Genomic DNA, 126760 nt, shown 5'->3' with positions numbered 1-126760 from the left:
ACAGAATTAGTCACGCTATAGCATGTGTATCGGGGACACACACGATGAATGGGGTCGGTCTGACATCTGCCGTTATTTTAACGTTGTGAACGTAATGGTATCCTAATTCATGACGGTCTAATGAAGTTCCAATTTGTTAAAATTCTCGGAAAAAGTTTACTATCGATTTCATATTTTCTCATAAATATTATTGAACTGTAAAGTTGAAGTTGTGATTCTTTTTCTTACAAATATTGTTACAAGTGTGATTTTAGGTAGATCGCAATTCATGGTAAAATAATTAAAAAATAAAACAAATCAAATCAAGCTTTTCCCACAAATGTAGACTCTTTAAAAAGTGAATGAAGAGTTTAGACATAGTGTTATGCTGAATGTATCAATTTTCTATTTCAACGTCGACACCGAACCATCGAAATATTGCTTTAAATGCAGCAAGCGAATGTGACATGAATTCTTGATTTACTGTTTGTGTACTGTAGTCATAGCGTTTAAAAAATCTGTTGTCATGACTATTTTCTGTTGACCCGTGGTAAACTGAAAGGATGAACAAAATCTCATAACAAAATCTAGCGAAATGAATTATGTATTAATGACAGAAGGTGCTTCTATTACAAGTATTACCTATATCAACGGCGCATGCGTGCTTTCCTCTACTGAGTTGAACACAAGAGGACCGGGGACATCCGTTCAGCTGACAGTATCCGAGAAATGCCTAATTTAAAAAATAGAACTGTGCAATCTTTCCAAAGAACTACTGGCTTATCATGTTTCGATAGTACAGTCATTACGCCTTTCAATGATAAGGTTACGGACCTTCCGCTTATATTGGATTCCTAAACCTCACCAAAATCCATATGAAAAAAAAGTTTTATTCCTGGCTCGTCTACCTGTTTTACTGAACCTTTGTTTCAACTACTAACTATCATTCTAAGTACTATGAAATCTGGGTTATCTGTGATTTTGAAGAACTCCAAAAAGCTTATTGTCGTTCTTCAACGCCCTTTTTCTAAAATTGATTCTTCTGTCATAACATTTGATTTTTCAACCAGTACGCCACCATACCCTATTCTTAACTGCAGGAACTCCTTCATTTCCATATTATGAGTACGTTCTCCTCCAAAAAAAGCGAACGGCGGAATACATATATGGTTGTGAACTATACTGAATGGTTTTTCGTAAAACATGCATCCAAATAAAAAAAAATATACGGAGGATGAAGCTAAAAACTAGTTTCGACTTTCTGGAAGACAACATTATCGTTGAGTTTGGTTTAACTTTCAACAGATCATGGCATACCTACGGAAACTAAATATAACTACGCTCCTATATTAGCTGGTTTTGTTTTCATATGGGGCTGATTTGTTTGTAGAGTTTATCAAAACATGTATCAAAAACCTTGCAAAGGCGTTTAATTTTACTTTATGATGTAATAATATTGACCACGTCCATCGTATATTCCGACCAGAACTAGAAATCAGAGACACGACAAATTTTTCTACATCAGTAGTTTATCTCGATCTTTCTCTAAAATGAAACAAACATGGGCAGCTTTCCGCCATGTTGTATGATAAACACGATAATTTCAATTTCTCTATTGTGAATTTTCCTTTTTTGGATATCAATATCTCTGCATTTCCAGCCTATGGTGTTTACATCTAACAGCAGATTCGATGTTCAAGGGCTTGTTCTCATTATCATGATTGTTTGCAAGAAGTCGTCAACTGAAATTTTAACACATGGATTTAAAAGATGCAGGTAGACAAAAATAATGGGAAAACTTATCTTTCGAACATCTACGTCATGACAAACATGTTCTGCCTTTAATAACCAGGCGTTAAAACCATATTTTCAATAAGATCGTATAACAGTGTTGTCTTTTTGAGGAGAGACCGATTTACATGAGATTACATGAATTATCTCTCTCCCTTTCATTGCATTTTTGTATTTGATCATCTTGTGTTGGTTTGTCGATATCCATATTTTTTCTAACTTTATGGGAAAAGGGCCCACAATGAGTTGGAAAACTTATGCCCTATTCCAATGTTTATTTGGCATTAATAAATATATTTAAATCAAATTACAAACTTACCTTAGGAATGTCAATTCTCCTCAAGTAGATATACCATTCATCAGTGTTTTGGGTACTCGTGCAGGAATAATTTCTATATAGATGACATTCCAGATGAGTTTTACTGTATCGTAGTACAGCACCGTCGGAGTATCTGATACATTTTTTCTGACATTGTATAAAACCTATCGTATATAACGACAGAAATGGGACTCCACAGTTAAAAACTTCGGGAAATCCAAGCAATGAAGACACTAAATCCTCTGCCTTTACGCCTGTCAACACTTTGGTCACCACACTTACTACAATTCCGATAAAAATATCCATGTTCATGTCTTTAAGTTTGGTAGAGCTTATAAATATATACTCGCGGGCTGCTCGGATTTTTGCATAAAACACCACTCAAGGAAGTCCGGAAGTGTTTAATTGATGTATTTATCAATATAGTTGTGAAAGATATTTATGATTTTTTTTTCAAAATTTTTATTGGTTCAAAGTAAATCGTTTACAGCTTCTGTTTTCAGATAAAGTAATCCTTACAAAGGTATCGCTTGATTTGATGTCCATGGAGATCGCTACGAACATATATCTTGATGCGTTACCTGGGTCAAAGGTAACTCGTAGTATGAATAATTTTAGTTACTGAAACGGATTATTAACTCGCCATAACTTGACGCTTATATTGTGCGAAACATTATTTAAGCAGCATCTTCGTTTTTAAGATCCATAAAAAATATTATCACCAGTAAACATTTCATTTGATTACTTCAGAGGTTAGTTACTATTGAGTTACTTTGGTAAATCCTACCAGCTGGTTCAACCACAATAAGCCATAAGAAGTATATTTGCTGTTCTCATAAAATGATCGTAAAACACTACATTTAAGATGTTAACATCTTTTTTTGGACATATGAAACGACCTTGAGTTTACTTGACAAAAAAAGAAAGGTTAACAAAATATGTATCAGCGGCAGCCATGTTAGGTTTCGGAAGAATATCGAAAATGAAGGTAAAATGATTCAGTGGGATGCCTACTTATGCAAGCTTATATGCCGACCAAAATCCGTTACGGTTCGATGGTTTGGGTAATGCACAAAACTTGTGATGGCCATGTCTATGAAATACGATGTTAGTAACTTGTGTAACCACCATTGATTGAATATCGTCGAATGGTGTAAGACGGAATAATGCCTGACCTAATTCTTGTAAATTGGTGAACGGTTATGCCAATTGCCGGACTCGTCTTCAAGCATCATCCCAGGTATGCTCCATTGGTTGTACCGTTATACATTCATAACTAAATAAACCATATCCCACAATTATATATGTCATTTCTAACTTTATATCATCCACGATAGAATCGTATATTTGTGGGATAGAATCACACAAATGTGCAGAGTCCTGCGCTCATCGTGCATGCATTGTGCGCACATCTCATACCGTTGTGCGATCCCAAAACTGTAAAACCAGAACGTTAAAATATCGTCCAAATACCCAATAATGACTAATCTGGTTCAATTCCAACCGGTTATTCCGTCCCTGATCATCCTACTACTGATACTCCCAACATTGTACATCAAACAAAATCTCAACTCATCAGTGATGGGAACATGGTATCAGTTCAAGTGCCGCCGAGTCCAGTCAAGGCGATTGGTGCAATGGTCTCCTCGTACACATTCGGTGACATTTCAGCAAGCAGGGGATAGTCTGACTGCTCTCGCGTCGTGCAAAAAAGGCCTTGCTGCCACGGTAGCAGGATGTGACCAATACTGAGGGGATGTTAACACATTAACGTTTGACTACATTCAAACCGTCTTTTAATCTCGCGTTGCGGAGCGCCATCTTGGAGCATGAAAATAGCCCGTTCCTCTACCCTTTCGACAGACACGACAGTGCGTTATTTACACCTAACGTAACCTAACGATAACGTTATGTAAGTGAAAAATGTTTTGAGTTTTCAGCTGACCAAAACTCGAGTCAAGTGAAGGATTTTTGCTCTATAAGGCAATCTTTGAATTTCACGCCCGACTGATTTCACGAAAATGTTGGCAAATAATCCAGTTTATCTTTATGCATAGTACAGGGAACAAACTTTAATGGCTTTCGCTCAGGTGTAATAAGTCTCGAAAATCATGCAATACCCTACACATACTGCGTATTCAGTGCACAGACACCTATTTGTCAACAGGCAAGTTTTGATTTTTAAAGACTACGGATCAGTCATAATCTTGACAGGTAATAATAATACACTACAACACTGGTCACTTCTTGACCATTCACTGTAAACTAACTACATTTCTAAAAATACCTGATGTTTTTGGTATCTATTTATAAACTAGGTTTTCATAAACCTATAGAAATGTGGGACATTTAATGACAAATAAAAAGTAATTTGTATTCATTATATGTCGACAGAAGACACACATACAAATTCTACACTTTTTTTACCATATGTCCGTTTAAAATTTAAAATAATACTTTGCTTGTAAATCAAACAAACCCCCCTTCTTTGTGCTGACTGATGAGTTGAGCCACACTTAATTCGAACAGGATATACCTGTCACAACATATGGAGACATACAAAGGCTGAAAATATAACATAACAATTGAAATTTGAAAGTCGATAAATAATTTAGGAGTATGTTGCTCTTTTTCAGATAAAAGTAGTGAAGCGATACCCTGGAGAACAGTCATATGGTTTTTATTGTTTTTGTTTATTTGTTATTGTTTATGTCATGCAACATAAGTAGACCGTAGTCTGAAAAAATACGAAGTCAAACTACACTAAACATGACTATTGGGTTTTAAAAGAAGTAAATCTAATGCATGCTATCCCAGTGGCTCTCCACTTAAGTTTCTTCATAACTTACCATCACTGAAGAATCGAAAATTCATAGATATAAAGGTATAACATCGACCCTCCCAACTTCGATGTTTAATGTTGTTTTACTTTGTGTAGACGGTTTTCTGTACATGTTCAATGCTCCTTCGACGATATCCGTCAGTCGATATAAAAAAAATAAAAAATACTGACAAACTGAATAACTGAATAACTACAAGTGTTCCAGAAGGTTATGATTCTTCGGCTTCACCATCGTCGAACACTCATTAAGTATATTCTGTCGATGTCGAGTAAGTTATGTTCGTTCCCAAATATGAAGGAGGTAAGCAACAGGAGAAGGCCTAACAACTGCGACCTTCAACCATGTTTAACCCCATTCCGCACAAAGAAACGGGTAATGTTTGGATGATGTTCATCTTCATTTCTCGAAATCTTATATTTTGAGTTTGTTCAGTTGCTGACATCCTGCAAAACATAGTGATATTGGGAACAAACCCTTGAATATTGAACTCACTGTAAGATATTGAAGAATATACATTTTGAATGGTGAAGGACAGTAGGAACTTACAATGGGAAGACTTAACTAATTCTGGTGAATAAAGATTGTTGACAAAACGTCATTAGTATATCTGAAAGTGTAATTGAAGTAGATTGTAAGGTTTTTGTGTCCTGACCTAATCTGATTAACTCTTCAATGAATTCAGTATCGTATAAAACTAAAACATTTCAGCCAGCAAAGGGACGCAGTTAATTCCTGGGCATGTCGATAGACTGCTAGATGAATTCTTCCTCTTTAATTTTCTTTATGATCTGATTTGGGTGTATTTTTTCCTTAAAGGAAATCTTATTTAAGTTCAAATAATTAAAAATCATCAATTGGGGATAGCAACACGGAAAGTAACATTCGAACACATCGAGTAGTGTGAGAAATGTTCAGTTTCTATTGAAATCTGTAATTCACTTGTGTACCTTTTCGACAATTATTCATACCCAATCAGCAATCACCTATCTGACAATTATATGACGACACAGCAACAATCCAATGACATAAGATCAGCAATTGAATAACGTCAACAAGACAATACCTAGAAATAAGAAACAATATGACGTGTATAGAAACCCAAAAAGGTATCACAGCAATAAATTAATAATATCATTTAATGCTATAAATCTATGATATTACACTCTGATATTTTATGGAACATAATTTGAGACTATTGTTAATTTTCCGTCGCATTTATCCTTTTTATCATTATGAATATACAATGTTTAATTCAGAAGTGACACAATTGTAAGTTTGATATAAATTGCCAATGTTAAAATGAGGTAGTTTGAACAATTGATTTTGCCCTGGTCTAACAATACTGCGAGGTATCCTTCTAATCCTACATTAGACTGTCCCTGTTGGACTTTAAGGTTCCGACGAATAGAACATTACAAAAGTTCATTATTTACACACGCGTATTCCTTTGTTTTAAAAAGTATATAGCTGCATAATTGCAAACAATCTAACATTTTTCAAATCAGCCGGATTGCCATATTCCATGAGACGTTCAGTAAATAACTTAGGTATAACTCTAAAAATACATAGAGATGTACCAGTCAATGACTTACATTCCTAGGAATTGGTCGGCAATGCTTTGATCCACGTTACCTCAGATGAAGATCCAATGTCCATGGATCAACGCTTCTTACCCGTGATGGTCTGTGTTTCCGAGAAATCTCAGGAAACGGACTAATCTGTGCTGTCGCGTATGTATTTTTAATTGAGACACTTTACCATTGCTCTTGATAACATGCGATGGTCCTCCCGTATTTTGTTCTAGTGAGGAGTCATCAGCTATTGCAAGAAAACCCTGCTTCAAAATGACCTTGGCTATTCATGATGCAATAAATCAGCAAACAAAACGTTGTCACTTCAACTACACTTCACCAAGAGTACAAACACTTTATCAATACAAATGTCAAAAAGCACTCGCATCACTTATAAACTATAAAAACACTTTTCATACTTGAACAAAAATAAGATTTACTTCAGCTAAAAGCTAAGTTATAATGATAGAAATCAAAGGAAAATGAGCGGTCAATAAAAATTATGCACCAGACGTCATCTCGCATAAAAAGACTTGCGTACTTGAACAGTAATGATAATACAACGTGTTGTGTTTATGTAAGGAAAGACATGCTCCATCCACGTTGTCAGCTGTAAACCATTGTTTTTCGGCAGACGACATGCTGCTTCCTCCAATCCACCAGAAACTATAATTTGCTGTTGGAACAAAATCCAATCAACAAGCACAATTATACAAATAACTACTGACATATTTGCTATATCACTTGAACTATTACCCTTAACTGCAGTTGACGTAAAGATTTCTTTGTTACCTTTTAATGATTGTCACCTTACCATGTAATTTATTTTAAAAAGCCATTGTAAGACACGCATCTTTTTAGCATCTCTGTAAGTGTGTTCTTTTGGATATACTCAATAATAAACTCCCTCAATGTCAACAAATGCGGCGCGGAACTCGTAATAGTGAACCAATACTGAAACCACGGACTTGTCAGTCATATAAAAAACCAAAATGATTTCTTTGTTACATTCCTTGAAGTTTAATGATAATGTCACCTTACCATGTAGTTGTAAAGCTCCAGAAAATAGGTTGATTTTCCTAGGTGTAGCTAAAACAGCCATTGTAAGACACGCATATTTCTAAAGACATATTCAAGATACATTTCTTCAAAAAATGTTTTCCATCCTCGTATAAGCAAGGCGCCGGTGAGGAAAAGGCAAAACTATTTCGATTGAAGCACCATCCCTCTTGTGATGAAGACGAAGAAACAGAATAGAACATCTAACCTCTGAATGGAAATTCTAAGTTTCCGTAAAAGTCGTCGACATCTCGAAACCTAATCTCCCTGTGATTTTGTAGTAGCAAGGGAGATAATAAATAAAAGTAAATAACACAATATTCTACCACAGTATCATATATTGTACATCCATGCTTACATTTTTAGTTTCATTCAGTAACATCTTACCTCAGCGATGTTGATTCTTCTCAAGTATATGTTACCATCATCTGCTTGGTTCGTGTAATCACATACCATTTCGCTGAACAGGAATTGTGTTGTATCGGATTACGTCATACTCAGAATAACGGATGCATGCCTTCTGACATTGTATAAATCCTATTGTGTATATTAGTATTTGTATAAATCCTATTGTGTATATTAGTATTTGTATAAATCCTATTGTGTATATTAGTATTTGTATAAATCCTATTGTGTATATTAGTATTTGTATAAATCCTATTGTGTATATTAGTATTTGTATAAATCCTATTGTGTATATTAGTAGAAAAGAGTTGGTACATTTACATACTTCGGTAAACCAGTTACAGGCATACATTCTTCACCATTTCTAATATTTGTGAGCAGTTGAATGCTTAAGTAAAAACGTAAAGAGGTAATCCATTGCGTTTGGTTTTTGTTTTGTTTTTTGCTCGATTTTTTGTAAATTATTATGAGTTTTTTTAAGATGTTGATAATTTTCTTCTACTCATAATATTTTCTGAAATAAATTTACGAACCATACAACGCTGACTGAATTGCAAGATAGCGGTGTTATACTGTTTTATGGTATATCTTATTGAATCTCGCTAGAAAAAGAAACGAATTAATGTATTGGAATTCGGTAAGGATGTAAATTCACCTACGTGTTTACAATTTCGTTTTCAATACTATTTCCAGTTTTACAGACACCAAAATAGTCAATGTTCAACGAATACAAATATGCGTCACTTCTACAACTGTATGCTTGTTTTTTTCTAAACGTCATTTAAAATGTCATAAATCCTGTTGAGTTCCCTTGTCCCATTTCTGTCTCTCATTAAGCCCACGATGATATAGTGCGTATGTTGTTGACGATTATGCCTGAAAAATGTCTTGGAAACGCCTGTTGTTTTAAGGAATATATACTCTAAAAGTATCACTTTTGTCGAATACTGAGCCACGGCAAGAACAACTTGCTAAATATTGATAGGGATACACTAACACGAATAGATTTAAAATTACAACGATAAATATAAAGCTCTACATCAAAAAATATCTTTATGACATACAAGTGCCGCTGAAGAAATCGCAAACAGTCTTGAGTGCAATTTTCCCGACCATGCTGTTCTTCAAAGACGTTTCAATCAAAGTAACTGTAAAGATCAAACATCATGTGTTTCTCATCTTGCAGCATTCATTTGATGTCGACTTTGACAGGAAATGCGTCAATTTTGAGAAAGAGTTTTATTTTTTTTAATTCAGGTCAAAGTTAAACTGGTACATAAAACTCAATGTTGCATGTTCATTTATCTTTTTCATGTGTCATTTATTTTTAAAGCAACCTGATATTTTATCATACATGTATTTGGAATGGCGTTTACAGTACTTCCATGTAGGACTTTTTTCTACAGCTCCTATTACTCAACGTTCAGCATTTTGGTAGAATAAAGCCAGGTTTGCTGGTTGTCAGCATTATGTGACATATTGTGGTATCCTGATGGGGCCTTCGGCAGTATGCTTCAGTGTAGAGGTACTATGAATTCTTCTTCGGTTCCGAATTATCACAAAGTGTCTTATCCGAACACATTGCAGCCTCCAAAAACACATATGTGTCCATGAATACAAAATTACACATGTTAAGGTCATCTGATCATTGATGGAGAAGTTTTATGATAAACACAATGCTCTAATTGAGAAATATTCTATTTCTTTGTGCGACATGAAGCTGAAAGTGTTTGATGCTGGTTACTGCGGTTGTTGGTTTTGTTGTTGTATACCTTGTTCTCATTTGAGTACTTGACATTGCTTTTTTGGATTCACCTTTGTTTACATTGCAGGTGTCGTCGATGAAGCAGAAGGCGCATACTTTTCTGGAACACCTGGTCTTATTCTCCTTGTACGTTTTCAGGAGTCTTTGTGTAAATTTCTCTTTGGTTCCTATTTTGTCCTAGTATTATGGAATTTGAGTTTGAATTATCATTATGTAGCCATATCGGTTGGTTCTTGACATTTTTATGGGTTTTTTAATATTGTCATTCTTAAATGTTGAAATAATATTTTAAACTATGAACTTGAATTATGTTTGCTTATAAAACCTATGTTATCTTTACATCAATGACCTTACCTAAATCGTTATCATTGCCTCATTATCCTTACCTATATCTATATTCTTACCTCCAACCTTATCCGGACCTAATTTTATGTATCACCTACATCACTGTCATTACATACATCATTTTACTAACATATATCATTATTTTAACCTATATCTATATCCTTACCTTCCACCCTTATCAGGACCTAATTTTATGTATCACCTACATCACGGTCATTACATACATCATTTGCCTTACCCATATCATTATTTTACCTATATCAATATCCTTGCCTAATTTGATATGTTGATCTACATCATTATTCTTACCTAAATCGATGTCATAACCTATGTCGTCATTATTTCGTGGCTAATTTGAGATTTTATTCCTTTACTAAACCAGTACTATTGTCGTAATGAATACTGTGTAATGTTTGTCATATCTCTCTCGTCCGTCATGTCTAATGACTATTCTCAGTATAATGTGTAATACTAGACGAATGTTAAACTGAAATTAAGCTAGAACCTATTTTTAATGTTGTTGTGTTTTATGGCACTGTGTGTAAATTATGTACAGTATGGTTATACCCCGGGGGTTATTTGCGTGATTCCGCACATGTATTTATTTCTGTTTTAATGATTATGTTTCCCCATTCTATAACGTCTGACAATTTTTTTCGATCTTTGTCATGTTTTGTTCACATTCAAAATATGCAACGGATTTTCATTTGACGAAATTGTCTTTGCGTATACATTGTATTGCCAATGTATTGACCTCGCCCTTTAACAAAACCTTGTAAATTTTGCACTAGTTTATACAGTAATTGTCGAGCTAGTTCTGATACCAACCTTGGCATTTTCGTGTTGTGTTTATATGTCCTTATCTTTTTTCGGATTTAAAACTCATTGACGACATTGTAAAAGAATTAGACATGTTTTATGCCAAGATGCTCATTTAAGTTGTTTGTGCCCAACTAGTATCAAACTTTACTCCGGAGGCCACCTTCTCTAGTCTGTGAGTTACCTAGTCGAAAATCTTTAAGACCATTGGTTCTTATTAAATTAATGGAACAGAGTCGTTATACGCATTAACAGTCTTTCCTCCTAACTTTAAGTGCCTCTAACAGGTCCATATAATAGTGATATAACAAATATTGTATCTTAACATTCTTTTGTTTATCATTTATTCATTTTCTTGTTTGGTTTTTGTTTTTGTTTTTTTTCATTTGCGTTTTTTATTTACAACAAAAGATAAAATTTATTCTTAAAATTTATTCATTTTCCTATACACTAATTGTTATAAGTGGTGTCTTTGGAGTTATTTCTGTGGTGTAGTCAGACAGATAACCCTGCTATCAAAGGGTAAATTCTAAATATTTTTCCCGTTTTCTTTTTCAGTTCAATAACATAAAACAATATCACATTGAAACGTTTGTATTTCCGAAAATGATAACATACATATAAATGCTGTGGTAATTTGTTTAGTATATTCAAGTGTAATGACATCTAATGAACTCGTACTGCTGTAAATGATGGTGTTATTTTTAGTATACATGAAACCCAGAATAAACCATACAGTTATGTATATTATGCCGCAGTGCGTGCATACTTCTGCGTTTTAGATATAAACATTCAAACAACAGATAGAAAATAGTTGTTTCAGTAGGTATATTTATGTGTTATGGGTGATAAGCAGACATCGCATAAGGTTATTGATTATCTTGTATTACGCTGTCGCATTAAACAAAAAGGCAGGTCCGTTAGGAATAAAGCTAGGGTTTCAGGTGAAGATGGAGGTAAGTGTTTCAATGGACCAGAAATAAAAGTAACAGATTTTAATAACCAATAAAAGAAATTCCAAATTTCAAACACAGAGTCGATTTAAAGGCGAGAACACATCGATATGCTTATTCACTTGGTGAAAAGCTGGAGTATACATTGTAGGGCTTACTGTCTGATCCTATCAAAAGAAGAATAATTTTTGAGCAAGTATGACATAATGTTTTTAATGGATACACCTTCAAAGAAATTGATATTAGCCATTTTTCATATAATAGAAACTTAACACTTGTAGCAATTGTGCTTGATATCATTGGTGCAGATGGAGATTAAAAAAATTCAATTGATAAAAGTAGGGCAAACAAAAATTTCCAAAACAAATACATATCTTTTGGAAGGAAATATTTTACAACATGGTCAGAAAAAAAAAAAACGGGTGAAATACTCTCCACAACCCCTGATGTCAAAGTTTCTTAAGCAGTCTTGTAAAATAATTTGATCAAAATTGATGGAAATATTTTAATGCATGAACATTGGTGTGGGAAAGATGTATTTTAAATAAAAGGCTTATTAGAAAATAATGTTATATGAACAATTCTGTGATAGATATGATATAAATATCAATTTCGCAGAGTATTACAGCATTTTGCATGTAAATCGTTCAAAGGATATGTGGGGTAAATACTATATATTACCCAGATATATAGCAGATGAAACAAAGCTACAGAATTTCCAATTTAAATAATTTTTATAAATTTTGATACATCAATACAAAATTAATGCAATTTAATTTAATCCAAGCAGAAAGATGCTACTTTTGTAAAGAGGGAAAAGACATTTGATTACAATGTGTATGTAGCTGCCGATGTAGTATCCGTAACATTATACGAGTTGTGTCCCTTTAATTAAGAAGTTTTATATATTATGCAGTATAGCATATCATCCCGAATAGCAGGTGACGATGAATTGAAATTGCATATATGAATTGTAAAATATTGTAAATAATAGTAGTGTTTCGTGCAGTATTGATACTTTATATGAATTGTAAAATATTGTAAATAATAGTAGTGTTTCGTGCAGTATTGATACTTTATATGAATTGTAAAATATGTACATCTTGTTTAAGTTTTATGTAATTTTGTAGTGTTTCATGCAGCATTGATACTGTATTGACATTCCTATTCTACCATTAGTATCTCAGATATATTTCAATAATAATTAATATTAATTAATGCTAGTGTGCATAACACATGTTGTGTGGAGATGATAAACACATGATATGTGGGGGAATGTGTGGTACATGGGATATACGGATAGACTAATAAGACAAATGGTAGGTAGACGAGATTGATATATGTGGATGATTACTGGGGACAATTATGTGTTAAGGGATAAAACTTACTAATGAGATACAGAACAGGTGAACTGTGATTGCATGGGGTTGTAAGTAAATCACTCTTCACTCAGGTTCACAACTAAATCTTCCATTGTTGTATTTATCCCCAACATTAACAATGAATATTTTCAACTTTCCTGCAGCAAAACTGTGGTGTCTGTGCATCCAGCCAGAACGTTGAATATGATAGGTTGCGTCTGGTTACATTTTAAGAGGATATCACAATAACACAGAGTATCTAATAAAGAAAAAAAAGGTTGAACACAAGTTCATCTGCTAACAAGTGAATTTCTTTATACAGGTTAAGATAATCAAATAATGCGTGCTTTTATCTTAGTTGATAATCGACAAAAGATAATCTTGAGGAAGTTGACAAAGAAGGTGAAACAACTCCTGTAATTTACAAATGATCATGATGAGATTATCCAGGTGGCCCAATCCTGATAACAGTAATAGCAGTAATAATCGACATATTATCTCTAGTATTAGTATATTTCCATAAAGATCACTTCCGGTTTCGACGAGTGAGCACATCTTTTTTCGGGACATCACTTATTTTACAGTAAAACATGTTGTCACTAAGTATTCTTATTAAAAGTTCTTGAATTAACAAAAAAAAAAAAAAAAAATGTGTCACAATCCAGGCAAGACCATTCACACGTGTTCATACTAACGTCTACACCAAAATGGTAACATGTGACTGTTAGCAAATGAAGTGAGGAGGTAAACCCGTTTGCATCAAAGAAACAAAGGATGTATCTTGACACCAAATCATATCATATAATGTATTAATTTAATGCCATCTATGATGGTAAAGGTCTACACTATTTGTATGAGGCACATACAGGTATATTTTGAATGCAATAAATCACAGATAACAAAATCTGTAGACTCAAGAATGCATGTTCAGTGGCAGTTTATTTAGGTAAGTGACGGCTCGTGGACAATTACACTAGTAGGTATGATGTTCACATACTCAAATGTTCCTCAACACATTAATTAATCGTTATCTCATGTTTGGGATTGAAAGGAGTGATTATCATTGCTAGAAATAAACTGGCGACTACATCCAGACTTTGTAGTTTTGACAATGTGAATCAGCATTTTTATGACAGTTTTTGGTATTAGAAATACCTTTAATGTGAATGCCTTCCTCTGAAGAAATTACAAGGATTGTTTATAACTCGGAAAGAATGGCAATTTGAACAGTGAAAGTCAATATTTACATTTTGGACTTTTTCAAGCCTCAAACAACACTTCCCCATAGAAGGCATTTCTCAACATTCAATAATACATACATATATATTGTCATATTGTGGTATATTACTTTTAACTGGCATTTTTTAACAAAACTTTGATAAATGTGTTCTTCACCTTGAAGTAAAAATATCCGACACATTATAATGTTTATACATAATCTTGAAATCGAATGCAATAAGATTTCTATAGTACTCCGGTAAGGAAAAAGTGTTAAGAAAAAGCAACAACAATTTTTGTATAGAGAAAGCATTTTACTTGTTTTTCACATATGTTTCCAATGTTTTTACGAAGGGAGACAATTGTCCACACACGACTTACATAGTGAAGCACCGAACACATATTCCTCAAAATTCATATTGCACATAACCTACAACCATACGTTGACAAATACGTTGACATTTCCAATATTAAGTTGCTGTTACAAGTATTAAGACAGACCACAGATATTGCTCTCATAGTTTTCAAGCTATTATTTAAATTCAAATATCAACTCTTAGTGTCATATCACAATGTAATATTCCTGCACATCCGTTGTAATGTTTTCACATATGTTACATTTCAAATACTCATAACCATCAGACGATAAGGAATTAATATCATTTATGAGACATTATTGAATAAAATCCACATTTAAATCATGCATACACTTAGTGCATATAAATATTCATAAATATCGTAGCATTTCACTTTAGGTTTGAATTACATTTAAACTACCATATTAACAAAACGAATATCACAGCAAAGTGTTCACGGAATGCAGTACATACCATAGCCTACACGAATTTATCACAGTTAATAGGAAAACGGGTATAATGTAATCTGTTTTATCTTAATAAATTTTTCGTAGCATTAGAAGACGAGAGTCTAAATGTTTTCATGAAAAAATCAATCTGATAATTCATTTATTTTCATAACTGTTCAATGATACTTTAATAATCAAGAATTCCTCTTTCTCAACGCTGAAAACGCAAGCTAAAACTTTTAATTTGAAATTAACAACACATATTACCATATAAGGAAAGATAAATTACCCATTGATACACCGAAGACATTATTCTAAGAGTGTACTTTCAAACCCAATTAAGTGATTCAAAACTTATCCAACAAGATCAAACGGGAAAAATATTGTTGACCGTCAAACATCTTTATCATTTATCGTTTTAATAAATGTCTTTATCTTATTTTCTTGGCGGGCAAAAACTGCCGAGGTTGAACGTTGACCAAGTTCATGACCATATGTAGTCCAATCCTTAGAAAATAACTTCGAGTTTGCAAGTAGTAGACACTACCTACTGCAGGACTTTAAGTTCTCGAGGTTTACATTCTTTCGAATAGTGGCATGGTTCAGAAGACACATACACTTAACTGTATTTAATTATCAGATATAATAAAGTATTGGAACAGTGTCTATCTCTGCATTTAAATTTTGACATTTCTTTCCAATATTTTAAATTTCACTCAAAATTTTGACACTCGGTATCAATGTAGAAAAAAACTGTGTAATGGAGTTCACCTGATTATTTAACTCTAATGCCTATTATTCAAAATTGCAATGAAAAAAAGTAATGAACCCGTATTTTATGTACAATATTCCTTACAAAGTGTTTTAACGCCTATCGATGAATTTCGCACCACAAATTGTAACCAACACTTCATAAGTGGAGACATTACGGTCAAAGGGCACTCTGACCATATCCGTATAACCTGGTTTCACGTATATGAAGTAACAACTTGGTGTACGGATGTTTGGACATCCATTACTCCATCTGCAGTAACAGTTATATCGATGTCTGTCCGGGTGTATTTCTCCGGGAATACAAACAGCACTATGAGTCCGAGACCAACACTTCCGACCAAACAGTAGTTCATCCACGCCGTGCCTGGAATATACAATGCTATACAGACTACAGGTATAAGGAGCAACAAAAGTAGCAATTATGATATTAATATCTTAAAGGACTAACGTCTGTGTTTTGTACAGTCTTTGTGATTACAAGGGAGGGGCTAACTTAGTAGACCTTAGTTACCAAGGTTTGCAGTAACCTACATGTCACGTCTTAATTCGACTGAACAATTGTACGGTCGACACGCATTGATAAACAACATACTTACATTTCAATTTCACCATATCGTAATTATCATTATATCTATAACTATATTTACATTGAAGGGGTTTTTTTCACTTTTTTCCTTAATTAAGTTTTAAGTCATAAGAACCGTAAAGATGACAACAGTTTTATATGCCATTATTCTGGAATTATTAAGGTTATGTAAGAATCTAATAAGTATATTTTGTGAATAGATAAAGTTGAATACTCTTTGATTGATAGTCCGTCAATTTCAGTATTTACTTTATTAAAACGGTCAACAACGAAGGTTATATACGACCTGTTCCAGCCTACACTTACACTACTAGCAATCACAAAAAAACATATTTCTACGATTTAACAGAGGCATAAATAAACATGGAAATAAAGACGGTTAGGTCATCAGGTCATTTTGAATGCTAATTATTCCAGCCCTGTATACTTTTAAGAAGTGATAAGTTAATGCAATAAGAGGCATTCGCTACCCTGTAGTGTCAACTAACGATGATGAGAAGAAACTTCACACCTGGTGTATGCTTTCGACATGGACAAGATTACACAAAAAATACAAAAGTCAATAGCACATTCCACTACAAATTTAGAAATATATAGAGTAGAGGTAAATTACGAACTGAACTACATGAGAGTGTTGTTTCCTCTTTCCAGGACACGTAAGTGTTGCTAAAGGCCTAAATTGTAAAATCTATGTGGTATCTAGGGAAAATGTTAAGTTATTGAAGACAACGTCTACTTACCAATGAAGTGGTGGTGGAGCATGAACATTTCGTTATAATTGCGATACTATGGATGTAGCATTCGTATCAACACTGTCAACTTTTCTATAGGTACCTCTTGCGGTCTATCATCAGTGATCTGTTAATGCCATCTTACTTTAAGACATCAAGACTTTCAGCGACTCACCTATTCCAGGAATTAGAAGTGCCATAAGGAACATGATGCCGAACAAATTATTCAGCCAAGTCATGAATCCACCAGCCAGTCCCTCAGACACGGGGTAAGATGCCTCGCATGCCAACTCGTAAAACAGCGGGATGGCTCCGTTAAGGAACATTCCACCCATAATACTGGACGCGTACAGTTGGACTAAAATAACAGTACTATGCTTTAATACGTTTTACATTTATGCAAGTAATCAATATTATGTTTTATATATGATTTTCAAATTTAGCAACAAAAATATATACTTGTAATTAATTTTAGAAACAATCAAAGGGACACAATTACATATTCATTTCAGAAATAATTGAAGGGAGATAAATAAAGATTCAAAACCATAATTTTGATGAGATGGAAAAATGAAGCGCGGATTTATAGATATTTCAATATAAAAGCAAGTGCGCGGGAATAATGGCCCTGTTATTGACATGGTATAGCAAAGTATATGTACAGATAAAAGAATGTAAAACGACACCGAATGGTTTGAGAAGGAAAATACTTCATTTTTCCTTATTGGTTGCTTCCGAACACATCACTCGTTCTAGAATGATGAAGAGTAAATACTTATTTAAACCGTATTACATGGATCTCTTTGGAAATATACACCGAAGAAAAATATGTTTCGTCCACAAAACAGCTTGAATAAAATGGTCATATAAGTCCAATATACATGTACTTACCGGTACTGAAATGAAGCGTTTGATTACACAGAAGGGTAAGCCAGGTAAACGAGCCTGCAGATAGTATAAACAGGCCTATAAGGAATACCTTCATATGCTTCATGAAAATATCAGCAAATCTGGAATAAAAAACGTAGATGTAAATAAACCTTTACAAAAGATATCATGTAAAAATAAAACTGAAAACATTAAGGATGAATCCATCATCAGCGCCATTATTGTACACATACAAAATAGTTCTCGCGATCAATCAATTAGATCTCATTACAACTCGGTTACTCAGCCGCTTTCATTCATCAGCATAACCCCATTGTGTCATGGTACTACTCGAAAACTGATATTCTAAGGCTTTATTTTGTAGATTTCATTCCAACCGACTATAAATACACAAACAATGCATACCAGGAACATGGGTTTGCATGCTTGTTGTTAACTAATATATCTATATATACAATCATTGTAAACATCGTTTTAAAACACAAGCTGTCTGGTGATTTAAATCATATTTTGAAATATACATATTATCTGAAATCTTTAAAATCACACTGGATTGCTTTTTATGTTTAATGCTGGGTAACATAAGTACCATACCTTGCTATAACCAGACCAGCGGCACATCCTGCAATAGTGGAATAAAAGCCGATCCAACCAGCTTCGGACTAAAAAGAGATTGAATACTGATAAAACATGTCATTTTTCCTTTTCCAGGTGACAAAGAATTCGACCTCTTTTATCGAGAGCAAGATGAAATACAAAGATATCTATCCATCACGTTTTGAATTACAGCTACAACGTTGTGTATACCTAACGTATATTAGCAGTACATGAGAAAATGTAAGAGAGAATGCCTCTGTGTAACCGACATACCCGTATTGTAAATCCAAGTAAGTTATATCACGTGTCCAACAGGAACAAAAACAAAAACATACATGTATACATAATAACAAAAGTCTTACCTGAGCAACCCCTACCGGGTTCAGGATGACGTCAAAGACAGACCCATACACGCCGTACACCCCAGCTGGTACAGCGTACGCCATAGCAATCAACCACAGATTGCCATTCCTGAAATCACATTTTCTTGAAATCAGTCACAAGTCAACATTGATCTAAGTGTGCATTTATGTTTCTTAATGATGGCTGTTCGTAGCTTTAAAAACAATTATTGATTCACAGTTTATGAAGGTTTTGCAGTCTTTATCTTTGATATAAAAATATTCGAATCCATCTTATTGACTAACTTGCTCATCTTCAATAGCGCACTCTTATATTCAACCCTTTCCATAGAGGCGGTGGTGCTCGGTGGTAAGGGTGGTTTGTGTCACAAAACTGGAAATGAATAAATATAACTGATACCCCTATAGACTGTCGACACTCTATCACAGCACAGGAAAAATAGAATATTTATACCCATATAAACTGCACATGTCACAACACTGGAAATAAATAAATATAACTGATACCCCTATAGACTGTCGACACTCTATCACTACACAGGGAAAAATAAAATGTTCATATCTATATAAACTGCGCATGTCACAAAACTGGAAATGAATAAATATAACTGATACCCCTATAGACTGTCGACACTCTATCACTACACAGGGAAAAATAAAATGTTCATATCTATATAAACTGCGCATGTCACAAAACTGGAAATGAATAAATATAACTGATACCCCTATAGACTGTCGACACTCTATCACAGCACAGGAAAAATAGAATATTTATACCCATATAAACTGCACATGTCACAACACTGGAAATAAATAAATATAACTGATACCCCTATAGACTGTCGACACTCTATCACAACACAGGTAAAAATAGAATATGTATACCCATATAAACTGCGCATGTCACAACACTGGAAATGAATAAATATAACTGATACCCCCTATAGACTGTCGGCCTTCTATCACAACACAGGGAAAGATATACATGTACATCAGTACACATAGACTTTCTAAGTAATACGGGTCCAGACTCGGTAACAGTACATAAAATATGTAAGCTGAAATACAATATACACGTTCATATCTAGGTCCCATCACAGCACATAAAATAGTATAGTTATCACAGAAATCATTGTATGTCATTATGTCGGGGCTAACGATAATCGCAAATACGGATATCTGCACTATGTAAACACTGAACATTATAATGTACATCAGCGCCAGTAGATTCGCCAACCACATCCTTTAACAACACAGGAAACGCCAAAAACAATACGTGTTTCTCAAACACACACTTCATTATAAAAAGTGCCTGAATAATTACGTAGTCACAAGACAGGAAACATCCATTATCTAGAATACGTCCAACTAATCAAACAAGTCACGTGACCTTTTCTTTTTACTTTTTTTGTACTTACCAATATACATCAATCGCATAATTTCGTTCTGTAGAGTGTCAAAGTTTGTCAAAACTGAAAATAAAATAGTAATGATAATAAAAGAAACATAAGGTATTAATGTAAGTGTAACTTTACAAAATATCAGAATTCAAACAATTTGTCATTGAATAATTAAAGACCTAGAAACAGCGATTTAAATAAGGCCAAAGGCCTTGTAGATCTTCGGCAACTTTTTAAATACCACACAATGCACGACTCTAAAAATGAGTTTATTTCTAACATTTACCAATGTAGTAGCGTATGTCCTCGTGACAAGAAGTTTTAGCTGGGGCAAATGGTCAAGGGTTTGGTCCAACAACAACAAGAATTAGTGAAGTCCTCTTTATGTAATGCAATAACAAGCATCAAGGCAAAATAAATTACACAGACCACTGTCCTTACACGATGCGATTAACTACACAGTCCTATAACCTATCCTGTTTTGTTGAGGTACCACGATGCGATTAATTACACAATTTTATAACCTATCCTGTTTTGTCGAGGTACCAAGATGCGATTGACTACACAGTCTTATAACCTATCCTGTTTTGTTGAGGTACCACGATGCGATTAATTACACAATTTTATAACCTATCCTGTTTTGTGGAGGTACCACGATGCGATTAACTACACAATTTTATAACCTATCCTGTTTTGTGGAGGTACCACGATGCGATTAACTACACAATTTTATCATCTATCCTGTTTTGTGGAGGTACCACGATGCGATTAACTACACAGTTTTATAACCTATCCTGTTTTGTCGAGGTACCACGATGCGATTAACTACACATTATCATAACCTATCCTGTTTTGTCGAGGTACCACGATGCGATTAACTACACATTATCATAACCTATCCTGTTTTGTCGAGGTACCACGATGCGATTAACTACACATTATCATAACCTATCCTGTTTTGTCGAGTTACCACGATGCGGTTAACTACACAGTTATATAACCTATCCTGTTTTGTCGAGGTACCACGATGCGATTAACTACACAATATCATAACCTATCCTGTTTTGTCGAGGTACCACGATGCGATTAACTACACATTATCATAACCTATCCTGTTTTGTCGAGGTACCACGATGCGATTAACTACACATTATCATAACCTATCCTGTTTTGTCGAGGTACCACGATGCGATTAACTACACAATATCATAACCTATCCTGTTTTGTCGAGGTACCACGATGCGATTAACTACACATTATTATAACCTATCCTATTTTGTTGAGGTACCACGATGCGATTAACAACACATTATTATAACCTATCCTGTTTTGTCGAGGTACCACGATGCGATTAACTACACAATATCATAACCTATCCTGTTTTGTCGAGTTACCACGATGCGGTTAACTACACAGTCTTATAACCTATCCTGTTTTGTCGAGGTACCACGATGCGATTAACTACACATTATCATAACCTATCCTGTTTTGTCGAAATAATGGGTACAAATGGTTTTAACTTTGAACACAATGAAATAAGATAAACAGACCAAGTATTTTCAAGTCAGTTTTATAAGTATAGGATAGAAGTACGATTATTGATTCACTTTTTAAAATATTGCGATCACCCGATTTTATCTAATTTCATTTCACTTTCGTATAGCTAAATTCTAACAAGTATACCGCTCTATCTCTTCCGGAATCATGTAAACAAGACCACACTTTTGGTGCACAACATTTCTCTACCTACATGTATATACTTGTATCTATAATTATTATAACTTTCACTGTGCAGTGTTGTGATGACTCACCTTCCAGTGACAGTGAATACATTTCTCAATATCTCCATCCCGGATCAATGTACGTCTACCAATTTTTATCAGGGTTCACTTAAACTTTGCTTTTAGCTTCTTGATAAATCTCAGCAATCGTTAAACGGTTAAGCATACAGAGACCTAAATCTGTACCAGAGACCTAAATCTGTACCAGAGACCTGAAACTGTACCAGAGACCTAAATCTGTACCAGAGACTTAAATCTGTACCAGAGACTTAAATTTGTACCAGAGACCTAAATCTGTACCAGAGACCTAAATCTGTACCAGAGACCTAAAACTGTACCAGAGACCTAAATCTGTACCAGAGACCTAAAACTGTACCAGAGACCTAAATCTGTACCAGAAACCTAAATCTGTACCAGACTTAAATTTGTACCAGAGACCTAAATCTGTACCAGAGACCTAAAAACTGTACCAGAGACACGCTCGGTAGTAAATAAATATACCACGCTCTGTTTTATATAACACAGAGACCTTTTATATACCACTGTACCAGAGACCTAAATCTGTACCAGAGACCTAAAAACGACCTTAACAGTTATACCATGATGTTTTATATAACACGCTCGGTAGTAAATGGAATGTTTTATATACCACGCTCGGTAGTAAATGGAATGTTTTATATAACACGCTCGGTAGTAAATGGAATGTTTTATATACCACGCTCGGTAGTAAATGGAATGTTTTATATAACACGCTCGGTAGTAAATGGAATGTTTTATATAACACGCTCGGTAGTAAATGGAATGTTTTATATACCACGCTCGGTAGTAAATGGAATGTTTTATATACCACGCTCGGTAGTAAATGGAATGTTTTATATAACACGCTCGGTAGTAAATGGAATGTTTTATATAACACGCTCGGTAAAATGGAATGTTTTATATAACACGCTGTAAATGGAATGTTTTATATACCACGCTCGGTAGGAATGTTTTATATAACACGCTCGGTAGTAAATGGAATGTTTTATATAACACGCTCGGTAGTAAATCGAATGTTTTATATAACACGCTCGGTAGTAAATGGAATGTTTTATATACCACGCTCGGTAGAATGTTTTATATAACACTAAAAACGTTTTATATAACACGCTTAGTAAATGGAATGTTTTATATAACACGCTCGGTAGTAAATGGAATGTTTTATATAACACGCTCGGTAGTAAATGGAATGTTTTATATAACACGCTCGGTAGTAAATGGAATGTTTTATATAACACGCTCGGTAGTAAATGGAATGTTTTATATAACACGCTCGGTAGTAAATGGAATGTTTTATATACCACGCTCGGTAGTAAATGGAATGTTTTATATAACACGCTCGGTAGTAAATGGAATGTTTTATATAACACGCTCGGTAGTAAATGGAATGTTTTATATAACACGCTCGGTAGTAAATGGAATGTTTTATATAACACGCTCGGTAGTAAATGGAATGTTTTATATAACACGCTCGGTAGTAAATGGAATGTTTTATATAACACGTTCGGTAGTAAATGGAATGTTTTATATAACACGCTCGGTAGTAAATGGAATGTTTTATATAACACGCTCGGTAGTAAATGGAATGTTTTATATAACACGCTCGGTAGTAAATGGAATGTTTTATAAACATATAGACATTGGGCTTTTGATTGATAGTGACATATTACAGTAGATGATAAAGTATCAACACAGGAACTCGGAATACACCCAAAGGAAATAACACCACTCACTGGTGCCATATTTATGTCACACAACAGTAGCACAAATATAAAAACTCTTTTCAGCATGAACGAATGAAAACTACAAGTTCGGATGAATATGAACAAAAAGGTGCCAAACACGTGTATCATATCATTATTCAATACTGCAATACTTACTAGTTCTATTGATAGAGGGCTCTGTGGTAGGTATCAGGCTCAATTCAGTTCTGAAAAATAATCTTCTCATAAGGGAAATAATTTAAATATCCTAAACCAAAATACAAACGAACTATGTCTACACATTGCTTCAGGTAAAATGATAATGTAAACAGGAGCGATTACTTTTAAGAAGATATCATTATGTAATTAATATTTTCTTCTTCGCTAGGAGAGGTATTGAAATACCGTACACTAAATATTTTGCATATAATCCATCAAAAATAAAGAAAGCATTTGACAAAATTCAAAATACCTAAAGAGTGTTGCAAAGAAAAATAGGGTAATTCAATGTGCTACTCCTTGACAAAAGAAACAGGAATTATGAATTACTTTTTAAATAACCAATTATATAATTGTATTGTGTTTGTAGAGTGTTTCACTTAAGATGGGTTACTGTTACACCTATGTTCCTAACATACTCTATTATCTCTATTACGCTTTTTTTGGTTCGTGTAATCAGTAATAGCATACCTGTTGACGATTTCATGTGTGTAATGTGGTGGTGACACTAGCTGTGGTCCTGATTAAAGACAAGACGTCATGACAATACAGTTTATATATATAGAATATAATAATTCATATGCTACCACGAACTTATATCAGTGAAGCTTTTCTCTCTTGTGGTCAATAAAAATAATGGCAGCAGGTAGTCTTGAAAAAGACCTGAAATAATTTATCACGTTTCCGTCGACATTGAAACTAAGGCACACATATCCATACTTTTTTGTTATTAATTACACTCTTAAGAAACAGATCGAAACTAAGAAATTCTAAATCAATTAATTAAAGCCTTTACGGATTTTGTCAAAGATTTTAATGCTTAAAATGATATTTTTTGCCAGACAATTACGCGAGAGCGAATTCGTGATGACAATAACTGACCTATTATAAAGGCCACGGCCACTCCGCCGTAGTTAAAGACACTCGAGGTAGCCGTGGCGGTGGCTCGCTGGTCTGGCGGAAACCACAGTGCAGCCAAGAGAGGTGGACCTGCAAATGGCACCGTCCCGGCAATACCGTTTAGAACTGCGCATGCGTTCATGGTCCTGTCAAAAACCACTAAATATGGTTATTGTCATACAAGTGTAACTGAAGAACACATCACTTTTCTTATTTTTTTCATTTTTTTGGCGTTGGTGGGCGATGGAGTCGGGTTAAAAATTGGGTCGGTTGAGATTTGGTTAATCAGCTTCCTGAAAATCTCATAAAACATAGACCAAAGCAAGTATGATACATTCCCAAGACGTTGATCACGTGCAGTTATAAATAAATAAAGAAAGACTAGATAGATTTCCGTTTTGTGTAAGTTTTGTATCGTTATCAGGAAGGTAAAGAGGACATATCACTACTAGTGACCTAGAGGAGACACATTGGTACTGGTGAAACAATAAACATCTTTCGAATAAACGATGCACGAAACTGACTCGAGGTTTTTTTTTCTAATGTGTAAAACATTAACGTTTTTTGCCTTCCCAGCAAATCTCTAGGATTCTCTTATCTCTGCCTCTCCAACCTACGGTGTATACATCTCGTGGTTGTTTAGATATTCGAGAGTGTGTTCCGATTTTCATGATTTTCGAGCAAGAAGTCGTCAACTGACGGACAAACTCGTGACACAGGGTTCCAGAAGATGTTCATAGATGAAACATCACGGGGAAGTTTTACGGTCATGATAGTGTTCCAACTGAGAATATTCTTTATAAAGCTGGACGGGTTTGATGCTCGTTACATTGCCTGTTGGTTTCAGTGTTTTATACGTTGTTCTCATTCGCGACATTACTTACTTAGATTGACCAAAGTTATCGATAAAGCAGAAGACGCTCATTATTCCGAAACAATTGGTTTTATGCTCCTTGTATGTTTTTCAGGAGTCTTCTTGTAAATCTGTATTTTGTTCATATTTTGCCCTCGTTTTATTGAATTTGAGTTTGGATTATGATTATGTTGATATCAACAATGGAGCATTAATACAAGTATAAATTCTGAAATACGATAACGATATAGAACACATGAACGCAGATATAGGATTTTATGTGAATGAACGTAAGACGTCATCGTTAACTAAACATTTCTTCAGTCATGTTTAAAATTTCTGCTGAGGAATAATGATAAATAAAATAGTTACCATAGTGTGTAATCGGAGTTACTTGTAATACAGCGGAGACCCGTCCCAAGAAACATCATAACACAACAGCCCAGCAAGGACTTCCGCAGACCTACAACAGTTGTTAGAAATTTTGTTACAGACTCGATTACATGTTAGTAAACTGTACTCAAACTTAAACAAGTACTCGTTTTTATCATACATTTGGTCTTGTTAATTGATAATCATATTTTTATTAAAATAACACATGTATTATTAGTTAAAAGTTGTTTTCATCCTCAATACAATTATTGTTTAATTCGGTTACAATCACTAAGACCAGGGCTCATTTTAATAAAGACCGTTCTGTATTAGGAGTTGCTAATATGTCTTCTTAAATGACAAATGTGTGTAATATTGATGTCAGACTCCAAACCAGAACTATATTTCAGTTTGAGATATCTAGATAACTTTTCATCTTCAGATTTCTTTTGCTTTATGCCATTTATCAATAATGATCTTGCATACATGACTTAATATCAATTTTAAATTGATGAAGTCATCACTGACAGAACTGTTCGATTAAACCTTGCTGAATGTTATCAAACGAACCCGTATTTCGGAACCGTAATGTATATCCGGAGCAATGGTGCGACCGAATACTTCTATCCTAGTTTTTTGAAATGATAGGAAATTCGTTGTTAACTCAAAACCATTTCAAAGTTTACCGCTCAAAGTTCATTGCGTAATGATACACTTGACTGACAGCCACACAAATCTTGAAGATTATAAATTTTGATATGTACGCTGTAAGTTAAAAGGAAACCCGAGGCATATGACTGCTCCTCATGTGACATTTCTTACTATCATGTCCCATGCAGTGGATGTGTGACTCAAATACGCCTGCTTCATCGCAGGCAATTTACGCTACTTCTTTTAATGGATAATGACATATCTGATAAACATCAGGTATTTCTGTAAATGGTACGACAAACCGGTTAATGTGTATGTACTGATATGCACCATACATCCGTGAACAGGTGCTAACCTCATATTTTCTTTCTTTTCCATCAGCACAAGGCATGTCAGATGCATGAATCAGAAGACTACGCTTCTCGTCAAATTCAATTTAAAATTGAGTGTATTTGCCATTTCTTAATCATCCTTATATCATTTACACATCTACTAATGAGACCAACGTGAAAAGAAGGAAAGACGCTTCTCGTCCGAAACATTGATAATGGAAATTTGTCATTTCTTCTAAAAGTGATTTATTTACATTTTAAAAGGTAATTTTCCCAAACAAACAAGAAGAAAATAGGATGTTGCCTGTATACAGGTATAGCATGTTAAAGTTCCCAACTTTTGAAGGGTCAATGGTGTCATTTGTCTCGGGATTCCAGGGACATATTGATAACTTAATCATTGATGGGACAAGGGTATGTGTCATTTGTCCTGGAACATATAGACTAATCATTGATGGGACAAGGGTATGTGTCATTTGTCATATATAGACCAATCATTGATGGGACACATTGATGGGACAAGGGTATGTGTCATTTGTCCTGGAACATATAGACTAATCATTGATGGGACAAGGGTATGTGTCATTTGTCCTGGAACATATAGACCAATCATTGATGGGACAAGGGTATGTGTCATTTGTCCTGGAACATATAGACTAATCATTGATGGGACAAGGGTATGTGTCATTTGTCCTGGAACATATAGACCAATCATTGATGGGACAAGGGTATGTGTCATTTGTCCTGGAACATATAGACTAATCATTGATGGGGCAAGGGTATGTGTCATTTGTCCTGGAACATATAGACCAATCATTGATGGGACAAGGGTATGTGTCATTTGTCCTGGAACATATAGACCAATCATTGATGGGACAAGGGTATGTGTCATTTGTCCTGGAACATATAGACCAATCATTGATGGGACAAGGGTATGTGTCATTTGTCCTGGAACATATAGAATAATCATTGATGGGACAAGGGTATGTGTCATTTGTCCTGGAACATATAGACTAATCATTGATGGGACAAGGGTATGTGTCATTTGTCCTGGAACATATAGACCAATCATTGATGGGACAAGGGTATGTGTCATTTGTCCTGGAACATATAGACTAATCATTGATGGGGCAAGGGTATGTGTCATTTGTCCTGGAATATATAGCTATATATTTATCATTGGTGAAACAAAGGTGTCATTTGTCCCGGAACATATAGGTTGATATAATTTAAGACCTATGAATTACTTATAAACCTAATTTTGATATGACTGAAGACATATGAATTACATATGAACTTCTCACATGAAGTAAGACAAGAATTGTCGGTAACTAATGTGCTTGGATTAACATGCACTTATCGTTTCTGTAAAAAAAACCTGTAAACATGGCACAAACTAGGATTCCCGTTATTATCTAAAATATATTTACAATGAATTGTAAAGTGGAATTAAAGCAATGCCGGTGGCAGGACCAGATTCTAAATAAACCCTGATTTGAGAGGTAATAAGATACGTTATACGTGTTTTATGGTCACTTTTCCATATTAGATTATAAAAATGTAGGATTGCGACATACCTACGTCAATAGATAAATATTGATCACATAACAGGCATATTGTCATGTCATACAGCTATGTCGTGCATAATGTACGACATGTGTATAATAACACTATTGTTACGTCATAAGTAAGTCACGTCTTTATGACGTCACGTAATTGTCTCGGTGGTGAAAAACGAACCCTCCGCGCCGAAGTAAATCTGCATTATAGGGAAATTGATTTGAAATGTTTCGCTTATTTTTTTTCCAGAAATACAGGCTTTATAATAATGAGAGTCAAAGTGATATGGAAGCTCATTAAATAATCTGATATGTCACGAAACTTTAATTGAGCGAGATATCAAGTTATTGCACTCATTCTAAGATCAATAAATCTCATATAACATTATGATTCATGTACGATCCCCTATATAACAACAGGTACTATACTGTACCTTCGATTTACGGAAAATCCCCTTGGTCTGGCTGTATAGGACATCCAGACACAGAGTGAATGATCACACGTGTTTAATTTCCCTTTCCCCATTACACGACTCTAGACTGATGTGACAACACGTGCCGTATCAAACAAGATTTCAGTATATTTTAAACACTTCTATCGTTGTACCAAGTGATGACCTTCTTGTTCTTAAAATCTTTTATGCCACAGCATGGTTCGGACGACTAATATTTTATTTAAATCACCTCGCCAGAATGTACGAATATATTGTAGTCTACCAGCAGACAGCATGTTACACTGGTTATAAAAGAGGAATGTAAGGTATGGTTGGAATTTATAATTCAGTGTTATCATATTAAATTATGCGTATAGGTAGATTATTGTAAAATATTCCAATAAACCCTGAACTCTTTCCAACCAGTACAACTTAGAGTAAAATATCCGAGATAAGAGGCAGGTATCTTCGAATATAATCCGTCACATTTACTGAATTTTAATGAATTATCAAACAGATTGTATCCGATAATACATATAACATCCAACATCAGAATCAACGTAATCACTAAGCAGAGTTGGTTAATGCAAAAAAATCAATCAGACAATTTATAAGCAAGGCAATATTTTCCTATCAGTATTTATCCTGCAACTGGCACTACCATTGTCAGAATACACCTGTCACCGATATATTTGCTATCTTCGGTAGTGACGGAAAACAGCTGTATTTTAGCACGTGCGGTAATTCTAAAGAATTACTCTTTGATTTTACTTAAATATTACGTTTGGGATTATAAACAGTTGTTGAAAGAAGCGATTTTGCATGTTGTAATGAACAAGTTGATTTATGAAGATTCATAAAATCGCTGTTATATCGGATGGAGTTTGGAACCATATTTTCGTGCTGATCAATTATTTTGGCGACCATCAACAGGAAAATTCGGCGTAATGTCAATACAAGGTAAACACAGATTGAACAACAAAAAATGTTTAACTTTCAAAAGTCTGACTTTCAATCAATGTTGCAGGATAAATAGAATACATGGTCAGCGTCTTAAAATATAAGCCGTATTTTGTCTCGGGACAGAAAGACAAAGTGACGAGCCTCTCTTTCTTTACCTTCGCCAAAAATATTGCTTTATTTTCTGACACTGATCATGCATTCTCTATAATCATAATAGGTAGGGAAATACAGAATGTATCCGCCCAGGGGAAAAGTACACGAAAAACCAAAACTACAGCTTTGATAGAAAACACGTGACATACAAATAAGATTTACCTTTAGATGTTGTAAAATAACATATAGGGAAACATGACAATAAGTAAGCGACGTTTCCCCAGTTAGCCAGCATCGCTATGGTACTGTCTTCCCATCCAAACACAACCTTGGACGACTGTGTGATTGGACCCCATGTATTCCAAATCAGTGCTTGGCACAGACATACTCCACAGAACACGCCCAGAATATACCACCTCTTATGGTACACTGCCGTCCCAGGGACGTCATCTGTTCCCCTGTTTCCTATGAGCGGAGTGCGATCGTTGTCCTCGCTCCTCTCCATCACGCCGTTACTGTTTGATAAGGTCCCTTTGACATATGTATACACTAGGTCTATTTATAGAAAGGTGATTCCCTCTTCGCTACACATACCTAAACCGCCAGTGTAACAATGTTTATCGAGACACGTCCCGTGACCTTGTGTCACTTGAAGGAATTCCATTTTCCTGTCGAGTACACTGAAGTGCAATTACATTTTGTATAACGTGGGGATCATATTACTTGTCCAGGACACAGGAAAACGGTAATTGATTGTTTTCTTTTCTCTTACTGGCTCACTTACTCGTTCCGAGTCCTGAGTGTTCACATCAGCATATAAGCCATTCAATCGATTGCGTACGTCATAACATCAACAGTCATTAAAGGCGCATCCGTGCCCAGTGGCACTGTGGTCACATCATCTCTACTTTTGTAGATTTGAACACAACATCTTTATCGATGAGATCTTTAAATGTTTACAATGCATATTATGACTTTTTCTACCTCCGGAACTAGAGAGCAATACTTTCGAATTTGAAAAAGCGGTAAAATTTGAACTTAACGTGGTATCAGTAGAAAGAAAGACGTGTTTCTGATTCTACATTGTTTTGTGATTCAGATAAAAATCAACAAAGTCCTAATTAACTTTGTGATTAATTATCAAGGATAAGCACGTAATGTTGTTAACTTCCGTACATATATCGCTATGTCCTCAATGATAACGGTATCGGACAAACGTCCATATATCTCGCATCTTCATTTTTTTAGTAGATCGTAATCCCTGGAATTTAAGTCGGTTCAATACTTAAAACTAAGCGACTGACAGGTTGTTTCCAGTCTAAATGGAGTCGGTACGTTGTATAACTTAAAAACTGACATTGTAACTATCTTAATAATAATTTAAAAAACTTAAATAAAAAGCAACATCGAATACAATACCGATACTTTACCTTTCTCAAGCTTTATCAAAACAATAACTGAGAATATCAGTCATATCAAATGTATTTGAAGTGTCATTCACAAGTAAACACTGTTACCTTTTACTTATACTTAACACAGTCGTAAGAGGTCGTTAGATTTTTGCTTCAAAAATAAATTCTTTAATATATGTAATTCTTAAATGTTAAGGACATCTAACAACTGAAAAGCCTGAGGATTTACTCCAATAATATTTTAAAACATATCGCTCTTAGGTTTTCAAATTTACTACAAATTAATTCAAAAAATGAAATCTACACTTGCACTAGTGCATTGTCAAATAAGACCTTATCAGTGGGTGTCGGAAATGCCTGAAAAGCTGACCTGACACGCCGCTGTGTAGGTACGCAGAAAAACTACGACACGGAAACCAAAATAATATGTAATATAGTCACCTTTTAACTCATAACATAGAAATCAATATCAGACAAAAAAAAATGGTATCAATGAATCAGTAAAGAATTAAATCGGTACGCATCAATAGTTATTACGATCAATAAATCAATCAATCAATCAATCAATCAAGCAGTCAGTCAATCAGTCATTCTGTCAGTCAGTGAGTCAGTCAGTCAGCGAGTCAGTCAGTCAGTGAGTCAGTCAGTCAGTGTGTCAGTCAGTCAGTCAGTCAGTCAGTCATTCTGTCAGTCAGTCAGTCAATCAGTCAGTTATTCTGTCAGTTAGTCAGTCAGTCAGTCAGTGAGTCAATGTGTCAGTCAGTCAGTCAGTCATTCTGTCAGTGAGTCAGTCAGTGAGTCATTCTGTCAGTCAGTCAGTCAGTCAGTCATTCTGTTAGTCAGTCAGTCAGTTATTCAGTCAGTCAATCAATCAATCAATCAAGCAGTCAGTCAATCAGTCAATCATTCTGTCAGTCACTCAGTCAGTGAGTCAGTCATTGAATGTGTGAGTCAGTCAGTTTATCAGTCAGTCAGCCAGTCAGTCAGTCAGTCAGTCAGTCAGTCAGTCATTCTGTTAGTCAGTCAGTTATTCAGTCAGTCAATCAATCAATCAAGCAGTCAGTCAATCAGTCAGTCATTCTGTCAGTCACTCAGTCAGTGAGTCAGTCATTGAATGTGTGAGTCAGTCAGTTTATCAGTCAGTCAGCCAGTCAGTCAGTCAGTCAGTCAGTCAGTCAGTCAATCAATCAATCAATCAATCAATCAATCAATCAGTGAGTCAGTGTGTTAGTCAGTGAGCCAGTTAGTCAATCAACCAATCAGATTATATCATTAATCTTATATTACCTTTGACATCCATTAGATAACAGGCAGGGAAGACAGTGATGATATAAGCAATGTTTCCCCAGTTAGCCAGCATCCCTATGTTGCCGTCCTTCCAGTTAAACACTACTTTGGCTGACTGTGTGATCGGACCCCACGTGTTCCAGATCAAAGCTTGACCAAAACATATGCCGCTATATACGGCTATTATGTACCATCTCCTGGTATAAACAGCTGTCTTTACAGACTGTTTCACGTCCGGGTTGACCACCCCTAATAAGGGAGTGTGTGACGAGTCTTTGCTACCATCCATCGTCCCAAGGTACAGTGAAAGTAAAAATAGATTTCACACTCGTGCGGCATCACATGAAAGCACGCTAAGCACACTTAGCACGGCCGAGAGTTCTTTTTTAACTTTCGGATGTAATTGTGAGCTGCCACTGAGTTCCGGTTGATCCTTGCTCTGTAACCTTGTTTCTGATGGGCGATAATACATGTATTGTACCTATATCTATCTACTTATGTGTGTATATAAACAAATCGATGTACTATTGACCCTTGTCTGATGTTTGCTTAGTGTACTATATTTAGACAGTCCTAACATGGTTATGTAAATGAAACTACCGTATTAACGAGGTTTTCCAGTAACAATACATGTAGCTCCCGGTTGTATGAACGGATTAAACATGTTTTTAACGTTTTTAGCGTACTATGGTGAACAATATTTTGTTGCTGATCAACCATTGAAAGATCTCCAATTCTATTTTGCTATTTTATTTACCTCATTTTCAAGTTCAGATCGTGTCACGATATTACCTCATGACGCCCGCGTTCATCGTCTGTCTGGTCGGGTAACGGAAATACATTGAGTGAGATCTGACATCGAAACATTCACATCTACACGCAAAGTCGTAGAAATTTGACATTCTAATATAGCAATTATGTTTCATTTATACACTCAGTGCTGCACCAAGTTCTGGTGCCATGATTTGAATTTCAGAACAACCCTCTCCTCATCCCCCCCAGCCCCCCTCCCCCCCTTCACACACACACACACACCCCCTACCACCACCTCCCAAACTCCTATCCACTCTATACCCGTCCAAAAATACCAGATTGTAAAAAAAGACATTTTCAATCACAGCATGTCTATACAATAGTCATGACGAAATATATATTATATATTATAAAACTCGAACGTTCTTTCTTCGAAATTTAATGAAAACAAAACAAAGTTTGAATCAATTGTGGCTTGTTGAACAGGAGATACGGTAATATTTTACGTGGCAATCAAATTCCAAACTTGTTAAAGGGTCAAAGGAGACCAAACAGCACCGTGTTTACTTCTTTTGGTAAGACTAGCAGTTTTATTTGTTTAATTATTTTTTTCCCGAATTTACTTCCAGAAAACTGTTTTAGGCAGACATTAACAGAAACATTACATAAATGTATAGAGATATAACACATTGATGAAGTAAAAACACCTGTCAAATACCAGAGATAACACATTGATGAAGTAAAAAAAACCTGTCAAATATCAGAGATAACACATTGATGAAGTAAAAACACCTGTCAAATACCAGGGATAACACATTGATGAAGTAAAAACACCTGTCAAATACCAGAGATAACACATTAATGACGTAAAAACACCTGTCAAATACCAGGGATAACACATTGATGAAGTAAAAACACCTGTCAAATATCAGAGATAACACATTGATGAAGTAAAAACACCTGTCAAATACCAGAGATAACACATTGATGAAGTAAAAACACCTGTCAAATACCAGACATACCACATTGATGAAGTAAAAACACCTTTCAAATACCAGAGATAACACATTGATGAAGTAAAAACACCTGTCAAATACCAGAGATAACACATTGATGCAGTTAAAACACCTGTCAAATACCAGAGAAAACACATTGATGCAGTTAAAACACCTGTCAAATACCAGGGATAACACATTGATGAAGTAAAAACACCTGTCAAATACCAGAGATAACACATTGATGAAGTAAAAACACCTGTCAAATACACATTGATGAAGTAAAAAGAAATACCAGATAACACATTGATGAAGTAAAAACACCTTTCAAATACCAGAGATAACACATTGATGAAGTAAAAACACCTGTCAAATACCAGAGATAACACATTGATGAAGTAAAAACACCTGTCAAATACCAGAGATAACACATTGATGAAGTAAAAACACATGTCAAATACCAGAGATAACACATTGATGAAGTAAAAACACCTGTCAAATACCAGAGATAACACATTGATGAAGTGAAAACACCTGTCAAATACCAGAGATAACACATTGATGCAGTTAAAACACCTGTCAAATACCAGAGATAACACATTGATGAAGTAAAAACACCTGTCAAATACCAGAGATAACACATTGATGAAGTAAAAACACCTGTCAAATACCAGAGATAACACATTGATGAAGTAAAAACACCTTTCAAATACCAGAGATAACACATTGATGAAGTAAAAACACCTGTCAAATACCAGAGATAACACATTGAAGAGTAAAAACACATTGATGAAGTAAAAACACATGTCAAATAACAGAGATAACACATTGATGAAGTAAAAACACCTGTCAAATACCAGGGATAACACATTGATGAAGTAAAAACACCTGTCAAATACCAGGGATAACACATTGATGAAGTAAAAACACCTGTCAAATACCAGAGAAAACACATTGATGAAGTAAAAACACCTGTCAAATACCAGAGAAAACACATTGATGAAGTAAAAACACCTGTCAAATACCAGGGATAACACATTGATGAAGTAAAAACACCTGTCAAATACCAGAGATAACACATTGATGAAGTAAAAACACCTGTCAAATACCAGAGATAACACATTGATGAAGTAAAAACACATGTCAAATACCGGAGATAACACATTGATGAAGTAAAAACACCTGTCAAATACCAGAGAAAACACATTGATGAAGTAAAAACACCTGTCAAATACCAGGGATAACACATTGATGAAGTAAAAACACCTGTCAAATACCAGAGATAACACATTGATGAAGTAAAAACACCTGTCAAATACCAGAGATAACACATTGATGAAGTTAAAACACCTTTCAAATACCAGAGATAACACATTGATGAAGTAAAAACACCTGTCAAATACCAGGGATAACACATTGATGAAGTAAAAACACCTGTCAAATACCAGAGATAACACATTGATGAAGTAAAAACACCTGTCAAATACCAGAGATAACACATTGATGAAGTAAAAACACCTGTCAAATACCAGAGATAACACATTGATGAAGTAAAAACACCTGTCAAATACCAGAGAAAACACATTGATGAAGTAAAAACACCTGTCAAATACCAGAGATAACACATTGATGAAGTAAAAACACCTGTCAAATACCAGAGATAACACATTGATGAAGTAAAAACACCTGTCAAATACCAGAGATAACACATTGATGAAGTAAAAACACCTGTCAAATACCAGAGATAACACATTGATGAAGTAAAAACACCTGTCAAATACCAGAGATAACACATTGATGAAGTAAAAACACCTGTCAAATACCAGAGATAACACATTGATGAAGTAAAAACACCTGTCAAATACCAGGGATAACACATTGATGAAGTAAAAACACCTGTCAAATACCAGAGATAACACATTGATGAAGTAAAAACACCTGTCAAATACCAGAGATAACACATTGATGAAGTAAAAACACCTGTCAAATACCAGAGATAACACATTGATGAAGTAAAAACACCTGTCAAATACCAGAGATAACACATTGATGAAGTAAAAACACCTGTCAAATACCAGGGATAACACATTGATGAAGTAAAAACACCTGTCAAATACCAGAGAAAACACATTGATGAAGTAAAAACACCTGTCAAATACCAGGGATAACACATTGATGAAGTAAAAACACCTGTCAAATACCAGAGATAACACATTGATGAAGTAAAAACACCTGTCAAATACCAGAGATAACACATTGATGAAGTAAAAACACCTGTCAAATACCAGAGATAACACATTGATGAAGTAAAAACACCTGTCAAATACCAGAGATAACACATTGATGAAGTAAAAACACCTGTCAAATACCAGGGATAACACATTGATGAAGTAAAAACACCTGTCAAATACCAGGGATAACACATTGATGAAGTAAAAACACCTGTCAAATACCAGAGAAAACACATTGATGAAGTAAAAACACCTGTCAAATACCAGGGATAACACATTGATGAAGTAAAAACACCTGTCAAATACCAGAGATAACACATTGATGAAGTAAAAACACCTGTCAAATACCAGAGATAACACATTGATGAAGTAAAAACACCTGTCAAATACCAGCGATAACACATTGGTCTTCCGTCGGAGTCTTTTTTTATAAGGGGGAGAATGACTATATAACATATTCTAATGGTGTTGTTTTCAGTATGTTGAACTGAACAATATACCACAAGTTATCTTAAAGAAAAAAAGTCTAACATTACATCCATTTTTCATTATTAAAAAAGATTTCATTTTATTTCTTTTCAAAAGTTTATTTCTCATAAAGAAATCTCGTTGTGTACGAGTGTACTGATCACTTCAACTGATGGAAACGAAATCACTAGAATAAAAACCATTGAACCCATTGTGTTAGCTCCCTTTAATTAGTTTTGCCGGTTCAATACATTTCTTATACATGCGAGTTTTTTTTAAAAATACAACATTTGTTTACATTAGTATACTTACATACACATATAAATATATAATATACTTTAGAAGAGAACCCCAAAACGATTTAAATCAGATCACTTTTTACCGTATATCTCAGTTCGTGTTCTGAGAAACGGTCTGTCATGTCGCGGTTGTGTTCTAGGACAAGACATTTTGCCCTTATTACCTTTTATTACACGAGGCGGGCCTCCCGTATGTTGTTCATTGGGGTGCATTGGGGCACATGGATTCGGCACGAATTTATATACCTCAGGGGTAAACACCAGGTACAACTACAAAGAAAATCCATCTCCACCATTAGTAGGGCTAATTACACTAATGTAGTAAAATGGTTAGGTGTACCAAGTAGCAAGCTAGATAAGATCGAAAAAGACATGTCTATCCAGGAATGAACAAATACCCTTTGTCCGTATCTAAAATGTCTCGGAGACCATAATTGTTCATTCTTACCAGTGAATAAGTTAAGTTAACACCTACATGTTATTAAACCGCATTGTTCTATCTGCAGAGAATAGTTAAGTTTACAAACGTGACACGTATGTCTTAAATTTACATGTACATACTTGAACTACAGTCATGTAAAGCCTAGTCAACTTAAGTAATACCTAAAATAATATGTAATCAATTTTAGCCTGTTCATTGGTTTGATACCATCAGCAGTAAGTAACAATCAAAGCACTTTCTCAAAACTCAATTATGAAAATTATTTTAGGTATTACTTAAGTTGACTAGGCTTTACATGACTGTAGTTCATGCTTGATAAAACTTATTGCATATGTACAGTAATTATGTGACCGAACGAAGTTTATTGTTGGGATTGATCTGCTGATGTTCATGGATGATGAACGCAATATATCAGCGGTTATACACTGGTATGCAACAGGCAGGAAGAAATCATTGATTTACATATATATCTAAATGTTTTATCAAGGACCTAGAAGGAAATTAAAACAAATATTATCAGGAAATGTCTCTTTCTAGATCGATAGCCGAGACCTTAAACCTGAAATTTCACGTACTAGTATCTGTTTTCTCCTTGTTCAACTGAACCTTGAAACGTAGCCATTTAAAATTCTACATACAATCCCTCTATAGATGATTAGGGTAAATAAAAGTAATTAAGGCAACGGCACACAGATATGTATGTCGAAAAACGAATGGATATATAGATGTATAATGTAGTGTAATATAGACACGATAACTACATCAATAAATCGCCAACAAAGTACTCTACATGAATATGTCGATCGAATTCAACTGTTACTAAACTGGAGACCTGATTTATGAAAAAAAGTTTCCGGATATGGTTGTGTGTTGTGCTCAGCTTAATATTCGAATGGAATGATGAAATACAGGCTGTTTTAATGACTTTTTACCTCGTGTGTTTTGATTTACTCTTTGTGAACTGATAAACTAATTTCTTGTTGGAAGTGACGCATTCAGTTGAAATTATTGTTAATACAGAGATTTATCTAGTCGTTTTGAGGAAGGGCGTTAAGAGTTGAATTCCGTTTACATCGAGATCACTTTACATTACATATTACTTCCTGGTAAAGGAAAACAATTTAACACTAGTAAACAGGCAACACACGAGGTTGTTACAAAATGGCTACTGGTTCCTTTCTGGTGGTGACAATCTGTGCAGTGATCTCAGTGAGAGGTAAATATATTTCAATATATTTATATATATCAATATGTAAGTACTGTATGATCATGTAGTCTACGGTGACATAACTGGAGATCCACTGACCCAGTGTACAGTTGCAGGTGTGACTGTTTAAATGTGTAGTAGACATGTCGCTAAATATCTTTTTAAACAACGTGTGTCAAGCCTGGAATGTCTATCGTCAGCGTATTAGATATTGTTTGCTTTTAAATTAATTTATAATTAATTAATAGGTATTCACGAATCTCCAATGATTTACCGAGGAAATGTGAACCGATTATCAACAACCAATTAACAATCACGTTAGTGATGCTTAAAGTCGTTTTCTAAACTCATGTTTTTATTATTACAGAAAGAGAGTTCAGTTATCTATTTATTTTTACTTTTCTTAAGTCAAACTCGATAATTCTTCCTTAAACATTTTCTAGACACGTGGTACATAACCGAGGGTTTACAGGGGTTTAAGTTAAGGATAGCCGGATGTTGTTTGAAAGCGTTGAAATATAGACATAACGGGCGAGTTTACTGGGTCAACATAACAATAAGATAGGGTTGTTTATGTTGTTAAACTGAAATCGGATTTCCCAAGAATTTTCTGAACTTTCCATCACAGGTAGTAAAGGGATTGTATCAACTAAACTTCGTTACATTATTCCACACTGAAGTTATGTATTAATCAATAGCTTGAGGTGATATTCAGTTTAACTATGCGTACCAGTAGACCTAAATATTGAGCTGGTGTTGCCGGGGCAATGGCATCCAATCCCAGGTCAGTATGTATCACCGATGTGTGTATATATCACCGATGTGTGTATGTACCACCGAGGTGTGAATGTACCACCAATGTGTGTGTATGTATCACCGAGGTGTTCACCGAGGTGTGTATGTACCACCGAGGTGTGTATGTACCACCGAGGTGTGAATGTACCTACGAGGTGTGAATGTACCACCAATGTGTGTTATGTATCACCGAGGTGTGTATGTACCACCGAGGTGTGAATGTACCACCAGTGTGTGTATGTATCACCGAGGTGTTCACCGAGGTGTGTATGTACCACCGATGTGTGTATGTATCACCGATGTGTGTATGTATCACCGAGGTGTGTATGTATCACCGATGTGTGTATATATCACCGATGTGTGTATGTATCACCGAGGTGTGTATGTATCAGAACTGTGTGTATGTACCACCGCGGTGTGTATGTATCACCGAGGTGTGTATGTATCATCGATGTGTGTATGTACCACCGAGGTGTGTACGTACCACCGAGGTGAGAATGTACCACCAATGTGTTTATGTATCACCGAGGTGTTCAACGAGGTGTGTATGTACCACCGATGTGTGTATGTATCAACGAGGTGTGTATGTACCACCGACGTGTGTATGTACCACCGATGTGTGTGTGTACCACCGAGGTGTGTACGTACCACCGAGGTGAGAATGTACCACCAATGTGTTTATGTATCACCGAGGTGTTCAACGAGGTGTGTATGTACCACCGATGTGTGTATGTATCAACGAGGTGTGCATGTATCAAAAATGTGTGTATGTACCACCGAGGTGTGTATGTATCACAGAGGTGTGTATGTATCACAGAGGTGTGCATGTATCAAAAATGTGTGTATGTACCACCGAGGTGTGTATGTATCACAGAGGTGTGTATGTATCACCGATGTGTGTATGTACCACCGAGGTGTGTATGTATCACCGAGGTGTGTATATATCACCGAGGTGTGTATGTATCACCAAGGTGTGTATATATCACCGATGTGTGTATGTACCACCGATGTGTTCATGTACCACTGAGGTGTGTATGTACTACCGAGGTGTGTATGTACCACCGAGGTGTGTATATATCACCGAGGTGTGTGTATATATCACCGAGATGTGTGTATGTACCACCGAGGTGTGTATGTACCATCGAGGTGTGTGTATGTACCACCGATGTGTGTATGTACCACCGAGGTGTGTATGTACTACCGAGGTGTGTGTATGTACCACCGAGGTGTGTATATATCACCGAGGTGTGTGTATATATCACCGAGAAGTGTGTATGTACCACCGAGGTGTGTATGTACCACCGAAGTGTGTGTATATCAACGAGGTGTGTATGTTATATCGAGGTGAGGTGTGTATGTACCACCGAAGTGTGTGTATATCAACGAGGTGTGTATGTATCACCGAGGTGTGTATGTACCACCGAGGTGTGTATGTATCAACGAGGTGTGTATGTACCACCGAGGTGTGTATGTATCAACGAGGTGTGTATGTACCACCGAGATGTGTGTATATATCACCGAGGTGTGTCTATTTGTTACGTGTCTATTTGTTACAACGTGCCTATGTGTTACAACGTGTCTATTTGTTACAACGTGTCTATTTGTGACGTGTCTATTTGTTACAATGTGTCTATTTGTGACGTGTCTATTTGTTACAACGTGTCTATTTGTGACGTGTCTATTTGTTACAATGTGTCTATTTGTGACGTGTCTATTTGTTACATCGTGTCTATTTGTTACGTGTCTATTTGTTACAACGTGCTTATGTGTTACATCGTGTCTATTTGTTACAACGTGTCTATTTGTGACGTGTCTATTTGTTACAATGTGTCTATTTGTGACGTGTCTATTTGTTACAACGTGCCTATGTGTTACAACGTGTCTATTTGTGACGTGTCTATTTGTTACAACGTGTCTATTTGTTAAGTGTCTATTTGTTACGTGTCTATTTGTTACTACGTGTCTATTTGTTACGTGTCTATTTGTTACGTGTCTATTTGTTACTACGTGTCTATTTGTTACGTGTCTATTTGTTACAACGTGTCTATTTGTGACGTGTCTATTTGTTACAACGTGTCTATTTGTTGCGTGTCTATTTGTGACGTGTCTATTTGTTACAACGTGTCTATTTGTTACTACGTGTCTATTTGTTACGTGTCTATTTGTTACAACGTGTCTATTTGTTACAACGTGTCTATTTGTTACGTGTCTATTTGTTACAACGTGTCTATTTGTTAAGTGTCTATTTGTTGCGTGTCTATTTGTGACGTGTCTATTTGTTACAACGTGTCTATTTGTTACTACGTGTCTATTTGTTACGTGTCTATTTGTTACAAAGTGACTATTTGTTACGTGTCTATTTGTTACAACGTGTCTATTTGTTACAATGTGTCTATTTTTTACAACGTGTCTATTTTTTACATGTCTATTTGTTACAACGTGTCTATTTTTTACAACATGTCTATTTGTTACAACGTGTCTATTTGTTACAACGTGTCCATTTTTTACAACATGTCTATTTGTTACAACGTGTCTATTTTTTACAACGTGTATATTTTTTACAACATGTCTATTGGTTACATGACTATGTGTTACAACATGTCTATTTTTTACAACGTGTCTATTTTTTACAACATGTCTATTTTTTACAACGTGTCTATTTGTTACAACATGTCTATTTGTTACAACGTGACTATTTGTTACGTGACTATGTTTTACAACGTGGATATTTGTTACAATAGCATCGAGATGTAACCTAGAAGATACGACGTATTTTATGACAAGTGGTTAAAGTATTTTATAACAGACTGTGGCATACCTAACAAGGTATTGTGTGCAAAATCGTGAGAATTTAATGCACCAGTAGTTGCAACAAACTGGAATGCTATGTTATATCATAGATAGTTACAAATGTTAAAAATACGATGTGCTCTGTTTAACTTTTCCTATTTTGGTGGTTTTCGGTTCTCAGGAAACTAAAAATGGACCGGTCTGTCAGGTTGCTGTTGTGTTATTTGGTGTTTTACCTTCACTGATCTGGATGGCATGTGACGGTTATGCTGTTCATTGAGGTAGCCAGTTGATGCTACAAAAATAGCCAGTCTAAAAATAACCCTGGTTGTTCAAGTGGCCAAAAATAAACAACCAAACCAACCAACCAACCAACTGACAGACCGACGGACGGCGAGGCGGACGGACGGACTGACAGACAGACAGACAGACAGACAGACAGTTTATCTAATCTTATTCTGTAATTTATTCAGTATATGATTAAATATTGATATTGATTAAATCACGGATAAATGGAAAACCATTTTCTGTATTTCAGTGTTTGACTTAACTGATTCTGTCTAACCTGAATCTTCATGGACTTATTAACTCCACATAGCATAACACAGCTGTATGCAACAGATGTGTTTGTTATTACACAACAACTTCTCATCCACAGCTTATTATTCTTTTCACTAGTGCGCCATGCATACACTACTCTTTGAGTGAATGCTATACATGACGGTAATATACTTCAGTATGACTGAGAGAGAAACGAGATATTTATATAAAAACATATCAAGAATTTACAACGTGCCAGATTAGGCCAGACCGGTTAACTATGAAAATGTCCAACAACAACAGCGTTCTTTCTGACAACACCCTGAGTACCAAAGAGAATTCGATACTATCTCCAGGCTTCAATTTCTGCTCTATCCTACGGAATCCCAACGACGCGGTATAGTTGTAGGGTAGGCTGTAGGCTTCTACAGACAAAAACTAAATAAAGGATGGCTGCCACTCTGCCCAGTAAACCCATATAAGTACACGGGAGCCGCCATCCAGTAAATTCCAGCTCTGGAAGCCTTTATAGACGCGGTAAAACAGGAGATATCCGAAAATTGTACCAAAACCCATAAACAAAGGTCCCGCAGTGGTTGTCATGAACCGAGATGATGACATTAAGAAGGCCAATCGCCAGTTATCAAATGAGACATTCTACCGCAAAGTACATACTGATTTGATGTCATGCGCGAACGGTCAATACACCGCCGTTACAAACGTCATTGATCATCCCACATTGATTTGCATGAGGATGTTTTAAGATACACACGTCATACTCTGCTGTTATTTAACCTAACAACAAAGTAACAAAATGAACATCTATTTAGTCACTCAAGATATCTTTTATTTCCTGTATGGCTGACAATAGAAGTTTCTTCATAAATACAAGGATTAACTCTCTATCTCATTTAGGTTACCGAGTGATTTAATGAAGGAAGTTTGAATATTGTCGATTCCGGTTATGCATATTTTACCTCTTCATGCTAATGTGACGGATATAGATATAGACAAGGTAAAATTGCTTTTCAATCCGAGTCAGTATTGACGGGAACTATTTATATGAATATGCACTTTCATTAAACAGGAAGTTCACCGTTCACGTTGTCAACGGAGGAGAAAAGTTGGTATGAAGCCATGGACGTATGCACCGAAAACGGAAGTATCCTTGCCAATACTCGTGAAAGTAATACACAGATAGAAGATGTTTTAAAAGAATCCAACGTCAGCGACGTCTGGACCAGTGATCGCACTTTTCTGTCTTACTGGGTGGCTAATCAAGGTGAGATTAATCTCATTTCCTGCAGGTTCGTAATGTCAATATGTTAGAAATTGTTATAACACAACCAGTAGAAGGTTTGAGTGTAACGTTTCATTGACAACATGGTCACCTTTGTCAGGCTTTGTTCAAAGTACAGTACATTGTTACCATCTTGTTAAATATTTTTAATCTTCTACTGGCCGCCATATTGGGAAGGAAACCTCTCACGAAATTTGGTGAACATAGTCATCTCACACGCACACTTTATAAGTATATATCTTTGTATAGATGTACATGTTTATACTGAATTTATTTGCCTCATTTTTTTTCTGTTTGCTGATTCGATCTCATTTGTTTCAAGGTTGTCATTGGGGTAATTTGACAAACATTTTGGGAAAGAAAGTCACTTCGCCAAAAGTCGGCCAGTGTCAACAACATTGTCAATCAAATGGAAGCGGGTATTTCTCTATACAGGTAATTCCGTGTTAGTTATTTGTATGGGAAGACTTTTACCAATTAAGGAAACTTATGAACATATTACTCGTTCATAACACATTCAATTAGCTTGTATACAGTAACGTGTTTATCAAAAAGTGCCAGGGAAAATTTGAATTGCCATTTTTAAATGCCTGTCAGTTTCCAGAGTTTATAGTCAGAATAAGATGTAGTGTGAGTCAGTAAAATTCCATACTGTTGCCAATTTGATTTTTTTAGTTTTAAATTAATGTCAGCATATGATACATTTTGTACAATTAGTATAATGCATATTTGTACACTCATTAGAGTTGTCAAATTATGTGGGAATAATATACAGATTTTCGTTCTATCAACTTGAAATATATTTGTACTTTTGATTTCGATCAAAACACACTGAGGATCAGAACAGTCATTGCAGTCATAAATCATATTACTTTTTATATATCATTTATATCGATCGATGTGCATGATTCACGATTAAAGATATAAGAACAGAGTCGCTCCTCTCGCTAATAAATGCGGAATAGCTTCCGTTGTTCCTTTTGTCTATCAGAGGTCATATTCTTTGTACCCACCACCTACACCACCACCATTAACAACAACAACAACAACAACAACAACAACAACAACAACAACAACAACAACAACAACAACAACAACTCTTTGTACAGACTTTACACAGCTGGCCATTTTTTTCGTTTTATCCAATCATACTCTCACCTATGTATAACGAGTTATCTACATTGACCAGAGGACGGATGTATGCAAGTGTCTAGACCCCTCCACGGTGTTGCTGCTGAGCAGGACCCATGACTCTCTGTGTAACGTCACGTGTGGAGAGGGGCAGGAGCAAGGGACAACATGTGGTGGAGTGCAGGAAAACGTGGTCTCGTTGTACAGGACTTCCGGTTAGTACATTATAACAATGACCGTTGTCTACAAATCTTTTCCTATTTGATGTGAATGTTCATAGATAATGGAACCATTTTGATTTGAGACCTCATCGAAATATTTATAACACGAACAATACTCAAGAGTCAAATAAATATAAAGATGTCTTCCACCGTTAAAATGACGAAAGAATAGCTTTCCAATTATAACTTGGAGTTAAAATGGAAAATTACACGACTACTGAGGTCATTGTGTGTAGAGAACTATCGGTTTGAGTATCTCGTCTGTGCATTAGAGAATGCTTTCTCAATATTACCGTGTCCACACCTACGTCATTTAGTGCTCGGATTATCGACAGCTTCTTTCCCTGAATATGTTCATGTATCAGCACTGTAGAATCAGACATTTCCGTTTGGTTCAATTTTGTTTGAAAAAAGATAGATAAATAAAATAAAGAAACCTATTTCGTTTCATTGATTTCATTTGTAAATATAGGTCAATAATTTTGCTTAAACTAATTCAAACAATTCATAAACATAAGGATTCGTTGAACAGAGCAGCCATGACAAGCACTCCCCCCTCCCCCTAACTAAAATAATTGACTTCACAGTATCAATAGGAAATCACTGTATGTTCAACCAAATATCGACATCCATCAATTCCAGCTGGAGTGGTTTATAAGGTGTAAACAGGGTAACCTTCTAATTTCGAACTTCTTTTTTACTTTGTTTAAAGATTATCCATACTGGTATCAATGTTTCCTCGGTCGCCTCCTAGGTTTCAGAGTTAGGCCCTAATCATTACTGGCGAGTCCTAGAGGGACAGCAATAAGATGCTGTTTAGATCATTATTTAGCTTAACTGTAACCAATTCTTGGTTTGTAATGAAAGGTGTTATGCACTTATGTGTCTTTTGTACAGCCTAGGTAATGTATTGTATAAGCATGTATTTCTGTAACTGTTCTCCCTTAAAAAGGGTTAAAACTATCGTATGTAATGTAAGAAGAATTGCTTTCACAATATCACAAATGCTCGCGAGTTTTGGTAATGATTTAGACCGTTATGTTATTTCGGTAAATTTGTGTGATGTTTTATGCTGCTAGGAATGGATGAACGACGAAAAATAATATGTGAAGACCACACGGGGAACATCACCTGTCCATCCCATACCATTCTCAACATAATATTTGCAAACTATGGTTTAACAAAACAGGTAGATTCCTGTAAAGGCATTTTCCCATTCTTTCAAGACACTGAATGCAAACACCCAAACTCTACTGCGATAGTACAGAAACTCTGTGGTGGAAAACAGAGTTGTTCGATTACAGCAACAAACACAGTTTTTGAACCTGACCCTTGCAGAGGAACAAACAAATTGCTAAATGTATCCTACACATGTGTACCAAGAGGTTTGTGAATTTTTGTTCTTCCAGTAGCTATCTATTTCACATTTTAGGGCTTGTGGAGCCTGGTGAGTATCTTTTTTCCTATAACTCATTTCAATACTGTTGAACAATATACACTGTGCTTTGCCTTATTGCTCTTGTAGATGTTAAAACCTTTATAAAAATTACGAAAGTTAGCAGCGAAAAGTGCTTATATGTAAATCTAATATACTCAGAGACATTTTCCTTAAATATACAAGTCTATGAAATGATTTGAAAATCAATAGGTTTACTTTACGATTTGATATGATTGTATCATTTTTGTTTCAATATAAGATCATTAATATCATTACTAGGAATGCTACATGAAGAGGTTAAAGGATTACACATATTTATATGTGTGTGTGTGTGTGTGTGCGTTGTTTGCTAAAAGCTTTCCGTTCTTTTCGTAGACACGACAGAAGCCTTGTGTCGAGTGTTTAAAAAAGACACAGATGATATGGTGAATCTGTACTCTGTACCCTGTGATTCACAAATAAATTCCACAGCTTGTGTAATATGTGAGTAATTAACTACAAAGACAGAATCTACACTAAAAACAAGAAAATACCATCATGTCAACATAATCACAATCCAAATTCAAAGTATCTTAAACTAAGGAAAAATATGAAAAAAAAAGGATTTACACGGAGACACCTGAAAAAGCAGAAGGAGAATAAGACCAGGTGTTTCGGAATAGTAAACGTCTTCTGCTTTAGATTTACGCGGAGACAAGTACAAGGAGAATAAGACTAATATCAATTAACACATATTAATGTCACTTTGTCTAGAGATTGTCATTACAAGTCTTGAGTAAATGCAATGTCGAACTTTGAAAAGGTCTAATTTCATTACAACTATCATGTTTATACATAAAGGTAGAAACAAGCCAACATCACCTGTTTTCAGTTTGTTGTTGTATCGATTAGGTTTATTATCCAACTAAGTTGGACAAATGTTATAGAACTATATTTATTAAGTACATGTATATGGTTTGTTTACCTTCCGTCACCACTGGTTTGTTGACATTTTCTGTGATTTCTTGTTTTTCATCCTATCCGAGATTGGTTTGTTGCCATTTTCTGTGATTTCGTGTTTTTCATCCTATCCGAGATTGGTTCGTTTACATTTTGTGTGATTTCTTGTTTTTCATCCTATCCGAGATTTGTTTGTTGACATTTTGTGTGATTTCGTGTTTTTCATCCTATCCGAGATTGGTTTGTTGACGTTTTCTGTGATTTCGTGTTTTTCATCCTATCCGAGATTGGTTTGTTTACATTTTGTGTGATTTCGTGTTTTTCATCCTATCCGAGATTGGTTTGTTGACATTTTGTGTGATTTCGTGTTTTTCATCCTATCCGAGATTGGTTTGTTGACATTTTCTGTGATTTCGTGTTTTTCATCCTATCCGAGATTGGTTTGTTGACATTTTGTGTGTGATTTCGTGTGATTTCGTGAGATTTTTCATCCTATCCGAGATTGGTTTGTTGACATTTTGTGTGATTTCGTGTTTTTCATCCTATCCGAGATTGGTTTGTTGACATTTTCTGTGATTTCGTGTTTTTCATCCTATCCGAGATTGGTTTGTTGACATTTTCTGTGATTTCGTGTTTTTCATCCTATCCGAGATTGGTTCGTTTACATTTTCTGTGATTTCTTGTTTTTCATCCTATCCGAGATTTGTTTGTTGACATTTTGTGTGATTTCGTGTTTTTCATCCTATCCGAGATTGGTTTGTTGACGTTTTCTGTGATTTCGTGTTTTTCATCCTATCCGAGATTGGTTTGTTTACATTTTGTGTGATTTCGTGTTTTTCATCCTATCCGAGATTGGTTTGTTGACATTTTGTGTGATTTCGTGTTTTTCATCCTATCCGAGATTGGTTTGTTGACATTTTCTGTGATTTCGTGTTTTTCATCCTATCCGAGATTGGTTTGTTGACATTTTGTGTGATTTCGTGTTTTTCATCCTATCCGAGATTGGTTTGTTGACATTTCTGTGATTTCGTGTTTTTCATCCTATCCGAGATTGGTTTGTTGACATTTCTGTGATTTCGTGTTTTTCATCCTATCCGAAATTGGTTTGTTGACATTTTGTGTGATTTCGTGTTTTCATCCTATCCGAGATTGATTTGTTGACATTTTGTGTGATTTCGTGTTTTTCATCCTATCCGAGATTGGTTTGTTGATATTTCTGTGATTTCGTGTTTTTCATCCTATCCAAGATTGGCTTGTTGACATTTTGTGTGATTTCGTGTTTTTCATCCTATCCGAGATTGGTTTGTCGACATTTTCTGTGATTTCGTGTTTTTCATCCTATCCGAGATTGGTTTGTCGACATTTTCTGTGATTTCGTGTTTTTCATCCTATCCGAGATTGATTTGTTGACATTTTCTGTTTCTGTGATTTCGTGTTTTTCATCCTATCCGAGATTGGTTTGTTGACATTTTGAGTGATTTCGTGTTTTTCATCCTATCCGAGATTGATTTGTTGACATTTTGAGTGATTTCGTGTTTTTCATCCTATCCGAGATTGGTTTGTCGACATTTTCTGTGATTTCGTGTTTTTCATCCTATCCGAGATTGGTTTGTCGACATTTTCTGTGATTTCGTGTTTTTCATCCTATCCGAGATTGATTTGTTGACATTTTCTGTTTCTGTGATTTCGTGTTTTTCATCCTATCCGAGATTGGTTTGTTGACATTTTGAGTGATTTCGTGTTTTTCATCCTATCCGAGATTGATTTGTTGACATTTTGAGTGATTTCGTGTTTTTCATCCTATCCGAGATTGGTTTGTTGACATTTTGTGTGATTTCGTGTTTTTCATCCTATCCGAGATTGGTTTGTTGACATTTTGTGTGATTTCGTGTTTTTCATCCTATCCGAGATTGATTTGTTGACATTTTGACAAAGGTGTCTCTACATCCTATGATATTAAAACAAATGAAGGAATAACATTGAAAAGAAATATGTTTAACATCTTCAGATAACGAAACCACGGGGAAAGATGAATTGAATATATATCGTCATAACGGGAAATGGGACTATGCTACACAGACCCTGTGTTATCAAGGATATATACCTGCGTTGGATAATGCAACCAAAATGGAATTATTAGAAAGAGCAAAGATAAATGATTCCATATGGAGCGGATATATAAGACAACGAATCGACCTTAACGATAGCGGTAAAGGCAATCTTTGGCAACATTTAATACACATATGATATTGTGCGTAAACTAGGGATCGATCACTCCGCATGCTGGGATCTTCTGATATCAACAAAACATGTCAATAGAATCATGATCCAAAATCAATCAAATCAAGGCAAAATATGAACATTAGATTAAACATGAACGTCTTTAAAGGTACAAGACAAACGTCAAATATCTGGTTCAGAACAAAACAGATACGACAATTATTTAGTTCATTATATGAAACACAAAACAAATATTTGGTTTAGAAATACAGCAAATATTTAGTTCATTATGTGGAGCAATTGTCTTATTCAATATATCAAATTGCATTTCTTCATTGCAATGCACTTTTTTCTTCTCCTAGATATTGACGTGAACACAAGTAGCTATATTCAATGTTACGCACAGGTAAACGGTGCCCGTGTTAGGGCAAACTGCACAGAGGAACGACGATTCATATGCCGGAGAGGTAATAGTGTTGTAGTTTGGTTTTCAAATGATCTCTCGCTTTCTATTTTCTTCTTCAGCAGTCATTGCAACTGGTTGCGTTGCAAAATGCTCTATAGAATACTTACAAAAATTAAGTAAACGCATGAACAATGTATTTATATATCCCAATGACAATGCTTATTCCATTCACGAAACAAGACTTTTAACCCGCCAATTTGTAAAACTAACAACACTTTTAATAGCTTCTTCCTCTCTGTTTTCGCACTCTAATAATAATGATATTAATCTTTACAATGTCTCTTCATATGCTAATTCTAAAAATGTGTTAAACAAAGACAGAATTCGTAATAGTGAACTTATTAGAATCTTTAAAACTGACGGTGATAGAAAGGCAGACATTACTCTCTCTCATCTTCGAAACAATTGAAGTAGCCTTAATTTTGATTTATACATTAACCATTTTGTTGATAGCCCCACATGTCCCTGTACCTATGAATTTAAATCAGTTTCTTGTTATATTCTGGAATGCCCCCTCTATGATAAATTGAGAGTCGATATGTTTACTTGTATCAGAAACTATTCTGATAACCATAATAATATAAATATTAATATTTTGTAATATGGTTGTCCTGACTGTGGTGGAAATTCCAACAGACAAATGTTTAGTGAAATTTTCTACTTAATTGGAAAATCTCAGGCCTTCAAATTTAACATGTCATGATAAGCCATAACATTGACATGCTTATTCTTAATTGACTTGATAAATGCTATCAAAAACAGATTTCAATTCGACTTTGGGATATGATTCTGGTTGGGCACTCATATATATAATGAATTTATTTTCTCCTATAATTGATGCTGATACACCTTACTATTAAAATACTTATATTAAGTATACATTGTGTCTAATTAATGTTATATCATAATCATCTAACTTCAGTAATTGTGTGGTAGTAATGTCCAGTGCATTAGTTACATTATATAAACAGTTGGTCACTCTACCATTAACTGTTCCTATTCCATGTACACTATACTACAAATGTTATCATTGATGATAGTGTAGATGTAGTGTCTGTGTGAATGAGGGTGTGTGTTTATCTGTTATACGTTGTAAGTTGTGAGTTACCTCCCTTGATTGTGTACGTATAGTATAGATGTAGTCCATACCTGTGTCTGTGTGAATGAGGGTGTGTGTTTATCTGTTATACGTTGTAAATTGTGAGTAATCTCCCTTGATTGTGTTGTGTACGTATAGTGTAGATGTAATCCATACCTGTGTCTGTGTAAATGATGGTGTGTATTTATCTGTTATACGTTGTAAGTTGTGAATTACCTCCCTTGATTGTGTTGTGTACTTATAACTGCTTTTTAAAAAAAAAATCGAATGTTTTACTTAAGCTACTTAAGATTTTATACATTGCCTCTTATTCAATCCACTTGACTATACCATTTGCCAATACAATTCGTTGGAAGGAAATGAAAACAATATATGTACTTTAAAACTTTGACAATTTTAAAGAAAATAAGATGTAATGTAGGTCCGTCCATTCTCTGTGTAAATCTAGATGAAACGATAATGGTATGTTTATTGTCACCCAAGAATTCCCTACTGATATTCTGATTTTTTTCTATAACGACCTTAGTACCACTGGTGGTTTTTATGCATGTCTGCTCTCCTGGGAAGTCAACATATATGTAATTAAACAGCGGTATCTCATTCCGAATTCCGAACAGATCAAACACTTGACTTGAATCATCTAAATACTGTGCTATATTGGCAAGTTTTCCAATGCAAACTAAACTGGTGGTGAGAATTCCAGAACAGCAATTTTAATGCCACTTCCGTTGAGCTGAGTGTAGTTTGACATTTTCAAACTTGTTTATTTTCACCAGTTACATCTATGAACGGAAGTGACCCGAACTCTCGGCCAACAATGATTTCTAACCCCACTATGGAAAACGCGGCAACGACACAACCATCCAGTAACAACAAGCGGACGGACAGAGATTTCAAAGAAGGTGATTCTTCTTCCGTTTCCAGTTTTTGCTGCTTTGGTTACTAAAATGTTTGCATTACTGAGTTTAATCATATCATCATTGCAAAATTTATATTTTTTTCAGGTTTTGTCACCCCACCTACAACTGTAACTACAACTAGACGAAGAACAACTGCCCCATTACCAAAACCTTTTAAAAGTTCGCGGGAGGATACGAAGATAATTGGAAGTAAGTAACAATTTGCCCTTTTTTGTTTTAATTTCCTTATCACACGATGATGTAGTCGAGGTTATCATAGTCAAAACTCTCAAAATTTTTTTATCTCTAACTCGTATAACTCGACGACCCTGGTTAATTCGAAACAACTCAATTATTTGGTCCCCTCACTTAAATGAAATACTCGGTTATCTCGAGGTTTCCCCGTGAGTGCCGAGTTCGAGATGACGAGGTTCGACTATACCTATAAATCTGTCTAACAAGTTTTTTTAGGACAGTATTTGTTATTTTAGGTAATGCCTTTTGAAACTAGCATTATGCTGCCAACGATTCATCTGTTGTCTGGAAAACCCCCTTTTTGTGCGAATGATATATTGCCGCAATCTTTTAACATATACTTGTTTATAGTTCACCACAAATTTGAAATTCTCAGGAAAGTTGTTCTGTGCTGTGTTTGTTTTTAAGTTTTGTTTATTTATTTCACTTTGTATTTGATTTATGTAATACATATGAGAAATTGAAATACGTTTCCTTAGAAATAACCTACATTTTACGCCTTAAAGCACTAGTATTAAGCAGGGTTCCTCCTGTACCACAACCCTTATTTGTTTATATGTATTTCCTACGTACATGTCAACTGTGTCATTTCTGTCTCTATACGTTATGTGTTCTAAATGATTTGAGGTTAAAGCTAGCAGTAAACCAATATAATATCAAAGGTCATGTCTTTATATCTATTATCATCCCTGTCTTGTATTCACAGAGACCAATATGTTTGAGGGATTCACTCTAGCTGAGCATACACTCAAAAAAGGTCGAAGCCAATTAACTAAATTGAATTTTAAGTAATACGTAAGGGTTTTGTTCTGTTAATGCTTTCTTTTATAAATATTCTGTAACATTTGTTACCAGTTGTCTCGGGGATTGCCGTCGGGTGCATCGTCGTGGTAGTGGTGACAGCAGTCGCTGTGTACAAGTTATGCAAAAGGTATGTAAATACTATCTACTTTTTCAGAAGCAAATACTGCCTTAAAAGATACGTAACCATTATAGAAAGTCGGCTGATGCCGTTACGTTCTGTTAGGCTCTGATTTCATTCATTGCGTGGCATTCTTCATCCAAGAATTTCTTAAGTTGTTCCTGTAAGGATCTTTTTCTCATTTCTTTGTTATTCTAGAATATTTTTGTATGCGTTCCTAATACATAGTCTATGAGATCTACAGATGCAAAGTGTTATATTTAAAATTCCAACACTGAAGATGCAATGTTAATTTCATTTAGATTTGATAGACAATAAGTATCGAATGGTCTCAATCAAAAATTTGTAAAAAAAAAAAAAAAAAAAACTGTGTCTGATTTTTAAAATATTCGAGTTTATTGTGAACGCTTAATTAAATCAAATGAATATGTACTCATATTTTAGGAAAACCATGATATTTGAGTCCAAAGAAAGTGTTTATACAATACATAAGATATTTTCAGGTGTGTGTCGTCAAAATATTAGTTTTATTGACGGGTGATAACTTTTAGTTATTTTTTTTGCATATTCATTGCCAGGTGTCTTAGTTATGGCTATTGACGGTAGAACTCATTTCAAATATCTTTATATGAAAATGAAGTATGAAACATTGTAGGATTGGCACTTGAAGATTAATTCTAACTCTATCGATAACACGATCATCACTTGATCACTATTTGGACTTTAGGCGAACATCAGTTCAAGATCTAGCACCCGTTAAATAAACTATCTACAAACAAGTACAGTATACACATCTTGTTAACTGTTTATGTTTCTACTGTATGTTATCAGGTCTGTAAGAAAGAAAGGACAGAAGAAGAAAAGGACGAAAAATAAGCCCGTTAAGCTAAAAGATATCGTAGTAAGTGCTGAACTTCCTAAAAACGATGCACGCTTGGACTCTTCAACGGACGAATCAGAAGATGAAACGAAGTTTACAGTCGGTGACCCGTCAGGAGGAGTCCCAAAACTACCATCAGTATCCTACAACTACGATACTGTTTGCGAAACAGGGGCCGACAAGGGTCATGTAAATGACGCGTATGCTTACGCGGAAACCAAATCGACTAGCTCTGACGAAGGATTGTATAACTCGATGGAGTTACTTGTTGACGCCAGTGATGACGATGACTTATACGCCACTACAATGCTTCCTCTGCCAGATAACGATGTCAAAGACGACGTTGCTATGCAACCAGACGGCGATACATATGACGTCATGAATTCAAAAGTCAGAGTTCCAGGAAATGAATCGGCGTATGACCATACGACCAAGGTTTGCTTTTTGAATGGAGCAACGGTCGATACAGCCTATGATGTGTTCAATCGAAAGGTTATGGACGGTGTAGAAGACACGTATGATCATACACAAAGTAGTCCAAAAAATGGCGGCGATCTAAACAACTCAGCGTATGATGTTTTTAACAAAAAGAACAGCGGTAAAGAAGATAGTGGTAGCATGTATGACAGCACCAGAGGTGCGACACAATGTTTTCATGCAGGTGGCGTGACATCAAATGACATTTATGATACATGTAATGAAAAGCCCACTATCGCTGATGATGTTGATGACTTGTACGACCACGCAAGCCATACGCGCGCGAATCAAGACGAAAATTTATATGATCTCACACCCAAACACCAAGTAGCACAAACAGTCAATGACAATCCTTACGATCGTATATGAGACTTCCGTATCCGAATTTTAAAGACAAATGTACACATGAGAGGAATTATCCATACAATTCTGGAATACACATCACGATAATAAGTGTTGAATTTACACGCTAGAATTGAGGTCACTGTAAGATATTGACGAATTGAAAGCTAGTGTACATCAGTAATTGGATTGAAAGGTTGCTACGGCTGAAGTTTGTAAAGTTTTCTGATACTGTATATCATGTGAACTACAACTATCTGTTCGAAGAATCAAGTCTAAAAAGTAACTCAGTGAAATGTTATTGTTTTGCATTAGGGTTTTAAACGACAATGCTTTGACTTGATATGAAGAAAAACTAAATGAACAATTCACTTTTAAGCGGGCCGATATTGAGCCGTAGTATAGTGCCAGCGGGCCGATTGTATACTACGTTTAGTGCCAGCGGGCCGATATTGGGCCGTAGTATAGTGCCAGCGGGCCGATTGTATACTACGTTTAGTGCCAGCGGGCCGATGGTATACTACGTCTAGTGTCATTCATTCATTCATATCTTTATTCCTCCATAAGAGAAGAGTTACAGAAATTGTATTAAATATTACATAATCATGGCAATAACATAGTTAATTTTCAATGAAACGAAAAAGAAAAATATAGATATAAAATATAAGACAAATACATATTTAGAGACAGATATAAGATAAGGAAAACGAAAAAAACTAGGAGAAGGACTCAAATTGCTACAAGGTAGAGGAATTTTAGGTTTATCTTAACAAAATGTAAGAAGGCATGCCGATTGTATACTGCGTTAAGTGCCAGCGGGCCGATTGTATACTACGTTTAGTGCCAGCGGGCCGATTGTATACTACGTTTAGTGTTAGCGGGCCGATATTGGGCCGATTGTATACTACGTTTAGTGTTAGCGGGCCGATATTGGGCCGATTGTATACTGCGTTTAGTGCCAGCGGGCCGATTGTATACTACGTTTAGTGCCAGCGGGCCGATATTGGGCCGATTGTATACTACGTTTAGTGTTAGCGGGCCGATATTGGGCCGATTGTATACTACGTTTAGTGCCAGCGGGCCGATTGTATACTACGTTTAGTGCCAGCGGGCCGATTGTATATTACGTTTAGTGCCAGTGGGCCGATTGTATACTACGTTTAGTGCCAGCGGGCCGATTGTATACTACGTTTAGTGCCAGCGGGCCGATTGTATAATACGTTTAGTGCCAGCGGGCCGATTGTATATTACGTTTAGTGCCAGCGGGCCGATTGTATACTACGTTTAGTGCCAGCGGGCCGATTGTATACTACGTTTAGTGTTAGCGGGCCGATATTGGGCCGATTGTATACTACGTTTAGTGCCAGCGGACCGATTGTATACTACGTTTAGTGCCAGCGGGCCGATTGTATATTACGTTTAGTGTTAACGGGCCGATTGTATACTACGTATAGTGTCAGCGGGCCGGTATTGGGCCGATTGTATACTACGTTTAGTGCCAGCGGGCCGATTGTATACTACGTTTAGTGCCAGTGGGCCGATTGTATACTACGCTTAGTGCCAGCGGGCCGATTGTAGACTACGTTTAGTGCCAGCGGGCCGATTGTATACTACGTTTAGTGCCAGTGGGCCGATTGTATACTACGCTTAGTGCCAGCGGGCCGATTGTATACTACGTTTAGTGCCAGCGGGCCGATTGTATACTACGTTTAGTGCCAGTGGGCCGATTGTATACTACGTTTAGTGCCAGTGGGCCGATTGTATACTACATTTAGTGCCAGCGGGCCGATTGTATACTACGTTTAGTGTCAGCGGGCCGATATTGGGCCGATTGTATACTACGTTAAGTGCCAGTGGGCCGATTGTATACTACGTTTGGTGCCAGTGGGCCGATTGTATACTACGTTTAGTGCCAGTGGGCCGATTGTATACTACATTTAGTGCCAGCGGGCCGATTGTATACTACGTTTAGTGTCAGCGGGCCGATATTGGGCCGATTGTATACTACGTTTAGTGTTAGCGGGCCGATATTGGGCCGATTGTATACTACGTTTAGTGCCAGTGGGCCGATTGTATACTACGTTTAGTGCCAGTGGGCCGATTGTATACTACGTTTAGTGCCAGTGGTCCGATTGTATACTACATTTAGTGCCAGCGGGCCGATTGTATACTACGTTTAGTGTCAGCGGGCCGATATTGGGCCGATTGTATACTACGTTTAGTGTCAGCGGGCCGATATCGGGCCGATTGTATACTACGTTTAGTGTCAGCGGGCCGATATTGGGCCGATTGTATACTACGTTTAGTGCCAGTGGGCCGATTGTATACTACGTTTAGTGCCAGTGGGCCGATTGTATACTACGTTTAGTGCCAGTGGGCCGATTGTATACTACATTAAGTGCCAGCGGGCCGATTGTATACTACGTTTAGTGTCAGCGGGCCGATATTGGGCCGATTGTATACTACGTTTAGTGTCAGCGGACCGATTGTATACTACGTTTAGTGTCAGCGGACCGATTGTATACTACGTTTAGTGTTAGCGGGCCGATATTGGGCCGATTGTATACTACGTTTAGTGCCAGCGGGCCGATTGTATACTACGTTTAGTGTCAGCGGGCCGATATTGGGCCGATTGTATACTACGTTTAGTGTCAGCGGTCCGATATTGGGCCGATTGTATGCTGCGTTTAGTGCCAGTGGGCCGATTGTATACTACGTTTGGTGCCAGTGGGCCGATTGTATACTACGTTTAGTGCCAGTGGGCCGATTGTATACTACATTTAGTGCCAGCGGGCCGATTGTATACTACGTTTAGTGTCAGCGGGCCGATATTGGGCCGATTGTATACTACGTTTAGTGTTAGCGGGCCGATATTGGGCCGATTGTATACTACGTTTAGTGCCAGTGGGCCGATTGTATACTACGTTTAGTGCCAGTGGGCCGATTGTATACTACGTTTAGTGCCAGTGGTCCGATTGTATACTACATTTAGTGCCAGCGGGCCGATTGTATACTACGTTTAGTGTCAGCGGGCCGATATCGGGCCGATTGTATACTACGTTTAGTGTCAGCGGGCCGATATCGGGCCGATTGTATACTACGTTTAGTGTCAGCGGGCCGATATTGGGCCGATTGTATACTACGTTTAGTGCCAGTGGGCCGATTGTATACTACGTTTAGTGCCAGTGGGCCGATTGTATACTACGTTTAGTGCCAGTGGGCCGATTGTATACTACATTTAGTGCCAGCGGGCCGATTGTATACTACGTTTAGTGTCAGCGGGCCGATATTGGGCCGATTGTATACTACGTTTAGTGTCAGCGGACCGATTGTATACTACGTTTAGTGTCAGCGGACCGATTGTATACTACGTTTAGTGCCAGCGGGCCGATTGTATACTACGTTTAGTGTCAGCGGGCCGATATTGGGCCGATTGTATACTACGTTTAGTGTCAGCGGTCCGATATTGGGCCGATTGTATGCTGCGTTTAGTGCCAGTGGGCCGATTGTATACTACGTTTAGTGCCAGTGGGCCGATTGTATACTACGTTTAGTGCCAGTGGGCCGATTGTATACTACATTAAGTGCCAGCGGGCCGATTTTTGGCGGTTGCAGTCGCGGCAGATTTTTTTTTCTGTATTGGTTTTTTATCGTTATGTTATGATGTCACAACTCGACAAATTACGTCAGTATGGAGTGAAAACTACGTCACTCTGTTGTACTGGACGTCAACACGGAGGGAATACAATGTTTTTAAACATGGCGATGCCTTGGTTCCGCGTTTTTTCCACCAGAACTACAAAGGAGATTTTTTTTAGAAATGCTGGAACCAGGAATATCTCTGCCAGACGGTTGCTTTCTTTAACCTATTATTTAACGTGATTTGATTCGGGAAATAGTTTGACAGACAAACAGGTTATGTCTAATATACACCCGTTCCGTAATGCTAACTTTGTACACATAGCAGCATTGTATTTCGCTATAATATACCCACGATTTTATGTTTAAATTTTTGTGCAGATATTATTGTATTAAACAAAAATTCATCTATGTATGCTGTCATTGTGTATTTAATATTGGCGTCACATCATGAAATCAAAGTGTCAGACCCTTTTCAACAACATAGTAAAATACAAGAAAACTGATTTGATTATCAAAATCATAACTTGTCTTCTTTTCAACTCAATTCTGTTGATTTTAATTCAAGAAAAAATCGGTTTGGACAGATCTTCTTGAAAAATCAAAACGAACAATAGATAAATAGATAAATAACATGCTAAATGTAATTAAGTTGCTTCTCTGTATTCTCAAACATACAAGACTATGTCTGAGAAAACCTGGTTTGTCGTTCTACGCGAGACTATGAGAGTGGAGACCAATGACCATAAGCGAATTCGAAGGTCTCTTAGCGGTTACTATCAATATGGGGTTCATAAAGAAACCAACAGTCAGCGAATTCTGGAACTCAAAGCACGACAGCCAATGTACCACGTGGTTTCAATTAATCTTGAATTGTGTCCATATCACCAACAAAAAAGTATTCGAACGGAACTACTCGACATACAAGTAGATCTTTTGCATTTTTTTGATAATGTGGTGTATATAAGGAAAACGCACTTGTTCTATTTTGTGCCCAATATAAAGGATAAGATAGATGAGGTTTGTAATATGAAATGCATCATCTAACCCACCATGTATATAATATACTCAGCATTAATAATTTCCATATACATTTTACTTTTATTTACTGAAAAAGAACAGGGGTTTGTTTCATACAAATACATGGTCAAAACACTATCAGATGGGAACTGTAATGCTGTTTCCCAAACCGAATGAATTAACCCTTACATATCAAGATCATTATACAATTACCCTGACAACCAATCAGACTCGAATGTACAACTCAGATAATGGAAAGATATATATTATCAGCATACAAAACCAGTGTACTTTATACCAACATGGAGAATAAGATATTTGTGTAATCCGAGCATCATATACGCTTAGGCATACAATGCCATATATTTATCTCGTCTTTCTAACATAGAAAATCAAATCACGAAGGCCTTTTTATCACCTGTTCCCCTGACCACACGGTGATACACGTTTTGAATACAGTAGGATACCAGTCTGTAGTCGATGACAGGGATACACGTCCTGGCTTCAATAGGATACCAGCCTATAGGCTATAACGGGGATACACATGCTGAATACAGGATACCAGCCTATAGGCTATAACGGGGATACACGTGCTGAATACAGTAGGATACCAGCCTATAGCCTATGACGGGGATACACGTGATGAATACAGTAGGATACCGGTCTGTAGCCTATGACGGGGAAACACGTGCTGAATACACTAAGGATACCAGTCATTATCCTTTGACGAGAACACGTGCAGAATACAGTAGGATACCAGTCTGTAGCCTATGACGGGGATACACGTGCTGAATACAGTAAGATACCAGTCTGTAGCCTATGACGGGGATACACGTGCAGAACACAGTAGGATACCAGTCTGTAGCCTATGACGGGGATACACGTGTTGAATACAGTAGGATACCAGTCTGTAGTCTATGACGGGGATACACGTGCTGAATACAGTAGGATACCAGTCTGTAGTCTATGACGGGGATACACGTGCAGAACACAGTAGGATACCAGTCTGTAGCCTATGACGGGAATACACGTGCTTGCTTCAGTAGGATACCAGTCTGTAGCCTATGACGGGGATACACGTGCTGAATACAGTAGGATACCAGTCTGTAGTCTATGACGGGGATACACGTACTGAATACAGTAGGATACCAGTCTGTAGCCTATGACGGGGATACACGTGCTGGTTTTAGTAGGATATCAACCTGTATCTCAATTTTGAATTTTTTGATACAGTAAAAGAAATTAAAAAAAAAAACATATTTTGAATATTCTATATTGTAAAATACACGAGAGATAATATCTTTTCTACCATTCTACTTTAATTTATTCCACTCTCAGGCCATTGTGTAAATATGGCGGGTGTTGGATAAATATAAGTGATATTCCACTAGTGGTATATGGCCTTCCGGATACATGATTAGTGAACTTTGACCCGAACTACTTTTTTCACTCGCGTGATTTGTTCCACGTCTGCTGTCAACATCACAGGCACTCGAGGCCAGGATATTATTTTTTAAACATTGATTTTTGTTTTAGCACTCATGACTGACGTTATTTAAACGAAATATCAGCAGAATTCAAGTTTATGTGCCGGTTGACAAATCCGAGGTCCACGGTCATTAAAAATACACAAGGCAAGCAACTCCAGATTTTAAAAAATCGACCCCTCGGGAAACTGGCTCAAAAAAAGTAGTTATGTTATGATAAGTTCCTTGTAAAACAATATGTATCCGTAGGTAGTGAGTATATTTACCTTTTATTTGGTGCATAACATTACAGGCAACGAGAAATTCACAATACGTACATGAGATTAACATCTCAATAACCGGAGATTTTATCGTCCATATAATTATCTTTGACGGAAGTATCATGCCATTTCAAGGGCGGTCACTCCGACTTTTTGAGAGAGGAGTTCCGGATAGCACTATACCAGTGAACAGGTAAGAAAGGTTCCGATGTCATTACGCGCGTAACTTCAAAATAGATATTTTTATTTCTACAAATACATTTGCGGGGATGGAAAAATAATGGCTGGGCAAAGAAAGTCCACATTTGCCAACTCGGATACAATATCATGGTAAGGAATTATACAGAATGCATCAACTATCAATCAAGCTGGCGGTAATGAGAATTTTTTGTTTCCAAAAAAAAAAAAAAAATAAGAAAAAAATCATGCAGATAATGAAAAAAGGGCGCAATTTATGAAAAATATCATGGGGGAAAAATATTTACTTTGAAATTGGAAATTAAATGATTTTTTCCATAGTGATTTTTGTCAAGTTATTGAGAATATTTGAAAAGAAATACATATTACTTATTAACCAAGAGGCCCAAAGGGCTCGTATTGCTACAGGTACTGTATGTTTTGGCAAACATCCATACAATGGACTTCCTGACCAAATATCATGACCCAAGGCCTTTTTGGTTATCAGAAGATGTTATTTAAGTTTTTATCCATGACCTTGAATATAATGTCAAAGTAATATCTTTTCTCAAACTTTGTTGCCCTTCACCCAAGAAACATTTTAACAAACATCATGATCCCTGGACTTTTGGTTAATCGGAATAAGTCGTTTAAAAAATCAACACATTGGACCAAAGTGACCTTGAATAAAGGTCAATGTATTTTTTTTTTGCTGCAAACGGTGTAGGGCTTTATCTAAGGAACGATATTTTTCATAAATTGCGCCTCTTTTCAAATATTCTCAATAACTTGACAAAAATCACTATGGAAAAAATCATTTAATTTCCAATTTCTAAGTTAATATATTTCCCCCACGATATTTTTCATAAATTGCGCCTCTTTTCAAATATTCTCAATAACTTGACAAAAATCACTATGGAAAAAATCATTTAATTTCCAATATCTAAGTTAATATATTTCCCCCACGATATTTTTCATAAATTGCGCCCTTTTTTCATTATCTGCATGATTTTTTTCTTATTTTTTTTTTTTTTTTTGAAAAAAAAAATTCTCATTACCGCCAGCTTGATTGAAAGTTGATGCATTCTGTATAATCCCTTACCATGATATTGTATCCGAGTTGGCAAATGTGGACTTTCTTTGCCCAGCCATTATTTTTCCATCCCCGCAAATGTATTTGTAGAAATAAAAATATCTATTTTGAAGTTACGCGCGTAATGACATCGGAACCTTTCTTACCTGTTCACTGGTATAGTGCTATCCGGAACTCCTCTCCCAAAAAGTCGGAGTGACCGCCCTTGAAATGGCATGTTACTTCCGTCAAAGATAATTACATGGACGATAAAATCTCCGGTTATTGAGATGTTAATCTCATGTACGTATTGTGAATTTCTCGTTGCCTGTAATGTTATGCACCAAATAAAAGGTAAATATACACACTACCTACGGATACATATTGTTTTACAAGGAACTTATCATAACTACTTTTTTTGAGCCAGTTTCCAAGCCATTTTTTAAAATCTGGAGTTGCTTGCCTTGTGTATTTTTAATGACCGTGGACCTCCATTTGTCAACCGGCACATAAACTTCTGCTGATATTTCGTTTAAATAACGTCAGTCATGAGTGCTAAAACAAAAATCAATGTTTAAAAAATAATATCCTGGCCTCGAGTGCCTGTGGTCAACATGGCTGAACTGGATACGCTTGAGGTGAATGTAGGTAATAAAGTAAGGCTATGTGATGGGGAAAATGGTGTAATCCGGGTAATTTCAAAAGCAGATAATAATGTTGGGTTTGATCGTTTCCAAATAGAGCTTAATTCGGGAAAGACTGTTACAGAAGTAAAGTATCGTTTCGATGTGATACCGGCTTGTCAGTGGTAGTCTGTATGTTTACAAATGCTTTTACTCCGCCCCTTTTACGTCAGCTTACGTCATTGATACATTGTAGTACAATGTATTTGTAATGTTGCATTTGCTTACACCTAGGCCTAACATTGTAGCCTTTTCATAATTTTAGTCGATTGATGTCAAAATTGATCTTTTGAGCATAATTCCAGCCCAAAGAAATAAATTTCTTTATTTTTTTTGGATGTCGGAATGGTGCTTATATAGGCCTAGATTCAATTGTTTGTTATTTACTCTGTTCATGTTCTGAGTTTAAGATTTATGCCTGTTTTTCATTTCATATAATCAGGTCTGATGAACAAGTCTGGGAGTAAAAATAACGGAAAAAGACTGACAAACCATAGTGCCAGGAAGTACCTTGTACAAAAACTCAATGACAAAGGATTACCCCCAAATCAGATTATGCAGATACAAACTATTTTCACATTGAAATATCTCAAGATGATCATTAGGGCCTATAATCGTTACGAGTAAATTGAACACTTACCTTGTTTAAAGAAATTAAATCCCAAACAGTTTAACACTAATATAAATTTATAAAAATCTGCTTTCATAATGCAGGGTAATGCATCACTGTCAGGCTTAGAGTAGACAATAACTAGATCTCTACTTCCATTGGTCCAATAAACGTTGCCTAATTATGTAATTGTCTGCATCCTCCAGATTTCCGGGCACAGGAATATCCAGAGTGTCAACAGTTACTCAACTTTAAACACAAACCAGCACCGGACGATTTCAAGAGCGATATCGTCATGCTTGGATCATTTTGGTGACAGACCTTTCACTAGAGCTAATATTAAGCACATCTAGTGCAAGCGAAGTCATCGTCAGACCTCCAAATCCTGAATCAACTGTGTCTGCCAAATCCCATCGGTGCCCATACTTCAGTATTTGCAGTCCTATTCACGGTGGTTCATTCACAATAAACATTAACAATACAAACGTCCCAGACCAAGGGTGCTGTACTCTGATTTTGACAGTGATTGATTTAGAAGTTTCCGGCGGGAACCAGATGACACCACTGTATGTGTCTGTATAAAAGCGCGCCTAACATAGTCCGCGATTTTCTACTATTATTTAGACAGTTCAAGTTTATAAGACAACTAATCGTCATTGTGTTATTATATGTAAACTTTAAAATTGTGAAAATAATAAAGAAATTAATTATTTATCACCATATATATTTTTGAATATTAATTGAAGCCTTTTCACTCCGAGTGATATCGCTACGCCATATTTGCATATGTCAGCAAATTGTTTACACACGATACATGTATTGGTCTTCGCCTACCGCCTGTGATCTCGAAATAAGAATGGTAGAAACAGATTACACAACGAGTGGTTGTTGGATACGGCGTTTATTTCACTCTCGTTAGTTATTTTTTAAAAGTTACAAAAGACACGAGCTTTAGCGAGTGTCTTTTTTAACTTTTAAAAAATAACTAACGAGAGTGTGAGAGTGTGAAATGTGAAACTCGAGTTAGTTATTTTTTAAAAGTTACAAAAGACACGAGCTTTAGCGAGTGTCTTTTTTAACTTTTAAAAAATAACTAACGAGAGTGAAATAAACGCCGTATCCAACAACCACTCGTTGTGTAATCTCTATTTAGTATACACTTATACTGTTATACATGTAACTAAAGAAAGACAGATTCATGATTTCAAGGGTTGAAAACATGGTGTTTTGTACTGTTTCTAACGAGAGAAAGAAAAAAGGATTGAGATTGAATATTTGACACATTCGTATTTGCTTTAAATGAATCATCATTTGTTGTAGCTACATTAGGTATTTTAGACAAGGTGCCGACACAAATGTTTTGATCGGTGTACAGGAAATCTACAATTACATACACTCAGATGATTAGTGATATTTCACACTTCACCGAATTAAACCTGATGACTTGTGTGTGTGTATATATCACTTCCTTGTATATAGGACTTTGAATATGGCACACTTCATAGGTTTTCATAGACTTCAAGCTATTAAAGAGGAGCAAACTATGATCAAAGCACCGGATGGATTAATTTATCGAGCATAAAAAAACAAATGAATATTCAGATGCACAAATTTAAAACGATATCTTCCTACGGATTTGTACGTATTCAATATTTCTATAGCAGTTACCATTGATGGCAAATACATGTAAAACATATGTCGTTGAAAATTCCTATAGACTTGACAAGACCTTATCCTGCGAAATTTTACTGTCGAGAACAAAACATGCTTGAAATATCCTTGCTTCCTTCAAATAAATTGCGAAATATAACTTTGTTATGTCGCATTCGTCCTGCCAGGTGTGTATTTCCAGTTGTTCCTCAGGTCCACACCCACCCAGAAATGTTGCTTCTGTCTCCATGACAGGATAGTTCACAATGTCGGACGTATAGTGTCTATAGTATCCGGAGCGAGAAGCTTTCGATGCTGCATCACAACAAAACTGGTAGTATTGTGCAGTGTTGGGATGGTCATTGAAATCTAGGTCACTGTAGCGTGTTTTGATTGTTGTTTTGAAGGCTCTGTCGGGAGGAATTAGGGCGTCCTGCCTTCTCGTTATCAATATTTCCTCTTCTTTTTCAACAAGTTTACTTATAATCTCATAATAAGATTTCGGAAACTTCACTGATCTTCGATTTTCCCAGTTTACGGCAACAAGTCTATTTTCGGACTTCATATACCAATCACCAGATTCTGTGTCAGAAAATACTCTTTTGTTACCTACACTTCCAGGTGTTATACACGACACATTGAAACGTACGTGAACTTGTTTGACTCCGGACCACGATAATTTAGAGTGACACGTTGGAGACATTATACGTTTTTCGCTGATTAGAAAAAAGCGAATATTATTTTTACTTGCCATATCACGTGACGACTTCATAAATCCATGGTTACCACATATAGTAGCTGTGTCCTGTTCGAATTTACTGATTCCCCATAGGGACAAATGACCTGCATTAAAAAAGCCAACAAGTCAACAAAGCCGTACAACGTTATTTTCGAGTTTCTTGAAGTTCAGCACAGGATCGCCCTTTAACCTTTTTTACTGTTGAATTGTACTGTATTGACTTTTGCACATTTTAAAACTCATTTATTTCTGACAGGAAATTGAACAACATTAATGGAAATGAGATTGATTGGACCGTTCTGTTATTCAAAAACCAAAAAAAATATTTTGTATGTCGGATCGTTCAAAGAGATACAAACTATTTTTCTCCAGATTACGTTTAAATAACACTTAAACTGGAGTTACTTTTTACGTTATAAAATCAAATCTTAGTACCCAACCTTAAACTTATCTTTCTAAATATATTTCATGTCAATTTCTCAACATCAGAAAAAAAAGTACATGCGCTAATAACAAATTTCTACACATATTTATTTCATTTACAGATACCATTTGGATTTTCTTGCTACAAGTACCTGTTCGATCTCGATAAGCAGAAGCCGGGCTAGCGATGTCAAACTCACATCTCCCAGGTACCGCACACGTCAGCTTGTAATTCGTCATTGTCTTGATACAACAGTATCTGTAAAAGTCCACATACCATACATCAAACTTTGATTTATTCTTATTCCTATTTTCGCATTTGTTTCCACTTAATAGAATATTAAAATGACAATAATATTAATGACTGTTTGTAAATAATATTATGATAACAACACAGAAAATACGCAGATGTTCATAGAAATTAATTCAAACACAAAGTCGATAGAACTAGGGTGAAACATGAACAAAAGAAGAAGTTACCAGAGGCTCCTGGACAAGTAAGACCAGTTTTGTTTACATCTGGACTGATAACATTTCTAATTGGGACAAGTGAAATGGTTAAACTATTAACATCAAGGAATCAACATTACTGTAAGATTTAGTCACAAATATACTCTCTCTGATGACAATATAAATTACAAATATTTATTACATCAACTATCAAATGAACGTACCAACTTCATACTTTGTATCACTTATTCGTTCTAAGTATGATATATCATCTATTGATATAATTATTTATATAAGACGACAAAACATATTTCATGTTTATGCACAGGTAACTTATCTACCGCATTATAAAAGGTGCAATATATTCAAAAGGCTAACTTTAATTCCATCCAAAAGTTAGCAACAAGCATTAAACTATAATAATCGTATAATAAATTCTTATCTGTATTACATTAGTAGGTCAAGCTAGTTAAACTTAGATAAGAACAGCTACTTTTAAATACAAGGCCATCGAAAGAATGTCTAACACAGTAAAACATGTTGGCGCATAAGTTGTTTTTATGTCATCAAAAAAATTTGACAATCGAATTTCCTTACACTTGTAGTTATATTTGAACATTAAAAATGAAATCTTATATTTCTAGTTGCATTATTTAAGTGGAAAACAAACAAAAATATCAAGCAATGAATCAACACAATACAGGAAAAGAATGACAAGATCAAGAAAACAAAAGTAAACGTGATTGAAGAGGCACTCATATATATTCCAAGGTTATAATATCTATTCAGTTACTAAGGATTACAGGACCAAATTCTATTGATTTTAAAAAGAAAAAAATTCCAATTCTACAATAAACAGAAAGTGACGAAAGCATCGTCATATCTATATTGAATCATATATGTTAGACTTGACTTACCCGTAAAAACGTATAACTGATTAGCAGAGCACGTTACCCCGATAATGAAGTGAAGGTCCTAATAGGATTGTATTTTGTGTGGAATGGTTCTCCTCTAGTGAGATGGTCTGCAATGTGTTTGTAATCACTGAGTTATCCAACAAGTTGCTGATGGCTGAAACATCAAGTGATTGTCCTGGGAAGTCATGCCTTACATTAATCGTATGCTTTGTCATGAATTATGTTACTTTATATTGGCCTAATAACTGAACTCTGATCTGGCGACATTCGTGACCTACTGAGTTTAAGTAGGTTATCTTCTAACCGATGATATCACTGTACGAGATGACCTTTTTAACAATCTTAATACCGGACATGTTTGAATCATTCATGACAAAAATTATTATTATCATTATTGTTGCATTCTTAACGACCCGCCAACACATAAAATGTCATTAGAACAATCAAACGGTAAAACACACAGCGATCCAAAAGGAAGTAACATTAAACAAACCAAAACGTTAAAGACAATTGCTACAAGTCTTAAATGGGTATATTAACACAAAAGATTAAAATGGTATGTCATAGTTTATTATATAGACCAACATCTTTCAGGTAATGTAGAATTTTACAAATCTCAACAGTTTCAAAAAGGGTTTTTAGACATGTAATGTTACGATAAAAACATCCTCGAGTAGACAGAAGGTCAATGCAGTCCAATAAAAAAGTTTTACGGTGAATGGCTCATCACATCCTATGTACCGAGGATTATCTTCGCCTTTCAACATGTATGAATGTGTAAGGTATGTATGACCCATCCGAAGATGGACAAGGACAACTTCGTCTCGGTGGTTGTCTCTATAGCCTGGAGATCATTAACCGATAACAGGTTTAACGGAGTGCAATTTCTTATTGGTATATATATTTAATTCCTCCTGTCACTGAATTTTAAAAATTTGTTTCATAAATAGTTTAAAATCGGTAAAATAAAGTTAAAAAACAACAGGTGGTTGCGATAAAGCTTCCTTTGTGGAACGATCTGCTTTTTCATTGCCCTGTATTCCCATGTGCCCAGGAACCCAGCAAAAAAGCAATGTAAAAGTTAAAGGCAAGTTCATGATATAGTATTAATGTATTACGAATGAAAATATTTTCGATATTTCTATTGCGTAGACTCTATAGAACACAAAGAGAGTCTGAATGGATAACAGCTCTTATCAATTTGTTTCTTTGCATATATTCAAGGGCGAGGTAGAGAGCTATCGCTTCCGCCGAGAATATTGAGGCGTTATTCGGTAGCCGGCATCCATAGGTTTCATCTTGTGTAACCATGACCGCAGCAACCTTATTATTATCTTTTGAACCATCAGTATCTAAATGTAGAAATGTTTGATATTTTAACTGCAATTCGAGAAGAATGAACCATTTCATGAAGTGAAAAATCAACTTCAGGTGAATTTATGTGCCAGGGTGGAATTTCTATCGTTCCAAATGACTGAATTTGGTCAATTTCAATATTTGAGTTTTGTAAAAGAGCGGAAATGCGAATGCCCAATGATAAAACGGTTTTTGGTTTGTTTTGAAACAAGAATTTATATTTTGGATCAAATACAAGTGAAAAAGCAGGATTTGAAGAATTTGACTTTAGCTGAATGGTGTATTTGCATAGCCATTTTTTTCGACGGCTATATGGTGATGGTTCGTTAGCCTCTACATAGAGGCTTGTTGTAGGTATGGTCTTAAAAGCTCCGAGAGCGAGCCTAAGACATTGGTGATGAACAGTGTCTAATAATTAGAGATATGAAGATATAGCCGATACATACACAATGGAACCGTAGTCTAATTTTGATCTAATAAGGGCTCCATAGAGTCTTAGCAAAACTTTTCTATTAGCTCCTCAATCAGAGAGATTTGGATCGTCGCGTTGTTTCCGAATTTGACAAAAATCATGACAAAAACATTGCTATAAGTTAACATTTTTGTAAATGTAGCTAGCAAGTATGGCAATGTCGTTTGATAATGCTTTCTTATATTATAAAATGCTTTATTAAATTAACAGCTTTTCCATGCTATATTTCGTCTTTTCACATAAAACCTTACTGATATGTATTTCATCATTATCACCATAATCAGTCAACTAAGCGAATAATCATTAGTGTCGATTCATTCCAAAACACACCCTTCAGGAAATGTGACAACCTGAAGCGAGACAATTGAAATATTTTGTAAGACTCCAGTCTTCCCTGCTGTACACAGACAGCGGCAACACAAATCTCTTCACGCAGTGATTACCACTATCAATGTATGTATCAGAAAATGATGACATATAATTTCAACACCTTCAAGAATCATACAATAATAACATCATTCATCACTTTCCTGAATTTCCATAGTTGTAGCTAAGGCAGATTGCACATGATAAGTATAAAACATATGCTCATGTGCCCTATGATCAACTGGTATGATAATAATTGAGGTCATCTTGTACGTGTTTAAGATGACCTCAATTATCTCCTATGTTAGTTTTAATGTGCAACATAGAAACTGCCACAGGGGATAACTGAGGTCTTTTTTCACATGTATAAAAATCTGACAGAACAAGAAGATAAGCAGAGGAATTCCGAGATTAAAAGTATTGAGAAACAAACTTGTCCTTGTAGAAGCTAATATCAAAAGGATAAATTGAATACAAATTATCTTCCCCCACGAATATCCTCCGATAATGAGAAGGTCAACGAGCTTTTAAATATAAGGCAATGGACTGAGTGCTTAACACTCCCTCCCCCCACCCCCCCCCCCCCCCCCCCCCCCCCCAAAAAAAAAAAAAAAAAACAAACAAACAAACAAACAAACAATACGGTGCATCAGTTGTTATGTATTCCATCAAAATAATCTGACAACTGTTTCGAGTTTCACTACTTAGGAAAATGATTAAAATGTTCAGGAGATTCAAGCAATGCTTAGTATCATAGATCAATTAGAGAATAATTCAGGGTTCACTACTCTGTTTATCTCTAAGTTGTTTAATGCTATACTGCATTGTCTTTTTTTTTACTTTTTTTTACAAAGCATATTCTGATAAGAAAATATCGGAACCGTTGATTATCCCGAGACTTAAATTCCAAACAACATTGTTTTGTATGTCAGAAAAAAAGATCTAGGGCAAATTGTTTCACCCGCAGAACCGGAGTAATTAGACGTATAAATGTAAAACATTTTCAGTTGAAAGTTTTTTTGTTGATTAAACATTGAAAATCCACAAACTTAAACAATGTTTATGACTTGTTTTCAATGATAACTGATTTCGATATTGTCTCGGCATCAGCATCCGAATACATTTATGTTTATTGTCAAGACGATATGAACGAAAACCCAGTTTTACACTGTTGTCATCATCATACAGCAGTGTCTGTAAAATATCCCATTATATATACCTAACTTTTAAATTTTCGCTTCAGTTGTCTATTCAATATCATATCCAGCCTCTAGACCACAGAGGTAAACACGTGCTGACTACAGTTAGTTATCAACCTCAAGACCAGGTAGACAATACACTTGGAGACTAAAATAGGTTATCGATATACGGAGGGTGTACCCTTGATGACTACAGTAGGACACCGGTATCTAAACCACAGTGGGGCTAAACATGCTGACTACAGATCGATATCAACCCCTTACCACGATTAGGATACATTTGCTGCCAATAGTAGGAGGTAGGCATCTAGACCACGGAGGTGCTACACGTGCAAGGCGCAGCAGGATATCGGCATCTAAACTAGTTTCTTTGATGTAGACTGTAGGGTTGTAATCTATAACATATTTGCATTTTAATAAGAATTTGATTAAATGTCATTTCCCCACTATGATATCAATACGACTTTGATATTTATCTTAAAGTAATCAACAATTTAGGATATATGAAATGTATTAAATGATGGGCTGAGTGCACACTCAATCTATACTTTGATATTTAACAGACCAATATCTATCTTGTAGCTCGCCTTCCACATTGCATGGCCCTGACGTGCCGTAGGAAGACAGAAATTGTAATCTACGTGAAGCTGTTTAGCCTATTGTTTAGTATACCTCGTTGTACTCTTGGTCAATAATTTAATTTGAATTAGTCGTTTGAATGGTCTTTAGTTTGATACTAGCCAGTGCATAAAACATAACAAGAAATATTTTTCATTCTCACCGGAGATCCTTCATTTTAAATCCGATGATATTTATTGATACATAAGTTGTTGACATGCTGTGAATGTTTAACATAACGTCGTATCACCAAATGATAGGTTGCGCATACTTGTGCACACTATTTGATGATAACATTTTGTTCGGGAGTGTACTACCAATGAATAGCGATAATCCTTTTCTGGATATCACAGCGATTCGTGTTCATTTGACACGGGTCTGTTCTCTTTGATATTTCTGATGTGATGGAAACAAAGCATGGGTTATTTGACTTGCTTTAGATAGACTGAATGTATTTTTTTTATTTCTTTTTCGAATTTTGGAATTTTTACAGCTGTATAAATAATCACATTTGTAATATTCTATATTGTTAGATACATGAGAAATTAGACCTTTTAGCACATACTTATACTGTTATACATGTAACTAAAGAAAGACAGATTGAAAACGTGATGTTTTTGTACTGTTTCTAACGAGAAAAAGAAAGGGATATAGATACGAAAAGATGGAGGAAAGTGCAGAGAAAAGAAAAAGGATTAAGATTGAATATTCGAAACATTCGTATTTGCTTTAAATGAAAAATCATTTTTTTGTAGCTACATTAGGCATTTTAGACAAGGTGCCGACACAAATGTTTTGATCGGTGTACAGGAAATCTACAATTACATACACTCAGATGATTAGTGATATTTCACACTTCACCGAATTAAACCTGATGACTTGTATATATATATATATATATATATATATAGAGAGAGAGAGAGAGAGAGAGAGAGAAAATTAATCACTTAACATGACAAACAAATATATATACACAAAGTTTTTATTATTTTAAATTATATATATATATATATATATATATATATATCACTATATAGTATATATATATATATATAGACTTGAGCTATTAAGAGAGAGAGAGAGAAAAGAGAAAGGATTCATTTATCGAGTATAAAAAACAAATGAATATTTAGATGCACAAATTTAAAACGATATCTTCCTACGGAATTGTACGTATTCAATATTTCTATAGTAGTTACCATTGATGGCAAATACATGTAAAACATATGTCGTTGAAAATTCCTATAGACTTGACAAGACCTTGTCCTGCGAAAGTTTACTGTCGAGGACAAAACATGCTTGAAATATCCTTGCTTCCTTCAAATAAATTGCGAAATATAACTTTGTTATGTCGCATTCGTCCTGCCAGGTGTAAATGTCCAGTTGTTCCTCAGGTCCACACCCACCCAGAAATGTTGCTTCTGTCTCCATGACAGGATAGTTCACAATGTCGGACGTATAGTGTCTATAGTATCCGGAGCGAGAAGCTTTCGATGCTGCATCACAACAAAACTGGTAGTACTGTGCAGTGTTGGGATGGTCATTGTAATCTAGGTCGCTGTAGCGTGTTTTGATGGTTGTTTTGAAGGCTCTGTCGGGAGGAATTAGGGCGTCCTGCCTTCTCGTTATCAATATTTCCTCTTCTTTATCAACAAGTTCACTTGCACTCTCATAATACGATTTTGGAAATTTTACTGGTCTTCGATTGTCCCAGTTTACGGCAACAAGTCTATTTTCGGACTTCATATACCAATCACCAGATTCTGTGTCAGAAAATACTCTTTTGTTACCTACACTTCCAGGTGTTATACACGACACATTGAAACGTACGTGAACTTGTTTGACTCCGGACCACGATAATTTAGAGTGACACGTTGGAGACATTATACGTTTTTCGCTGATGTGGAAAAAACGAATATTATTTTTACTTGCCATATCACGTATCGACTGCATAAATCCATGGTTACCACATATAGTAGCTGTGTCCTGTTCGAATTTACTGATTCCCCATAGGGACAAATGACCTGCATTAAAAAAGCCAACAAGTCAACAAAGCCGTACAACGTTATTTTCGAGATTCTTGAAGTTCAGCACAGAATCGCCCTTTAACCTTTTTTTACTGTTGAATTGTACTGTATTGACTTTTGCACATTTTAAAACTCATTTATTTCTGATAGGAAATTGAACAACATTAATGGAAATGAGATTGATTGGACCGTTCTGTTATTAAAAAACCAAAAAAAAAAAAAAAAATTTTGTATGTCGGATCGTTCAAAGAGATACAAACTATTTTTCTCCAGATTACGTTTAAATAACACTTAAAATGGAGTTACTTTTTACGTTATAAAATCAAATCTTAGTACCCAACCTTAAACTAACTTATCTTTCTAAATATATCTCATGTCAATATCTCAACATCAGAATAAAAGTACATGCGCTAACAACAAATTTCTACACATATCTATTTCATTTACAGATACCATTTGGATTTTTTAGCTACAAGTACCTGTTCGATCTCGGTAAGCAGAAGCCGGGCTAGCAATGTCAAACTCACATCTCCCAGGTACCGCATATGTCAGTTTGTAATTCGTCATTGTCTTGATACAACAGTATCTGTAAAAGTCCACATACCATACATCAAACTTTGATTTATTCTTATTCCTATTTTCGCATTTGTTTTCACTTAATAGAATATTAAAATGACAATAATATTAATGACTGTTTGTAAATAATATTATGATAACAACATAGAAAATACGGAGATGTTCACAGAAAAAAGCATAACCATAACATTTCTAATTGGGACAGGTGAAATAGTGGATTAAACTAGTAACATCAAGGAATCAACATTACTGTAAGATTTAGTCACAAATATACTCTCTTTGACGACAATATCAATTACAAATATTTATTACATCAACTATCAAATGAACTTACCAACTTCATACTTTGTATCACTTATTCATTCTAAGTATGATATATCATCTATTGATATATTTATATATATATAAGATGACATATTTCATTGTTATGCACAGATAACGTATCTACCGCATTATGAAAGGTGCAATATATTCAAACGGCTAATTTAAATTCCACTCAAAAGTTAGCAGCAAGCATTAAGCTATAATTATCGTATGATAAATTCTTATATGTATTACATTAATAGGTCAAGCTGTTTAAACTTAGATTAGAACATGACGCATAAGTTTTTTTTATGTCATCAAAATAACTTGACAATCGCGTTTCCTTACAGATGTAGTTATGTTTTAACACTAAAAATGAAATCTTTTATTTCTAGTTGCATTATTTAAGTGAAAAACAAAGAAAAATATCAAGCAATGAATCAATACAATACAGGAAGAGAATGACAAGACCAAGAAAACAAAAGTAAACGTGATTGAAGAGGCACTCGTATCGACTGCGCTACTCCGCGGTTATAATATCTATTCAATTACTAAGGCTTACAGGAGACTTCAACACCTCAAATTCTATCGATTCTAAAAATAAAAAAGAATTCAATTCTACAATAAACAGGAAGTAACGAAAGCATCGTCATATCTATATTTAATCACATATGTTAGACTTGACTTACCCGTAAAAACGTATAACTCAACAGAGCACGTTACCCTGATAATGAAGTGAAGGTCCCAATAGGATTGTATGTTGTGTGGAATGGTTCTCCGCTAGAGAGATGGTCTGCAATGTGTTTGTGTTTGCTGATGGCTGAAACATAAAGTGATTGTCCTGGAAAGTCGTACGTTACATTAATCGTGTTTTGTCATGAATTACGTAACTGTATATTGACCTAGAAATCGAACTCTGAATTGGTGGTGTTCGTGACCTGCTGACTCAATGTCGGTTATAAAAATCTGACAGAACAAGAAGATAAGCAGAGGAATTCCGAGATTAAAAGTCTTGACAAACAAACTTGTCCTTGTAGAAGCTAATACCAAAAGGATAAGTTGAATACAAATTATCTTCCCCCACGAATAGCCTCCGATAACGAGAAGGTCAACGAGCTTTTAAATATAAGGCAATGGACTGAGTGCTTAACACTCCCTCCCCCCAGCCCCCCCCCCCCCCAAAAAAAACACCCCCCCCCCCCAAAAAAAAAAAAAAAAAAAAAAACCAACAACAACAAAAACAAAAAACAAACGGTTCATGAGATGTTATGTATGCCGTCAAAATAATCTGACAACTGTTTCGAGTTTCACTACTTAGGAAAATGATTAAAAAGATCAGGAGAATCAAGAAATGCTTAGTATCATAGATCAATTAGAGAATAATTCAGAGTTCACTATTCTGTTTATTTCAAAGTTGTTTAATGCTATACTGCCTTGGCTATCGCTTTTTTTTAATAAAAAAAAGGAATTCGGTAAGACACAAATTATTTGAACAGAGGACTATAACATAAACTAGAGAGAGGTGAAATCGTATTTCATTTCAAGATCTAAGATCAATAATCATTCAAGATCGAGAACGAAATATGGAAAAGGATTATCATGAGACTTAAATTCCAAACAACATTTTTTGTATGTCGGAAAAAAGATCTAGGGCAAATTGTTTAATTAACAAAAAAAAAAAAAAAACAAAAAAAAAAACTGGAGTAATCAGACTAATCAATGTTAAACATTGTCAGTTGAAGTATTGTGATTTCTGTTTATTATATATTGAAAATCCACAAACTTGAAAAATACTTTGAAGTTGTAATTAATGACAACTAATTACGTTATTTTCTCAGTATCAGCATTCGAATACATTTATGTTTATAGACACAACAATATGAACTAAGACCCAGTCTTAGACTGTTGTCATCGTCATACAGCAATGTCTGTAAAATATCACATATTATATACCTAACTTTGATTTATTATTCGAGACTACTTTTTAAATGATATTATAAGAAAGAAAATACCAAGATATTCACAAAACCTTAATTAAATTAAAAGCGGAAAATTAGAAATAAAGATATTTTTGCTGTTACGTATACTATGTATAGTGTCACAGATCAACTTAAGGTTAATACAGAGTTTAATATTCAGTTTTTTCTAAGTAGTCCAGTGATATACAGACTGGTTGCTTCTTAACATTACAAAAACAAGAATTCGGTAGACACAATTAAAAAACAGATGCTGATAGCGTATTTCAACACAGAGATAGAACCAGTATTGCATTTCCAAATCTGAGATAAATAATGAATCAAGATCGAGAACGAAAGAAGGAAAATCGTGCACTGAGAGATACAGATTTCTGTTTAAAGGGGAATAACCGCGATATCAATTTATACACCAATATCTAGGTCAACATTTATAGGGAAAGTGTCGTAAATACCTATCAAAATTACAATTTCTCAAGTCACGAATCTGAATCAGAAAAAATTAACTTTGTTAGACATAGGAATTGTTAGGAATAGTACGCATTCACACGGTTGTTGTCGAATTTAATTCTTCCTTACTTCAACATACCGACCAAACAAGAAACGATTGTCCGTTCTATCCTACAGTATTCATTCACGTCATTCCTGACGTAAGTTATCATCAGTTCATCAGTCTGAGACAGAGAATCCAGTTGTTGACAAAAGATAAGTATGCCATACCTGTTGCTTTCAATGAGATCAAAATAACATTTCCATTGAGTCTACACCGGTAGTACTTCGCCCTTCGTATGAACTATATATAGAATGGCATTTAAAAACATTAAGGTATCTTGGCCCATCACTCTGTGCCCCCAGAACAGATGATTTTGTGTGCGTTTTAAAACACTGAAACTAGGACCGAGTCCACAATTTATTTTGCTATACGTTTCATTGTAACATTAGAATTCATAACAAACTCCCAAAGTTTCATCTACAAATTTCCGTCTCTACTAGCCAAGATCAACATCTGAGAAGCAAAATGTTAAAGTTTCAACCCATCATGTTAGGCATTTTCTGGAGATACACCTGCATGTGTGTCACCTAATTTACAAAATACATGTTCAATATGATTGATTTACACACTGATAGTGAGATTATCATCTTTATAACAGATCTGCATTAAGTTTATAGGTAAACATCCAATTCAAAGAGGTATACCATTTTCCCCTAGTATACATACTTTTCTAGTGACTTAATTCTTGGGGTCTGAATCCAGAAATATTCAGTTATGGTCTCAGCCAAACAGAACTAATAATAACCAACACTTCATCTGTAAAGAATCATTAATTACGCAGTGCACGTAATTTGCTTGTATATTGGATATAGCATATTTACGAAATGTATGTTCTCCACTGAGTCCAAAAATACTCGTTTTACTTTTTTCACTAAAGGATAAAGTGACAACATGTAGTCCCTTTTCATTATGATAGGACTATTTTTCTTTGATTATAAATCAAGTATGAAATATTACATAATTCAGATAACAATGTTCGTATGATTTGAATTCCAAATACGAACAATATTAACAGCTGTTTAGCTATTCTTATTTGTAAACAAGAAAACCCTCTATATAAAAGGTCATAACTTCTTTGACGTTAATTGGAATGATTGAACAAAGCATAACTCATGAACAAGTCACACACCCTATTCCTTCTGTCGCAGGTTATACTGAGAAAATATTGTTTAGTTGGCTAATTATGATGCGTATGTTGACATACAGACCAGTAAGGTTTCATGGAAAAATATCAAAACTTATCAATTTAATAAATCAAGCAAACCAAATAAATCACCGTCGTAGCTGCATGGAAGCTACAATTACAGAATGTTAACATAAACCAATATTTGTTTCGTGTATGATTCAAATGTTCGATATTAAGGTTGTTAAAAAAGGTCAGTTCTGACAGTGATATCATCGGTTAGAAGATAACCGATATTGAGTCAGTAGGTCACGAACGCCGCCAAACCAGAGTGCGATTACTAGGTCAATATACAGCAACACAATTCATGACAAAGTATATGAATACGTAACCTACGACTTTCCAGGACAATCACCTGATGTTTCAGCAATCAGAAGCTTGTTGGATAACTCAGTGATTACAAACACATTGCAGACCATCTCTCTAGAGGAGAACCATTCCACACAAAATACAATCCTATTAGGACCTTCACTTCATTATCGGGGTAACGTGCACTACTAATAACTTATGCGTATTTACGGGTAAGTCAAGTCTAGCATATGTGATTTAATACAAAATGAGAAGTTCTCATCGTGGAATTTAAGTTAGCCGTTTATATACATTACACTTTTCATAATGCTGTAGATACGTTATCTGTGCATCACAATTAAATATGTTTTGTCGTCTTATATGTATATATATGTATATAACAATAGATGATATATCATACTTAGAACGAATAAGTGATACAAAGTATCAATTTGGTAAGTTCATTTGATAGTCAATGTAATAAATATTTGTAATTGATATTGTCATCAAAGAGAGTATATTTGTGACTAAATCTTACAGTAATATTGATTCCTTGATGTCACTTGTTTTATCCACTATTTCACTTGTCCCAATTAGAAATGTTATCAGACCAGAGGTAACGAAAACTGGTCTTACTCGTCCAGGAGCCTCTGATAACTACTTTATTCATCTCAATAAAATATACAATTATGCCTTTTGTGTGATAGATACCAATGTTTTCTCGAACTTCGCATAATAAACTGCTACCGAAGGAATATTGTTTATTAATGTATGTATAAGAATTGTGCATTAAGGCTATTCATGAGTGCAAATTAAAATTTCTGGATAGCAGAACAGGTGTTCATCTTATTCGTATTTTGAATTCAAATTATAGGAATATTGTTGTTTGTAGTATATAATAGTTGATAATTGATATAAAAATAAAGGGGAAAATTACAAATTCCTATCCCAATTAAAAAGAACTATGTAAAGGACTACCACGCGTTTCCGGTAAGCGTGTCGTCTAGTAAGTCGGTTCTCAGTATTAATGACAAGATGTATTTACATGGCGAAAGATTTATTACGTATTCCTGGCGTAGACACAACATGTAGACATATACATTCAACAAAACATACACACATAGGGAGCACTGGTCTGGGCTAACATGGCGATCATATGCCGTACAATAATACTTGGCGTAAAGCTGCCGTTACGCCGGCTTCAACAAATCTGCCTGCTCGTACTTATACATATACTGCTAAGATAGTGAGCATAACTCAGGGAGAAGGATCACTCAGGCCCTTATATACTCTAACTCGAATCTAACTAATAAGGCCACACTCCCATATACAGTTAATGACACACGACAACAGTTCACCACACAAAATCCACGTGCACTTGTATATACCTGATCACTCTGCACTACACAATAAAATAACACTTATTCACACCGATACAACCCAGTACGCACATGAAAGAGTATTCATATAATGGAAACATATCAATAATTTACACATTTAAACAATTCACACAAATATAAACGCACACGCTCTCATTCCATTAACTTTACATTGTTATTACATTACATTCAAAACCTCACAACTACATGTTGTCACTCAATTCTTTTCAAGCCCAAAGAATTAAATCCTTAGAAATGTGTGTTTATCATGAAAAACTGAATATGCCTCTTTGAATTTGATATAGATGTGTTATAGAGATGATAATCTCACTATCGGTGTGTAAGTCAATCATATCGAACATGCATTTTGTGCTGCAAGTGAAACACATGGAGGCGTAACTCCAGAAAATGCCGAATATGATGGGTTGAAACGTTAACATTTTGCATCTCAGGTGTTGATCTTGAAACGGAAACCTTGGCATTCAGTTATGAATTTTGATGTTACAATGAAACATATAGCAAAAACATATAGGTCTCGGTCTTTTTTTCAGTGTTTTAAAACGCACACAAAATCATCTGTTTTGGGGGCACAGAGTGTTGGACCAAGATACCTTAATGTTTTTTAAATGCTTTTCGTTATGTAGTTCAAACGAAGGGGCATAGTATTGCCGGTGTAGAATCAGTGTAAATGTTATTTTGATCTCATAGAAAGTAACAGGTATGGCATATTTATCGTTTGTCAGATTTGTGACTTCATTAATTGTATTTTTTTGATAGGTATTTACTACACTTTCCCAATAAATGTTGACCTAGATATTGGTGTATAAATCGATATCGTGGTTATTCCCCTTTAAGCAGATGTCAGTATTATTAGAATCTGTCAACACTGAATTAACTATTTTACTTCCTTCTTTCTCGATCTTGATTCATTATTTATCTCAAATTTGGAAATGTAATACTGGTTCTATCTCTGTGTTGAAATACGCTATCAGCATCTATGTTTGGTTTGTGTGTTACCGAATTAATGTTTTTTAATGTTAAGAAGCAACCAGTCTTTATAGCATTAGACCACTTAAGGAAAAACAGAATATTATACTCTGTATTAACCTTCAGTCGATTTTTGACACTATACATAGTATAGCAAAAATATCATTATTTCTAATTTTCAGCTTTTTATTTAATTAAGGTTTTGTGTATATCACGGCACTTTCTTTATAATATAATTTAAAAAGTAGTCTCTAATATCATTATCATTTGAATATTACATTGAATGGAAAACTAGAGAGAACATTACATCCGGAGTAGATCAAAGTTAGGTATATATTATGTGATATTTTACAGAAAGTGCTTAATGACTACGATGACAAATTACAACTTGAGGCATGCATCACCAGAGAGATGTGAGCTTGACATCGTCAGCCCGGCTTCTGCTTATCGAGATAGAACAGGTACGTACAGTCAGAAAATCCAAATGTTTTTGAATGAAAAAATGTATTTTGTCTGTTTTAGGATTGGGTCCTTGTTCATCTAATCTTGCTTATAAACAGTAATGTATTCGAATGCTGATGTTTATAATAATATTTATAAAAATGTTGTCTATATTGGAGGTTAAGACATACATTTTCGTTGTTACATGAATAAAAATCATAATAATCAAATTAACTAATAATTGTTTGGCAATCGATATGTTCGATAACTTCAGTTTTTGTTAATTGTTTTGTGAACGATTCGACATATGTTTGGTATTAAAATTTTAAAAAAAGGTCAATGTTATCCGATTTGTTCTCTTCAAACTGTTACATAATTTCTATTATTGTTCTAGAATTTACCAATAACTAGAATATGTGTAAAAATTCAATGTACATTCCTTCAACTTTGTGATAAAGAGAATGATTCTGCGCTCACTTGACAGAACTACCATTGGCAAATTGTGCTGTTTTGTTTACCTCTTGACTCTTGTAATGCAGGTCATGTGTCCCTGTGGGGCATCAGTAAACTCAAACAGGATATAGTTACCATTTGTTTTAACCATGGATTCATGCAGTCGACTCGTGAATTGGCAAGAGAAAATATTCGTTTTTTCCTCATCAGTGAAAAACAAGTAATGTCTCCAAAGTTTCACACTAAGTTATCGTGGTTCAATCAATTACAGAAACTCCATGTAAGAAGCACCGTGTCATGTGTTACACCCTCAAGCGTGGGCAGCAAAACAGTATTTTCAGACATCGATAACGGAGAATGGTACTTGAAGTCTGAAAATAGATTAATTTCTGTAAATTTTGAGACCCGCAGATCGACAAAGTTTCCAAAATCGTATTATGAAAATATGAGTAAACTTGTTAATCAGGAAGAGGAGACATTGATAACGAGAAGGCAGGACGCCCTCATTCCTCCCGACAGAGCCTTCAAAACAACCATCAAAACACGCTACAGTGACCTAGATTTCAATGACCATCCCAACACTGCACAATACTACCAGTTTTGTTGTGATGCAGCATCGAAAGCTTCTCGCTCCGGATACTATAGACACTATACGTCCGACATTGTGAACTATTCTGTCATGGAGACAGAAGCAACATTTCTGGGTGGGTGTGGACCTGAGGAACAACTGGACATTTACACCTGGCAGGACGAAATTGCCATAACAAAGTTATTTTTTGCAATTTATTCAAAGGGGACAAGGATATTTCAGGCCTGGTTTGTTCTCGACAGAAACATTTCACGGGAAAAAGTCATGTCATGTCTATAGACATTGTTTACGACATACTTTCGAAATTCAGGAATTATGATGATGTCATTATGTTTACATTTCGGCGATACCACTCATTTAATATTTAATATATTTATGTGTAGTATCATATCAACTTGCCTATAAACAGAAACGTATTCGAATGCTGATGCTGATAAATTGATATGAAAATATATTGATAGATATGTTGTCTATATTGTAGGTTAAGACATATCATCAATAAATATCATAATAATCAGATTAACTGATAATTGTTTGGCAATCGATATGTTCGACAACTCCAGTTTTTGTTAATTGTTTAGTGAACAATCCGACAAACAAAATAATGCTTGTTTGATATTAAAAATTATTATAAACGTTATCAGATTTGTTCTTTTCAAAATGTGTTTAATAATTTCTATTAATGTTTGTCAATTACCCCTAACTAGAAAATGGGTGAAATTCAATGTACACTCCATCAACTCTGGTAAAGAGAATGATTCTGCCAATGGCAAATTGTGCTGTTTTGTTTATCTATTGACTTTTGTAACGCAGGTCATGTGTCCCTGTGGGGAATCAGTATTCTCCAATAGGATATAGTTACCATTTGTTTTAACCATGGATTCATGCAGTCGACTCGTGAATTTCTCAGCACTGAAAACCGAGTAACTTCTCCAACGTTTCAGTCTGTTTTTGAGGTTTAAGCGGTGACAGAAAATCCATGTACGAATCACCGTGTCACGTGTTACACCAGGAGATTAGTACAAGCAGATTCATTGAAATATATTCATATACTAAATCTAGTGTCCTCGAAAATAGTTATTTATAGAATACATCGAATATTGAGCTCCTAGAATTCATTCAGTGGTTTAAACGCCACCACAACACCGCAAATATATCAATTTATGTTAGAAATCTTAACAGATAAGTATGTTTAAATGGAAATTATGCCATAAGTGGTATCACCCAAACACAAATATCAGATAGGTTAAAGTGAGGCGTTCAAAGAAGCTCGTGTAGCAGTAAGTTTTATAAACATGACATGACCTGATCGTGTGTCCTTCACTATCATCAATAAAACAGGTTTGAATTTTTCTCTCAAGTCCTTCAAACAAGTTGAAAAATGTAATTTTCAAAGATTCATTTTCATCCTGCCACGTATAAACTAGTAGGAATTCCCAAGGTCCGCGCTCGCCCAGAAATGTTGCCTCTGTTTGCAATATTGGATAGTTCACAATGTCGGACTTAAAATGCCGATAGTATCCGGAAAGAGATGCTTCGGATGCAGCATCACAAGAAAACCTGTAGTACTCTGCATAACTCACATGTAAGTTAAAATCCATGTCACTGTAGCGTGTGTGTTTCTTTGGTTTTTTTTTCAATTTTGTAGGTCGACTAGTCTTCCAGTTTACGGGAACTAATCTCCGTTTTCTATGTAAGAGAAAACTCGTCTTTTGCCGACCATGCCCGGTGTCACAGAAGAAAACGTATATCTATTATGATATCTCTGTAGTTCACCTGCAATCGAAAACTTGGTATGAAACTTTGGAGACATAACACACTTTCCGCTGACGAGAAAGAGGTGGATATCGTTGTCTCTCTTCATGTCTGGTGTTGCCGACATGAGTCCGTACTTAACACATACAGTTGCAGTGTCATATGAATTTAACCGATTCCCCAAATCAACACGTGACCTGAAACAAGAGACAAAACAAGATTAAAGTAAATGGAACTGACCAGTCATTTTAGAAAATTCTATTACATCATTTCTTTATAGTTGAGTAAATACTTGATGTACCAAGCTTTTAAACAGAATGGTCTTCCCCTTCAACATTTTGTCTCCTACACAATCGTAATTATCATCCAGAGCGGCATGCTAAATCGACGTATCTCTGTTTTATATGAAAATGAAAGGATCATTAAGATTTACCACAATAACAAAGACAAATGCAAAGACAATTTTAATGTTGAGAAATTTTATTTTCATATTATCGATAATTTTTTTCGGTTTTAAACTAACAATACGCCATCAGTCAATACATAATCAACATCAGTGAGTTCATATCCATCCTCGAATAAAATTCTTCCCGTTTCTCCGACACTTCAAACGTTATTATAAAATTTCAGTTGTACATGACCAAGAAATATTTCATGTATATTGTTTCTGATAAGATATATTGAAATATGACAGAAGTTAGTTATTTTCCATGAACTGCAGTTAAAAATAACAATTCATTTTAGTTTCCTTACAATTGTTCTACCCATATAGGTTATAAGACAAGGTCGTTCACGTAATTTATTAGTTGTATCTCGTCATGAATCCCGATTCAATCTACATGCAAATAAATACATTGATAAATAAAGACTTCATTATATAAGCTGTACTCCGTGTTATGATTCCGTGTTTAGGTTATATATACATGTACAAGTATTTACTAAATAAGACTAAAGGCGGTGAGAATGTCTTTCACGTTTGTCTATGTATCAAGAGAGATGGCACAAACATAAAAAGTCTTATTTCCAAGAGAATGTGATTATATTGTCTCAATCCTGTAATTATTCTAACAGATATAAACAATAGCATTCAAATAAAACACGATTGCTTACAGTCCTCCCGCTGAATTCTGTACCTGTACGATCGTAGGAAGCGAAAGACGGGGAAATTATGTCAAACTCACATCCTCCTGCTGACGCATGCGTCAAGGTGGAGTTTGTGATCACATTAAACCATTAGATTATGTGGAACAAAGGATATATAAGATGCTCTGATCCTTATAAGAACTCAAGTACTTGCCAGGAAATAAAAACGAAAAAGACGATACTTGAAACAGTCCGGAAAGAATGTTACAAAATATACAAAGCGGATATGTAATGGCTTCTCCTTTGATATAGTATAGTGCCCTCATATTAATCTCGGCTAATTATAATCGTTACGATAACATCTCTGATGGGTTTGACCTAATACATTGTCATGAGGCTGGGTTTAGAAAAAGGTCATTCTACAACAGACAATATTTTTGTTTTGTATTCACCAATCTCATTTTTTACACCAGAAAAAAACTTTATTGTACGTTAATCGATTTTACTAAGGCATTCGATTTGAACCAATTTGAATTATTTGAGCAAAGTAATGTTATAAAGGAATTTAGTTTGAAATACGAATGAATAGGAATAAATGTGTATGTACACTGTTCCTAGGTTGTGATAAGGTAGGCGATCAGATGTTGGTTTACACATGGTTAGCCGTCTTTGTTGATCTACAGCTAATGTTACATGTATTATGTAAAGATTCTTCATACACAACCAGGAATTTTAATATGTGACGTTTCGGTGACCAGAACGATCCGTACGCTGTCACCTTCTTCAGACAAATGACCAGTAAAGCATGTACACAAAGGTGTGATATGTGTACGAGTTGTCGTGGAATAGCGTCGATTTCGGACATGCTGACAAGTGCCGAAATGACTGTTAGCGAATAGTAAAACCATTCGGCTACGCTTATTTTATTACTTGGTCATAGATGTGCGAGAGTCTATGAGCCCCCTCATCTCGGTTCAGAACTGCCCCGCTGCGGCGTATCCAGATGGCTTCTTTGATCTGTCGCTTCAGAAGATGGTTCTCCCTATCGAGCACCTTTGAGTTTTCCCAGTCAATCACATGGTTTTCCTGCATGGCATGGTCAGTGATTGGCGATTTGTTTATCTGGGACTCCGACTGCTTCCTCTCTGATCGGGTGAACTTCTTTTCCTCTTGTCTTTCGGTGTCTTTCCGGTGCTCCCCAAGGCGAACCCCGAATCGCCTTCCAGTCTCTCCAATATATGACGCGTCACAGTTTTTGCACCCGATCTTGTATATGCATTCTGCGACATTCTCTTTGGTTATCTTATCCTTAGGGTGGACTAGGATATTTCGAAGCGTCTTGTGGGGCTTCATGGCTGTTGCTATGCCATGGTTGCGGTATATCCTTTGGATGGTTTCAGATATACCCTTTATATATGGGATGACCACATGGATTTTTGTTTTGTTGTGATCTTTCATAGGTCTTTTTCTGTTTTTTTCTTTATTTTGACACTGTTTTTGTACCCGTTTAAGGGCCCATTCCGGATATTCACAATTTTTCATTGCTTTCATGATGTGGCTCTGCTCTTGAATTTTGTCCTGTTGTTCTGTGACTATGGTCTCACATCGATTGAGCAACGTGCGTACGACCCCTAACTTCTGATGTAAAGGGTGGTGGGATTTAAAGTTGAGGTATTGGTCTGTGTTGGTCTTTTTCCTGTAGACCAATAACTTCACTGTTCCGTCTTCTCTTCAGGCTATAAGTGTGTCTAGGAAGGGCATTCCGCAATTGGTTTCTTCCCCACATGTAAACTTGATGTTGTTAGTGATGTGTGACCAAGTAATAAAATAAGCGTAGCCGAATGGTTTTACTATTCGCTAACAGTCATTTCGGCACTTGTCAGCATGTCCGAAATCGACGCTATTCCACGACAACTCGTACACATATCACACCTTTGTGTACATGCTTTACTGGTCATTTGTCTGAAGAAGGTGACCGCGTACGGATCGTACTGGTCACCGAAACGTCACATATTAAAATTCCTGGTTGTGTATAAAGAATCTTTACATACTCCTTATTTTCCAACCTGACGAAAATGTTCAGTATTAATGTTACATGTAGTTAATTATCTACATAATAATACACAGGTCCGCATATATATAGGGTCATGTGAATGGTGTGTGGTCGGTGTGGCGGTGCTCATCTGTGTGCCGGTGTCTCATGTAACTTATGTAAAATTTGTTATCTAATATTTTACTAAATATGGACTACTCATCTTATCTGTATCTGTTATTGAGTATAAAGCAAAGCACTGCCATGGGTATAATTATCACCCCTTATATACCCCCCTATTTGTATACACTTATTAAACTAGAAACTAGAACTATTGAAAAAATCAATATGCAAGTTTGCAAAAATATACTTAATTTAAGAATAAAAAAACGAATTTCTTTGTTTATGGTAAAGATACCCACTAGACATTGAAATTAAATGATAGTATTCTGGTATAAGCTGATTACCATATCAAAGTTAAAGTAAACGTGACAAGAAAATGCAACCTTCAATCTACAATGGTAAAAAATAGACCGAAGGATCAATACATACAGAAAATAATCCATTATTTGAATAAGAAAGTATTTAATTGATAAGCTTTATACTAAAAATAGGGGAAAACGTGTAAGTTTCGTTCCTTAAAAATATGCATTTACCTGCAGAAACAGGAAGATGGTTAGGTATTCCTCGTCAAGTAAAAACATGTATCTTATGTAATTCCAATATTGGCGATGAATTTCAATATTTATTAAATTGCAAAAAAGGATTTGTTAAATGTATAGGAGAAAAATATATAACAAACTATTACTTCACTAATCCAAGTCGAATGCAAATGCAATGTTTATTTGATATTTTCAATGTAAAAATCTTTTTTAAAAGATATATCTAAAGGAAGCCTTGATCAATTATTGAACTTATCTCTGTAACCGGTTATGATCCTTCCATATGTAATTATGCAAAAGAGAATAATCATAACATTTGTAATTTTGTACTTATTATCACAGGCTTTGCATCATGGTAACTATATGTAGGTGACCTATCGTTACACAAGTGTGTCAGATTGATTGCACAAAACCTTGAACCATTTTTATCACTTCGAAATTTGTGTACCGAGATAAACTGAATATGAATGGTTGACCTAAGTTGATTTTTGACATCTCCGCAGCTTGAATGCATGGTCTGCACAGGTGGAGGTCTAAGAAAATACTCTTGTCGTACTCATAACATATATCAACTTAAGCAGTTCATTTGGTCAGGTAAAAGAAGAGTTATTTGTGTATAAAAAGTAAAATTACCTACCTCGATATCTATCAAACGGAGGATTTAAAAAATGTAAAATTTAAAAACCAAATTGTATCAATACTTATAAAATGATTATTTGTTTTATTGATGTGACAATGAATGATTGCACAAGAGACACTCAAGTTAATATGATCTTTTGATTCAAATTGCGATTTAGATGCAGTAGAGTCAAATCATGAATTAATAATTTATAATTTCTGAAGCCTAGGAGGCGATCGAACACAAGTTTAAAGTAATCGAAATAAAAGTCTAAAGTTAGATAAGGAGGAGCACTAGCGCAATAGTGCAATAAATTTCGTTTTTTACATCTATCTGACAACAATAGTAATGTTCATAAGTACCTTTAAAGAGCAAATTATTACATCCTTACTTTGCACGGGAAATATGAATAATCAAATCGCTGATATTGTCGAAAATTACATAAAGACATATCTCAGAAATGAAAAAATTTAAGTATAAACAATCAATTAAGAAATTTGCATTTTCTTTCATTTGTAAAAACCAAAGTAAATGAAGTTTCAAATAAATATGATATAGAAGTAAAAGTCAAGTTTGAATGAATATGAAAGAATGGCATTTGATATGCAATCTAAAAAATAAGAAAAAACAGTGATACTAAATTATAAAAACCTACCAAAATACCAACTGAAGTGTACTTAAACTGGGGTAACATACGAACAAACGAAAGGCCATAGAAAGGGGATGCAGGAATATTGCTTTCTAGACAATTTTAACTTCATAATAGGGAAATGGAAATCATCACATTCATCATAGAGTTTGATGAAAAGCTGTTCATTTTGGTTATACTGTAGGCACAAAAAAGTCCTTAACTGGGAATAATTCACGTAGCCTAGACATCATTTGCTATTTCAGCTATTTCAATTTTGTCCGTTTCGTTGTATTCCAAGGAAGTGTTTTCAGTGCCGAAAGGGCGTCGGTCAGCGAGGAATGCTTAAGTAAAGGTAATGTCTTTTCCGTCTCAGTCCTTCCACAGGCAGGTGTTGAATCCTTGTGGATTCGGTAGTATTACCCTTTTGTAAACGATATATAAAAACGGGTATTCAATCTTAGGAAATCTACACCTAATTGTATGGTTTATGGATTCCATACATTTATGTAAAGGAATACAATTCAAATTATTTTGTTCTGGCACAGAGTAATAACAGTGGACGGTAAGAATAGGTTCATTTATATTATAGTATCCATGCAATGCACAAAACGGGCGCATTTCAGACTTTATAACAATACCATCCCAACTATATCGTAAATCATGTTTTATCTTTTCAAACTGAAACCTTATTGACACGTAATTATCTTACAATGTATGACTATAATGGGAGCCTGTACCAAATATAAATATTTCCGTGCAAGAGTCGTCAACTGACAGACAAACTTGTAGCACAAAGTTTCAAAAGATGCAAGTTGATACAAATTAAAAATTAAAATTAATTTTTTTCTTGTCATAGTGATCTCATTGAGGAACTTTATACTTCTATGTGGGGAGATGGACGTATTTGATGTTCGTTAGTTTGTGTTTTAGCTCTTATTTGAGAACATGACATTACTTACTTGGATTGACCAAGGTTTTATAATAATACTAATAATAGGTTTTGTCACTAAAGCAGAAGTCGCTTACTCTTCCGGTACACCTGGTCTTATTCTCCTTCAGTAGTCTCCATGTTCTTCTTTCTTTTGTTCAGATTTTGCTCTAGTCGTGTAGGATTTGGATCATGATTTGTTGACATGATGGTTTTCCTTCATCAGCGAAAACATTCGAGCGTTTCTAACTAAACTTTTATTGTCCGAACCTAAAAAGAAATCACGTATATTTCACTGTGTCATGTATAACACCCAGAAACGTGGATAACAAAAGAGTATTTTCTGACGTAGACGAAGGAACTTAGACAATTTGCTGTAAATTTGGAGACCTGGAGATCAACAAATTTTCGGAAATCTTATGAAATCATATTTAAACCTGTTGATCACGAAGAGGATATATTGATAACGAGAAGACAGGACACTCTTATTCCACCGGACAGAGCCTTCAAAACAACCATCGAAGCATGCTACATCGACCTTGATTTCAATTACCATCCAAACACTGCACAGTACTACCAGTTTTGTTGTGATGCAGCATCGAAAGCTTCTCGCTCCGGATACTATAGACACTATAGGTCGACATTGTGAACTATCCTGTGGTGGGTGTGGTCCTGAGGAACAACTGGAAATTTACAAATGGCAGGACGAAAGCGACAAACCAAAACATAATTTTGAAATTTATTCGAAGGACAATGTAATAACAAGCCTATTGAAACTTTCAATGATATGGGGTTTGTGTTTTAGACAATAAACATTTGAGGAAACCATGGAGACATATACGTTTTCTTTTTCTTTGAAGTCGATATTTGGATCTTTCAAGTGTTTTTTTTATAGTCTTTTAAATAGCTTCTGATGATTTTGCAAAGAAAAGAATTAGGATGCAGATTATGTTTAGTAATTATCATAAGGTAATCCCAATCAATCGAATATAAATACCAGGAAATGCATTCGGCATTACCTATGATTTTAATATTTATGTACATTACCGATTATTGTCACTGTCGAATGAGAACTGAGAGAATATTAATATGTCAGAAAAAAAATCATAAACAGACCGACCAAATCACAATCAATAAAACGCAAGCAAATTATGTACAAATGGAAAAATAAAAAAATGCAATTGAAAAGGTACAAGGTCAAATAATATTCAAACATTTACTGTTTTGCCCTTAACTAAAAACATAATAAAAAATCAGTTAATCGAAGTATACATGTAGGTGAACAGATAGCTAAAACATTTTTATCTGTGTGCAGAGCAAAAACAAAAATGTTCTCCTTAAGGACTCATTCAACTGAATCATTCACTCTATCTTGTTATAGAATTTAAGCTAATACCATTATTAGAAGTTCAACACAGTAACAAATAAACAACTGTCTAGATTTATAGAAAAGGTTATAAATAACATAATTAAGTAATTTGAATTGCATCTCGGACTGTCATAGCATTCAGAAGTCAACAACGGAAGTATACAAATGAAACTAACTACCCACTTTGGGAAAAAACCCGACATTTTAAATCTGTCTAAATCCTCCCAAGACACATTGAAATGTGTTAAATCTAGACAATTTCAGGAAACCAAAAAATCAGATTTCTTTCATAAGTTATCAATTGTAAATTCAAACATCCAGAGGTCAAAAATTCGGTAAGCACTCAAACAGAGTAATACAAAATTCCAGTCGCTCATTCGCTGATTAAGTTGGGTGAGAAGAAGGGGATATTTTTTTTGCATTTCTAGCATGTAAAGAGGAATAAGATTTTCAAAATTTGGAATCGTCATGATGCCAGTATATTCACACATTGCCAGTAACACTCAATTCCTATTTGCTATAGACTATATATTACTATAACTGGATATTTACTTTGTTTTAGCAATGTGCCTACATAAAATAAAATAAATTGTCGGTGCTTATAATGACATTTTCTGTAGATGCCTTATGTGTGTTAGATTCTATGTCCTTAACGTCTTTTTATCTTTTCAACGAACCAACAAATATCATAGCTGACTAGTACCAAGATGCATGACTTGTCAATAAGTTATAATTTGTTCCATTGTTCCATTAACCGACAGTAAATTGATGACTTTATGCAAAAGGCAAGGACAAATACAGGCTATTCCTGGGTACAACGCTAATTTTTTAAAGATAGACGAACTATTTTTTAAACGAATATCATTAATTTCAAATAACAATGTTCATGTTTTGAATTCATATTATACAGATATTGTTATTTGGAATGTATAATATCTGATATAAGATCAAACCAAAAAGAGAGAAAAAAATAACAAAACGAAAAATGAACGAGAATTGATAAAAAAATAAATACATGACTAGAAAGTAAAATCATAAACACTCCAAATAACATTTTGTGAACACAAATGGCCGATATTTATCTGAATATTTTAAACGAATGACATGAAGAAAGTGCTAAATTCTTAATCAACATGTCCCTGCATTTATGGTGTATAATCTTGTTTTGTCTCTTGTTTCAGGTCACGTGTCGATTTGGGAAATCGGTAAAATTCATTATGACACTGCCACTGTGTGTGCTAATAATGGATTTATGTCGGCAACACGAGACATGGAGCGAGACAACGATATTCACCTCTTTCTCGTCAGCGAAAAGTGTGTTATGTCTCCAAAGTTTCATACCAAGTTTTCTTTGGCAGGTAAACTACAGAGGTATCATGTTACATATACGTTTTCTTCTGTGACACCGGGCAGTGTCGGCAATAGACGAGTTTTCTCTGACATAGAAAATGGAGACTGGTATCTAAAATCTGAGATTAAACTAGTACCTGTGAACTGGAAGACCCGTCGACCTACAAAATTCCCGAAAACCTTTTATGAGAACACGTGTAAACTTATTGACAATGAACATATGCCAATGATCACGAGAAGACAGGAAGCCCTCATTCCACCTGATATCTCCTTCAAAACAAGCGTTCAAACACGCTACAGTGACATGGATTTTAACTTACATGTGAGTTATGCAGAGTACTACAGGTTTTCCTGTGATGCGGCAGCCGAAGCATCTCTTTCCGGATACTATCGGCATTTTAATTCCGACATTGTGAACTATCCAATATTGCAAACAGAGGCAACATTTCTGGGTGAGTGCGGACCTGAGGAACTCCTACTAGTTTATACGTGGCAGGATGAAAAGGACCTTGAAAAAATATATTTTGCAATTTATTTGAAGGACGTGAGAATATTTCAAGCTTGCTTCATTTATGATAACAAAAAGTCACATGATCACGTCATGTCAAGTTTATAAAACTTACTGCTACTGCGACACGAGCTTCTTTGAACGACTCACTTTAACCAATTTGATATTTGTGTTTGGATGATTAACAACTGAGGCCTTGAATACCTTTAAAACAATACTTATCTGTAAATACTTTCTATATAAATTGCCATACTGACGATGTTTTGGCGGTGTTTAATCTGATTGCTTTTCTGCTTTTCCGAACCACTTATATGATTCTTCTTTTCAATGATCCCATATTTTATTTTGTTTTCTTATTTGAAATTTTGTCGTCTTGGTAAATTTTTAGAAAATGCTTTATATGTTTTGATATATGTTGGATAAACCAACGGAAAATAAACCAACGTATTAAACCATGGACGACATTAACCTTTTTTTCAACATTTCAAACTTACTGATAATTCAGTTAGAATGTCTGAATCCCCAGCTTATTGTTCCAATACACGACTTTAGATTTATGACTTTTTGCAAAAGAAAAGGACAAATACAGGCTATTCCTGATGCAGCTTAAGTTTTTTATGACAGACGAACAGTTTTGTATCAAAAATATTATTATAATTTTCAAATAATATTGTTGGTATTTTGAATTCATAATATATGGATATTGTTATTTCGACTGTTGAATATCTGATATAAGATAAATAAATAAATCACAAAAAAAAAAAAAAAAAAAAAAAAAATTAAAATAATAAAATAGATTAAAATAGTAATAATAAAAAATAAGAAATAACAACCAAATACTCAAAGATAATCAAAATAACCATTTGTGAACACAAATGTCACGGGAATCTAATTATTAGTTTTGATAAGATTATTTTTCAGTTTCAGGCTGGTATGAAATAAAAACCCCGTTGCTAACTTACCATGAATGCGCGCATTCATTTACGTAGTAAAAAGCTTATTATTGCTTACCAGCATATAACTAAAAATAATATTTAAGATGAAATTAAAACGTAATCGATGCTCGAAAAAATATCAGAATCGTATGGCATATTTCGAACTACATTTATATAAAAATGGATACGTTTAGTTTAGGATCAATTTTTTTTTATACAGGAATATTACAACCATCAAGAACTTGGAGTTAAAATTGTGTTGGATTACGTTCGGGAGATGATATGCAAAAGTCGATTTAATACTAATTTTCAAAACCGAAATGTGGATATATCTCAACAAGGGTGTTTCAGACAAATCAGTACTTCATCGAGATTCAGTTAATACAATCATTTATGTAATGGTTTTTGTTCTTATCATAACGTTATTTGTCTATCAATAATATTTAGGAACATCTTCTTCAGGTCGGTAATGTCAATGAAATAGTCAGAAAATTTATATTCTTCTGTCTGTCAACAATGACTGCTTGAAGGCTGTATTAAGAATAAGATTAAAGAGACATTGAAACTCAACTATAATATAGTGTTGAAATCCCAAACAGATATCTAAAATGATGTGGAAAAGGAATTTCATTTTGTTCTTAAATGCCCATTCATTACTAACTGTTAATTTATTTCATCAAACTTTAGAATATCAAAAACACGTGTATATTATACAATTATTGTCCACATAAAAACGAATAATCTGATTTGGTAAAGCCCTTCGAGCAGGGAACGGCAGAATTTTTAATGTAATTATTGAAATCATAGATGCACATTTTTATCTGGCTGAGTGTTTCTTTAAATCTCCTATTCTGGATGAGGTGCAGTATATATTCACGCATGCGTACTTGCTATCACATTAGCATTTGTCCAGTGGAAGCCTTCGTGGAGAGATATTTATTTGAATTTGTTATAATTATATCTTGTTATACGTCATTACACATTTGTTAACAGGTATTTTACGCTTGACATACATATTGATAGGAAAGCGTTGTAATACTATAAACACTTCTTCATATAGGTACGTTGTCATACTATAAGTATCAAAATTCTGTGTTAAGTGAAGAGATTGACAAGGCGAAACAATGGTTTTCTCTATTCTCTTATGTTATCAAAGTAAAGAAAAAAACTTAATAAAACAAATGCGTTTTCTAATTCCGCTTGTGTTTCTTGTTGAGTTACTCTATACTTATGATTTTATTATCTGTAGAATATTGTGTCCCTGAGTTTATTTGTTCGTTGTTTCACCTTTATCTTAAGCGTTATTGTTGTAAATAAACAATAAACATATGTATATTACGAGAGGAATTCCCAATGATGTATAAGAACGTTGTTATAGGAAGCGCTATGCAGTATGAGCTGGATATACCACGTGTGGTTACAGTCAGTTTAGAGTTAAAGCTGAGATACTCTATTTACATTCAAAGTAAAATCTAATTTGATTTCAAGTCTGTTAAACTTACTTCCACATATTGCAATTCTAGTCATAGGTACATAGCAATAGCAGATTATACCATGCTTACGAATAGTTCTATGACAACGCTCTCGCCTTTCAACCTCTCCAAGGTTCCATTCCCAGAACGGATTAGAAATGTAATGGGGTCACCTGGCCGACCGAGTTTCCCGTAGTACTTGGGTTTCCTCCCAAAGTAAGATCCCTCGCGCGCTTCTATCCAGACAAACAAGAGCATTGAAGTTGAAGTTATTTAACAATTGTTGCGAAATGCGGTACAATTCGCTGGACGATCGCTCGGATGATGTCACGGTAAATCGCCCTCGATTCTATTGTGATACTGCATGAAGTATGTGCAGGTACTTTGCAGTTATCTTTATAGGTCTAAGACGAGAACACATTCCATGTTTACAGCCGTAGTGATGTCGATTAACCTGTTTTAATGATAGTTCTTATCGTATTTCATCGAACTGTCCATTTTAGGAGACAGCTCTAATATCGCTTAACTATGTAATTTATACCCCCTTGACATCATTGAAATATTAACCGAAGCAGAGTTTAAACTAAATACCGGTTAGTTAGAATAGCTGTTTGTTCTTCTTTATCAACTTTGTCAACATCTTTCCAGAGAGCGCAGTTATGTTCAAACGACAGAAATCATTTGAAAAAAGAATCAGATTAAAAATTTTGGTTCTGTTGTATTCAGTACTTATTACATAATTGAGTATTGGACATAAAGATATAATGGATCAATATGGAACACTTCTGACATTAATTAAATGTCCATCTGATCGTCTGGACTCCGAAGACAAGATCCTTCAAGCGTGCTTAATTAATAAATACTTCATTAATGTTTGGAAATTTCTGTTATTTCCTAAAATGTAATGATGTTGTAAGGCGTAATCCAAGTAAGTAATGTCACGTTCTCAACTGAAAACAATGCATACAACAACGGAACCAACAGTCAAACTAACGAGCATCAAACACGTCCACCTTCATATCGTACAACGGAACCAACAGTCAAACTAACGAGCATCAAACACGTCCACCTTCATATCGTACAACGGAACCAACAGTCAAACTAACGAGCATCAAACACGTCCACCTTCATATCGTTCAACGGAACTAACAGTCAAACTAATGAGCATCAAACACGTCCACCTTCATATCGTACAACGGAACCAACAGACAAACTAACGAACATCAAACATGTCCAGCTTCATATCGTACAACGGAACCAACAGTCAAACTAACGAGCATCAAACACAACCACCTTCATATCGTACAACGGAACCAACAGTCAAACTAACGAGCATCAAACACGTCCACCTTCATATCGTACAACGGAACCAACAGTCAAACTAACGAGCATCAAACACGTCCAGTACAAAGCAGTGTACTATTCCTCAATGCGATCACTATGACGACAATAGAGCTTCTCCATCATTTTCCTTAACCTGCATCTTTTAATACACTGTGTTACAAGTTTGACCATCAGTTGACGACTTCCTGCACGGAAATCATGACATTAAGAGCAGACCCTTGAATATCGAACAATCTGTGATGTGTAAAGACCATAGCTTAGAAATGCCGTAGCACTTGTAAATAAAGCCATGAATGGTATCTCTCGACAACATGACACGTATAAGCGTTCTGAAACAGCTGCTACGTTCTTTTGTCACCATTTGAATTATGATTCATTCTTAGTTTTCAATCTTATAATTCTCTCTGAGAAATGGCATATTTGGAAGTAGACAAAATGAAATTTGAAAACAAAATTGTAACTATATAATATGTGGAAAAACATTATATATTCCCTTCAGAATGGATGTTTCAATATTCAAGCATTCAAACGATTTTGCCTTTATGTGTGTTAACTGAAAAAAATCTAATACTTGAAAATTGTATATTGTGGTGTTGAAGTACAAATATATAGATATATAACGGTATTATCAGGTTAGTGTTTGATTGGAAAGTTTGGTGTGTGTAAAGCATAAGGAAAGTTTCTAAATGTGCAACCATGTGTGAAATTGAAATTATGATGTTTATATGAAGTGCTTTTTAAATCGCAAGCAAAAAAGAAGATACAGTTCATAAGAATTGATATGCATTGGTAATGTTGATATGATTGAAACAAAATTAATTCAAATTTACAATTTTGTTTCATAATTCATATGCAAAAAGAGAAAGCCTGTATTGTATGTAACTGAGATTCATGGACAAAAGAAGGCATGACTGAGAGCTGGACTTAAGTTACTGTATGTTGAGGGAGAACCCCCATAGCTCAGCTCTCGCTTTTCTTCTTGTCTTAGATATGCACGGCATTATAATAGAAATATAAAAGAGTGGATATATAGATATATTGTCTGCATAATGTCAATACTGAGAGGATAACCTTTCTACAAAGAGGACTTGATAAACTTATATTAAAACCTTTACCTGCCAATCTGGGGAGCAAAGACCACCATTATCAATTTTCGGCAGTCAGATATTTACTCGTGACAAAGTGTCATTGGCCGTGACCGGTTTCTATTGCGCAAAATATACTGTAAACGACATCACTTAGTTAAAGTCTTTGAGCTAAGAGATGTGTAGAACGTTAGAGTATAGAATCATTGCATCATTGTTAACATCAGCGTCTAATGGATAATGCATTGAAAACAAGTTTAGCTTTTTTGGATGATAAGGCACCTAAGGGTGCTTTCTTATATCGCCCCATGTGCCATAGCTGATAAACGTAATATCTCTTTACCAGTGCTGTAATGTTACTCCACCGATGGCTAACTAAGGGCTCCCTTCTCTTGCCAAAGAAAATATATTCGTGCATCAACTCTACCTACAGGTCATCTTTCAGGGTGGGGAATAAATACGTTACAACAAGAAACAGCCACTATATGTGCTGACCATGGTTTTATGCCGACACGTGATGTATGCAGAGAAAATAATATTCGTTTTTTTTTTTTTTTTTTTGATTTGAGAAAAAAGAGTGATGTCACCGAGATTCCATGAAAAATTCTCATGGGGGGAGAGCTAGGGAAATACCACGTAAATTGCATGGTGTCTCACTTTACACAAGGCAGTTTCAACAACCAATGAGTGTTTTCCAATACTGACAGCAGGATTTGCTATTTCAAATCAGAAGTTAAATGTGTCGCTGTAAACAGGGAGACGCGCTGGCCTGCGAAACTTCCAAAGTCCTATTTTGAGAGTTCAAAGAAGCTCGTTGACCTATGATTACCAGAAAACAGGGAGCCCTTATTCCACCAGCTACATCGTATAAAACAACCACACAAACACGTCAAAGTGACATAGATTTTAACGGCCATCTCAATTACGCGGAGTATTATAGGTTCTGCTGCGATGCCGCATCAAAAGCTTCTCGCTCCGGATACTAGACACTATACGTCCGACATTGTGAACTATCCTGTCATGGAGACAGAAGCAACATTTCTGGGTGGGTGTGGACCTGAGGAACAACTGGTGATTTACACCTGGCAGGACGAAAATGATTCTACGAAATGGTATTTTACCTGAAGGACTCAATACTATTCTAAGTCCAGTTTATTTATGCTAGTGTCAAGTGAAAGGACAAGGTCATCTCAAGTATTTAGAAGTTGGTCAAGATCCCAAATGTCCTTGACATTGATCATACTTCTCGGCTCCAGAATGTACATGCGCCTTTAATATAACAGGCCAGGTTGTTGGAACATTCTTCTGAAAAAATATTTCATTCGATAAATACACTCTCTATTCTTTCTGAAATGTCATATTCTCCCCGTTACCAACAGGTCACATCATTTCATTTTACTTCCTATTGTCAACCAGTTTCTGTAACATCGGTAAGTCACCATCTACCTACATCTTCTAGTGTCAATCTATAGTACTCGCTGCTGTCAAGTTTCGGTTTACATCCTGCTACAGATATTCAGGCGTAGGTCTCGGGACATAGTAGAGGAAAAACTGACCCTGTAAAATGTATCTGTAATACAACAAACTTAGATTATTGAATTATTTCTCTAAATTACCAGGCAGTTCAGAATTTTTCTTGAAACATTTGTTAAAGAATTTGCAATAAAAGCAAATAACCAAATCATTAGTTTTTGTTTAAGTTTTACATTGAACGATGAGTACGATCCGCGCCTCAATAAGCTTTGTTAAACTTTGATACCATCTTCTACAAGGATATACCTGATGGCTGTTTAGCTTCCAATGGATACAAATGTATACCCGGGTTGGTACTACAGGTACAGGGTTGATACACGGCTAGGAAGGATGTCGATGACGCTTACGGCTATTATTTTCACGTCTCATATGTAATGTTGATAGAATGTTCCGTACCCCATGTGCGGCCTCTCTGTTTCAGTCACAATCTACAACAGGTAAGGTAAACGTTCAATGGTATTCAGCCAATATGTACCGTTTCCTTTGTTTGAATTACCTCCCCTTACGCACACAGTTTCCACTATTACATGTACAATTTGATAAACGGTTAAATAGAAAAGACGAAAACCCGCCAAAGCAAAATAAGGAAGACAACAAACCGAAGTAAAACGACGCCATGTTTTTAGTAAATACTGATCTCTGACAAAAATATCTGAAAGACTTTCCTACTTCGGTTCGGCAAAGATCGTAAATGGAGTCATACTTACAAACAGTGAACATGAACAGTTTTTATATAAATACCAACGCTAGTTGTTGTCTTGAGTTTTCTCGGATAAGCTATTGTTTACTATATCGATATCAATAGATCATTTCTGCCCTTCGTGGTTGTTTACCTATAGTGGGGCTTTAAAACTGTTCTATCTACAAACAAAGAACATGTTGTTTTCTCTATTGTTCGGACTTGTCATTTTACTCTAACTCTACTGATGATAATGCCGGTATTAATTTCTTAAAGCATTGAACTGTGTCGTAATGTGGCATCTATAATCGTTATGAATGTCACAAATTTACCAACAAGCATGTTAATGCGTGGTGGAAAAATCTGTGTTTTATAAATCGTAAAGACCATAAATACTGCCTGCCTGAACGTTTTTCTATCACCGTTTGTCTGTACAATTAATTCTGATGAGAAGGGAACGTAAATGATTGATTTTACGGCTTGTTGGTCACAGGTCACATGATATCTCATTAAAATAACAGTACAATACACACTGATATTGCAGTATCATCTCCAGATAGGAACAGCATGGCACTATTTACCCTGCAGTCATGTCTGTTACTTATCTGGAGCGGCCACGTCGGGATGTTATGTATGTATATAGCTAAAACACCACATGATAAGTAGCCTTTCGAAATGATCCACTTATCCTCTAAAGTATCCAATCATTTATTCGTCTACGGAGACCTTACCATTCATAATTAATCATGAAAAACAATGGTTGTCTTCAAAATACCAATCGTTTCATTTATCAGTCAATGAAGGGAAATAGTTCAGTATTTGAACACAGGTAATGTTTTTGTCTTTTTCTTGACGAGGTATAGATCAATTAGGATCTGTTTGGTTGAATATCACTGACAATCACCAGAACATAGTGAGTTCCGCACGGACTGACCAGAAACATGACAATCACCAGAACATAGTGAGTTCCGCACGGACTGACCAGAAACATGACAATCACCAGAACATAGTGGGTTCCGCACGGACTGACCAGAAACATGACAATCACCTGAATATAGTGGGTTCCGCACGGACTGACCAGAAACATGACAATCACCTGAATATAGTGGGTTCCGCACGGACTGACCAGAAACATGACAATCACCTGAATATAGTGGGTTCCACACGTTAGAAGAATAATCTTCTTTCGAATTTAATGGCTAGAAAACATAAAAGAAAATACAAATACCTCATAGGAGTCATAAACCAGACCCAGTAAAACTGAGACAACAGGGCAGATTAGGAGCACAGGGAAAATACACATGTCTCACCTTCTACAAGCTAACTGTAAACAGTTGCAGCTTTCATTACAATTCCATGATTCAATACAGTGTAGTTTTATAATCATTTCAACTGCATTGTGAAGCAGTTTCGTCCGACTAGGAATCCTCAGTGATGCTACATCATACATCTGTTTCGTCCGACTAGGAATCCTCAGTGATGCTACATCATACATCTGTTTCGTCCGACTAGGAATCCTCAGTGATGCTACATCATACATCTGTTTCGTCCGACTAGGAATCCTCAGTGATGCTACATCATACATCTGTTTCGTCCCTCTAGGACTCGTCAGTGATGCTACATCATACATCTGTTTCGTCCCTCTAGGATTCGTTAGTGGTGCTACATCATACATCTGTTTCGTCAGTCTAGGATTCGTCAGTGGTGCTACATCATACATCTGTTTCGTCCGACTAGGAATCCTCAGTGATGCTACATCATACATCTGTTTCGTCCGACTAGGAATCCTCAGTGATGCTACATCATACATCTGTTTCGTCCGACTAGGAATCCTCAGTGATGCTACATCATACATCTGTTTCGTCCGACTAGGAATCCTCAGTGATGCTACATCATACATCTGTTTCGTCCGACTAGGAATCCTTAGTGATGCTACATCATACATCTGTTTCGTCCGACTAGGAATCTTCAGTAATGCTTCTAGCCTGACTCATTCAAAAGGTGATTATGAAAATCGAAACTGGTAGAAATAAATCTAAAACTCTAGAAATGGCGATAGATTCACCACATTTGAAAAGTTTTGCGATTTTCAATATTTAAGTTTTTTTTTTCAAAGATGTCAAGTAGATGGGTTTTCGATGAAAATCACACGGGATGTGAATAACATCGTACTAAAGGTTGATGAAATAGATAACATTATAACATGCATTCATTCTTGATATAACCGTTCGGATAAATTGTCAGTCTGAGGTTGACATTTCGTAACATCAAATATTGTTATTAGAAGACCAGCCCTGACTGCCATTAATAAAAAATACACACAGGTGTTTCTTAATATTGACAAGTACTTGGTTTTGATATTCCAACTACATATACAATTAAATCAACACGTTCAACACTTAGTGTATAACATAATAATACATAACGTTTTGTGACCGACAACTTTAATGGTGTGAGTTTTACTACGCGCGTGCTTTGTTTAAAGTCTGTATGGTTTTTTTATACGCGCGTGCTTTGTTTATAGTCTGTATTGTGTTTTTGTACGCGCGTGCTTTGTTGAAAGTCTGTATTTGGTTTTAATTCACGCGTGCTTTGTTTATAGCCTGTATTGTGTTTTTATTCGCGCGTGCTTTGTTTATAGTCTGCTTTGTGCTTTTATACGCGCGTGCTTTGTTTATAGTCTGTAATGTGTTTTTATACGCGCGTGCTTTGTTTATAGTCTGCATTGTGTTTTTATACGTGCGTGCTTTGTTTATAGTCTGTATTGTTTTTTTGTACGCGCGTGCTTTGTTTATAGTCTGTATTGTGTTTTTGTACGCGCGTGCTTTGTTGAAAGTCTGTATTTGGTTTTAATTCGCGCGTGCTTTGTTTATAGCCTGTATTGTGTTTTTATTCGCGCTGCTTTGTTTATAGTCTGCATTGTGTTTTTATACGCGCGTGCTTTGTTTATAGTCTGTATTGTTTTTTGTACGCGCGTGTTTTGTTGATAGTCTGCATTGTATTTTTATACGCGCGTGCTTTGTTTGTAGTTTGCATTGTGTTTTTATACGCGCGTGCTTAGTTTAGAGTCTGTATTGTTTTTTATACGCGCGTGCTTTGTTTATAGTCTGCATTTTTTTTGTACGCGCGCGCTTTGTTTCTAATTTGCATTGTATTTTTATACGCGCGTGCTTTGTTTGTAGCTTGCATTGTGTTTTTATACGCGCGTGCTTTGTTTATAGTCTGTATTGTGTTTTTTATACGCGCGTGCTTTGTTTATAGTCTGTATTGTGTTTTTATACGCGCGAGCTTTGTTTATAGTCTGTATTGTGTTTTTATACGCGCGTGCTTTGTTTATAGTCTGTATTGTGTTTTTATACGCGCGTGCTTTGTTTATAGTCGGTATTGTGTTTTTATACGCATGTGCTTTGTTTATAGTCTGTATTGTGTTTTTATACGCGCGTGCTTTGTTGATAGTCTGTATTGTATTTTTATACGCGCGTGCTTTGTTTATAGTCTGTATTGTTATTTTATACGCGCGTGTTTTGTTTATAGTCTGTATTGTGTTTTTTATACGCGCGTGCTTTGTTTGTAGTTTGCATTGTGTTTTTATACGCGTGTGCTTTGTTTACAGTCTGTATTGTGATTTTATACGCGTGTGCTTTGTTTATAGTATGCATTTTTTTTTGTACGCGCGCTCTTTGTTTATAATCTGCATTGAATTTTTATACGCGCGTGCTTTGTTTGTAGTTTGCATTGTGTTTTTATATGCGCGTGCTTTGTTTATAGTCTGCATTGTTTTTTATACGCGCGCGCTTTGTTTATAATTTGCATTGTATTTTTATACGCGCGTGCTTTGTTTATAGTCTGTATTGTGTTTTTATGTGCGCGTGCTTTGTTTATAGTCTGTATTGTGATTTTTTACGCGCGTGCTTTGTTTATAGTCTGTATTGTGTTTTTATACGCGCGTGCTTTGTTGATAGTCTGTATTGTATTTTTGTACGCGCGTGCTTTGTTTATAGTCTGTATTGTTATTTTATACGCGCGTGTTTTGTTTATAGTCTGTATTGCGCGCGTGCTTTGTTTGTATTGTGTTTTTATACGCGTGTGCTTTGTTTACAGTCTGTATTGTGATTTTATACGCGTGTGCTTTGTTTATAGTATGCATTTTTTTTGTACGCGCGCTCTTTGTTTATAATTTGCATTGAATTTTTATACGCGCGTGCTTTGTTTGTAGTTTGCATTGTGTTTTTATATGCGCGTGCTTTGTTTATAGTCTGCAATTTTTTTGTACGCGCGCACTTTGTTTCTAATTTGCATTGTATTTTTATACGCGCGTGCTTTGTTTGTAGTCTGTATTGTGTTTTTATACGCGCGAGCTTTGTTTATATTCTGTATTGTGTTTTTATACGCGCGTGCTTTGTTTATAGTCTGTATTGTATTTTTATACGCGCGTGCTTTGTTTATAGTCTGTATTGTGTTTTTATACGCGCGAGCTTTGTTTATAGTCTGTATTGTGTTTTTATACGCGCGTGCTTTGTTTATAGTCTGTATTGTGTTTTTATGTGCGCGTGCTTTGTTTATAGTCTGTATTGTGTTTTTATGTGCGCGTGCTTTGTTTATATTCTGTATTGTGTTTTTATACGCGCGTGCTTTGTTTATAGTCTGTATTGTATTTTTATACGCGCGAGCTTTGTTTATAGTCTGTATTGTGTTTTTATGTGCGCGCGCTTTGTTTATAAGTTGCATTGTATTTTTATACGCGCGTGCTTTGTTTACAGTCTGTATTGTGTTTTTATGTGCGCGTGCTTTGTTTATAGTCTGTATTGTGTTTTTATACGCGCGTGCTTTGTTTATAGTCTGTATTGTATTTTTATACGCGCGAGCTTTGTTTATAGTCTGTATTGTGTTTTTATGTGCGCGTGCTTTGTTTATAGTCTGTATTGTGTTTTTATACGCGCGTGCTTTGTTTATAGTCTGTATTGTGTTTTTATACGCATGTGATTTGTTTATAGTCTGTATTATGTTTTTATACGCATGTGCTTTGTTTATAGTCTGTATTGTGTTTTTATACGCATGTGATTTGTTTATAGTCTGTATTGTGTTTCTATACGCATGTGCTTTGTTTATAGTCTGTATTGTGTTTTTATACGCGCGTGCTTTGTTTATAGTCTGTATTGTGTTTTTATACGCATGTGCTTTGTTTATAGTCTGCATTGTTTTTTGTACGCGCGCGCTTTGTTTATAATTTGCATTGTATTTTTATACGCGCGTGCTTTGTTTATAGTCTGTATTGTGTTTTTATGTGCGCGTGTTTTGTTGATAGTCTGTATTGTATTTTTGTACGCGCGTGTTTTGTTTATAGTCTGAATTGAGTTTTTTTATACGCGCGTGCTTTGTTTGTAGTTTGCATTGTGTTTTTATATGCGTGTGCTTTGTTTACAGTCTGCATTGTTTTTTGTACGCGCGAGCTTTGTTTATATTTTGCATTGTATTTTTATACGCGCGTGCTTTGTTTATAGTATGTATTGTGTTTTTATGTGCGCGTGCTTTGTTTATAGTCTGTATTGTGTTTTTATATGCGTGTGCTTTGTTTATAGTATGCATTTTTTTTTGTACGCGCGCTCTTTGTTTATAATTTGCATTGTATTTTTATACGCGCGTGCTTTGTTTATAGCCTGTATTGTGTTTTTATGTGCGCGTGCTTTGTTTATAGTCTGTATTGTGTTTTTATACGCGCGTGCTTTGTTTATAGTCTGTATTGTATTTTTATACGCGCGAGCTTTGTTTATAGTCTGTATTGTGTTTTTATGTGCGCGTGCTTTGTTTATAGTCTGTATTGTGTTTTTATACGCGCGTGCTTTGTTTATAGTCTGTATTGTGTTTTTATACGCATGTGATTTGTTTATAGTCTGTATTATGTTTTTATACGCATGTGCTTTGTTTATAGTCTGTATTGTGTTTTTATACGCATGTGATTTGTTTATAGTCTGTATTGTGTTTTTATACGCATGTGCTTTGTTTAAAGTCTGTATTGTGTTTTTATACGCGCGTGCTTTGTTTATAGTCTGTATTGTGTTTTTATACGCATGTGCTTTGTTTATAGTCTGCATTGTTTTTTGTACGCGCGCGCTTTGTTTATAATTTGCATTGTATTTTTATACGCGCGTGCTTTGTTTATAGTCTGTATTGTGTTTTTATGTGCGCGTGTTTTGTTGATAGTCTGTATTGTATTTTTGTACGCGCGTGTTTTGTTTATAGTCTGAATTGAGTTTTTTATACGCGCGTGCTTTGTTTGTAGTTTGCATTGTGTTTTTATATGCGTGTGCTTTGTTTACAGTCTGCATTGTTTTTTGTACGCGCGAGCTTTGTTTATAATTTGCATTGTATTTTTATACGCGCGTGCTTTGTTTATAGTCTGTATTGTGTTTTTATGTGCGCGTGCTTTGTTTATAGTCTGTATTGTGTTTTTATACGCGCGTGCTTTGTTTATAGTCTGTATTGTGTTTTTATACGCGCGTGCTTTGTTTATAGTCTGTATTGTGATTTTTACGCGCGTGCTTTGTTTATAGTCTGTATTGTGTTTTTATGTGCGCGTGCTTTGTTTATTTTCTGTATTGTGCTTTTATACGCGCGTGCTTTGTTTATAGTCTGTATTATGTTTTTATACGCCTGTGCTTTGTTTATAGTCTGTATTGTGTTTTTATACGCATGTGCTTTGTTTATAGTCTGTATTGTGTTTTTATACGCGCGTGCTTTGTTTATAGTCTGTATTGTGTTTTTATACGCATGTGCTTTGTTTATAGTCTGTATTGTGTTTTTATACGCGCGTGCTTTGTTGATAGTCTGTATTGTATTTTTGTACGCGCGTGCTTTGTTTATAGTCTGTATTGTTATTTTATACGCGCGTGTTTTGTTTATAGTCTGTATTGTGTTTTTTATACGCGCGTGCTTTGTTTGTAGTTTGCATTGTGTTTTTATACGCGTGTGCTTTGTTTACAGTCTGTATTGTGATTTTATACGCGTGTGCTTTGTTTATAGTATGCATTTTTTTTTGTACGCGCGCTCTTTGTTTATAATTTGCATTGAATTTTTATACGCGCGTGCTTTGTTTGTAGTTTGCATTGTGTTTTTATATGCGCGTGCTTTGTTTATAGTCTGCATTGTTTTTTATACGCGCGCGCTTTGTTTATAATTTGCATTGTATTTTTATACGCGCGTGCTTTGTTTATAGTCTGTATTGTGTTTTTATGTGCGCGTGCTTTGTTTATAGTCTGTATTGTGATTTTTTACGCGCGTGCTTTGTTTATAGTCTGTATTGTGTTTTTTTACGCGCGTGCTTTGTTGATAGTCTGTATTGTATTTTTGTACGCGCGTGCTTTGTTTATAGTCTGTATTGTTATTTTATACGCGCGTGTTTTGTTTATAGTCTGTATTGTGTTTTTTATACGCGCGTGCTTTGTTTGTAGTTTGCATTGTGTTTTTATACGCGTGTGCTTTGTTTACAGTCTGTATTGTGATTTTATACGCGTGTGCTTTGTTTATAGTATGCATTTTTTTTTGTACGCGCGCTCTTTGTTTATAATTTGCATTGAATTTTTATACGCGCGTGCTTTGTTTGTAGTTTGCATTGTGTTTTTATATGCGCGTGCTTTGTTTATAGTCTGCATTGTTTTTTATACGCGCGCGCTTTGTTTATAATTTGCATTGTATTTTTATACGCGCGTGCTTTGTTTATAGTCTGTATTGTGTTTTTATGTGCGCGTGCTTTGTTTAGTCTGTATTGTGATTTTTTACGCGCGTGCTTTGTTTATAGTCTGTATTGTGTTTTTATGTGCGCGTGCTTTGTTTATAGTCTGTATTGTGTTTTTATACGCGCGTGCTTTGTTTATAGTCTGTATTGTGTTTTTATACGCATGTGCTTTGTTTATAGTCTGCATTGTTTTTTGTACGCGCGCGCTTTGTTTATAATTTGCATTGTATTTTTATACGCGCGTGCTTTGTTTATAGTCTGTATTGTGTTTTTATGTGCGCGTGCTTTGTTTATAGTCTGTATTGTGTTTTTATGTGCGCGTGCTTTGTTTATAGTCTGTATTGTGTTTTTATACGCGCGTGCTTTGTTTATAGTCTGTATTGTGATTTTTTACGCTCGTGCTTTGTTTATAGTCTGTATTGTGTTTTTATACGCGCGTGCTTTGTTTATAGTCTGTATTGTGATTTTTTACGCGCGTGCTTTGTTTATAGTCTGTATTGTGTTTTTATACGCGCGTGCTTTGTTTATAGTCTGTATTGTGTTTTTATACGCGCGTGCTTTGTTTATAGTCTGTATTGTGTTTTTATACGCATGTGCTTTGTTTATAGTCTGTATTGTGTTTTTATACGCATGTGCTTTGTTTATAGTCTGCATTGTTTTTTGTACGCGCGCGCTTTGTTTATAATTTGCATTGTATTTTTATACGCGCGTGCTTTGTTTATAGTCTGTATTGTGTTTTTATGTGCGCGTGTTTTGTTGATAGTCTGTATTGTATTTTTGTACGCGCGTGTTTTGTTTATAGTCTGAATTGAGTTTTTTATACGCGCGTGCTTTGTTTGTAGTTTGCATTGTGTTTTTATATGCGTGTGCTTTGTTTACAGTCTGCATTGTTTTTTGTACGCGCGAGCTTTGTTTATAATTTGCATTGTATTTTTATACGCGCGTGCTTTGTTTATAGTATGTATTGTGTTTTTATGTGCGCGTGCTTTGTTTATAGTCTGTATTGTGTTTTTATATGCGTGTGCTTTGTTTATAGTATGCATTTTTTTTTGTACGCGCGCTCTTTGTTTATAATTTGCATTGTATTTTTATACGCGCGTGCTTTGTTTATAGTCTGTATTGTGTTTTTATGTGCGCGTGCTTTGTTTATAGTCTGTATTGTGTTTTTATACGCGCGTGCTTTGTTTATAGTCTGTATTGTATTTTTATACGCGCGAGCTTTGTTTATAGTCTGTATTGTGTTTTTATGTGCGCGTGCTTTGTTTATAGTCTGTATTGTGTTTTTATACGCGCGTGCTTTGTTTATAGTCTGTATTGTGTTTTTATACGCATGTGATTTGTTTATAGTCTGTATTATGTTTTTATACGCATGTGCTTTGTTTATAGTCTGTATTGTGTTTTTATACGCATGTGATTTGTTTATAGTCTGTATTGTGTTTTTATACGCATGTGCTTTGTTTAAAGTCTGTATTGTGTTTTTATACGCGCGTGCTTTGTTTATAGTCTGTATTGTGTTTTTATACGCATGTGCTTTGTTTATAGTCTGCATTGTTTTTTGTACGCGCGCGCTTTGTTTATAATTTGCATTGTATTTTTATACGCGCGTGCTTTGTTTATAGTCTGTATTGTGTTTTTATGTGCGCGTGTTTTGTTGATAGTCTGTATTGTATTTTTGTACGCGCGTGTTTTGTTTATAGTCTGAATTGAGTTTTTTATACGCGCGTGCTTTGTTTGTAGTTTGCATTGTGTTTTTATATGCGTGTGCTTTGTTTACAGTCTGCATTGTTTTTTGTACGCGCGAGCTTTGTTTATAATTTGCATTGTATTTTTATACGCGCGTGCTTTGTTTATAGTCTGTATTGTGTTTTTATGTGCGCGTGCTTTGTTTATAGTCTGTATTGTGTTTTTATACGCGCGTGCTTTGTTTATAGTCTGTATTGTGTTCTTTATACGCGCGTGCTTTGTTTATAGTCTGTATTGTATTTTTGTACGCGCGTGCTTAGTTTAGAGTCTGTATTGTTTTTATACGCGCGTGCTTTGTTTATAGTCTGTATTATGTTTTTATACGCCTGTGCTTTGTTTATAGTCTGCATTGTTTTTTGTACGCGCGCGCTTTGTTTATAATTTGCATTGTATTTTTATACGCGCGTGCTTTGTTTATAGTCTGTATTGTGTTTTTATGTGCGCGTGCTTTGTTTATAGTCTGTATTGTGTTTTTATGTGCGCGTGCTTTGTTTATAGTCTGTATTGTGTTTTTATACGCGCGTGCTTTGTTTATAGTCTGTATTGTGATTTTTTACGCTCGTGCTTTGTTTATAGTCTGTATTGTGTTTTTATACGCGCGTGCTTTGTTTATAGTCTGTATTGTGATTTTTTACGCGCGTGCTTTGTTTATAGTCTGTATTGTGTTTTTATACGCGTGCTTTGTTTATAGTCTGTATTGTGTTTTTATACGCGCGTGCTTTGTTTATAGTCTGTATTGTGTTTTTATACGCATGTGCTTTGTTTATAGTCTGTATTGTGTTTTTATACGCATGTGCTTTGTTTATAGTCTGTATTGTGTTTTTATACGGGCGTGCTTTGTTTATAGTCCGCATTGTTTTTTGTACGCGCGCGCTTTGTTTATATTCTGTATTGTGTTTTTATACGCGCGTGCTTTGTTTATAGTCTGTATTGTATTTTTATACGCGCGTGCTTTGTTTATAGTCTGTATTGTATTTTTATACGCGCGTGCTTTGTTTATAGTCTGTATCGTGTCTAATTCTGTCCTTTTATTCACACTGATAAAATGAAGAGTAAATATTAATTAATGTCAACATGAAATACGTTACATAAAATATAGGTGAATAGTTCTACAAACCACAACGAACATTATAGACAGTGACAATATTTAACAATATACACACATACTTGTTGTTAGTTCAGAATAACCTTAAAGTTACAGAGTGTAAATTTATGTACATCTAACTTTTATTCTTCAATTTAAATATATTTGTATACTTAATTTGCTATCCTGAAATGTCTTCAATACATAACAGGAACATGAGGAACCGAAATTAGCGACATTACGGAATTTACCTCATAAAGACTGGTTGTTTCCAAAGGATGAAAATGAATTTAGCATCAGAATATGAAATCGGTGTGGTGGAAAGATTTTAAACAGTGAAGCACTTATCGAAGAATCGAGAAATACCAACTTGTCAACGTAATCATTATCCAAACTCAAATTCCATAAAACTAGGGCAAAATTGGAACAAAAGAAAGTTTTGCACTGAGACTCCTGAAAAAGTACTAGGAAAATAAGATCAGGTGTTCTGGAGGAGTAAGCGTCCTCTGCTTCATCGACGACATCTGAACATGTAAACCTTGGTCAGCCCAAGCAAGTAATGTCACCTTCGCAAATGAGAACAAGGTATACAACAACGGAACCAACAGGTTAACATACTAAAGCTAAGAAGTTGTCACTTAATATGACATCAAATACAGATGTGAACGTCAGCGTATTTTTTATTCTGAAAGAAATCTCCTTATAATGATGTCCGTTTAATTTTCATGTCTGTCCTGTTGCAGGTGCTATAACATGTTACTTGGCAAAGTCTTTGATTCCTATTTTATCTGTCATAAATGGACTAAATGTTATCATGCATACACACCAAAAAGATATAAATCAGCTTGTATGACACATATTCACTGATATCAACCTTTTGATAAATGAACACGATTACTTTTTACATATTTTGAATATATCAAGAAGTATAAATCACTGAAAAGGTCAGAGAGGACAACTAAATCAAATGGAACAAGTTTGAATAGTAATTGATATTTATCATAAAAAGGATTATATCATAAATAGGAAACTTCCTGAACAGATAGCAATACCGTACGCATAATAATGAATACAATTTGTGACAAAAATACATTTATATTGTACATTGAAATTATTTGCTTTACGTTTGTATGTTGAATTTATATTTTAAAATATGCGATGAACGCGGCAGCAAAACACCGGATGGTTGAAATTTATTCGAATACGCCCAAAACCACCGGCCAAAGCCGACAGTCGATAGGCTGCGCGGATTTAAGTCACGTTACAAAAACAAAGGTGAGGAAAATTGGTGATGGAATTTGTTTGGCCGACAATCCCCTCCTTATCCTTAAGCTATGTGCATTTTATCATCCACCAATAGGTGTATTTCATTCCCTACCTTTTTCACTAGTTGTATTTAAGTATATGACTTTTTGAATAGGTGTATCTTAACCTCACATGTTTGACTAGGTGTATTTTACTCTCCTACTCTCTGACTAGGTGTATTTTTAGTCTACACCTCTCTAACTAGGTGTATTTTTAGTCTACACCTCTTTGACTAGGTATATTTTTAGTCTACACCTTTTTGATTATATGTATTTTTAGTCTACACCTCTTTGACTAGGTGTATTTTTAGTCTACACCTCTCTGACTAGGTGTATTTTCAGTCTGCACCTTTTTGACTAGGTGTATTTTTAGTCTACACCTCTCTGACTAGGTGTATTTGTAGTCTGCACCTTTTTGACTAGTTGTATTTTTAGTCTGCACCTCTTTGACTAGTTGTATTTTTATTCTGCACCTTTTTGACTAGGTGTATTTTTAGTCTATACCTCTTTGACTAGGTGTATTTTTAGTCTGCACCTTTTTGACTAGGTGTATTTTTAGTCTGCACCTTTTTGACTAGTTGTATTTTTAGTCTGCACCTTTTTGACTAGGTGTATTTTTAGTCCATACCTCTTTGACTAGGTGTATTTTTAGTCTGCACCTTTTTGACTAGGTGTATTTTTAGTCTATACCTCTTTGACTAGGTGTATTTTTAGTCTGCACCTCTTTGACTAGGTGTATTTTTAGTCTGCACCTTTTTGACTAGGTGTATTTTTAGTCCATACCTCTTTGACTAGGTGTATTTTTAGTCTATACCTTTTTGACTAGGTGTATTTTTAGTCTATACCTCTTTGACTAGGTGTATTTTTAGTCTGCACCTTTTTGACTAGGTGTATTTTAGTCTATACCTCTTTGACTAGGTGTATTTTTAATCTACACCTCTTTGACTAGGTGTATTTTTAGTCTGCACCTTTTTAACTAGGTGTAATTTTAGTCTTTACCTCTTTGACTAGGTGTATTTTTAGTCTGCACCTTTTTTACTGGGTGTATTTTTAGTCTGCACCTCTTTGACTAGGTGTATTTTTAGTCTGCACCTTTTTGACAAGGTGTATTTTAGTCTATACCTCTTTGACTAGGTGTATTTTTAGTCTGCACCTTTTTTACCAGGTGTATTTTTAGTCTGCACCTTTTTAACTAGGTGTATTTTTAGTCTATACCTCTTTGACTAGGTGTATTTTTAGTCTGCACCTTTTTGACTAGGTGTATTTTTAGTCTGCACCTCTTTGACTAGGTGTATTTTTAGTCTGCACCTTTTTAACTAGGTGTATTTTTAGTCTATACCTCTTTGACTAGGTGTATTTTTAGTCTGCACCTTTTTGACTAGGTGTATTTTTAGTCTGCACCTCTTTGACTAGGTGTATTTTTAGTCTGCACCTTTTTGACAAGGTGTATTTTAGTCTATACCTCTTTGACTAGGTGTATTTTTAGTCTGCACCTTTTTGACCAGGTGTATTTTTAGTCTGCACCTTTTTGACTAGGTGTTTTTTTAGTCTATACCTCTTTGACTAGGTGTGTATTTAGTCTGCACCTTTTTGACTAGGTGTATCTTTAGTCTACACCTCTTTGACTAGGTGTATTTTTAGTCTGCACCTTTTTGACTAGGTGTATTTTTAGTCTGCACCGTGTATATTTAGTCTACACCTCTTTGACTAGGTGTATTTCACTCTGCACCTGTTTAACAAGGCGTATTTTACTGTCCACCTTTTTGACTAAGCGGATTTACTCCACACCTTCTCTTTGAATAAGTGTATTTACCCCACACTTTATTGGTCAGGCGTATTCATTCTCCACATTTTTGGCTTGTTATAACAAATGATATTGTTTATGATGTAAATATGTTTACATACCATGGCTGACATTGTTTTTACCCTTCTGACATGTCCTACGCCATTTATTAAAATTGCATTACTGGATATATTTCGTTGTTTGTTGGTACTTGTAATACGATATTCTAAAGACCATGCATTTGTAGCTCAAGTCGGGATTCGATTATTGGAGATTATAACATAAAAAATCATCAGAGACGTCAAGGAGATATACAACATGTAAAACATTGACTAAATACAGGACTCTACCACACATGATAGTGTTCAAAGTGACTGACATGTTGGTATCATCAAAAAGTTTACTTAACAACATTATGTGTAATATGAAGTTCGACAACGTTGATGTGCATCAGAGTGTCTGGTGATTCCACTTTAACTACAATAAAAATATTTCCATTTTTAGAATATGATATCCATCCAAAAACAGTCAATTTGAGAGAAGAACGTCCAGTTCCTATCCTAAACCGTGCTACATTTAGAATCAGAATCAATTGTAATAATAACATACATCTAAGACAGTGAAGACTTACACTGTAATCGATGTCCCTGTCAGACAGAACAAGCGTACATTGTAATGAAAGGAACAGTGCTTATTTATTGGAGAGATGTATTGCATGAAACATGAAAATCCTTGATTTAAATATGCATTAATGTCTAATATCCCACGTTGTTTGGACACAAACTTCATACACAAGATATGAGTCTTAAGTGTAAATTTATAGCGATATCATTAATTATCTTTCTTAATTTGCATATTTCCTTCAATCTAAGAAAGAGAGCAACACATCACGTGGCAGCTGGCGTCGAATGTATAAACCTGTGATAGGATATCACGATATACACAGATGTGCTTTGTCAATATAACATGAAACTGTTCTTACCTTTGTAACATGTTAAATCAAGATAAATATAAAACGGGCTTAATTAAATCCAGCAAAAAATAAATGATTCAGCCATGTAAGTATTAGTCAATTCAAGTCAGCCATGTCACGTCCTCAAGTGAAAACAACGGAACCAACAGGTATATTAACTAGCATAAAACATATAAGACTTCATATCACTTTCATCGCAAAAACCTATCTTAGAGATATAGGTCAATCAAAGAAACATGAAAAATACCATCATGGCAACATAAGCATAATCCAAACTCAAATTACATAAAACTAGGGCAAAATATGAACAAAATAAAGATTTACACGGAGACTTTTGAAAGAGTTGAAGGAAAATAAGACCAGGTGTTTCGGAAGAATTTGCGTCTTCTGCGTCATCGACGACACCCGCCTGTAAATCTTGGTCAATCAAATGAGAACAAGATATACAAAAACGGAACCAACAGGCAAACTAACGATGATCAAACACGTCCAGCTTCATGTCACACAAAAAAATAGTATAGTTCTCAGAATTATGTTTCTTCAGGTAATCTTGAACGAACTTTTAACAAGCAGAAGAAATATATGTACTGACGAAGGGAAACACCAAAACTTCACCCTAAATTTATAGATATATATAAACAAACTAGACAAGACATGGATTATGGTTTATACATTATTTATAAGCACGAGAGATAACTTTTTGCAGTATAAGTAAAATCCTAATTTGTCCATATGTATATGTCATCAACTTGTACACAACGAAAGCAACACATAGTGACACAGGATTTGGTAAAATTAATACTAAGCAATTATTTCTTTTCATAGTAAGGCTATGCAATGCATTTACTAGACAATGGCGTATCATCAAAATTAAAGATGTAAATATTCTATAGATAATATTTGCAAAGAGCTGTTAAAGATCAAGAGATGTGTCGAAACTTTCTCTCAATTACGTATTATACATAGACAAACTATACAGGTGATTCAATTGTTTCTATAAATAACACCATATCACGGCTTGCCTCGTATAGGTTCCAGGCGAATGACATCTGTCATCTTTATTATGTACCAGGAGGCCCGTCTAACGCTCTGAGTAGGATCCTTCCCCACTTCGGTGAGTACAATATATCAAATCTATTTCATTCTGTATTTCTTTCCGTTTTATCAACTATTGATAACAACAACGTAACTGATAACTAAATAGATTAACAACTGAAAATTAATACATTTGATTAAGACTTGCTTGAAAACGCTGATGTAAGATGATATTCATTTCCCTGTGACAAACAATGCGCAAGCCAGATCATCAAACCTTATCCCATAGCATTACGTGAGGGCTGAGTAACCACTGTGTGTAATTCAACACAAGTATGTGTATGCATCATGTCTTTGACTTTAACAACGTCTTTAGAATATCACTTTTCGACAATTATGTCAATGCTATCACGGATATTTTTTTCTTTTATGACTTTATTTTTACAATTATAAGATTTCCTGTGAAATCCGACATAGGAGAACAAATTTAATGTGTTTAAGGATTGTTTAATGTAAATTATTCGTTCGATCATATTATCAGCAATTTGTTTTAAGGTTGGTATTATTTATGTGTTTTTATCACCCTTCACCATTATGACGTCACATATGATAGATTATAATTATACGTGGCTACAATATTAATTAAATGTGTCAGTTACGGAGCCCAAAGCTACCGATCAAACATTCTATTTTTTCAGAGCGTTTATACAATCAGTAATTTGTCGTTCAAAACGCCATAAAAACGTTAAAAAAATGAGTTTCCTTTGTCTTGAAAAATGTCAGAATGGTGACGTAAACACAGAAAAAGTACTGATGATTATTTTCGCTATTAGAGAGAAAAAAAAGGTTCAGGCATATTTGACAAAAAAAAAATAAAAAAAAAAACGCCTGACTGACCGAAACCATACCGATTAACCTTATGATCCCTTTGTTCATCTGTGTTTATATGCTCTTTTTCGATAGCCATTCTGCGTATTTCTAGAACAGGTCAGGTCATGTATATATGAAATAAATAAATGGAAACTCGTTCCTCCACCGTATCCTTTAGGTAATTTTGATAAAATTAATTTGATTTTCTCCACTGTACAATATAAATAACTAGACTAAGTATATTCCAACATGTCATGGAATTGAAGTAGAAAACTTTTGTTAGTCAAATCTTTATCTTAATCTGCACGCTTACAGTTTTGACAATGCTAAACATTCCAGTTTTTTTAGCAACATTGCAAATGGAATGTTTTCGATCATATTGATAATCTAACATCTGAAATCAGTAGAACCAGAAGATGATTCAGTTCAAAAGGTCGAAATGTGACACAATGTGTGACGATAAAGTTGTCTGATTTTCTCACACGATTGTTGACGTACACGTAATCTTTTTTATCGTCAGCAGTCATTTTGTAGCAGGTAATAAGCGATGTAAGCACATGTTGCTATATATGGAGTGAGACATAGTGATTTAACCTACCAATGGGCATTTCTTCAGTTGTTTTTCCCATAATTTAACTTTGCCAAATTACATATGGCTTCTTATTCTTAAACCATTGAATGCATATTTCTTCTCTTTGTATTTTAAACTACCAACAATGGTAAAGAGGAAATGTTTGCTTTGTATAATATTTACTTTGTCCTGTACTCAATCACTAGTTTTATGTCTTCTGTGCTTCGCTGACACCCCCGTTAGTTTGTTTATATATATATATATATATTTAAACTTATGCTGTAGTAATCTCTGGATATTTCAGCTATTCTATTTATGACCGATGTTTTGCTAATGATGTTTTCATTTATTTCAGTCCTCCAGAGTGTCTCCTCCTGAATCACGATGAAGTGGCCCATAGCTGTGCTCTTGCTGTCTCTATTAATTCAGGGTGAGGGCATGTCAAGCACATTTACATACATATTAGTCAACATGCTTATCATAAGATTAAGAAACCTGAAGGATCTAAAGCTGACTACTACAAATTGTAACATGTAAATTGTGCGATAAGTTTCAAAACCTTGAAATGATTGCACAAAAGACACATAGATGATTAACACCATTTGATACATATAAGTTGATATACAGAGGAACCAAGCTAGCGTTAAACTGCATCGTACATCTATTTCGTCCCCTATAGGACTCATCATTAATGACGAGGGCCTAAATTTCAAATCTAAAAGCGATTGAGGAAAATCTTAAGTGATCGAATGAAATTTCAAATACTAGATGTGGAGTCGTATACGCTCCATTATTCAATAAATTTCCATAAATTCCATACATATGATAATTTTCGAATTATCAATGTAAGATTACATATAACTTCAACAACAGATGTCAATTCCAAACAAAGTCACCATTCATACATGACATACATTATAAACGACAAGTTAGCAAAGCTCAGCAGTAAGTAATCCCTACAAATGACGAACAGATGAATATGACCATTTGATAGGAATTTGTTGATATAAATATTTCTCGTCGAATAATTAATTAAACCAAATCCGACAGTTGATCGCCTTTCTAGGTCAACTCCAGATTACTGGCGGTCTAATAAGAAAAAATGTAGAAGGTTAATCAGGAAGTATGATCGATGATAAAAAGAAACAAAAGGAAGAAAAAACTAAAAGTAAATCAACTTGTCTTTCAGTGGAAGGAAAATTATGCAAGAGACCCGGATGTTTTTGTAAAAACAACGGGATTCCCATAGACAAAAATTGTGAATGTCCAACCGGATATAAGGGCTTCGACTGCGGACTAAAAACACGTGAGTTTTATTTCGTGCGATTGATTTTGAAAATTACCTACGTATTACTTTAATGTTCAAACCATTCAGTGCAAGAAACTTACCGAACAGCCATCTATTCATTTTCCCATCCATCGTTCTTTCCAACCACATGTACATGTCCTACAATCACCCAATATTAAAAGATTGACACTATACGTGCTTCCTTTAGGGTATTAATGAACATTGATTGCGAATAAAATTTCCTTTATTCAATTTCACTTAATTACAATTTTCATGTTGTACTCGCAGGGAACCTATGTCCAACAAACATTTGTAAAAATGATGGTGTCTGCTATGACATGGGCAAATGTTATTGTCATGGTGACTTTTACGGAGATCACTGTGAATATCGAAAAGGTAAGATTGGATGAACTATCTTGTTTGGACTAGTATATATCATAAGATGACTTACATTAAAAATAATATGGCGGATATAAAAGGCTCTTCCGTCTCCAAGTGATAATATAAATGATATATGTCAGGTTGTGGCTATAGTTCATTTATTTATAAAAATAGTTTGAAATACGCATGCTTTTATTTAGTTATATATTTAAGGTTATCAAGTATCAAAGATTGTATACGCAAAATATAAAAAAGGAAAACGAAAAAATAGTTGAAATGAACTCAGAATGATAATTATCATAATTCATGTATAGATACATTATTAATACGATCCTAAATATATCATCATAACCATACCAAATACCAAGCACACTGATGAAATTAAATTCAGATAAAGTTTCCCAAAATTATTCGATTTCTTTTCTCATTTCGGATTGTAACATTAACTTATTTCGAATAAGAAACAATTTTGAAATAGAGCCATGTTCATACCGTACAGAACTGTACTGATTGGCTGGAATGTTCCATTTACCATTTTATGATTCCTTGTGAAAGTGAATGCGAGATGATTTGTAACGCTGTTGATATACAATTTTATGAAAACACTTATAAAGAGTTAATTTACTGAAAAAGTAAAGATAATATAAAAGTAAAACTGACTTTACAAAGTTCACATGTCTTTCTAGAGCCTCAAAATTGTGGAATGGACAGCATGCAAGTAGGATTTGCTATGCCAGTAACTATGGATTCAAACCCAGAAATCTTTGCATTACCAAACACGAAATGCAAATTCAAGCGTGCCTATGAAATCAAAGGGCATGACATTTATATGCTTGAGGTCAACCTTACCACAACACGGAACGCCAACTGTATGGATGCTGTTGTTGAAACAAGAATGGTACGTTTGTAATTAAATATATTGTGCATTAGAAAGGGACAGGTACTTTGTTATCAACGATAATAAAGTATTACCTTTCCAATCAATATATAAATATATATATATATATATTAATTAACCAGAGAATCATCCAACATCTTTGGTATTGAGTAGATAACATTAATTTAAGAGTTTTGGACATCTTGCATTCAGTTCCCTTTCACAATGAATGTTATATATTTGACATATTATGTTAAAAACAGTTTAAAAATAATCTTTCCCAGATAAATTATTTTCATTTTTATATACGTGACTACCATGTTATATCTATGAAAAAGAAGACGCTTACCGTTCCAGGACGCCTGATGTTTTTTTCCGTTCATACAATAAAGACCACCAACATTGCAAATATGATTACAAACACAAATTAAATGAAACTTGAACAAACTATGAACGAAGATTTCCACGGAAACTACTGAAAAGGTACATGAGTAATATGATAAGGTTTCCGGAAAAGTAAGTGTCTTCACTCGCTATTTACATTTTGGCCGAGTAAGTACGAAGTGTGACATACCTAGATGAGAACAAAATAAACAACGACAGGACAAGCAAGCATCTTCATCAGCAACACGTCCGACTTTTATTGCAAAACAAAATTTAATATTTCTTCTTCAACCCATATCTCTAGAATTTCTGTGTTGTCAATTGGTCGGTAAGTTGTCGAATACTTGCAAAAAGGTCATGATATTGGTAACAAACGCTTCAATATCAAATCAACTGCGACATGTTAACACCAAATGTTCGAGATGCAGGGAGGCTGCTATTTATTTATGAAAAATAAACCAAAGTGAAATTGGAATCATTAAGCTTCTTATACTGTTTGGTGGAAAGCTGTCCATGTTGATTTCATTGTAGGGAAATATCGAGTTAATAAGATCACGTGGAAAAGTTAGACGTCTCCTTAATTTCCAATCTTTTTCAATGGAACTTCGTGTGAATCTCTACCTCTCTCATCAAGGGGTTGTGGTAGCTTTTCTGGTTAGTACTATGGCGTCTTTCACTTCCTCAAAGACACCAAAGTATATTTGTTTGTTTATTTTCAATGTTAAACCTTAAACTACGAACGTGCTTTCCATACAATTATTTCAGGGCGATATGACAACATACTTGATCGATGCTCATGTCCGACGTGACCACGGTATGGATTCACCAAGAGATTGGACTGCAACGTTTCGATGCACGTATACCTCCATGTAAGTTAAGCTTATCAAAACATATACAGAAAAAAAGGAATATGATAAATTGGACTTTGATAATAGTTTTCCAAGAATAGGACTCGAATTTTCTTTCAATTACACACGTGTTTCATTGAACAATTTGTTTTGCAGCGGCACGCCAACACAACGAGATGTCACCGCAGAAGCGTCGGACGTTTTATTTGCTTTCACAGATGCCAACGAAACCCTGGTGGACAATATCGGAGCACAACAGCCGTTTGATATCGTCTTCTTCCTCAGACCTAACTCTAGTATGTATACCTTCCATGGATTGAACTCCATTACGTTCAATTTCTTACACATTACTTTAATACGTTCCAGTGGGAGTCAGGTGACTTTTCGCAGACCTATTATAGATATTCGCCTCATTCTTAAATCTAACACGCGTTCTCAAACCTTGGTTTATATCAGTATTATCATCATTATTATGTGTAATCTGCTGACATGAAAGTTTGTTTGTATTTTTGTTTTGTTATTTCGTTTTCATTTAATCGTAAATCTTTAAAACTTGCCGTTGTTGTTTCAGCTTACCTGAATCTGAGACTGGACAAACTGGTAGTATACAACCAGCTCAGCAACACTAAAATGTTCACACTGATTGATCGCGGGTGGGTATATATCTGAGTACGCTTGACCCTTAATAACCTACCAATACATCTTTTACTCTAAACATTTGTTGACAAATTACTAGTTTCATTAATCCGGACACTACCGATTGTTATACCGAACTACTATATAGATTGAAGATCATCACTGTTATCGTTTCAAATTCATACTCCGAATCATGACATTTTTTTTTGTAGACGAAGTGACTATATGTCCAGACGGCTAAAGCTTTACAGAGAACCAACAGATGAAGGTCAAACTCCATTCTATTTTGAAGTTGCCGAAAACGTGACAGTGCCTGCTGTCAAAGTTAAAGTGAGCGGACTCAGTGAAAAAGCTTCGATTTATGTCGATTATGAAATCCGGGTCTGCCAAACACACGTTTGTCCGATGTCGGTAAGTTATCTTTGATTCTAAATTTAAGTTACAAGATGCTACGATACATTCACTTGTATGTTAGTCCCCCACGATGTGTCATAACCCCATGCAACATTTATTTCCATTTGAATACGTCTCAAGATAATCACATTATCTAAATTCTTGGAAAAGGCTGATAAAGGCAAGACATGTTGTCGATTAAGATACTTTAACTTTAGTTATTTCTATGTACAGTTAAACAAATATAATTGACAACTTTTAATTCAATGATTTGATATCATACTGGAATTATTATCACATATGACAATTAGTACATTTTGAACTTAATTCAAGCCCTTCGCATCAATAAAGACTTTCAGAAAGATAATGCAGCTGAATCATGCAATTAATAATTCAACAAGCTATATTGTACCTCATTTGTTTTGGACGGTTTTGACCAATCTGAGCTGTGACCCTGCTTTTAGGGTTTGTTAATAGAAAGTTGTGAAATTTCTAATGGAGGCATTAATTGGTTTCATCGTCTTTATATTAGATATAATTAATTATGAGTGCAATTACTCTACATAAACATTGTCCTGTATTCTGAATTGCCTAATCTGAATTAGTCATTATATGAATACTATGTTTTTGTTAAAGATTGTACATGATATACAACACATTTTGCTAATTGAATACAATGTTAGAGTTAGATTAAGTAGAGGGCCTAAATTGTGTGATGCCGTGGAAGCGACTAAGGTGGATTCAGCTAAAGAAATTTCCCATGTTTATAATTCACTGTTTTTTCAGGTGGATTCCACATTCGGCCAGCAAGCACCAGGGATATTCAATATGCATGGACGTATCGGCTAATCAATACTTTCGCCTTTTATCATCATATTATCATGGATGTTAAGAAACATGGTTCAGAATCACCGTGTTTTTATTTGTAAGATTTTTGACTTTGACAAATAAAAAACATATTTTGTATAATTTTGTTGATTTTATTGATAGCTGCAAGGTGAAGCAAGCAATGTCCATGTAATATTTACATTGGACGTTCTGTCGTTCATCGAGGTGAATGAAACATGAATGCCTTCTGTCATCAATAAGGTTCTTAGCAGTGAATCTTATTCAATATATTATTTATTTAATATTGCGTCACATAATATCGTAAGTAGGATAATTGAAATAACATCTGATGAGAAAAATTATTACAAGTGTCAGTATATCTGTATGATATTTTATATTTCTATCAGAATAGCTGTTTAGATATTGAAAACACCTCGATAAGAATATCTTTAGAAAATGTAAAATTGATGTATTAAATTTATGTATGTTAGAAATCAGTTCTTTGTCTTTCCATGTGGCTTAACCTTTAACATTTCATATCTTCCAAACGTGACAAAGGTGAAGCTGTGAAATAATGAAATCGCTTTATGATACTATCTTCATATCATGATTTGCGAAGCACTTAACGATGACTAGAAGGTGTTACATTCATATAGAGAAAGGTAAAACAATTATGCAAATCAGATACAGTTGTAGGCAAGCATGTCACGCACACAAAATTTGTATAAGAATATAGAACATGTCACCTTAAACACTCATTTATCTTCCTATTGTCACGCATTCTTCATTACCACTTTATGATAAGTTGACAGCAGTCACGAAAACACCCCACAATATACTCTTTGTTACAAGAATAGTAGTATGACTGACCAAGACTCGATACGAACGATATGGATATAAATAAATCAGGATTTGTTTTTGTAATACGCAGAGAATATGAGAAGTATTTGAATTTCAAATTTCTGCGAAATAGTAACCTTAACAGATTGTTCAATAGACACACAAGTGAATAGCATCGTTTGACATAACTTTCATCAACTGCATCATACAGCCCATTTCTTCATTTAGAACACTCTGGTGGTGACATAATTTTCATAAACTACATCATACAGCTCATTTCTTCTTTTAGAACACTCTGGTGGTGACATAATTTTCATAAACTACATCATACAGCTCATTTCTTCTTTTAGAACACTCTGGTGGTGACATAATTTTCATAAACTACATCATACAGCCCATTTCTTCTTTTAGAACACTCTGGTGGTGACATAATTTTCATAAACTGCATCATACAGCCCATTTCTTCTTTTAGAACACTCTGGTGGTGACATAATTTTCATAAACTACATCATACAGCCCATTTCTTCATTTAGAACACTGTGGTGGTGACATAATTTTCATAAACTACATCATACAGCCCATTTCTTCTTTTAGAACACTCTGGTGGTGACATAATTTTCATAAACTACATCATACAGCCCATTTCTTCATTTAGAACACTCTGGTGGTGACATAACTTTCATAAACTGCATCATACAGCCCATTTCTTCTTTTAGAACACTGTGGTGGTGACATAATTTTCATAAACTACATCATACAGCCCATTTCTTCATTTAGAACACTCTGGTGGTGACATAAGTTTCATAAACTACATCATACAGCCCATTTCTTCATTTAGAACACTCTGGTGGTGACATAACTTTCATAAACTACATCATACAGCCCATTTCTTCATTTAGAACACTCTGGTGGTGACATAACTTTCATAAACTGCATCATACAGCCCATTTCTTCTTTTAGAACACTCTGGTGGTGACATAATTTTCAGAAACTACATCATACAGCCCATTTCTTCATTTAGAACGCCTCTGGTGGTG

General features: G+C 35.1%; 5 protein-coding genes and 2 pseudogenes across 6 annotated transcripts; 5 read left to right on the top strand and 2 right to left on the bottom strand.

Annotated features, from left to right (window-relative positions):
• Positions 1–14800: 14800 nt before the first annotated feature.
• On the bottom strand, positions 14801–31401 carry LOC132554648 (solute carrier family 49 member 4 homolog; annotated as a pseudogene).
• Positions 31402–39507: 8106 nt separating this feature from the next.
• LOC132554643 (uncharacterized) lies at positions 39508–58725 on the top strand. The gene is made up of 13 exons (XM_060218960.1): positions 39508–39573; positions 44777–44971; positions 45312–45424; positions 46179–46335; positions 47774–47788; positions 48155–48262; positions 50727–50927; positions 51301–51405; positions 53280–53405; positions 53508–53612; positions 54513–54588; positions 55411–56474; positions 56562–58725. Exons 1-12 carry the CDS (start codon positions 39519–39521, stop codon positions 56303–56305), a joined length of 2151 nt encoding a protein of 716 aa, XP_060074943.1. The 5' UTR covers positions 39508–39518; the 3' UTR covers positions 56306–56474; positions 56562–58725.
• Positions 58726–66814: 8089 nt separating this feature from the next.
• On the bottom strand, positions 66815–79082 carry LOC132554651 (uncharacterized). Of its 2 annotated transcripts, none has more exons than XM_060218967.1 (4): positions 79016–79068; positions 69406–69559; positions 68191–68297; positions 66815–67719 (listed from the first exon to the last, which is right to left on the bottom strand). In XM_060218967.1, the coding sequence occupies exons 3-4, from the start codon at positions 68276–68278 to the stop codon at positions 66938–66940; spliced, it is 870 nt and encodes a 289-aa protein (XP_060074950.1). In that variant the 5' UTR covers positions 68279–68297; positions 69406–69559; positions 79016–79068; the 3' UTR covers positions 66815–66937. The 2 variants fall into 2 exon arrangements, with proteins under 2 accessions (XP_060074950.1, XP_060074949.1); XM_060218966.1 differs by lacking the exons at positions 66815–67719; positions 68191–68297; positions 69406–69559 and adding exons at positions 74512–75440; positions 75923–76029; positions 77012–77142 and having other exon boundaries at positions 79016–79082.
• Positions 79083–83058: 3976 nt separating this feature from the next.
• Positions 83059–84447, top strand: LOC132554627 (uncharacterized). The gene is made up of 2 exons (XM_060218946.1): positions 83059–83146; positions 83666–84447. Exons 1-2 carry the CDS (start codon positions 83059–83061, stop codon positions 84445–84447), a joined length of 870 nt encoding a protein of 289 aa, XP_060074929.1.
• A 9989-nt stretch (positions 84448–94436) lies between these two features.
• Positions 94437–95213, top strand: LOC132554626 (uncharacterized). Its single transcript, XM_060218945.1, has one exon. The coding sequence runs from the start codon at positions 94500–94502 to the stop codon at positions 95211–95213; it is 714 nt and encodes a 237-aa protein (XP_060074928.1). The 5' UTR covers positions 94437–94499.
• A 5232-nt stretch (positions 95214–100445) lies between these two features.
• LOC132554661 (uncharacterized) lies at positions 100446–101066 on the top strand (annotated as a pseudogene).
• An 18566-nt stretch (positions 101067–119632) lies between these two features.
• Positions 119633–124917, top strand: LOC132554633 (EGF-like domain-containing protein 2). Its single transcript, XM_060218951.1, has 9 exons — positions 119633–119678; positions 120438–120554; positions 120825–120932; positions 121604–121815; positions 122944–123047; positions 123183–123322; positions 123598–123679; positions 123875–124073; positions 124842–124917. The coding sequence occupies exons 1-9, from the start codon at positions 119633–119635 to the stop codon at positions 124902–124904; spliced, it is 1071 nt and encodes a 356-aa protein (XP_060074934.1). The 3' UTR covers positions 124905–124917.
• Positions 124918–126760: the final 1843 nt, after the last annotated feature.

Source organism: Ylistrum balloti, unplaced genomic scaffold (assembly GCF_031769215.1).
Source record: "Ylistrum balloti isolate Yb309-2 unplaced genomic scaffold, AGI_CSIRO_Ybal_v1 Utg370420, whole genome shotgun sequence".
NCBI lineage: Eukaryota > Metazoa > Mollusca > Bivalvia > Pectinida > Pectinidae > Ylistrum > Ylistrum balloti.
This window is presented reverse-complemented; position numbering and strand designations above follow the sequence as displayed.

Excerpts from the sequence above, each read along its gene's own strand:
- LOC132554643 (XM_060218960.1), top strand. The coding sequence starts at position 39,519 with ATGGCTACTGGTTCCTTTCTGGTGGTGACAATCTGTGCAGTGATCTCA. Across the intron at positions 39,574-44,776 it reads TGCAGTGATCTCAGTGAGAG|GAAGTTCACCGTTCACGTTG; the intron begins GTAAATATATTT and ends TTCATTAAACAG. Across the intron at positions 51,406-53,279 it reads ACGATTCATATGCCGGAGAG|TTACATCTATGAACGGAAGT; the intron begins GTAATAGTGTTG and ends TATTTTCACCAG.
- LOC132554627 (XM_060218946.1), top strand. The coding sequence starts at position 83,059 with ATGACAAATTACAACTTGAGGCATGCATCACCAGAGAGATGTGAGCTT. Across the intron at positions 83,147-83,665 it reads TGCTTATCGAGATAGAACAG|GTCATGTGTCCCTGTGGGGC; the intron begins GTACGTACAGTC and ends CTTGTAATGCAG.
- LOC132554633 (XM_060218951.1), top strand. The coding sequence starts at position 119,633 with ATGAAGTGGCCCATAGCTGTGCTCTTGCTGTCTCTATTAATTCAGG. Across the intron at positions 119,679-120,437 it reads GCTGTCTCTATTAATTCAGG|TGGAAGGAAAATTATGCAAG; the intron begins GTGAGGGCATGT and ends CTTGTCTTTCAG. Across the intron at positions 123,680-123,874 it reads TTCACACTGATTGATCGCGG|ACGAAGTGACTATATGTCCA; the intron begins GTGGGTATATAT and ends TTTTTTTTGTAG.
- LOC132554626 (XM_060218945.1), top strand. The coding sequence starts at position 94,500 with ATGTCGGCAACACGAGACATGGAGCGAGACAACGATATTCACCTCTTT.
- LOC132554651 (XM_060218966.1), bottom strand. The coding sequence starts at position 76,010 with ATGACGAATTACAAACTGACATATGCGGTACCTGGGAGATGTGAGTTT. Across the intron at positions 75,441-75,922 it reads TGCTTACCGAGATCGAACAG|GTCATTTGTCCCTATGGGGA; the intron begins GTACTTGTAGCT and ends TTTTTAATGCAG.